This window comes from Patiria miniata, unplaced genomic scaffold (genome assembly GCF_015706575.1).
Source record: "Patiria miniata isolate m_02_andy unplaced genomic scaffold, ASM1570657v1 HiC_scaffold_7, whole genome shotgun sequence".
Classification (NCBI taxonomy): domain Eukaryota; kingdom Metazoa; phylum Echinodermata; class Asteroidea; order Valvatida; family Asterinidae; genus Patiria; species Patiria miniata.
The window spans coordinates 4,972,175-5,116,353 of record NW_024037074.1 but is presented as its reverse complement, the minus strand read 5'-3'; the positions used below and the strand labels follow the sequence as shown (position 1 = coordinate 5,116,353).

Here is a 144,179-nt window from a genome sequence, read left to right as displayed (position 1 = left end):
AATTAAGTGATGCATTAAATTGAATTGTGGCCAAATGATTGGTCGTGGAAAGTAGACAAACAAGAAGAACGATTGAGATGAAATATCGTATTTCTCTCCCCCAACAGTGTATTGTGTCGCAACACGGAGAAAAACTTGGCGATGGGCTGCAGTCGCAGTACAAACCGAAAATTTGCCTCACTTTTGCACAGAAACGATAGTCCAGCTGGAAACGACATCTCAAAAATTAAGAGACGCATTGATTTGAATTGTGGCCAGATGATTGGTCATGAAAAGTAGACAAACAAGACAGAAGATTGAGACAAAATATTGTTTTTCTCCCCTCAACAGTGTCTTGTGTAGGAACACGGAGAAAAACTTGGCGATGGGCCGCAGTCGCAGTCTAAACAGAACATTAATATTTTTTGCCTCACTTTTGCACAGAAACGATAGACCGGCTTGTTACACTATCTTAAAAATTATGCGATGCATTAAATTGAATTGAATTGTGGTCAGATGATTTGTCCAGAAAAGTAGACAAACAAGACAGAAGATTGAGACAAAATATTGTTTTTCTCTTTCACCGTGTCAGCCATTTTGCGAGCATCGTCAACCTTTGGAGGTTGTCATCGAGTCCAGGACACAATGGTCCTGACGTTCCAGCTTGATGCTTCCTTGTTCTTCTCAAATTACACGGTGTTGAGTTTCAGCCTTCTTGTCAAGGTGACCGTTTTAGCCGATTTTCGACTAACATTGATAGATTGTTTTGCTAAAAACGAGTTTGACGGAAAATTTGACAGAACGGATTTTTTTGGCAGATTTCTGGCAGAATTCTGCAAAAATGATTATTTGACAGAAAAACAGCACAATTTGAAAAAAAAGTACAGTTGTTTTAAAAAGCTTTAATCTTTTCAAACGAACCCCTGAATAATGGGACAGGTTGGCTGGTCTAGGTGCTGAGGTTTACTGGGAACCGGAGTTTGTAGTGACGCAACCGCGTTTTGCCTGAAATTTACGCAATTGAATAGCATCTATTTGTGACTATAGATCGTTGATAATGTAATTTGAACCTTGGTTAAGGCAATACAACAACATTTGCAAATGATTTTAAGTGTTTATAGTGTATTTCGAGTAATTCTTGCGAATTTGGCAGATTTTTGATAAATCTGACAGATTTTTGAAGTTCGTTTAGCAGAATTTGGCCATGACCTAACGGTCACCTGCCTGCTGCTTGCTGAGATAATTCTCTAAGCTCCACGCACCCAGTGTAGCAGGCAGGCAGTTTAAAAGTTTTTAAATTCCACTTTTATATGTGCATAGATTGTCTCCATGGCGGAAGGGATGTTGTATTAAATACGCTAAATGTGTTACCTAAGGCGCCCCACATCTAGAATATGGGCCAAAGTGGACATATTAAGTCGCAATAGCCATGAAAAACGTTGAGTTGCATACAGGCGCGGATCCGGGGGGGGGGTGGTTAAAAAAAAAATCTCTGTCAAAAAAACTTTTTTTTTTCATAGAAATTCCTTAAAAAATAATGCCACCCAACCATACTGCTCTGACGCTCCCAAAAATAATGATACTGGTACATATAATGTGCGCCTGTTAAAAATACGGACAGAGGCAGCTTAGATATGGGTATTTGTACACCATTCCGTAATCTAGTGTTAATAATCGTTGCATTTGAACAGCGCCCCCTATTGATATATGGTACCATCCCCCCCCCCCCCCCCCCCCCCCCGCCCCAGTTGTTCATTTTAAGGAGGCCAAGTGTTCGGAGGAAAAAAACGTGTCTACATTTCAGATTTTGTTGCTAATAAAACAACCCCCCCCCTCCTTGCAAAAAATCCTGGATCCGCCCCTGGCAGTTAAATTCTACTCTAGGATCTGACAAACATGGGTTTTTAAGATTGAATAAAAGACGAAATTGCGACAATATCGGACTTTTTGGAACACATGAACAGAACAAGAATCACGATGGAATTTTCTAGAATCATTGTCACGAGAGGGCACTATACCAGCTCAGACACGTTCGTTCACAGCGGATAGGTATTTGTTCCGTTGTGAAAAGCATGGGTAATCAAAACCTGTCCACAGTGAGGGCGCTCTTTACAAGCTGTATATTGAACACTCCTGTGTTCGCAAATTATGAGATAGAGCCAGCAATTCGATAACGGCCTGTCACCTTATGTATTTGGATATCCCACACAGTGGCGTAGCACGGTCATTTTTATTGGGGGAGGGGGTAAAATTTTTCGAAAAGGGCACTTGCACATCCGTGGTAAAATGTGGACAGGTTTTTTTCCTCCGGACACTTGGCCTCCGTAAAATAAAAAAGCAGGGGGGGGGGGGGAGAGGGGAGGGGCTGGTACCATATGTCGATTGGGGCGCTGTTCAAAACCGACGATTATTCACACAAAGGGTGAATAACAAAGGGAGGTAAACCCGTTGAAAAAAAGGCATTTGAATGGAAAAAGGCAGTCTTTACAAAATATTGGGGGAGGGGGTAAATACCCCCTTACCCCCCCCCCCCCCCCGCTGGCTACGCCTATGCCACATAATTTGAGAATGTTACTCTCGCATTTTAATATTGTCAAAATGCGTAATTACCTTGTTCACACTCACAACCATAGGACTAAGCCTTATTTAAGAAGTGTTAAAGAGGTGAGCTTATAATGTCCGTGCAATGTTTGAGTTGAACCTCGAAACGAATGAGTACTTAATTTGCGATTATTCAGGCCACACAAAAAAAATGCTCTCAGGCCTTGGCCGCGGCTGGGAAGGGTCTTCTTTGATCTTTGAGTCCACCATCCTTCTGGGTGCACACCGGTAAATAGGCCTACAGGCTCGATTCCCGGAGGGAGAGGGATCGGCATCCCGCCTGCGAATCTTTTTTTCTCAAACGACATCCGTTTTCCATCTTCGGATTAAGCTTGCACATCTTTCAAACGCACTTCTTTACTAGAAACAAAATTGCACAGGCCTCAAAAGAAGTACATGTAATCCATTTACCTTCTCATTTCTTTTTTGGTTTGTTTATAATGTTCAAGTATGCAGTAATGAGGTGATGAAGGGTTTGAAAACGCAATCAAGGAACATGGATGACTATTACAGAAACAGAAGACATGAATGAATTCACGGGCACTGATACATTATTGTGCAAGAGTCCCTTATTTTATCACATGGCTATATCATTCACAGTGAATTATGTCCGTTAAGCCGCATTGCAATGCCCCAAATAATTATAGTTTGGACAGACTTAACTGCATGGTCAAAGCCATGGTTGGGACAGATGGGACGATACGATAGTCTGCGCGTAACATAATATGCCAGTTTGTTGTATTGTATAAGGTTGCTGTTACTATATTTTGTGGAATGCAATTCTCGGATGCAAACATAATATATGTCCGTTAAGCCTCATTGCAATACCCCAAATATAGTTTGGACAGACTTAACTGGTCAGATCCATATAATTGGGACAGATGGGACGATACGACAGTTTGGGCGTAACATCATATGCCTCTTTGTTGTACTGTAAAAGGTTGCTGTTACTAAATATTGTGGAATGCCCAAAAAAATATTTTAACGATCGCTCTTGATTGCAATATATCGCAGGTTCTGAATACGGACAACTTATGGGGGGGGGGGGGGGGGCTCGAATATTTCTACAATCATTGTCACGAGAGGGCACTATACCAGCTAAGACACGTTCGTTCAAAGCGGATAGGTATTTGTTCCGTTGTGAAAAGCATGGGTAATCAAAACCTGTCCACAGTGAGGGCGCTCTTTAAAAGCTGTATATTGAACACTCCTGTGTTCGCAAATTATGAGATAGAGCCAGCAATTCGATAACAGCCTGTCACCTTATGTATTTGGATATCCCACACAGTGGCGTAGCACGGTCATTTTTATTGGGGGAGGGGGTAAAATTTTTCGAAAAGGGCACTCGCACATCCGTGGTAAAATGTGGACAGGTTTTTTTCCTCCGGACACTTGTCCTCCGTAAAATCAAAAAGCAGGGGGGGGGGAGAGGGGGGGGGGGGGCTGGTACCATATGTCGATTGGGGCGCTGTTCAAAACCGACGATTATTCACACAAAGGGTGAATAACAAAGGGAGGTAAACCCGTTGAAAAAAAGGCATTTGAATGGAAAAAGGCAGTCTTTACAAAATATTGGGGGAGGGGGTAAATACCCCCTTACCCCCCCCCCCTCCCGCTGGCTACGCCTATGCCACATAATTTGAGAATGTTACTCTCGCATTTTAATATTGTCAAAATGCGTAATTACCTTGTTCACACTCACAACCATAGGACTAAGCCTTATTTAAGAAGTGTTAAAGAGGTGAGCTTATAATGTCCGTGCAATGTTTGAGTTGAACCTCGAAACGAATGAGTACTTAATTTGCGATTATTCAGGCCACACAAAAAAAAATGCTCTCAGGCCTTGGCCGCGGCTGGGAAGGGTCTTCTTTGATCTTTGAGTCCACCATCCTTCTGGGTGCACACCGGTAAATAGGCCTACAGGCTCGATTCCCGGAGGGAGAGGGATCGGCATCCCGCCTGCGAATCTTTTTTTCTCAAACGACATCCGTTTTCCATCTTCGGATTAAGCTTGCACATCTTTCAAACGCACTTCTTTACTAGAAACAAAATTGCACAGGCCTCAAAAGAAGTACATGTAATCCATTTACCTTCTCATTTCTTTTTTGGTTTGTTTATAATGTTCAAGTATGCAGTAATGAGGTGATGAAGGGTTTGAAAACGCAATCAAGGAACATGGATGACTATTACAGAAACAGAAGACATGAATGAATTCACGGGCACTGATACATTATTGTGCAAGAGTCCCTTATTTTATCACATGGCTATATCATTCACAGTGAATTATGTCCGTTAAGCCGCATCGCAATGCCCCAAATAATTATAGTTTGGACAGACTTAACTGCATGGTCAAAGCCATGGTTGGGACAGATGGGACGATACGATAGTCTGCGCGTAACATAATATGCCAGTTTGTTGTATTGTATAAGGTTGCTGTTACTATATTTTGTGGAATGCAATTCTCGGATGCAAACATAATATATGTCCGTTAAGCCTCATTGCAATACCCCAAATATAGTTTGGACAGACTTAACTGGTCAGATCCATATAATTGGGACAGATGGGACGATACGACAGTTTGGGCGTAACATCATATGCCTCTTTGTTGTACTGTAAAAGGTTGCTGTTACTAAATATTGTGGAATGCCCAAAATATATATTAACGATCGCTCTTGATTGCAATATATCGCAGGTTCTGAATACGGACAACTTATGGGGGGGGGGGGGGGGGCTCGAATATTTCTACAATCATTGTCACGAGAGGGCACTATACCAGCTAAGACACGTTCGTTCAAAGCGGATAGGTATTTGTTCCGTTGTGAAAAGCATGGGTAATCAAAACCTGTCCACAGTGAGGGCGCTCTTTACAAGCTGTATATTGAACACTCCTGTGTTCGCAAATTATGAGATAGAGCCAGCAATTCGATAACAGCCTGTCACCTTATGTATTTGGATATCCCACACAGTGGCGTAGCACGGTCATTTTTATTGGGGGAGGGGGTAAAATTTTTCGAAAAGGGCACTCGCACATCCGTGGTAAAATGTGGACAGGTTTTTTTCCTCCGGACACTTGGCCTCCGTAAAATCAAAAAGCAGGGGGGGGGGGGGAGAGGGGGGGGGGCTGGTACCATATGTCGATTGGGGCGCTGTTCAAAACCGACGATTATTCACACAAAGGGTGAATAACAAAGGGAGGTAAACCCGTTGAAAAAAAGGCATTTGAATGGAAAAAGGCAGTCTTTACAAAATATTGGGGGAGGGGGTAAATACCCCCTTACCCCCCCCCCCCCCCCCTCCCGCTGGCTACGCCTATGCCACATAATTTGAGAATGTTACTCTCGCATTTTAATATTGTCAAAATGCGTAATTACCTTGTTCACACTCACAACCATAGGACTAAGCCTTATTTAAGAAGTGTTAAAGAGGTGAGCTTATAATGTCCGTGCAATGTTTGAGTTGAACCTCGAAACGAATGAGTACTTAATTTGCGATTATTCAGGCCACACAAAAAAAATGCTCTCAGGCCTTGGCCGCGGCTGGGAAGGGTCTTCTTTGATCTTTGAGTCCACCATCCTTCTGGGTGCACACCGGTAAATAGGCCTACAGGCTCGATTCCCGGAGGGAGAGGGATCGGCATCCCGCCTGCGAATCTTTTTTTCTCAAACGACATCCGTTTTCCATCTTCGGATTAAGCTTGCACATCTTTCAAACGCACTTCTTTACTAGAAACAAAATTGCACAGGCCTCAAAAGAAGTACATGTAATCCATTTACCTTCTCATTTCTTTTTTGGTTTGTTTATAATGTTCAAGTATGCAGTAATGAGGTGATGAAGGGTTTGAAAACGCAATCAAGGAACATGGATGACTATTACAGAAACAGAAGACATGAATGAATTCACGAGCACTGATACATTATTGTGCAAGAGTCCCTTATTTTATCACATGGCTATATCATTCACAGTGAATTATGTCCGTTAAGCCGCATTGCAATGCCCCAAATATAGTTTGGACAGACTTAACTGGTCGGATCCATATAGTTGGGACAGATGGGACGATACGACAGTTTGGGCGTAACATCATATGCCTGCTTGTTTGTTGTACTGTATAATATAAGGTTGCTGTTACTATATTTTGTGGAATGCAATTCTCGGATGCAAACATAATATATGTCCGTTAAGCCTCATTGCAATACCCCAAATATAGTTTGGACAGACTTAACTGTTCGGATCCATATAGTTGGGACAGATGGGACGATACGACAGTTTGGGCGTAACATCATATGCCTCTTTGTTGTACTGTAAAAGGTTGCTGTTACTAAATATTGTGGAATGCCCAAAAAAATATATTAACGATCGCTCTTGATTGCAATATATCGCAGGTTCTGAATACGGACAACTTATGGGGGGGGGGGGGGGGCTCGAATATTTCTACAATCATTGTCACGAGAGGGCACTATACCAGCTAAGACACGTTCGTTCAAAGCGGATAGGTATTTGTTCCGTTGTGAAAAGCATGGGTAATCAAAACCTGTCCACAGTGAGGGCGCTCTTTACAAGCTGTATATTGAACACTCCTGTGTTCGCAAATTATGAGATAGAGCCAGCAATTCGATAACAGCCTGTCACCTTATGTATTTGGATATCCCACACAGTGGCGTAGCACGGTCATTTTTATTGGGGGAGGGGGTAAAATTTTTCGAAAAGGGCACTCGCACATCCGTGGTAAAATGTGGACAGGTTTTTTTCCTCCGGACACTTGGCCTCCGTAAAATCAAAAAGCAGGGGGGGGGGAGAGGGGGGGGGGCTGGTACCATATGTCGATTGGGGCGCTGTTCAAAACCGACGATTATTCACACAAAGGGTGAATAACAAAGGGAGGTAAACCCGTTGAAAAAAAGGCATTTGAATGGAAAAAGGCAGTCTTTACAAAATATTGGGGGAGGGGGTAAATACCCCCTTACCCCCCCCCCCCCTCCCGCTGGCTACGCCTATGCCACATAATTTGAGAATGTTACTCTCGCATTTTAATATTGTCAAAATGCGTAATTACCTTGTTCACACTCACAACCATAGGACTAAGCCTTATTTAAGAAGTGTTAAAGAGGTGAGCTTATAATGTCCGTGCAATGTTTGAGTTGAACCTCGAAACGAATGAGTACTTAATTTGCGATTATTCAGGCCACACAAAAAAAATGCTCTCAGGCCTTGGCCGCGGCTGGGAAGGGTCTTCTTTGATCTTTGAGTCCACCATCCTTCTGGGTGCACACCGGTAAATAGGCCTACAGGCTCGATTCCCGGAGGGAGAGGGATCGGCATCCCGCCTGCGAATCTTTTTTTCTCAAACGACATCCGTTTTCCATCTTCGGATTAAGCTTGCACATCTTTCAAACGCACTTCTTTACTAGAAACAAAATTGCACAGGCCTCAAAAGAAGTACATGTAATCCATTTACCTTCTCATTTCTTTTTTGGTTTGTTTATAATGTTCAAGTATGCAGTAATGAGGTGATGAAGGGTTTGAAAACGCAATCAAGGAACATGGATGACTATTACAGAAACAGAAGACATGAATGAATTCACGGGCACTGATACATTATTGTGCAAGAGTCCCTTATTTTATCACATGGCTATATCATTCACAGTGAATTATGTCCGTTAAGCCGCATTGCAATGCCCCAAATATAGTTTGGACAGACTTAACTGGTCAGATCCATATAGTTGGGACAGATGGGACGATACGACAGTTTGGGCGTAACATCATATGCCTGCTTGTTTGTTGTACTGTATAATATAAGGTTGCTGTTACTATATTTTGTGGAATGCAATTCTCGGATGCAAACATAATATATGTCCGTTAAGCCTCATTGCAATACCCCAAATATAGTTTGGACAGACTTAACTGGTCGGATCCATATAGTTGGGACAGATGGGACGATACGACAGTTTGGGCGTAACATCATATGCCTGCTTGTTTGTTGTACTGTATAATATAAGGTTGCTGTTACTATATATTGTGGAATGCAAAAAAATATATAAACGATCGCTCTCGATTGCTATATATCGCAGATTCTGAATACGGACAAGCCTTACAAAATCAAATTCTCGGATGTAAACCTTGCTATATCCTAGGAAGGAAATTAATGGATATTGTAGTAGTGGATTTTGCCATTAATTTGCAAGTCTATGCAAAGGAAACCCCCCAAAAATGATTGGAACACGAGCCAAGTAATGTGAAAATAAGAAAAAAAAACATCGTATTAGGAAATAAGACAATCGGATTAAATATCAAATCTAACCTTTAAGTTTAATCAAAATACAGCCTTGCTGTTAGATAACCACTGTCAATCTGTGGAGATAATCAAAGAAAAACAAAAATACCATGATTTCTTCAAGGAATAAAGATGCATGTCCCTTTTCAGGGCGAGTAAAAAAAAAGAAACCCAAATGTCGGGACTACCTTTTTAATGAGGTTCTGCATGTAGCACTTTCAAACTCTAGGATTTAAAAGCTCAATTCATAAGCCTTCTTTTAGTTGAAGTATCATTCAAATCACTCATGTACTTTTCAAGTTACGGAATTTCAAACACAACCACCGTTTTAAAGTTTTGTCCACGGATCACAAAAAAAGGCGTGCGTTGTTTCAGCAAAACGAAACAATTGACACACATCCCTATATGTGATTTGTTTTCGTTTGCTGAAAGAACACTTACCTTTTTGTCATCCCTGGACAGAACCTTAAACGGTGGTTGTGTTTAAAATTCCGTAACTTGAAAATTACATGAGTGATTTGCATGACTCCTTAGCCAAAAGAAAGCTTAGGAATGGGGATTTACTATATAGTATCCTCGAATTTGAAAGTGCTACATGCAGAACTTCACTAAGACCAAAAAAGTCTCCGGTTTCTGGTGTGGAGCTTGCCCCAAAAGTGGTGCGGCGACACGGCTTTTTTTTTCTTTTTTGTTGTTGCTTTTTTTCCTTTCAAATGTCGGCTGATGACAGCAAATTCGGCCCGACTAAATTAAGTGCAAAATGTGTTGGAGCCCAGAGAGGCCACATAAAGCTTATACGCGATCGTAACCCCATCTAAAACCACGTTAAAATTGTGCAGCAGCAGGATTCCAGTCAAACCAGTGAGTTTGGCGGTTTTGAGACATCATCTCACATTGAAAAAAACAACACTTTTTAATTTTGCCGACGCGCATGGCTACTGCGACGCGCGCGCATACCAGAAACCGGAGACTCTTTTTGGCCTAAAACAACGGTCCCATCATTTGGGTGTCTTTATTTTTACTCACAATGTTCACTAACATTCTATTGTTATGCAAGAATTTAAAGCCTGTAAAGATATTGGTTTTTCGAAATAAAGCCTACTTTAGAGAAGATGAGGGAAAATTCGGTAAATCGATAGGGATTGGCTTACCATGGTTTTTATTCATTCATGTAGATTGCCATTGTTTCAGGGGTTCTGGACTTGCATTAGACTGAGCAATATCCCTGGCTTGCACCAGGCTGGTAAACACACCAGGCTTCGTGGTTTGGGCAATCGAAACCTAATTCGCAAGGTTCACCTGAATCAAAAAAGACATGTTCCAAGAATAAAAAGGCAATAAGAACAAAAAAGCCTCTTGTTTTCATTTCTTGTTTCTGAATCATTAGATTCACTTTGATTTATTTTCAGAGTTGTGTTGATTGTCTTCCGAGAAGAAGAAGGCAATAAGAACAAACCAACCTCTTGTTTTCATTTCTTGTTTTGGAATTATTAGATTCACTTTGTTTTATTTTTAGAGTTGTTTTGATTTTCTTCCGATTCGAAAAAGGGTTTAAAGCATTTATAATAAAACGGAAAAAAATCATAAAATCGATTTCATTAAAGGCAAACGCAGAGATACACGGCTATAGTGCAATGGAGAATTGATTGAGCAATTTTGATGAATTGAAATTATAGAATGAATTCTAGACTGCAACAATCGATTGTAGACAATTTCAAAATCTCATATGGTTTGATGATTGTCCGATATTTGATTGAAAGCAGATGATGAAAATTCAAGAGATGGTTCAATGCATTTCAAAGAAAATAGATTAACTAAAAGCGAAATACTGTCAGCACAAAACGAAATTGAATGCATTATTATCAGGACACCCTTTTGATTAAGGTAGGAAAAACTGCTTGATGTGAAATGTTGTGTGTGAAACTCCATAAAACGTCCCTGAAGTTTGAAAGAAAGACAATCAACGGAAACTCTCCATTGAAACGTCCCTCTGTTCCAAACCTTGTTCTATGTAGTAGGCCTACTACTTCAAAATGTCAACCTGTATCTCCCAATAGTAAAATGTAGTATGTATCATTGCTAATACCACTGAACTTACCCGCCCTCTCCACCATCTCTTGAGCTTCGCCTTCGGTAAGGACTCTTTTCACAAAGTCGCGCTGAAGAGATTCTGCATGACATAAAACAAGATTTTTTTTACTGGTGAATTCACGAAGTGCACTTAAAGATAACAACGATACAATCTTCATACAGGTATAGACGTTTTGTACAATTTGGGGACAAATTCTACAACAGCCAAAAGTGATTGTCTTTCTTTAAGACAGTGTGTAAGCAACTGGTCGTTATGTAACCTAAAATTCATTTCTCTAATTCAAATTAGATGGCATCATGAGAAATTCAGCAAAGGGATTTGATGAAATACTTTGACAGTGGGTGACGAAACTTTTGAACCAACTAACTTACCGTCTCTTGGTGCGAAACTCAAGGCACACCCAACGACCATCAGAAGAACCAGGCACATGTAAACCTTCATTCTTGCTAATTTAGAAAACGAAGGAGAAAAAGACAGAGAGTAAGACATTTATTTCGTCATGTTAGACGTACATCAGTTATGAAGTTTGCTTAGACGCCGCGGTACAAGTAACCTACCGCGTATATCATTGTCGTTTTATAAATGTAGTGTCAACGTATATTCGCGATAGCTTATCGTTTAATTGTGAGCAAATTTAATAACCAGGACGGTTTTCTTTCTGAGCAACTGACTATCTAATCTGGCTACGTTTATCCAAAGCTTACATTTCAGGTTGAAACAGACTTGAAAACCAAAGCAAAGTCAGAGTCGGAAATGCACTAGATGCTTTCAATTTGATGTCTACTGAACGAATGACGACAACAGCGCAAAGAACACGTCTTTGTAGTAGCTGGGTTCAAGCGTCAGCGAGCAGTCATCTATTGCCAGAAACACATCTGACTGTATGGCCACCCCGACCCACCCAAGACTGCGTGAAACTATACCAGATGTTCGCCGTGGACCAGTCATAAGTTGTAATTAATTCACGCATGCGCATAAGTGATTATCAGTGACAAGAACTAAAGCTCAATAATACCGAACGAACATGTATGCGACTCACATAAACGAGCTAGGTATATGTTATCTATTTGTGTGGTTATGTCACCAAACCCACATGGGCCTACATCATAACATTTTGGTATGAAATGTACTTTGCCCATGGTGCGCCTGATGAAATAACCACACAAACGGTGATTAAACAAGCAACCTTTTCCGAGCCGCGTACGTATCCCGTATATTCGCACCATTTCTTAATGATAGCCATTGTGTTTCAAAACGAGAATAAACTATTAAAGGGAAAAAACAACATTTGCAAACATCGAAAATGAAACTACCAAGTTGTTGCGAAATACCAATACTAGGATGTTGGTAAATAACATTCTAAAGCATCCTGTAAAATTATGGCACCTGGTGTGAAGTCATTGTCAAGAAAAATAGTACTTTTGTGTACATTTCCAACGGTGGTCGGCCCACCACCGTTGGAAAAACTTTAACATTTCTGTTTTTCTTGGTTTTTCCAGCATTTTCGGACCCAAAACTTCAAACATGTCAGTGTTACAATATTTGATCTATTATACTAAGCCCCCAAATAGTTCATTTCTGAAAATTACAGCAAAAGCCAATGATGTACATTCCCACATTGATGGGCATTACGGCCTGAAATCCCCAAAAATGTCATGTTTTGGATGTTTACTTATTCTATTTCAAAGGTCTGGTTGAAAGGAAACAAACCTAATATCTTACCGTTCCCGAGAAAAGACGAAAAAGCCCGGTTGTTTCCATTTGACGCAACGAACATTTGTGTGCCAAACCCTTCCGTATTTCAAGTATACAAATATTGAATGCTTCGAGTGGTGTAGTAAAACTAGCCTCCCGAGGTGATCCATGGACATTCTATTTTCCCGAGGCGAAGCCGAGGGAAAAAAGAATGCTCCATGGATCACCGAGGGAGGCTAGTTTTACTTCACCACGAGATAAAGAATTCAATATTTGTTTTATAACACTTCACCCACAGATTCTGCTTGGTTATAATATTTTAAATTATTTAAATCTGAACACAGTTGAAATAAACTTCAATTTCAATACAAAATTGGTGGAAAATGTATTTCTCTCTTCCAAACTACCCCTTCGCGAAATGTATGAACCCAACTCTGTGGCGCGCTCTCTTTGGAACAAAACGCGCTGCGTGCAACGCGCAACGCGCACACCAGCATGCATTTGCACACAAATGCCGCGACGTCGAAATAGAACTTTGGTTGCTAATGGTATAGTACTTTGGTTGCTACGGGTAAAGTACTTTTGACCGTGCACAGAAAGATAGCAAAATTAGAAAGTAACATGTGACTCGCTCTCGGCCAATCAAGACACAGAATCTTTGGGTGAGGTGTTATAAGTCCCATTTTACCCCATCTTTAATTTTCGATTTGCCATTTTCAAGGGTACTTTGGCGCTTTTTGGTTTTTAAGCTAATGCCAATTTACTTATTTATGAGTGGAAATTGATGTCATTCCACGCAGAAATCTCAATGTAACAGCAGTTTGAACACCGAAAAACGTTAGAAAAATGGACGTTCCGCTGTACAACTCGTAGCCTACAAATCTAAAACGGTGAACGGGTTTTTATCTCCCAAAAAAGTGTGTGATCGCTGTTTTTTTTTACTGATTTGAACTTTGTTGCTGCCTCGGCTAGTATAGGTTTCTATATGGAAGACAATGATCTACCTTTGAAGCCCTTATCTGGTGCTCACATGGTAATTAACTGAATAATAGAGCCAGTGTTAGCAGAGTTCAGTATGGAGTTTGACGGTGCCTCTAATGCCCTTGGAATTTATGCAACATGTGTTTATCTAAAAATACATGATTTATTGCTTTTTTTCAGTCTTTGCATGGGCGTAATAAAATTCTGCTCTGAGGTAAGGTTTTTATCAGTTGACCAAAGGCAACAACAGGAAAAATATTTTGTTAGATTATAAGAATCATACCATTATATTAACTTATAATTAAATTATAATATAATCACAATTTGGTGATGTAGGCATCGAAATATGATGACGTCATCAACCCGGAAGTTAATTTTCAATTAAATATATATTAAGTTCAAATAAACTGTGGTGTGATTCTTATAATCTAACAAAATATTTTTCCTGTTGTTGCCTTTGGTCAACTGATAAAAACCTTAAACTGAGAGATTTGCATTTGATTTTGTTTAATTAAGAGTTATCACAAGCCCTGCTCACTTCATTGGTGGGATAATATTATCCCAGAGAAACCCCACTGCATCACGAGATAATATTATCCCAAGCCCTGCTGACTTCACTGCTGGGATAATATTATCCGAAAGAGAGACCCCACTGCATCACGAGATAATATTATCTCAAGCCCTACGGACTTCATTGCTGGGATAATATTATCACAGCGGAACAACACTGCATCACGAGATAATATTACCCCAAGCCCTACTGACTTCATTGCTGGGATATTATCCAAGAGGAATACCACTGCATCACGAGATAATATTACCCCTAGCCCTGCTCATGAGTTCATTGCTGGGATAATACTATCCAAGAGAAACCCCACTTCCTCAAGAGATAATATTATCCCAAGCCCTACTGACTTCACTACGCGGATAATATTATCCCAGAGAGACCCCACTGCATCAAGAGATAATATTATCCCAAGCCCTGCTCACTTCATTGGTGGGATAATACATATTATCACAGAGAGACCGCACCTCACCAAGAGATAATATTATCCCAAGCCCTGCTCACTTCATTGCTGGGATAATATTATCCCAGAGAGACCCCGCTTCATAAAGAGATAATATTATCCCAATCACTACTGACTTCACTGCTGGGATAATATTATCCCAGAGAGACCCCACTGCATGAAAAGATAATATTATCCCAAGCCCTACTGACTCCATTGCTGGGATAATATTATCTCAGAGAGACCCCACTTCAGCAAGAGAGAAAATTATCCCAAGTCCTAAGCCCTACCGACTTCACTGTGCGGATAATATTATCCCAGAGAGACACAACTTCACAGACATATATTATTATCCCAAGTCGTACTGACTTGAAGCACTACCAGTTGATGCGTAATACTCACTCCATTGATAACAATGCATGGACAGGCAATACCCATCTCATGTCGGATCGTCTACTGCTACTTCAGGTTTCTTCCCCCCACCAGAACTCCGTTTCTGAATTGTTCCTTAAATGGAGAGGACATTTCTCGACATTTGATGACATAAGGTAAGGAGAGGACATTTCTCGACATTTGATGACATAAGAGGACAGTGCCATTTTTAACACAAAGTTTCATCTCCGTTTCAATGTCAGAGAAGTAAAAATGACTGTCACTGTTTTAAAAAAGCATGGAAAAATTATCTAAGCACAAATTACACGATTAAATGCAAAAAACAGAGTTCACATTGGTTCACTTTGGTAATACTTGCTGTTTCAAATACATCTAGAAAATAAGCAGTTTTTGTGGGTGAGGCCTCCCAAAACGAACACAGACTGCTGTGACGCGAGGAACAGTAAAACTGTGATCCAGGTAGCGTTCTATTTTCCCAAATTTTCATGGGATCACCCATATAGAAGGCTACTTTTAATCACACGTAACATTCAGTAAAAATATTGCACTCCATTGTTAAGTGTGTTTAATTTTTTTGGTTGGCCATAATCGATTGCAATTGTAGGTTACCAGTTTCTTCTCATGTTAATGCTGCAAATCAATATTTTGTACAGAGTAGCAACAAACCATTTTCATTACCTCAGAGCAGAATTTTATTACGCCCATGCAAAGACTGAGAAAAAGCAATAAAACATGTATTTTTAGATAAACATATGTTGCATAAATTCCAAAGGCATCAGAGGCACCGTCAAACTCCATACTAGACTCTGCTAACACTGTCTCTATTTTTCAGTTAATTACCATGTGAGCACCAGATAAGGGCTTCAAAGGTAGATCATTGTCTTCCATATAGAAACCTATACTAGCCGAGGCAGCAACAAAGTTCAAATCAGTAAAAAAACAGCGATCACACACTTTTTTGGGCGATAAAAACCCGTTCACCGTTTTAGATTTGTAGGCTACGAGTTGTTCAGCGGAACGTCCATTTTTCTAATGTTTTTCGGTGTTCAAACTGCTGTTACATTGAGATTTCTGCCTGGAATGACATCACATTCCACTCATAAATATGTTAATTGGCATTAGCTTAAAAACCAAAAAGCGCCAAAGTACCCTTGAAAATGGCAAATCGAAAATTAAAGATGAGATAAAATGGGACACAAAGATGTATTTCTAATTATAACACCTCACCCACAGATTCTGTGTCTTGATTGGCCGAGAGCGAGTCACATGTTACTTTCTAATTTTGCTACTATACCATTAGCAACCAAAGTACTTTTTCCACGGCACGGCATTTGTGTGCAAATGCATGCTGGTGTGCGCGTTGCGCGTTGCACGCAGCGCGTTTTGTTCCAAAGAGAGCGCGCCACAGAGTTGGGTTTAAACATTTTGCGAAGGGGTAGTTTGGAAGAGAGAAATACATTTTCCACCAATTTTGTATTGAAATTGAAGTTTATTTCAACTGTGTTCAGATTTAAATAATTTAAAATATTATAACCAAGCAGAATCTGTGGGTGAAGTGTTATAAAACAAATATTGAATGCTTTATCTCGTGGTGAAGTAAAACTAGCCTCCCTCGGTGATCCATGGAGCATTCTATTTTCCCTCGGCTTCTCCTCGGGAAAATAGAATGTCCATGGATCACCTCGGGAGGCTAGTTTTACTACACCACTCGAAGCATTCAATATTTTGTATACTTGAAATACGTAAGGGTTTGGCACACAAATGTTCGTTGCGTCAAATGGAAACAACCGGGCTTTTTCGTCTTTTCTCGGGAACGGTAGACATTAGGTTTGTTTCCTTTCAACCAGATAGACCTTTTAAATAGAATAAGTAAACATCCAAAACATGACATTTTTGGGGATTTCAGGCCGTAATGCCCATCAATGTGGGAATGTACATCATTGGCTTTTGCTGTAATTTTCAGAAATGAACTATTTGGGGGCTTAGTATAATAGATCAAATATTGTAACACTGACATGTTTGAAGTTTTGGGTCCGAAAATGCTGGAAAAACCAAGAAAAACAGAAATGTTAAAGTTTTTCCAACGGTGGTGGGCCGACCACCGTTGGAAATGTACACAAAAGTACTATTTTTCTTGACAATGACTTCACACCAGGTGCCATAATTTTACAGGATGCTTTAGAATGTTATTTACCAACATCCTAGTAAGGTATTTCGTAACAACTTGGTAGTTTTATTTTCGATGTTTGCAAATGTTGTTTTTTCCCTTTAATAGTTTATTCTCGTTTTGAAACACAATGGCTATCATTAAGAAATGGTGCGAATATACGGGATACGTACGCGGCTCGGAAAAGGTTGCTTGTTTAATCACCGTTTGTGTGGTTATTTCATCAGGCGCACCATGTCCAAAGTACATTTCATACCAAAATGTTATGATGTAGGCCCATGTGGGTTTGGTGACATAACCACACAAATAGATAACATATACCTAGCTCGTTTTTGTGAGTCCGTTTCAACCTGGAATGTAAGTTTTGGATAAACGTAGCCAGATTAGATAGTCAGTTGCTCAGAAAGAAAACCGTCCTGGTTATTAAATTTGCTCACAATTAACGATAAGCTATCGCGAATATACGTTGACACAACATTTATAAAACGACAGTCATATACGCGGTAGGTTACTTTAACCGCGGCGTCTAAGCAAACTTCATAACTGATGTACGTCTAACATGACGAAATAAATTTCTTACTCTCTGTCTTTTTCTCCTTCTTTTTCCAAATTAGCAAGAATGAAGGTTTACATGTGCTTGGTTCTTCTGATGGTCGTTGGATGTGCCTTGAGTTTCGCACCAAGAGACGGTAAGTTAGTTGGTTCAAAAGTTTCGTCACCCACTGTAAACGTATTTTATCAAATCCCTTTGCTGAATTTCTCATGATGCCATCTAATTTGATGTAGAGTAATGAATTTTAGGTTACATAACAACCAGTTGCTTACACACTGTCTTAAAGAAAGACAATCACTTTTGGCTGTTGTAGAATTTGTCCCCAAATTGTACAAAACGTCTATACCTGTATGAAGATTGTATCGTTGTTACCTTTAAGTGCACTTCGTGAATTCACCAGTAAAACAAATCTTGTTTTATGTCATGCAGAATCTCTTCAGCGCGACTTTGTGAAAAGAGTCCTTACCGAAGGCGAAGCTCAAGAGATGGTGGAGAGGGCGGGTAAGTTCAGTGGTATTAGTAATTATGCATAATACATTTTATTATTAGGAGATACAGGTTGAAGGTTTGACGTAATAGGCCTACCACATAAAACAAGGTTTGGAACAGAGGGACGTTTCAATGGAGAGTTTCAGTTGATTGTCTTTCTTTCAAACTTCAGGGACGTTTTATGCATTTTCACACATAACATTTCACATCAAGCAGTTTTCCTACCTAAATCAAGAGGGTGTCCTAATAATAATGCATTCAATTTCGTTTTGTGCTGACAGCATTTCGCTTTTAGTTAATCTATTTTCTTTGAAATGCATTCAAGAGGACATTTTTCACCCATCTCTTGAATTTTCATCACCTGCTTTCAATCAAATATCGGACAATCATCAAACCATATGAGATTTTGAAATTGTCTACAATCGATTGTTGCAGTCTAGAATTCATTCTATAATTTCAATTCATCAAAATTGCTCATTCAATTCTCCATTGCACAGCCGTGTATCTCTGCATTTGCCTTTAATGAAATCGATTTTATGATTTTTTTTCCGTTTTATTATAAATGCTTTAAACCCTTTTTCGAATCGGAAGAAAATCAAGACAACTCTAAAAATAAAACAAAGTGAATCTAATAATTCCAAAACCAGAAATGAAAACAAGAGGTTGGTTTGTTCTTATTGCCTTCTTCTTCTCGGAATACAATCAAGACAACTCTGAAAATAAATCAAAGTGAATCTTATGATTCAGAAACAAGAAATGAAAACAAGAGGCTTGTTTGTTCTTATTGCCTTTTTATTCTTGGAACATGTCTTTCTTGATTCAGGTGAGCCTTGCGAATTTGGTTACGAATGCCCAAACCCCGAAGCCTGGTGTGTTTACCCGCATAGTGCAAGCCAGGGATATTGCTCAGTCTAATGCAAGTTCAGAACCACTGAAACACTGGCAATCTACATGAATGAATACAAACCATGGTAAGCCAATCTTTATCGATTTACCGAATTTTCCCTCATCTTCTCTAAAGTAGGCTTTGTTTCGAAAAACCAATATCTTTACAGGCTTTAAATTCTTGCATAACAATAGAATGTTAGTGTACATAGTGAGTAAAAATAAAGACACCCAAATGATGGGACCGTTGTTTTTGGCCAAAAAGAGTCTCCGGTTTCTGGTATGCGCGCGCGTCGCCGTAGCCATGCGCGTCGGCAAGATTAAAAAGTGTTGTTTGTTTTTTCAATGTGAGATGATGTCTCAAAACCGCCAAACTCACTGGTTTGACTGGAATCCTGCTGCTGCAAAATTCTAACGTGTTTTTAGATGGGGTTACGATCGCGTATAAGCTTTATGTGGCCTCTCTGGGCTCCAACACATTTTGCACTGAATTTAGTCGGGCACCATTTGCTGTCATCAGCCGACATTTGAAGGGAAAAAAAGCAAAAAGAAAAAAACCAAAAAAAAAAGCCGCGTCGCCGCACCACTTTTGGGGCAAGCTCCACACCAGAAGCCGGAGACTTTTTTGGTCTTAGTGAAGTTCTGCATGTAGCACTTTCAAATTCGAGGATACTATATAGTAAATCCCATTCCTAAGCTTTCTTTTGGCACAGTTATCACTCATGTAATTTTCAAGTTACGGAATTTTAAACACAACCACCGTTTAAGATTCTGTCCAGGAATGACAAAAAGGTGTTCTTTCAGCAAAACGAAAACAAATCACATTGGGATGTGTGTCAACTGTTTCGTTTTGCTGAAAGAACGCACGCCTTTTTTGTGATCCGTGGACAAAACTTTAAAACGGTGGTTGTGTTTGAAATTCCGTAACTTTTAAAGTACATGAGTGATTTGAATGATACCTCAACTAAAAGAAGGCTTATGAATTGAGCTTTTAAATCCTAGAGTTTGAAAGTGCTACATGCAGAACCTCACTAAAACGGTAGTCCCGACATTTGGGTTTCGTTTTTTTTTCTCGCCCTGAAAAGGGCCATCTTTAGTCCTTGAAGAAATCATGGTATTTTTGTTTTTCTTTGATTATCTCCACAGATTGACAGTGGTTATCTAACAGCAGGGCTGTATTTTGATTAAACTTAAAGGTTAGATTTGACATTTAATTCAATTGTCTTATTTCCTGATACAATATTTTCTTTCTGATTTTTACAATACTGGGTCCGTGTTCCAATCATTTTTTTTCGCCATTGACGCCTGGAAAATGCTGGTCACTTATGTTTAGAAAGATATAGCCATGCCCAACGAGTCGTTCTGTCAAGCAATACGAATTGCTTCCTGCTGATGTTGGGCATACATCTGGTAATAAACTCTCCAAGGGGATTACAGCATAAGATAAGAGAGGACAGTTATAAGCCTGGTACAAAAACCCGAATATAACTGGCCAACCACGGGTTTTCTGTTAAAAGAGGGTTCACAGCATGGATATTGAAAACGAAGTGAAACCAGAAAACTATAATCTAGCCCTGAAAAGTGACACATTTAGCGCATGGCACAGTTTTATTATTCAGAGGACGAATAGAAACCCTCAAGACCAGTTATTTACAAACATGAATGCTGTTTATGACATGAGCCTGGACCCAACGTGTTGGAATAAATATATTTACGGGTTTGTTTCTGGCTTAATTTTTTTTTTTAATTTAGGAAATTAAGGAAATTAACGGCAAAATCCACTACTATACAATATCCAATAATTTCCTTCCGTGAGATATAGAAAGGTTTACATCCAAGAATTTGATTTTGAAAGGGGGGACAAAAGTCCCAGACAAAATCTTAAAAAAAGTTACTTTCTACGTTTGCACGCTCGTATATACCTGTATCCTGTTTGGTATTGTACTGCAGTATAATAAGAGGTTACATTGAAGTCCCTGTTTATCGTAGAACCCGTTGGAGGGGAAAATGTATTTATTCGAGGGTCCCCCTCCCATAAGTTAACCGTATTTAGAACCTGCGATATATTGCAATCAAGAGCGATCGTTAATATTTTGTTTTTGGCATTCCACAATATATAGTAACAGCAACCTTATACAGTAAAACAAACAGGTATGATGTTACGCCCAACTGTCGTATCGTCCCATCTGTCCCAACTATATGGATCTGACCAGTTAAGTCTGTCCAAACTATATTTGGGGTATTGCAATGAGGCTTAACGGTTATAATATTATGTTTGCATCCGAGAATTGCATTCCACAATATATACTAACAGTAACCTTATACAATACAACAAACAGGCATATTATGTTACGCGCAGACTATCGTATCGTCCCATCTGTCCCAACCATGGCTTTGACCATGCAGTTAAGTCTGTCCAAACTATAATTATTTGGGGCATTGCAATGCGGCTTAACGGACATATATTATGTTTGCATCCGATAATTGCATTCCACAATATATAGTAACAGCAACCTTATACAATACAACAAACTGGCATATTATATTTCGCGCAAACTATCGTATCGTCCCATCTGTCCCAACTATGGTTGGGACCAGTTAAGTCTGTCCAAACTATATTTGGGGTATTGCAATGAGGCTTAACGGACATATAATGTTTGCATCCGAGAATTGCATTCCACAATATATAGTAACAGCAACCTTATACAATACAACAAACAGGCATATGATGTTACGCCCAAACTGTCGTATTGTCCCATCTGTCCCAACTTTATGGATCTGACCAGTTAAGTCTGTCCAAACTATATTTGGGGTATTGCAATGAGGCTTTACGGACATATATTATGTTTGCATCCGATAATTGCATTCCACAATATATAGTAACAGCAACCTTATACAATACAACAAAATGGCATATTATATTTCGCGCAAACTATCGTATCGTCCCATCTGTCTCAACTATGGTTGGGACCAGTTAAGTCTGTCCAAACTATATTTGGGGTATTGCAATGAGGCTTAACGGACATATAATGTTTGCATCCGAGAATTGCATTCCACAATATATAGTAACAGCAACCATATACAATACAACAAACAGGCATATTATGTTACGCGCAAACTATCGTATCGTCCCATCTGTCCCAACTATGGGTGGGACCAGTTAAGACGGTCCAAACTATATTTGATTTTTTTTTTGGAATAGCCGAGGCGTAACGGACATATGGTTCTAAGACGATTGTGTCTTTGTCTCCTAGGACGTATTCCGATTGTGTACTGTTCGTTTGCTAATATAGGAAACATACTTTAGTTAAATGAAATACTCAGTCACGTGCAATGCATTGTTAAAAAAATAACCACTCGGATATAGCCTTTTCTTTATTGAACATGTTAGTCTTCAGTCCATTAAATTGCGGTTTCTGTGAAAGATCCAATCCTTCAAAAAGGACATTGAAATAATTCGTTATATAGTAACTGAACGTAGGCTACTTGTTATTTCTTTTTCATTATTCAATTCTTCCTCTTTCGTAAACACACTGTGAATGATATAGCCATGTGATAAAATAAAGGGATTCTGACTTGCACAATAATGTATCAGTGCCCGTGAATTCATTCATGGCGTTTGTGTCTGTAATAGGCATCCATGTTCCTTAATTGTGTTTTCAAACCCTTCATCACCTCATTACTGTATACTTGAACATTATAAATAAACAAAAACAGAAATGAGAAGGTAATTGGATTACATGTACTTCTTTTGAGGCCTGTGCAGTTTTTTTTCTAGTAAAGAAGTACGTTTTGAAGGATGTGCTTAATCATAAGATGGCAAACGGATGTCGTTTGAGAAAAAAAGATTCGCAGGCGGGATGCCGATCCCTCTCCCTCCGGGAATCGAGCCTGTAGGCCTATTCACCGGTGTGCACCCGGAGGGATGGTGGACTCAAAGATCAAAGAAGACCCTTCCCAGCCGCGGCCAAGGCCTGAGAGCATTTTTTTTTTGTGGCCTGAATAATCGCAAATTAAGTACCCATTCGTTTCGAGGTTCAACTCAAAAATTGCACGGACATTATAAGCTCACCTCTTTAACACTTCTTAAATAAGGCTTAGTCCTATGGTTGTGAGTGTGAACAAGGGAATTACGCATTTGACAATATTAAAATGCGAGAATAACATTCTCCAATTATGTGGGATATCCTTATACAAAAGGTGACAGGCCGTTATCGAATTGCTGGCTCTTTCTCATAATTTGCGAACACAGGAGTGTTCAATATACAGCTTGTACAGAGCGCCCTCACCGTGGACATGTTTTGATTACCCATGCTTTTCACAAAGGAACAAATACCTATCCACTGTGAACGCACGAGTCTGAGCTGGTATGCAGGCGCGGATCCAGGGGGTAAAAAAACCAAAGTCTGACAAAAAATATTGTTTTCATAGAAATTCAAAAAAATTATGCACCCCCCCCCCCCCCCGCTCTGACACCCCCAAAAAATAAACTGGTAATAATGTCCACCTGTGCACATAATACGGTGAGACCCAGCTTGGTTAGTGGGAATTTGTACACCATTCTGTAATATAGTGTAATAATCGTCGGATTTAAACAGCGCCCCCAGGGAAAGTATGGTACCAACCCCCAACACCCCCCCCCCCAATTTTTTTGATTTTACGGAGGCCAAGTGTCCGAAGAAAAAAATCCTGTCTACATTTCAGATTTTGTTTACTGATACCCCCCCCCCCCCGCCCCCGCAACAATTCCTGAATCCGCCACTGTGTGGTAAAGCAGACTTTGCCTTATTCCCAGAGTATTAAATCAACATGCCTAAACTACTGTTCAGTATTGCAATGTACTGGGCCTACCATGCTACATTATATTATTAGTATGTGTCAGTGCGTGGTCCCACGCGAGCAATACTACATAATTATTAGTAGAGTAGTCTGTGTCAGCGCACTTCCGTGGGCCCACGCGCGCTGCGCGCATGCACATTGAATTTCGTAATAAATTATGTCTTATCGGGGAATTTCCGCGCTCATGTGCTGGTATTCTGTCTGCTTTGATGTTGCATGTGCGGTATAAATTGGGAAAACCAGCGATGAGAAATTGTTAGATTCACCCTCATAATTATTTCCTTTCCTCCGATGTGGTCGAGTTTTTACACTTAGTTGCATTAATTAGCGTCACCAGTATTGCTGCAAGTCGAAAGAAAAGGTAGTATATTCCACTGATTGATAGAGTATATGATTCATTTTTCAAATCTGCAACTCACGTGCAATTCTGATATTAATCTGTAGGAAATAATGTTCATTCATTTATGGCTATGTTATGTTATACCACACTGTCAGCACATCGCTCGTGACGTGTTGGGGGGGGGGGGGGGGCTGGACTGGGGTTGGGAGGGGCGATTGTGCTAATTGTACTTTTACCCCGAACCTCATGTACAGATGTCGAATAGATTAATGATAAATTAGTGACGAACTTAGTTGCTGTAGACTCTTAGCCTGACGTGTGTTTTTTCTCAGAGTTATAGCTATAGCTCTATGGAATTCTTCCGAACATTCCAGAAGACTATAGACTATATTTCAGTCAACCCAGCTACATGAAGGGCCGCCAGCCATCGGTGGTACATTTATACGAGATATGTTATAAACCTCACATGTAGGTTAGTTATTGTTAAAGGGGTGATGTCCGTCCCAACACATGAGCCATAGGAAAGCTTATGAGTCGCTGAATTGTCGTCTTCCTGCGTATTGGATTGTACAAACAAATATCTTTTATTATTGTCAATTATATCGTATTTATAATAGTTTTTGTTTTAAAGGGGGAGGCTACGGTAATTTGGGCAAATTTGAAGTAATATTTTGTAACCCTCCCAAACACGGCCTTATTAGGAATTTTCACTGTGCAGCCAGGGACAGTATTAAGCTTTCGTGCTTGACTTGATCACAAAATGTTTTACATATGGCCTTATTATAGATTATGGACCCAATGGGGGGGGGGGGCGCTGTTCGTATTTTGTACCTAAATGTACCTACTCCAAATGGCGCCCTCATATTGTGTCCGTCATGTTACTGGACAGACCTAGGACTATGGCATACTATCCAAGTCAGAAGAAGCCATTGTGCCTGTCTCCTGACGAGCTTGAGGAGTGGTACAACAACAGCCTACAAGAAGGGACGGGCTCCTTCAATACTCACTGCCGCAAGGCCATCGACGATGTCGTCACCTCCATTCACAGGATCTGCTCGTCCAACACTGTCCCATTTGATGTCGACAGGGTGGTCAAGGTATGCAAGTTTGTTTGTTTGTTTGTTTTTTTTTTTTTTTTTTTAAGGACGGGGATAACAAAAAAACAACTGGGAGTTTGGATTGGCATCGATCCTTCAGGATTGCATTGTGTGAGGGTGTTACGCATAGGCGAAAGATCGAGGTGGAGACGAGGGAGCATTTTCCTCCAACCTTTTTTTCTGATCAATTATCAATTCTGACCACTCTCCTATACTTGACGGTTGTGGCCTACCTTCACTTCCCTTTACTTACTTTCCTCCTTTGTTTCATTCCACTGAAATCTCATATTGCATGTTGTTTCTACATAGCGATATACCAAGAAGATAAAGACCAAAATCATGATTCTTGTTGTTTTTAATTTGTCATTTTATCCCATACCTCCCGTTGTGTCATACCCATGCAAGTGGGTAACCGCCTTCTATTGTTAAACTATGACCTCCTATTGTTGAAAAAAATGAACCTTGCTATACGTTTTGAGGTAAGGTGGACACAATATGAGGGTAAATTTAGTCTGGTTCCCAGACCAAAAGATTCTGACTATTCCTGATGAATCTTAGGTCAGGCAGTCTCCGTGGATAAAAATAAACATGACGACATTGATGGCCCTTTTTCAAAGCTCGGCTTCGTTTCCGATTTCGCTTTATCGCTTGTAACTTTTAATGTTCTGATCAAGTTTTTAAATAAATCACTTGCTTAGTAATATCGTACAGTTATGATAATACAGTTTGATGTTTCTGTAAGATAACATTGACTAATGTTGATCTGGAATCTTCAAAATTAGGCACCCAAATAGCACTGTAAGCAGGCGGAGCCGAATGAAGACCGAGTTTTGGAAAATCTCGGTAACGGTCGTCAAATTCAAAATTGTACATGACGCAGCAAAAAGTTCGCCCCATACGACCCGAGTATATTTGATGCACAAAATCGTCGTTGAATTTTCAGTTTTCTAAATGAAAGCAATGAAATAATATTAATTATCAACTCATTTAAAATAAAATTAATAAGCAATTAGCAGTTAATTAAACCTATTATTATATACTCAGAAATACTCGGGCGCTATCCGATTGTCGACGAAACGACTTCGGCAAACTTCGGAAATTTTCGGAAAAAGGAGGAATTCCTCCCGTTTTAGTCACGTGACCTAAATTGTAATACAATGTATTACCGGAGGCTACCGGACCTAAGATTCATCAGGAAAAGTCAGAATCTTTTGGTCTGGGAAACAGACTAGGTAAATAGTGATATACGACTTCACTCAGATAGTGCATTCCTCCGATGACGTGACGATAGGTCTCACGGGGATGATATGCAATTTTTGACAGCTGTCATTTCTAACTTTTTGAAGATGCAAATTAATTTGAGGCAGAGTTTTTATGTTTTTGCAGAGTGGCTCGCTCGGGAAGGGCACAGTGGTCAAAGACTTGTCTGACGTGGACCTCGTGGCTTTTGTCAACCCGCCCCACCTGCAGCCCATCATCGATGTTGGACCATATATATACAAGACCCAACTCGCTGAAGTACTCAGACGCATGGCGAGGGCTCTTGGACAGCTAAGGAACGTGACAGCCATTGAAAACAAGGAATGCCTTATCAACTTCAAGCTCAACAAATCGGTCCCGACCGGCGTTCTGTGAGCATTGACCTCATGGCCACGGCCGACTGTCATCTGAGTGATGCAGGTTTGTTCATATATTTCTGCATTCAAAAGTAACGTAAAAAATAAATGCATCAAACATAAAAATAAATGTAACCACTGCAGTAATTATTCAGATATTTGATCCAGATACAGTATTCTTTGACAATAGTTACATTTGATGACCCGATTATTCAACTCCAGTGTGTTTGCACAATGTCACCCAATATACAAACTCTATTCCCTCCAGCCAATAAGAAGAAGTTGTTTGACGCTATGCTGAGACAGCAGCCAAGCGACCGGCTGTACTACTCCCCGGCCGTGATCGAGAATCAGTTGGCATTCGTCAGGGAGCAGCCGACCGCGGTAAAGGCACTCATCCGCCTGGTCAAATATTGGTCGTATGAGTTCCTCCCAAAGGGTCTCCAGAAGTCCTACAAACTGGAGCTGATCACCATCCACTGCTGGGAGAGCGCTGGCGGGCCTTTGCGCTTCAACAAGGCCCAGGGGCTGAAGGACGTCCTACTTACGCTCAGCGATTTGTCGCAGTTGCGAGTGTACTGGACACGGCACTACAATGCCAAGAGGGCAGAAGATGTGATCGCTCAATTTCGAATGCAAAAGTATGAAGCAATAACAAACACTTCTCTTAAAGAACGTACAAAATGCTACATAACCTTAGATAAGTTTTTTTCTAGGAAGCAATCGGCAACAGACCCCGTGCGACAAAAGACTGTTTATTTTCTCTGGCCCGGGTTGAAGAGAACAGAAAGAGAAAGTCTGATCTGCCCGTGTTCATGCATAGAAATAAATGGTCGGGTTGTATCTTTTGTGCTCCAAAAACTTCTTCCATGGCATTACCCGACAGTAGCTCTCAGTCAAAATATTGATTTGCTCCTTTATCTAATCCTGGCGAAGTTACCCTTCTCTTTGTGATTGGCAAATTTCATGTAAAAAAAAAAAGAACTTTTTTTTGTCGTAGGACCCGGCACTGTAAAAATGAGTATTGACCTCATTATATTTATTTCTTATTTTAACTGGGTAGCCCATTCAGTGGAATCCACTGATCTCCCATGGGTCCCAGTTAAGAGAAGACAATGTGAAGAAATCACAGTTTTAGATGTGAGGAAAAGCCCAGAAAAGTATTCTGAGAAAACGAAAACCCACGAAAACAGGTAGGGACTGAAAACCCAATCCACATATTGGCCCAGGCAGGATTCGAACCTGGGTCACAGCGGTGGAAGGCGAGGAAAGTACCGCTACACCAACCTGACCGACCCAGGTATCATGGTATTGTCAACTTACACCGCTATGTTAATTGGGTTTTTTTTCAGACCCATTGTTTTGGACCCATCCGAACCAACTGACAACGTCTGCAGTCTCTACACTGAAGAGGACAACATGGGTCAGATGCGATCAAAAGCCCAGGACGCGCTCCGATCCAGGCTCCTGCAAAGCGTGCAGGTTCGTCACGGCTGGAACTAGTGACGAGTCTTCCCTAACGACCCACCGGAAGCCACGTGACCCTACCCCTAACCTAACTCCACAGCTATACTGCAATCCCCAGAGCTATCCAAACCCTCAAAAACTGACACCTGCACTGAAAAATTGCCTGGGTTAATTTTACCAAAGAAAGGGTGAAAACTGGAACTACCCAAACTTGGGTTATTCTATAGCCAGTTGTTTGGGTTCGAATTTTCTGCTAAATTCAACTAAAACGTGTAGTCATACAAGACAGAATTAAATTTCGTCTTAAATTACCACAAATTTTGGTTGAATTTAGCAGAAATTCTAACCAAAACAAATTGGTTATAGAACAACCCAAGTTTGGGTAGTTCCATTTTTCACCCTTTCTTTGGTAAAATTAACCCAGGCAATTTTTCGGTGTGCGGGCCCTGACTTAACTTGACTTTACAAGCATTATGAAGCAAAACAAATACTGAAATTACTGCACACGACACCAGCTTATCTTCTTCTTTTTTTCAGGCGGGAGGGGGACATGGGGCCTTTTTACCTTCTTTATTTTAACATTTAACAGGGGCGGATGTAGCTTCCAGGAAACACGGCGGAGTGATATAAAGGGGGTTAAGTAAAGGGGTGCCAAAGGTATACCCTTCTATGGAGGGGGTCTTGGGCATGCCCATAGGATATTTTCAAATCAACAGTACTTCCTCCTGCATTCTAAGGCAATTTGAGAATATATTTAGGCTCTTTACCATTCCATTTATTATTTTTTGGCTCCATTATACTGGCATCATAATAGGGGGTGGGGTGGCCAAAAGGGAGGATGGGGGTTGTCCCCATCCCTCCTCTAGATCTGCCGCTGTTTAAACAACGAGAATAAGTAATAAATAATGAGCCCACAACCTATACTTATAATGAACCACACCCAATTTAACATAAATATTGATTATAACAATTGTACTTAACACAACTTTTATAGGCTTTTACATAAATAATCAAATCGAATCATCAGTTGTTAAATAAATAACATCGTAGATATAAGATATATTGTCTCTTGGCAATTAGCTCTCATATAGATATAATTAGGGACTACTTATTAATTTATAAATAATAATTATGCGCTTAATTCAATGACAGGAATTGAAAGTTTTTTGGTGAAGTGATTTTTGAAAATATTCATAGAATAACAAGTTACCGTTCATGTCACATTGTGAGGCTTAATGTTTCTCAGCTTTAAATTTAGTACAAAATAGGAAACTAATATTGTTACACCTGCATGTAGGCAATGTGTTAATAAACTCGGTTGATCGCGCTTAGCAAAACAAACGTTTACTTGCTTACTGAGTGAGAGGTCTCAAGACACCTTGACGGCATTACAGGAATAAGTGCTACACGCCGCGTCAGCTAAGAATTTTTTGACCTTCACCTGACGAATTTCAAATAGACACTGAAACCGAAAAAGTCCTCAATTCATGCAATGGCTTAGGAGCCCCGGTTTCAATGCTTATTTGCAATTCGTCTGTTATATAATGAGCAAAACCATTCACTCCTCCCCAGGTCAGGCTCACTTCCTCGACAACGGTGTACGCGCATCCCATAACGACAAGTTTCATGTACGTTTAACACACACGATCACCAACAGCAATATTTTACACCCTATTTTTGTAGAACATTACACAATTTAATGCAACAGGTAAAAAGTGTTTTGCAGAATATTGTCACTATACCAGCTATAACTACAGTTGTGCACATGTTTGCGCTAAATTCCCAGAGGAGATTCAAGCCCGTTTAAAAAAAAAATGGGTTCACAACTGCCATAGCAAAACACTTTTGGTTCTTGTTGGGCCGCTGCAGTGCGCGAGAACCAGTAACCATTGTTGCACTGAATTGTTCTCCGGGTGGCACTGAATGTCGCGCAGTCGTGCTTTACAAGACATTTTCAGATTTTGACATTATTCATACTCGGTGACCTAGTCAGTGACAATATTAGGCTGGCTCTCTGGGTTCAGGGGGGGAAAAGAGGAGGACCCATGAATTAATGTTATCACGTGTCTGTAGATACGGGACCACAGCGCCCTCAATTTTCCAATAGGTCTCATCTCTCCCCCTCCACCACGATAAGTTGTTGGATCAGACGTTAACGTGTGTATGTGCAGAGCCACACTAAGAACGTCTGATATATTCGTGCATGTAACTTTCATACGAACCCACGCACCAGCCAATCGGAGCCGCCTTTATAAGTCGGACGTCATTTAGAGCAGAAATTCTGCCAAAGTTGTTGATTGGACAATGAATGTAGTTGCCATGTTTTTGTCATGCAACGTCGGGTTACCGACGATCCGAGCGAAGGCGCCCGCCGAATGGTCAGATCAGGAGGTTAAGATCGACGCAGTGTGATGTTTTGCATAATCTGTACGCAGATCATTAACTACATTATAATAGGGCCCACAACTGAAAACTAGATCCTACTTGTATAAGTAGGATTATCATCTGGAGTATTTTTAGTTGGGCTTGATAATTTTACTTAAAGGGAATGTACATCATTGGCTTTTGCTGTAATTTTCAGAAATGAACTATTTGAGAGGTTTTTAGTATGATAGATCAAATATTGTTACACTGACATTTTTGAAGTTTGGTGTTCGAAAAGGTTGGAAAAACCAAGAAAAACAAAAATGTTCAAGTAGTCTGGTTCCCTGACTCCACAAAAGATAAAATGGATCAATTTATAGATGATGGAAAATTGTAAGGCAAGGGAACCAGTCTAGCTGGCCTGCACGCGTTCATGAACATGTAACCTATAGCAAACAAAATATGGACTGAAAAAAAATGGTAAATTTGGAGCAGTAGTTGAAAAATAGTTAGGTTTTTCCAACGCTGGTCGGCCGACCACCATGGAAAGGTTTACAAAAATACCATTTTCTTGAAAATGACTTCACACCAGGTGCCATAATTTTACAAGATGCTTGAGACTGTCATATACCAACATCCTAGTAAAATATTTCGTAAAAACTTGGTAGTTTTATTTTTCGATGTTTGCAAATGTTGTATATTCCCTTTAATGTAATGTGACATACAATTCACGACTCTAATTCACCGAGCTTACTTGAGCAAAAAAACTGTACGGAAGTCTGCCGCGTATTTCTCATCGAGGGAATTTCCGGAAGATGTTTTTCAGTTAATTAGTCCGCCAACTGGGATTTGAGAGTGAAACAAAACACCCTAAACTATGGCAAAAATGGAAGTAGATGACAAAGCTTTATTTAACCTGACTTTCCGGCAATTATCGACAAAGTATTAACCGTAGTTCAGCGTCAACTGAAGCTTCTACTGCAAATGACTCCGCTAGTTATCACGGCTGTTCCGTATTATTGTTCAATTTCGATCCCACAATAATTTGCCAATTTATTCATGCACACTGCAGCTCAGACGGACCGTCATAATAAATAATACACGCACACATAACTAACCCCTGGGATTTCTCATCGCTATTGCTGCTCGCAGACTGACCCTTGAACTGTACAATTAACTGAAAAAGGAAAACAGCCTGATCGGGATTTCTCATCGGGGTTTTCCCATGGCTTGCCTGGTACTCGTTCAGGTTTACGTATAGGCAACATTTAGAGACCAGCGTACTGCATCTACAAATGCATCCGTTAAACATGGTAGCGTCAGTATCACACTGGGAGGAAGGTGCACTTATCATAATTGATGCCTAAGTCACCGAGTTGATTAGCAGGTCGTATGACGTCGCTATATAGAGCATGAATTATGCAGAGAGACCGTGCCAAGGGCCGACGCACGGAGGCCATATGCGCCAGATGAAAGCGCTGGCTTGTCGTATGCAAACGATAGCCTAGCAATGTGTGTCAATTTCTTCGTTGTTCCAGACAATCAGAATGATGCACAATAAATTGCTGGGTTTTTTTTACGAAACCGGTATTTAGGGTCATTGCGTTTTAATGGTGATATTATTTGAACGGACTGAGCAATTTCAGTATATATTTTTTTATCTAAAATAAAAGAAGTCTGGAATAGTTAGGTTTTCCTGTCATTATACTTATTTTTGTGCTACATATTCTTTCAAATATGAAATATATTTTTGGAGGTTTGGGTTTAGCTTTTTTTTACTCGCCTTAAATAAATGAAACGAGAACTGTTTAACACTGAAGGCTTCTGCCAGGCTTCTGCACAGTTTTCAGGAGAAACCTGATCTCAGTCCACGACGCGACGAGGCGCTAGTATTTGCCGCGCATTGTTGAAGCACGTGTTCACAACATGCAGCTAGCTACTACAATCATCCGGGACACCATGTGCATACGTACTGCATAATTCATGTTTTCACAGTGATGCCAATGACCTCCGTAGCGAAATGGTGACGTAAACATATATTATGGTAAGTGTACCTTTCTCCCAGTGTGATACTGACGCTACCGTTAAACATAGTTGCGAAATACATCTGGGATCTGTAAAATTTCCAAACTGATTTCATCATTAGTACCTGTGTGGCGTGATTCGCAATATTATTGCAACAAAAAATACTATCTTTGTTCAGGTCCCTTCAAAATTGTGTCATACTCTCATTCGGATAAAAGCCTCTCTCGTGTCTGCACTTCTAACGAATAATCTGTTGTTGATATTTTTGTTTCGTCAATCTGTGAAACGATGGCTAATGCTGCTGCTAAACGAATGGAATTGCCTTGGTGTGAGCCCATGGATCCCAGGAAATTGGAGACATGGTATAACGAGAACATCCAACACGGGACCGAGGAGTTCGACAGAGATTGCCGTCGTGCCGTGGACGAGGTAGTAAGGTCAGTCCATAGAATGTGCTCCTCGAATGGTCTCCTGTTTGACGTGAGCAAGGTGATAAAGGTGAGCGTCTCTCGACTTTTTTTTTTTTTTGGTTTATACACGCACTAGTAAGCGAATAAACGTGTGTTTGGGAGGTATTAAAACTCTGTTTAAGACCGGTTGGATGGGTAATAATTACCCGAGGCGAAGCCGGGGTAATTATCAACACTCCAGACTCCAACCGGTCTTAAACAGAGTGTTCAATACCGGCCAAGCACATATTCATTCCAATTCATCAATACATTTTCGGTCAAAAAATATTGTCTGTCCAAAAATCAAAACAAGCCAAAAACTAGACGCTGCCAACCATTTTGTTCAACAATTTTTCTTCATGTTTTATGGAATGGCCCTCTACAACTCCTTAACAAGGACATTGGCATGCGCGTACGCAGCTGGGTGTAGTGTGAATTTCGGACTAAGAAATACTGATTTACTGGTAATATTGCGCGTGTCTATGTGAGGAGTGTGAACGTTTAACCAATGAAACCTTATAGAAGGCACCGGGTTTCATGGGAGTCTAAATTTCATGTGACACTGGAAAAGGGTATAAGACCAGCCAGCCATGTCATTATCCTCCGTTTAATATCGGCCACATGACGGGCTCTCGACCAATAGGAATGGGTAAACTGTATTCGGTATTTATGTATGACGTTTAATCATGCATTAAAAGGTGCTTGTAGTGTTTTTTTTAACCGATTACCGTAACATTTCCAGTCTTACGACCTGGAATTCTTTTCGCAAGATTTTTGCTGGTCTTAGAGGGGCCAGCATACTGTTTTCTTTGTACACTGTAAAACCTGATGTTTATGATCTAAACACATGAATAAACACCAAAACGTAACACTTTTTAAACATTTGGACGCGTTTTTAAATTAAACTCCATCTACAACATGAACACGTTTAAATTGAACAAGGACACGTGTTTAACAGTTAAACAGCACCAGTTTATTCTTTAAGCATGTTTTTATTGGAACATATGATGCGTTTATTTAAAAAACGGTCGCTGTTTAAGAAGTAAACACTTATACATGTTTATCGGTATTTAAGATGTTTAATTTAAAAACTTACAAAGTGTTTAAATGGCGTTTAAATTGTGTTTAGGTGTTCAACCTATATTGACGCGTTTACAGCCTGTAACACTTTTTAAACACAATAACGCGTTTATAAGTATTACCATGTTTAGGTTTTTAACATCCTAAAAAGAAGACGTTTAAGATCAACATATTTAATTGTTTTGAACGCACGTATTTGACTGCTCAGCCCAACCAATTTTTCAAATTGGTTTTCCATTCGCATGTGCATACAAATGCTAAACCTCGTGAGAAATACAATTCATCTTGTAGCCTTTGACATGCCATGTTGGGCCTAGAATCAAGTTTGTCACAATGATTGGTGTTTGAAGAGAAAGTTATCCATGGTCAACGAAAACAAACCTACATGTACATGATAATATTGTACCATGGAAGTTCAAACCCTTCTTACAATAATCACAAATCTGCCACTGAAATGTAAATTTCCAAACTACATTTTGTTTTGTTATTATAATAATTAACAGATATTTCTAATAACTAAAAAAATGGCTTAAAACGTGCCTGCGACATCAACAAAATAGTTTGGTGTGTGAATTACCTCATTATTTCAAATTCACTCATCAATTTATATGTCGTTACATGTATTTACTTCTTGTGGTCAATTTACAGTACCATTATATCCAAAATGCACACGGAAAGACTTTTGCCAGCTAATCTTCCCCAAAATGTCAAGATTGTCCAACGTGTGGTTTTCACAACATAAAAAGAGTTGTTCTCGTAAATATACAGTATGTATTCAGCTATAAAACAAAAAAATTAACCAACTTTATGAACGGTCTATTTGAAGTACGGTGGTGCAAATTGAAGAAATCACTCTACTCACATGCGATCCGCGGCCTGGATTCGAACCGTGGTCACCTTGGTGAGAGGCGAGCGCTTTACGCACAAGCCACCCGTGCCACCTTTGGGGACTGCGCATATATGTAGGCCTAAACAAGTGTGTACATTTAAATATTAATTTCCATAGTAAATGTACAAAAATAATTTCATTATGATGATTGGAATTTATACACACTGATAAGACTAATTCCATCACGTCCATGCTCTCCATGGACGATGGCTTACCTTGAAGCAGCACAACCAGCAGGATAGCCAGACCAACAGTTGTCTTTATGAAAATAGGCCGAGAAAAATCATGCTGGAGGAACTTAAATGGTCACACCAGTCATGCCAGTCAGCCTGAAACTGAAAACAAAGACAAATTGTATTAAAAATTGGATGACCGAAATCTTTGAAATCACCATAATTTTACTAAGTAGGCCTGCATAGCATGGATGGATGTTTGCAACGTACTGTACAAATAAAATATTTTATATGCAACATGTACTGGTACATGCAGATGAAAATGTACATGCACATGATGTACATGTATAATGACATGTATTGCACATGTACATGTACATGCACATGTGCATGCACAGCACATGTGCATGCACAGAACATGTGCATGCACATGTATATGTGCATGCACAGCACATGTGCATGCACAGCACATGTGCATGCACAACAGTTTAATGTACAGTGTACGTGTAAATAATTATGTACCGTACATGCACATGTACATGGACATAGTGCCAATCTAAATACAGCGCTAGTGCTAGTTTTTGGGCAGTTTTAGGGCGAGATTTTGATCAGAAACCAAGTGGTCCCGAAAATGTTAGGCCTATCTAGTGATTTCCAAGACGGAACATATAGAACTATGATCAGAGAAACAACCTTTAAAATGTCTAAACTGACCTAACTATTTTAATCGCTCCCGATAAACAAGGCACATAATAAACTGCATAAGTGCATTGACCATCCATGTTAACTGCGTATAAACTAATGTTATTCCGCGGTGACGAAACCTGCACAGCCACACGAACTTTGCACGGATAATTTCTCATATTTCGACGGTACAGAAGAACCTCAACGACTCGGAAGTTTCCACTTCACAAAAACTACGTATTATTCTATAATGGATACAAGAAACGTACTTACATTGTTAGAACAGGCTGTTTTTGGTTCGCGAAACATCGTTTACCGAGCAACAAAGATGGCGGACATAACGAGGTTTGAAACTGTTAGTGCGCCGCGGGGGGGGGGGGGGGGAGGGGGGGGGCTGTCACAATGCGCATGTGTGTAAGTATCGCAGGATGCTCAAATAATAAACACGACGAGCTCTAAACGCATCCCGTCAATAAACACAGTTACACAGTGTTTAGGTTTAAAACCATGAATTTCATAAACGCATCATGTTTATTCACGGTGATTAATGTTTTGTGCTTAAAGCTATAGTCCATCATTTGTAATTAGTGCATTTTGTTCGTTTGAAGCAACTAAAGTGTTCAAAATCTAATGAAGGATATTGAACAACTTACTTGATGAAGTTTCAGCTCAGCTTCAGCTTCATATTCCGAGAAAAACAGGTTTCTAGGATCTCAATTTAAAATCAAAAGTTGCTAAATCATGTTTCGAACTGTTTTGAATTGCAGCTTTACGCGAGGTTGCGCACTGATCCAACGAATTATAGCTCCCTTCTTAAGAAGCACCGTTGGAAATGCCTTCTTTCGTTGATTTCTTCAAAATGAGAGCTTGCCAGAAAGGATAATTTCACAGGGAGTTTAGTCCCCTTACTATCTTTCAACCAGTATGTTTTTCAACAATAATTACGCCGGCTACTTTTTTGGATAGCTGCAAATGATGGACTTGGGCTTTAAACACAACCATCCCTTTAAACGCATTCAGTTGATGAACACAGTATCTAAAACAAAGTGTTTCATTTAAAAACGCATTTATTTCACATTATTCAATTTATAAAGTTTAAACACTAGTGCGTTTATTCTGTTATATATGTTCTGTGATTACACATGATATAGGTGTTTAATCAGTAAAACGCCTTGATTACACATCATTTTATTTATAGACGCGTTACGTTTATTCAGTGATAGATGTTCTGTGAATAGACACAACCAGCTCTTTAAACACATAAACACGTACCAGATCTCACACAAAGTGTTTAATTTTTAAACACATGAATGTCAGATTATTCAATTTATAAACGCGTTACGTTTAGTTCACGGTGATAGATGTTCTGTGATTAAACTCAACCAGCCCTTTAATCACATAAACACACACGCTCACACAAAGTATTTAACTTTTAAACGCATTCATGTCAGATTATTCAATTTATAAACGCGTGAAGAGTCATTTCGTGTAAATACTTTATATACATGTACTTCATATACGCTCGAAAAATCGAATTTGTTAATACTTTGTTGGATGAAAGGACTTTGGGAGTAACTAACTAAATTTTGAGGCTGCAAAAAATCATTTTTTGCGTTATTTTCAAAGGTCATCAAGCCAAACTGCAAAGTAATGTCACAAAAGTAACTATATCACGACAAAGTATCATCCTTACCCTTACAAGAAAAAATTAAAACACTTCTCAAAAATCTCCTTTATATTATTTTTAGGCCCTATAATACAGCATGTTTTTACAACTAGCAAAATTGCATTTTTACCCCATTTTTATCCCTCCAAAATGGCACTTGCCAGGGCACTCAGAATAATTTCCCTTCGGCTTTGGTTAGTTCAGACATTGGTCTTTTCATATCTGGTGAGAACATTTTGGGTTATTGTATAGCTTTGTGCAGTAGCGCTCCAAAAATGGTAAATTTCACAAAAACCTTAAAAAAGTGTATTTTCAGTGTTTTCCTTTGTTTTGGGTAATAAACTTGTATAATTGGTATTGTTCATGAATCTAACACATTTTCACAAACAGAATCAGACTGCTTATCATTTTTAGACCATTGGATGAATAGTAGGTAGTGTACTTCCCCCCACACCTGGCTAGGCCCCGCCCACTCCCCCTGTGCCACCGAATTTTGAACGTGTATGTTGCATAACGAAACAAATGTAAATAAATAATATGCAAGTGAACACTTTAGAAATAACATAGAGTTCCTTTTCACAGCATCCCCTTCCCCCACTCCCGGGGGCATTGCTTGGGGTTGAGGGTGGGATGTGACCACCCACCAATAACTTAGCATTGTCGGTACAATCATTGTCACATTGGCAAAACTCATGTGATTGCAAGCCGCAATGAATAATAATGGCCATATCCATTGTCCTCTGATTGAAATGCACCATTATTCAAATGATGTCCAGTCCTTCCCCACCCAGCTAGGCCCCGCCCCTTTCTTTGCCACCAAATTCATATTTTGATTTCTGCATGTATTTGCCTAAATTAAATTGTAAATACTAGATATCAATTTGAAAGTGAACTTTTTACGATCTACACCAACAGCCGTCTCACAGATAGCCCCTTCCCCTGCCACCCCCACTCCCAAAGTTCAAAGAGAACCACGCCCTCCCCAACAAGTCAACAAGTACAATTTTGTTGAGATTACATACATGCATATGGCCTTGGGAAAGTCTGAATTATATAAGGTGGCTTTTGTACAACACGGGGCAGCTTGAAATATCCGAAAAGTGAGGAGGAGAGGGGGTGTGTATGTCGCAGGGGTGGGTGGGGGGGTGGGAGGGGTGATCTTGACACACGCATGTACGCTGTACACATTTGTTTATATTGCAAGCTACTTTGGAATTACAGTAAAAGGTGTGGTGAACAAAATGACGTTTATTTTATAATTTTAAAAACGGAAAAGATCTGTCGATTTAGAGAGCAACTAACTCTTATTTGTTTATATTGAAATACATGTACTTTAAAACAACAATCACTCCAGTGAAAGCTCCGAGAGAACACAGCATCAATTTGATTGCATGAATTTCACTCTGACTTGACTTGTCTATATACATGTAGTTAGGGTCTGAAGTATTTTTTTAGTGGAATTGTCCTCCAAATTTATATTTGCCTGATCAACATGAAGTTTTGTGGCACCAAATACACTTCTGCTTATTATTACCATGGCAACCGTTGTAAAGACATCGGTGCTCATAAACTAAGGTACAAAATACTTCCATTTTCAAAGCCTATCACGGAAGTGTTATCCTATGACTGAAATTCATGGCTATATAATTAACAACAATACATGCTCAGTATGTAACGTGGCCGCCATTGGTGCGAGAAGCGCATGTAATTTTCACCTTTCAATCTGTACCATTTTGTTTGTTTTGATGTACGTTTCTTATAGTTATTACATGAATGAATTGCAGAGCATTAAATAACATCACCACAATTGTGTATATTTACTTTAGTTTTGCCAAGAGTTTGGAAAAATATATAAAAAACACCTTTAGTGGTAACAGCAATAGAACCAAGAATGTCATATTATAGAGTAATGGTCAACCAATATTTTCCTGCCAAATCGGTTGTAGGAAAATTAGTCAAAGAACATGTATATATGCAAATCAACATGGGATCACAGTGTGCTGTACCCCTCCCTTTCAGAAAAAAACCCCAAATACCCGCCAGAAAGGGTTAAAATCTGTAAGCACTGGTGGTTCGGTGGGGAAGTTGATTTTTGTTTAATTAACACATTAACAAGACATTCCCTGCTTGTATACAAAAAAACCCTGTAATTTCTAAGCACCAATACATTTAGATTGCTTGCCATGTAACAATGGATGCACCACAGAAGTGTGGCCATGTTCACTGCTGATGACAGTTTGGAAGAGACCCAAAATGTCATGCTGATTACGAAATTACGATTTTGGAGGGCATAGCAGCACCCATAACTGTACTATATTCGACTTTATATGTGCTGGATCTGACCATATTTACACGTTCAATTCAATCAATCAATATAGAGGCCATTTTGAGTTTTCACTAGAGTGATAGTTGTTTTAAAGTACATGTATTTTAATATAAAAATATCAGTTATTTGCTCTCGTAATCGCAATATCACTTCTCTGTATTGAAAATAATAAAATAAATGCAATTTTGTTAAAACAAATTTCAGCATTATGTACATGTACCATGTACATGTATCCATATTACACCCCCCTCCCCCTGCGCTTTCCAGATATTCCAAACCACTCCCACGTTGACAAAAAAATAGCAAAACCTACATAGTGTATGTAAATATGTGGACTTTCCGCAAGGCAATATGTAACCTTAACAATTATACATACTCTGTACAATTCTTTGGGAGGGGAGGGGTAGTTGCTCATAATGAGCACTGGAGTAGGAAGAGGGATGGCAGGGGGTGGGCTGTGAGACGGATACGCCCGTTGGTGTAGATTATGAAAGCTTCACTGGCAAATTGACATATATTTACAATATTAATTTAGGCAAATACATGCAGAAATCAAAATATGAATTTGGTGGTAAGGGAAGGGGCGGGGCCTAGCTGGGAGGGGAGGACTGGACATCATTGGAATGATGGTGCACTTCAATTAGAGGACAGTGGATATGGCCATTATTCATTGCGGCTTGCAAACACATGATTTTTGCCCATGTGACAATGATTGTACCGACAATGCCAAGTTATTGGTGGGTGGTCACACCCCACCCTCAACCCCAAGCAATGCCCCGGGGTGGGGAAAGGGGAGGCTGTGAAAAGGAATTCTATGTTATTTCTAAAGTGTTCACTTGCATATTTACATTTGTTTCGTTATGCAACATACAAGTTCAAAATTCGGTGGCACAGGGGGAGTGGGCGGGGCCTAGCCAGGTGTGGGGGGAAGTACACGACCTACTATTCATCCAATGATCTAAAAATGATACACAGTCTAATTCTGTTTGTAAAAATGTGTTACATTCATGAACAATACCAATTATACAAGTTATTACCCAAAACAAAGGAAAACACTGAAAATACACTTTTTAAGGTTTTTGTGAAATTTACCATTTTTGGAGCGCTACTGCACAAAGCTATACAATAACCCAAAATGTTCTCACCAGATATGAAAAGACCAATGTCTGAACTTACCATAACCGAAGTGAAATTATTCTGAGTGCCCTGGCAAGTGCCATTTTGAAGGGTTAAACATGGGGTAAAAAATGCAGTTTTGCTAGTTGTAAAAACATGTTGTATTATAGGGTCTAAAAATAGTATAAAGGAGATTTTTCTGAAGTGTTTCTATTTTTTCTTGTAAGGGTAAGGATGATACTTTGTCGTGATATAGTTACTTTTGTGACATTACTTTGCAGTTTGGCTGGATGACCTTTGAAAATAACGCAAAAAATGAATTTTTGCAGCCTAAAAATTGCCGAAAAATGGCCAAAACACATAATGGCCCGTAACCATGGCAACAGGCAAAATAAAAGTTTAAAAAGTCTATTTAAAAAGTCTACTTGCTCCCTAAGTCCTTTCATCCCACAAAGTTAAAAAAAAATCGATTTTTTGAGCGTGGACACTTATATGAAGTATTTACACGAAATTACTCTTAAGTGTTTATTACAGTAAGGGTGTTCAAGTTATAAACGCGTTAGGTGTTCCGCGGTTTTTCAGTGTACCTATCTCTCTGACCGTCACCTGTGTCTTAGCCTGATTGTGGACCGGTTAAAACTTAAGAGTGTGCAAGTTGTGCTATCGTATAGGTAGCCCGTTCATTGAATGGGCTAAATTCCATTGTGTGGACAAGATGCGGAGTACGATTCTCAATCTATTTGTGTGCACACTGGGACAAGGTCTTGATCTACACTGTAACTAGCAGGTTTTTTTATGCTATGGGGGATAATGAATGTTATGGGAAGAGGGGTGTATAAACATCGAACGTGCCGGTTTTTTTCTCGAATTAAGCAAGAGAGAAGCTTAACCTACATTGTTAAAATAATGAAGTCTTAATTTCTGGGTTTTTCCCCCAGGGTGGCTCACTCGGTAAAGGCACCATGGTCAAGGATCTCTCTGATGTGGACCTTGTCGCCTTCATCAACCCGCCCCACCTGAGATCTATCGTGGAACTGGGCCCAGTGGTCTACCGACAGAAGCTCGCTGGGATCATCCGGGATCTGGAAGCGGCTCTGAAACGACTCCCCTTCGTGGACTCGAGGAGCGTAACCAGTAACGCGTTCCTTGTCAACTTCACCATCAGAAACCTGGGCCCTAGAAAACGGTCCCTGGGAGTGGATCTGCTGCCGACTGCCGACAACTGCTACGGGCATGGCCGAGGTAGGGTTAGCTATAGCAGAAAATCTACGTCACAATATTTTCCTAGTATACTTTCACGGAAAGTTTGGTTCATAGAATGTGGTCATTCGAGTTCCAAACTGGGCAGCATCAGACAATAATTCTTGTGGTTAGTGAAACTGAAATATTGGGTAAACAAAGTCTGTAGCCTTCAACTTCATTTTTTTTGGGTAGATCTGCCTGACGGTAACATAATTGTGTTTTGTCTGCGTGGCAAACTATATCTTCGATATCAAGAATATGGATTGTTGGGGGATTTGCGCTCTTGTTAAACCAATTTGCAGAATTCTGTCCTCATGACAATTCTTGTTTTTCAGTTCACTCTTCATGCTTGGATTGGACCTTAAAAAGACAGTTTTGGTGCGTTTTTCCGTGTAGCTCATGCCGACATGTTCAGGGCCATGCTGCAGTTGCCCAACGGCTACGACCGGGAGTTCTACTCTGCCTCACTGGTCGAGCACCAGCTGCAGTTCATGGAGCCAAAACCCGGCCACGTCAAAGCCCTGATCCGCTTGGTGAAGTACTGGGCTTACGAGTGCCTCCCGGACACGCTGCACAAGTCCTACCCGCTGGAGTTGATCACCGTCTACCGCTGGGAGAACGCTGGTAAGCCCGAGCGCATCAGCAAGGCCCAGGGGCTGAAGGACGTGCTTCAGGTACTGACCAACTTGAGAGGGTTGCGGCACTACTGGGCGTACCTCTACGATGCTGCACTGGCGAATCAGACCATCACTCAGCTCGGCTATATCAAGTAAGTTTAGCAGATGTGCATCCTACAATACATCATAACCCCTGCAAATTTGGACAGCGCAGAGTTTTTTTCAGGTAATGGCAAGCAATCTGATGTAGATCGTCGTCGTCCAGTCTCAAGTCAAATCACAAGCTGTGCTTTGGCAAATAGACTGTGGCAATGGCGTCCTTTATTTGCAACTGTTCATCACGTGTGACCTGACTTGTTATTTGACTTGTGATCGATGACAACTCTGGAAGATGGGGGGAGGGGGTATATCAGTGGGAACTGTTACATAGTTATGACTTGGGTTTTTCTTTCAAATTTCCATTCACTTTAGAAAACCGCTGATTCCTTCTTGCCAAGTTATCAATAAGAATAGCCATTCCGTTTGGCAATGCCTCCAAATGGATCTTGACTTTTCCCATGATGCAGTGCGCGATAACTGCCTCGTTTTCCATACAGTGAAACATCTAAATGTTGAGCACAATGATCTCGATAATCATAGCCTTAACATTGTGCTTGAAACTAGTCATGTTTTTCGCTTCTCCTTTTTTTTATCAACTTGAATGCAGTCCAATAGTTTTGGACCCAGCCAATCCAACCAACAACGCGTGCTGGGTTTACCAGAAGGGCAACAACATCATAATGATTGAGGAAGCTGCCCGTGCCACCCTGAAGTTCAATCTTCTCAAGGACGTCGTTGTCTCTGCCAACTGGAGAGGTTAAATAGCGACCTCAAGAGTCCTATCAAGGCAAATCATTGTGAAACAGTAATTTGAAATGCTGGCAGTTATAGTAACACGTACAATCTCCTGAAAGAGCCTCACAAGTTGGCACACGAAAGGCATCAATGAATTTAAAAGAATTATTAACGAAACAAATTCCGATCGGATATGTAACGGCTTATTTCAAGTGAAAACAAGTTCAGGACAAAATATTCAGAATTCATGCCAGTAGTAAAAATATTTGTTCTCAAAACACAATTAAAAGCATATTATATTGGTTGTAGGTTCAATTGATTAAATTAAAACTAAACTGGTGACGGATGCCGTTACTTTTATTTTCCAATGGATACAAAAACTGATGAAAAGCGGGCACAGTGCTATCTGTGTGTGAGCTCGGCAGTTACTTCTATGGCGTTTATTGACAGGGGATGGAGGAGGAACACCATGGGAAATTTTTTTTAAAAGGGGTGGGGGGTGGGGGAGGGGTGGGGATCAGGTGACTAATAGTGGGCCGGCATCGGGGGTAAGGTGAATGGAGCTACCTTACCAAAGAGGGCGCTGTTCAAACAAACACGCGAACGCTTAAACTTTTTAAGCCTATTCCTTGCAGTATAATCAACTGTAGAATTGAATTTACGTGGCTATTAGAATAGAACAATTTTAGCAGTATAACACGGTTGAAAGCGATATTTTAGAATATTTTAATATTCAGTTAATTTTGGTAAAAAAGTATTTATGCGAGAAATGATTTATTTTGGGCACATTGCTGTTGACATCCCCCAAGAAAAAAACGGGGTAGGGGACAGGATCTCCGCCCATGCTCGATTCCCTTGACGGGACTGACCAAGTGATATCGTTAGTTATGACTTCAATTCATGAAAGGAGTGATACATCTCGCATCCCAAATCACAAACAAAACCCGTAATTTAGACGACAAATCGTATACAAATAACTCAGTCTAGGGCCTATTTTTTTTTTCATTTTGAGCGATAGGTTTTGTAATCTTTTTACACAATATTACTGTTACTAAACAGCTAGGTAACTTACTGTCACCTTTGTTATTCCATTTACAACAGTGATGAAATAAAATGATTGGACTGATTTGAGTTAATTTTATTAAACCAAAAAGCTGTACAATTCATTAACCTGTTATTTAGTCATTGTCGACATCTTAAACCGAAGATAAACAATGAATAAGGATATGGTTTTATGAGCCTGATCGTTGCCCTGGCAGCAACCATTCTGATGGGGTTCGGGAACCCAGGTACTATATCCGATGTGGCTTCGTGAGATTTTGAGGCCCATGAAATGAGGGGGGGGGGTTACAATCCTAATAAAGTTCCATGTTCTGCTTCGGAAACATTAGATTTTTGTCATGTATGATATGACCGAGGTTAACTGCATGGATATCAATTCCGCTTTACTTCCAAATGATACTGAAGTCAGCAATGAAGCAGAATCCGAAAATGCTTATTTTGTGACGCGCCTATAAGGTGGTAACTTTCTGTTTACACTGTCCTACATAAATAAATACCATAAATACATAAAGGATGTTCGTCTGGTTGATTTTTGATCGGTAACGAGTCCCACGGAGGGAAACAACGTCTATTTCACCATTTGTTTCGTACGGAGAGTGGCTGAACATTTGTGTAGTCTTGTGCTAATCAAAATAGTTGTGTAACGTCTGGGAAGCAATCACGGTCCCCACGCAACGAATTCATGTTTACGTGAATTCAGTCGTACGTTGGAGACTACGACTGTACAGGAAAGTTGTCGCCGGCAGTCAACACCGTGACACGTGGTTCGTAGATTAATTCTCAAAAACTAGACACAATCAGAGTAAAATGTACGTTTGAAACCACTGCATCGAGATGGAATTTTTCACAGTTTATAGGCCCTACTATACGTGTTTTGGAGGGAATTATTTTCACAACAACATCAAATAACCGCGAACTTTTCAGGGCTTTTGAAGTCTTGTATGGATATGCCGAGCTCGTCGTGTGTTGCTTAATAGCTGCAACATTTCAGCTGCAAGTTTTAAGGCATCGATGAATCGGTGAAGAATATATTTCCTAAAACAGCACCCGCGGTACGCGTACGGTGAACAGTGGTGAAACACGGCGCTGATGCCCGGTACAGTAGCTGACGGAACACCAATAGTGGTCAGATCTACACTCGCCTGTACTTCTGGGGCAATGCAGATGATTGGCCCTCAAGAGAGACCGATCTTGGCACGCAGTATTTCCACGTTACTTCCGAAAATGGAATCAGCTTGTCAGCAGCTGATTTGACAACATGAATTATCCATCGAAACTTGTCCTTTCCTCTCTCTCTCTTTTGCGTCATCGGATGCCGCTATTTAGAATATTGATTGAACGTGCTTCCTAAACAGGAAGGTGACCAGAGTACTTCTTTCTTGGCCATGTTCGAAAACTTGAAATATTTTTTTTTTCGGTATAATTTCTTGTTCCCGTATAATAGAAACTTAGTCAATTTTTGACGAACGACCTTAAATAATTTTTTTTTTTGGGATACATCTTTTAATGTGACCTTCAACCAGGCGAACGATTCGAATCTGATTTTAGAAGAAGAAGAAAATATTGGCCAGTTTGGCCCACTGGTACGATCTATACAGAAGATATGATAGAAGGCACCCGCCTACATAATAAGGGCGAACATCTGAAAATAAGATCCTAATTGTAAGACAAGCCTCATCTATGGAGTGTTTTAGTTGGTTTGTTAAGTTCACGGTGCAGCACGGTGAGTGCAGCCTTACCGTCAGACATGAACTTTCCGACTCCAATGTTATTCACCGAGCATGTGACTGAGCAAAAATAATGTATGGAAGTCTGCCCCATATTTCTCATCGAAGGAATTTCCGGCCATTGTTTCTGCGTTAATTTAGTCCGCCAGCTGCATGCGATTTGCAAAACAAGTCACACAAGTCTGGCAAAACTGACGTAGATGAAAAGGCCATTATTTAACTTTAAGTCAATTATCGACAAATCCGCTGCTGTAGTTCCTTGTCATCTGTAGCGTCTACTGTAAATGATTCCACTAGTTATTACGCTGTCCCTCATTAATTTTGTTTACTTTCAGCCCTGCATAATTTGCCACCTTATTCCTGCACACTGCAGCTCAGACGGACTTTCAAAATGTACAATTAATATAGGCTTCGAATCCATGACATTTCTCATCGGTACTGCAGCTCACAGATGGCCTTGAACTGTACAGCTATAACTGCACTTAGAAAAAGAATCACATCCTGCGATTTATTTATCATCGGTTATTTCCCCCCCCCCCCCCCCGGTTTGCTTGGTACTCGGTCAGGTTTGTGCATTCAGGATTTAGAGACCAGCGTACTGCGTCCACAGTGCATCCATGATAAGGCAATGTTTCGGGGATTCTGTACAATTTCCAGTCTGGCTGCAGCATCAGTACATTATGTCGAATGGTTTCGTATATAATGATACGAATTGCAGCATGATGTAAAACCCCCGCTCAAGACTTGGACTTTCTCTACAAGTCGCGTCACAATTGTGTTCGTACACGCATTCAGACAAAAGCCTATCCAGACCTCGTGTCTGCACTTCTACCGAAGTACCAAGGATTCTTTTGTTGTTATTTTGTTTCGTGAATCCGTGTTACGATGGCTGCCGCTGCTGCTAAAGTCATGGAATTGCCTTGGTGCCAATCCATGGTTCCGAAGGAATTGGAGACATGGTATCACAAGAACATCGCAGACGGGACCACTGATTTCGGCAAAGACTGCCGTTCTGCCATTAATAAGGTGGTAAAGTCCGTCCAGAACATTTGCTCCACGAACCGCCTCCAGTTTACCCTTAGCAGGGTTGTTAAGGTAGGTGTCTTTCGAACTAAATATTTTTCGGATACTCCAAATAACCTGCAATGTGGGTCTTGCCAACTAACATTTTCAGTTGTACACAATTAGTCTGAGAGTTAGTTCTACTGTTCTACAACAGTACAAATCGCCTTTTTTAACAATATTTGGTGATACATGTAGTAGATTCTGAGGGAGACCCTTTCCCGTGCGTGAAAACAAATTAATCATCCCACAGTCATCGCACCGCAAAACCATCAGATGTTTAACCCCAAACCAGACCCATAAGTGCCAAAACGCCATCTAGAGATCCGGTAGTTTTACAACCGATTAGAAATTAAGATGGTGGTACTTTATTAACTTATACACTGGGGAACAAAAAAGTCCTGTTCAAATCTGGAAACCATTCGTCATTTCTGCAGTCGCCATCTTGTTTTTGTAGTTGTAATTTATTCAGATCTCGCGAAAGACTGGTTCCCGGTCCCATAAGATGGGGACCGGTTGTTACTTCCCATTTCAAGCCATTGATTGGCAGCGTGTGCGCTGCATTAACCTTTTTTAATGATATTTACAGCTTTGGGCATGGATGATATAGTTGAAAACATGGCTATCAAGAAAACCTGACTCTTACCATTAGTAGGCAAAATCGCTACAACGTCTGCGCGAAAGCAATTTTCAAGCATTTCAACTGCGTAGGTTTCAGTACTGAAAAGCAGTGGCCCTCTCCTTTATTCATGATAGCTGCCAGAGACACTTTCGAATTCAGCGAAAATCGAAACTCATCACCCCACAAACTGCCCATTGGTGGTAGCCTTTTTGCCATGTTGCTTTAGGCTGGTTCCCCACTTACATTATCGTTGGGATTTTGTATTCAGGGGCCGGGAATCAGAACTAGTTGCATTGTGGGTGTATCTCTTCCTAGTCCTGCATAACATTTCCATACATTATGCCCCCCAAAAAGTCTCCGGTGTCTGGTTTGGAGCTTGCCCAAAAAGTGGTGCGGCGACGCGGCTTTTTTTCTTTTTTTTTACCTGATTTTTTTGCTTCAAATGTCGGCCGATGACTGCAAATGGTGCCCGACTAAACTTAGTGCAAATATATGGGAGTCCAGAGAGGCCACATAAAGCTTATTCTCGACCATAACCCAATCTAAAAACACGGTAAAATTGTGCAGCAGCAGGATTCCAGTCAAACCAGAGAGTTTGGCGGGTTTGAGACATCATCTTTCATTGAAAAAAAAAACGTATTCATATTGCCGACGCGCATGGCTACGGCGACGCGCGCGCATACCAGAAACCGGAGACTTTTTTTGGGGGGGGGGGCCTTAGGTGGGAATCCACCTAATGTAATGTTACATAATATATCTGATGGATTTACAAAAGAAAAAATGTTCAGTGGCTTTGCAAAACTAACTTGTCACGTTGAGTGACTGGAGCAAATCGTCTGTTTTAAACCTACCATGAATGTGGTGGCGCCACTCTGCATGAGCAAATACTTCCTGTTTCAATTTTTTTTTTGTAACGGATCGGAGTGTCCAACCGTCCCCGTACGTATACACAATCTTTGTTACGATAACCCAAGTTCGGTCCGACCATTTTTTTAAGAGGGGCATTAGCGCGCCAGCCATGCAGGGTGGTCGCGGTATCACAAGGACATCACCGTGACACGCGGGAGGTATTTTTTTTATGAAATCAGGAATTATGGGGATGATACGGAAGCGTATTTAGGTCATGACCGAAAATATTTTTTTAGGCCCACTACTTCGCCTGGGTGGATTACTATTTCGCACGGGCGGATTACTATTTCGCCCGGACGGATTACTATTTCGCCCGGGCGGATTACTATTTCGCCCGGGCGGATTATATTTCGCCCGGGCGGATTACTATTTCGCCCGGGCGGATTACTATTTCGCCCGGGCGGATTACTATTTCGCCCGGGCGGATTAGCATTTCGCCCGGGCGGATTACTATTCCGCCCGAGCGGACTACTAATTCGCCGGTGCAGATTACTAATTCTCCGCGGCCGGGCAGACTATTAATTCGCCCTTGCGAATTAGTAATCCGTCCGGGCGAAATAGTAATTCGCCCGGGCAAATTAGTAATTCGCCCGGGCGAATTAGTAATCCGCCCGGGCGAATTAGTAATCCGCCGGGGCGAAATAATAATTCGTCCGGGCGAATTAGTAATCCGCCCGGGCGAATTAGTAATCCGCCTGGGCGAAATAGAGGGCCGGACATTTTTGTTTTGTCATGTCCATAGCGAACAATGTATTTTACATGCTAGGAATAAAATTAATTGTAAAAGGGACTCTGCCGCTGCCTCTGTACCCCCCCCCCCCTATTATCATCGCCGCTCGGATTTTCTTGTGGCAAGCCTTTATGAGTTTGTAGACTAGTACATTGCGGCCTTATTAACAGATTTTCATTAAAATGAGATGACGTAGGCCTATTACTGCACAATTTTCGACGTGGTGCAACGAGAGCAACCTTGGTTTACCATTGACCGTGTGTGTAGGCCTTTAAGAAAAAGCACTAATTTGCACTCGTATTCATAGACAAAAGAATATTAATGATCGTAGTTACGAGTTAAATCTTGGCATACATTGAAATTAAACTAAGCCTGAAGGTTTCTACTTCCATACTAAATTCCTAAACACATCAGATTTTGGAGGAGGCAAAACCGTCAGGTTATAAGCTCTGTCAAAAAGACTCTTTCAGTATTGAAGGTGTATAGCAAACTACAAAGTCTTTCGCTTTTTCTCCAGGGTGGCTCTCTCGGTAAAGGCACTATGCTCAAAGATTTCTCTGATGTGGACCTTGTCGCCTTCATCAAACCGCCCCGATTGAGATCGTTCCTGGATTTGGGCCCAGCCCCAGCGGTCTACATACAGCAGCTCGACGGGATCATCCGGGAGCTAGAAGCGGCTCTGAAACAACTCCCCTTCGTTGAGGGCATTAACAGGAACGTCTTCATGATCAACTTCACCATCAACAACCTCGGCCCAGGAGGACGGTCCCTGGGAGTGGATCTGCTGCCAACTGCCAACTGCGGTTGTGGGCATGGCCGAGGTAGATTACCTACGGAGGAATTTGTTGGTCACAATCGCAAAATCAATGGCGCATGGGACCACGGTAGGGGGTGGGGGGAGGCATTAACTGGAGGGAGAGAATCTCAATGGCTGTTTTCAATTTAAAAAAAATACCATTTTCTTGTCCAAACTTTGAGAAAGGTGGTCAAAGGGGTATGGTCTCCAGTGCCGTTCCGCAACCCCCATGCACGGCAGTTCCACATGCATAGCACGCACACAAAGGTTCTGTAATGCGTTAGTTCTGTATTTGTGAACTCCAATGATGCCGGTGACGTCACACAACATGGCGCCATCCACGCTGACTAGTATAATTTACATGAAATGTACTAAAAATCATATTGAAATTGGAGGATTCAGGACTGTTAGGATTAAGGAATGCATTGTGATTATTTATTACGAATACGATTTTCTGGGTAATTGCAACTAGCAAAGCACACTTGGCAGAAATATTTCTTAGATGAAAGTCTTCTACATACACGAGTCGTTGCGTCGTCCAAAAGTGCGTGCTGTGGGATAGCTCAAGGCGCCTACGCTACGACTGTTTCATGTACGACATTACTGTAATGACTTCCTGTCATGGCGCGGCGTACGTACACAAAATCCTTGTGTCGCAGGCTAAAAACAAGGATAAACTACAAAAACTACATCTTCTGAGCAGAGTAAATACATAATCTGTAGGCTTACCTTTGAGATTTCCATCTGAATCTCCGAAATCATGCCAAAACATGGCCACGAAGGTACACTTCGTACGTCGCGACTTGACAAATTCCTGTTTTATTCACCCTCAATATTGGCTAAAATCTCACGAAAGCATGTCGACCCAAACCTTTCGTCCATATCAACGTGAACCTAGATAACCCATTTATTGATAGATTGACCAAGTATGCGTCACAAAACTGCATTTTCCTTTAAAAATGATGTTTTCTCGAAGTGGAAATGACGGCACGAAAACGCTAACTCGTACCAGGTCACAAGTCACACGCTGCATAAAAAAAAAACACACATTATCAGAATTTGTGCACGCTAGATGGCAACTGTCGACCGTACATAGCTTCATTGATGTTTGTAGAGCCATATTTGGTAATCTGTTGCATATTCATTTTAGTTAACCAATCAATCTTTATATCTTTCGCGGGGTATTTAAATCCACCAACGAAACAAAGGTATCGCTGCGCGTAATGTTTATTTACATCGCGCTAGGTTGTCACATGGTATTACCACTAACTCCATCTCGCCAACAGAGGGCGTACTTTGTCGGAGTGAAACTGCCGTGTGCATGCCCCATGGCCCTAGCCACCTTGCTACACCTGTGAAAAAAATATTAACGAAATGATCAGTAGAATTTGGTGGCGAAAGATTCAAACTGTGCATCAGCAAGACACTTGGTCCCGTCAATAAAAGAGTACAAACTTTGTATAAAAGTAAGTAAGTTGGCTGGCTGGCTGGTTGGTTGGCTGTTTGGCTGGCTGGTTGGCTGGCTGGCTGAAGAAAGCTTCACTCTGAACAAAAGTTGTATTTGAAATTGCGATTTTTGGTTTCCGCAGGAGTAGTGTACAGACGTAGAGGTATTGCTTTCTCTAGAATAAAAAAATACAAGATTAACATTGCAAGATCAAAGAAAAATGTTGGAGAGCATGCACGAACAGTACACCTTTAACCGTTTATAGGGAGTCCATTATTTCTCTGTAGCTCATGCCGACATTTTCCGAGCCATGCTGGCGTTGCCCAGCAGCTACGACCGGAAGTTCTTCTCTGCCTCACTGGTCGAGCACCAGCTGCGGTTCATGGAGCAAATACCCGGCCACGTCAAAGCCCTGATCCGCTTGGTGAAGTACTGGGCTTACAAGTGCCTCCCGGACAAGCTGCACAAGTCCTACCCGCTGGAGCTGATCACCATCTACCGCTGGAAGAACGCTGGTGAGCCCCAGCGCATCAGCAAGGCCCAAGGGCTGAAGGACGTGCTGCAGGTGCTCAGCAATTTGAGAGGGTTGCGGCACTACTGGACGTTCCTCTACGACGCTGCACTGGCGATTCAGGCCATCACTCAGCTCGGCTGTGTCAAGTAAGTTAACCACTTGCACGCATCCTGCCAATTTGGACTCAGAATAGTTGTTTTCAGATCACCACACGCCGAGGCGTAGCAGGGTCATTTTTGTTGTGTGCGTTGAGCACAGTGATCTCGATAATCATAGCCTTAATATTGTGCTTGAAACTACTCATGTTTTTCGCTTCTCCTTTTTTATCAACTTGAATGCAGTCCAATAGTTTTGGACCCAGCCAATCCAACCAAAAACGTGTGCGAGGTTTACAAGGAGGGCAACAACATCAAAACGATCGAGGACGCCGCCCACGACACCCTCAAGTCCAATCTTCTCAAGGACGTCGTTGTCTCTGCCAACTGGACAATTTGCCGCCCCACCCCCACCCCCGGAAAAGCAACCAAAAACAAAAAAAACAAAAAAAAGTAGGGGAAAAAGCGGGGGCAAAGGAGGGACAAGAAAGAAAAAGCAGGCGCGAAGTTATATTGCTGTTAATTAAATGGGTTGCGGGGGAGGCAAAACGTCCCTGCCCACCCTCGAAAATGATAAATCAAGAATATGCTTGAAAATAACCACAATGCGCTTTTGATATCATTGTTCTCATGAATTGTTTCATGAATAAATATATACTGGCCGGATCGAAACTACAGAATTATTCATGACTTGGACGTAACCATCCTTGGAATAAAAATTACGCTGGCAGACACAAGAGGGCGCTGTTTGATTTTGGTAAAGTTTACCCAAACCAAATAGCGCCCTCCTTTTGCATTTATTGTGTCAGCTATAAATCAATGTGATCAACCGTATCTAAGGCCCCCCAAAAAGTCTCCGGTTTCTGGTATGCGCGCGCGTCGCCGTAACCATGCGCGTCGGCAAAATGATTTTTTTTTCAATAAAAGATGATGTCTGCTGCACAATTTTAACGTGTTTTAGATAGGGTTATGATCGAGAATAAGCTTTATGTGGCCTCTCTATACTTCCATATATTTGCACTAAGTTTAGTCGGGCACCATTTGCAGTGGTCAGCCGACATTTGAAGCAAACAAAACAGGTAAAAAAAAATTAAAAAGCCGCGTCGCCGCACCACTTTTGGGGCTAGCTCCATACCAGAAACCGGAGACTTTTTTTTGGCCTAATCGAAGGACCTGCGTTTGAATCCAACTTCATCGGTACATCGGTACGGTCATACTCAAAGACCAACACGTGCCCTTGAAAAAAAAAAACGTTTTTCTCGATTGTTTTGCCATTCTCTTGCAGTCTCATGTTTTACAATGATGCACTTTATAACATAACATAACCGCGTTGTGGGCCCATACATTTGAATGTCAGCAATGCAAATGATCCCGAACTCCAATTCCATTAAAGGGATATTACGGCCTGGAATGCGCCCAATTGGGCTACAAAACGTGTTTTAACCGAAATGATATTAAATAGAAAGAGCATTTAAAAGTAGAATATTTGCGTCCAGTTGGTGTGGTGTTTTTTTGGTATTATTCTTGAGAGAACCATGAGTGAATGAATTTCAGGGGTCACTAGCTTGTCTCTGAAAAATCGAGCTGTAGAGTGTTAGTTGTGATCCAGCCGAACCGTGGTTCACCTTCTGCTGACGTGTACAAAACAATATGTGTGAATTGGTGCTGTGCGTATTACGTACCACACACTCAACGTGTATATACAGTACATTGATATGGAACACGGTACCCTGTGGAGACATGTGCGTAATAGGGAACAAAAGATTGTATACGTCTCCACAGGGCAATTTCTATAGGTGAACATGTCTTCCACGAGGTTATCACAAAATATATATATGGATTTTACTCAAAAACTAGGAATTTCCCAGGCGTTTTGATTTGTTGCAAGTTGAAGTATTTTATGTAAGGGATAAAAGTTCGAATTTCAGCCCAGGAAATTAATTCTGGTTAAAATAGGAGCATTTTGAAACTAAACTTTCAAACTCTAAAAGTTTAGTACACGAGAACAAAAAATGACATGATATCTAAAGCATGATATGCTCCATAATTATATCTGCCATCGCTGTCGCATTTTAGGTCGTCACATTTTTAAACTCTGGCAGGGATCTGTTTGATAGATTTCACGCAAGACGGCCAAAGCGTATTTTGCACTCGCACTTGCTTCGACTTTTCTAGGGAGAGGTATAAGACATTAGGTTTTTTCCTTGAAACATGACCTTTTAAATAGTTTATAATGAAAGGTTTGCGGAAACACCATGTGCGAATAATTTCTCAACAAAGAGAATGGTTCTGAAAAGAACCAGAGGTATAAACTCGACGTTCCGGTCAGTATGCTCTGACCGTCTTCAGGAGAGGTCAGAGCATACTGACCGGAACGTCGAGTTTATACCACTGGTTCTTTTTCAGAACCATTCTCTTAGTTGAGAAATTATTCGCACATGGTGTTTCCGCAAACCTTTCATTATTTAGTACCTCCACCATGAAAAGCCTCAAATCTTACTTAAATAGTTTAAGTAAACAATCCAAAACATGCAATTTTCGGGGAATTTCAGGCCGTAGTATCTCTTTAACCACGGTCAGTGAACCAGACAGAGGCGCAAAGTGTTTACATGCGTCGTGCAGAAATCAATTCAACCTGTATTCGGTTGTGCAGCTAGGTCGCAATACAATTAGCTTACTAAAAATAGAAAAACACCCTGGGATTTCTCATCGGGGTTTTCCCGGTATACTAGGTCAGGTTCGTGGACGTGCAAGATTTCGAGACCAATTACGCATTGCATCAACAGTGCGTCCCATTAAACATAGTTGCGCAATGTATCTGGGATTCTGTACAATTTCAGGTCTGATTTCATCATCAATACATCCGTAGCATGATTTCGTAATATCATTGCAACATGAAATTGTTGTGAGTAACAGGTTGCACAATCTTTGACACAAGTTTATTTTTATTGAACAGGTAAACATGACTGTCACATTTATTGTTCTGTTACAGTGATGAAATAGAATAACTGAATTGATTGGATTTAATTTTATTAAACCAAAAAAAAAACTGTCCAATTGTTGTACGTGTTATTTAGGCCTTATTTGTATGAAGATTAACAATGAACAAGTGTATTACTATGAGCCTGATCGTTGCCCTAACAGCAATCATTCTGATGGAATTTCATTCTTATGGGTTTAAGATCCAGGTACGATATCTGACGTTGCTTTCATGGGCGTCGCGGGGGGGGGGGGGGGGGGGGGGGGCAAGGGGGCGCTTGCCCCCCCCCCCCCCCGGAAAACGGAAACAAAAACACACACACAAGGAAAAACAGGTGCGAATCCATATTGCTGTTAATTTGATGGGGGGGGGTAGGGCAAATGCTCCCCTGCTCACGCTTAGCCTTGACCAAGGCGTTGCGGGCTTATCGATTCGCCGATAAAAAAAAAATCGCCGATAACAAAATCCCTAATCAACTTGGCAAGGCATAATTGCGTGCACATTATCGATGCCCGTACGCTGCTAGTGAGAAAGTAACTTGTACCATACAGCAAGGCTATGCTTGTACATGTACATGTACGTACGCACGTACATCACACACGTACTCGTACAACAGCCATGCACACACAGTACATGTACATGTACATGTACAAGTACATGTACATGCATGAGCTAGTCCGCGTAACCCAACGCCTTGATGGTTTTGAGTTGACCCAGCAAAACCTATTACGGTAATGAGGTACCACCCCCGCGTATATACTGAATTCTCATTGGTCAGCCCGCGATAGGCTAACGAACACGTCGCATCCGCGAAGAAACGCTGCAATGGCGGCCCGTTGCTGTGGGTGAAAGTCGTTCAGTCCCAGTCTGTCCGAAGCAGTATTGAAGGCTCCAACGAATTCTGCAGGTAATGCTGTCATTAGACGATCGTTGCCCACTCAAATGGATTCATTACACGAGCCGAAAAACTCGAATCAATGTCAAATTGTTGAAAAAGTGACGAACATTTCGCTCTCGCTAAAATGACATGGAAGACGCCATGATGACTAATGCATTATGCATGCCGCGCGACGTCACATGATTCTTGTGAAGCTTACGATTGGTCAGCTTAAAAATGAATTAATCATACTATTGCGAAGGTTGTTTCATGTGATTGGTCCAAGACGAACCTACATAATCATCACGGCATACCCGCATACCTGAAGCCCGCCCATTTTTTTCCAAAACTGGACGAAAAAGTAAAGAAAGACATTAAACCCGGAAGTTGCAGACCCAACAAGGCGGTCGTTCGACAGGCCACGCGGCGCGTATATCCCCCACACGTACGTACGTACACCCACACGCAGAACATAGTAGGCCTACATTTACTGCCTTATTCCATGATTACACCATGCGTACAGTCCGTACTCACGTGTGTGTGCTTGCTGGTTGTGTTAGTACCGAACCGTTCGTACGGACAAGGGTCGGTGGTACACGCACGGACAAGGTTCGGTGGTACACGCACGTAACCGCGTTGATTGTGGGTGCTAGGGCCCAATTATCTCCCTTCGACAAAAAGCCGAGAGACCGCATTGAACAAGGCTAGCTCACGCTCGGAAAAATGATAAATTGAGAGTATAATGAGAAAGTTAAGGAATTTTGGGGAAACATTTGCTTTGCCCCCCCCCCCCGGAAAAAAACCTGGCGAGGCAAGATTTTTAGGCCCATGACATGAGGGGGTTATAATCCTTATAGAGTTCTATGTTCCGCTTCAGATATATTTTCATGTATGATATGACCAACGTTAAAGGGACCATGTCCTTTTTTAAATGTACTTTGTTTAATGCAATCCTTAAAAATGCATCTTTCTGTCCCATTTATCCCGATTTGCATGTTTCATTTTGACATTTTCCAGAGTATTTTTATGCCTTTTTGGTGTTTATGCTAATGCGAATGGCATATTCATGAGCAAAAGTGGGATGTCATTTTGCACGCAGAAACCTCAATGTTATAGCTTGTTTCAGCAGTACCAAAAGTTGCCCGAGTTTAGGATATTTTAGTGCCTTAAATATTTTTTTTTCTTTGGTGATTTGTTGTTGTGTAAGTACATGGCACTAAGCCTGGGCCAATGAGAAACTTTTTCTCACAAATGTTTTCAGATTTTTGGGTTCACAATTTGAACAAAAAACACCTATACTGAACTGTAGCTTCCTGAAATGACATCACAGCAACAGCACCCTCAGTTGTCCGGGAAAAAATGGATAATTTTAAATGTATAAAGAAGTGCACTTTTCAATAAATGAACCAAAAAGGGATATTCAAATGTTTCATACATATAAGGAGGAGTAGAAAGTCGCACAAAATATTTTCCTCACAGTAATTCACTGCATATCATGGCCCTTTAATTTCCGCTTTACTCACAAATTATTTTGAAGCCAGCAATGAAGCCGAAGCAAAGAGGAACCCGACGTTTCAAAACTCCTCGGCACGACAACCCAAATACTCTCTTACGTTAACTTTAACCATTGCCCTCTTTCGCTACCGCTGTTTCCTTAAATGGAGGAGCAATTTCAATTTAACAATAGTCTGGTCCCCAGGCCAAAAGATTCTGACTATTTATGACGAATCTAAGGTCAGGTATAGCCGTCACGGCTAAAAATAAACATGATGGCCGTTTCTCAAAGCTCGGCTTCGTTTTCGGCTTGGCTTCATCATTAAGAGCCTTTGACGTTCCCATCAAATAAAGTTTGATATTTCAGTAAGAAAACATTGACTGATGTTGAGCTGTAATCTTCAAAGTGAGGGACCCAAATAGCAGGCGAAGCCGAAATGGAGACGAAGCCGAGTTTTGGAAAACTCATAGGTAACGTCGTCTGATTTAAAAAAAGACTATGACGCACGGTTTGCAGATTTCTCACCACGTTGAATACCAAATGTATCTTTTCAGGGCAATTATGTCGAAATATCGATGGGCAAGCTGTTATAAGAGTGAACGCTTTGCAAGGACACAAAATCAAAAGATGCTGACACTTTATGACGAATCTAGGTCAAGTAGCCGCCACGGCTAAAAATATACATGATGGTCCTTTTCAAAGCTCGGCTTCGTTTCCGGCTTGGCTTTAAATGATGTTTCTATCTCACCCGGAAAATTCCAAATGTATGCTTTCTGCATGGGTAATTATGTCAACATATCGACGGGCAAGCTGTTATAAGAGTGAAAGCTTTGCAAGGAAACGTCTATAGTTGTTCGACACAACTTGTGCAGTTGGCAACGTTACTTTGTGGTAAGCATGCTTAATATGAGCAAAACGAGTTGATATTTTGTTCTCTTTGTGTTTTTCATTTGGAAATAATTGCAGCTCTTTCATGTTGTTCGTTTTGGATGTCCAATGTTTGTGTTATACTAATACTAAGTAGTGTATCTATCGAATCCAACGCGCGAGCAAAAAGCTTCCAATAATTAATTTACATTGTTGTGAGTTTATTAGCATTGTTTAAGGGCATATAAGATCATTTGCACCTGTACCGAATTGTTATCGAAAAGCTTGCCTAGATTAAAGGACATACTCAACTCCCCGTGAAATAAGTCTGGCTTGCTTTCAAAGAAATCAAGTTTTATATGTGATTTCCATCGATCAGTCAATTGACTGGGTTTTGGAAATAAAATCTGCTTTTGACGTTATCGTGGATTGTAAATTTCGAGAAATTCATGAAACACCCAAGTTATTGCGGTGTTTCAGATAAAAAAAATTCTGAGATACAAGAAGCATTTGGCAGTTAAGCTTGGGAATATAGTGATGATGATGATGATGATGTCGTATGCTATGGCGATCTCGTCGTATTGTCCGTAAGCCAGTGTCTCGTTGGGTCCTCGGCCAAGTGAAGGGCTGCGATGCCACCAGTATAAGGCGAGAGAGGGGGCAGTCATTGATCATACGGCGCATCTATTAAAATTATTGTATACTTTATGTGTGTTTTGTAAATTTGATGAGCTGTGATGTGCTGTTTATTGTTTTATTAGAACTAAAGGACGACAGATAAAATGACCTCCCTCACTCGCGGGTTGAATCGTGGGCAAACTTATTAAAAGATGCAGACACTCCGACATGCCAAAATTCACGTTGTTAGAATAATTGGTGGATGGTATTATAAAGTAGCACACAGTTATTTCTTTCACTGGTGTAGAAAGGAGCCCTGCCGATTTTCTTCGACCTCGTGCGCCAGTGCCACGGGGCGAAAGCAAGCCTTAGGCCAAAAAAAAAGTCTCCGGTTTCTGGTATGCGCGCGCGTCGCCGTAGCCATGCGCGTCGGCAAAATGAAAACGTTTTTTTTTTCAATGAAAGATGATGTCTCAAAACCGCCAAACTCACTGGTTTGACTGGAATTCTGCTGCTGCGCAATTTCAACGTGTTTTTAGATGGGGTTATGATCGAGAATAAGCTTTGTGTGGCCTCTCTGGACTCCCATATATTTGCACTAGGTTTAGTCGGGCACCATTTGCAGTCATCAGCCGACATTTGAAGCAAATTTGAAGCAAAAAAGTCGGGTAAAAAAAAAAAGCCGCGTCGCCGCACCACTTTTTGGACAAGCTCCATACCAGAAACCGGAGACTTTTTTTGGCCTTATTTATTGTATGCACAAAAAACACGCTCAAGCCAGCTGGTCTACCCATGACTATTTAAGAGGCTTTTCTAAAAAAAAATTAATAAATATAAAATAGCAAAAAATTCTGGAAAAATTGAGGGGAGAAAATACCTGTATGCTTGTATACCTGTGTATAATTTCAATGGATCCATTTTGCTTCAGTGGCATTCAGGCTACGCGTCGAAAATCAATCGCTATGCTCTGATGATCAAAGTCGCCCAGAATGTAAACAAGAGCTGTGATGGTTATGTCAAGGTCACGGTACAGATTTCTCACCCGGGGAATACCCAATGTTTCTTTTCTGGATAATTATGTCATGATACCGATGGCCAAGCTGTTATAAGAGCGAACGCTTGCAACGACACGTCATTGCTTGTACGACACAGCTATTGTGCAGTTGTGAACGTTAAGTCGTGGACTGTGAACAGGTAAGCGTGCTGGAATTATAAGCAACAAGACATTGTGATCTTTCATGTTGTTCTTTTGGATGTCCAATTGTTCTTTTAGGAATTTTGAAAAATGTTTCTTTTTTATTTTGAGTGCATGCTTTTATTATTGGAAATAAACAAAATGCAAGAAAGGCAAATGATCCAATATGCCTTCAAGCAAAGATACCGATATCAATATATATTTACGTTTACGGAGTACAAAAACGTTTAATGTAGGGCCATAATGAGAGTCGTCTTGTCACTAAGACGGTTATTCAAAAAATCGACTACTTTAAAAACATCATATGTATTGGCGGTCTCAATTAGCATGGGGATATGGGCAAATTAAACGGGATTTCTTGTATTTAAGGGGCCAACATCCGACAAAATCGCGAAAATTTGAACATTGTATCATCACTTTGACGAGAATGATGTTGAAATACCCCGACTTTATTTTTATTTTTAGGGATTTTTATTTTTTGATTTTGATTATTTAGGATGCAAGGTACAGTTAAAACAAATAATAATCCCTTCCAATATTTATCAAGTTTTGTCAAAACTAGCTACCGTATTATTGTTCATCAACTTAAAATCAAGACTATGGGTGTGATCCCTGGTTACGTGTCATTATAATGGTTAACAGCTTCTGATGTTGACAAAATGGGGAACCGCCCACATAGAGCTGCATGGAAAGCTCAGTTGGTAGAGCGCCGTAAAGGTATAGGCCTACTCCGGAGGTCGCATGTTCAAACCAAAGATGTGATAGCGCCGAAGGCGCAAGATGGGGAACTCCATAGAAATTGCGAAATCGTCATGGACGCCATTCGAGTAAGGAAACCATTGTAACAATCATTGTTCGCGCCAGTGGCGTAGCCAAGAGCCCCCCCCCCCCATGAAACCTTGTTGCCCCCCCCCCAGTCGCCCCCCCCCCCTGAGATTTTGAGTTTCTAAAAATATTATCATTGATCTACATGACATGCCCCCCCCCCATGAAATGTTCCAGACCCCCCCCCAAACCCCCCTCCCCCCCCCCCCCCGAAAAATCCCTGGTTACGCCACTGGTTCGCGCAATGGTTTGCTTCAAGTAAGCAAACCATTGTGCAAACAATGGTTTGCACAATGGTTTGCTTACTGGAATGGCGTCCATGGCGATTTCGCAATTTCTATGGAGTTCCCCATCTTGCCCATCTTGAGCGTTCAGTTCAAACCCGCTCCAGTCATTTCCTATGTTCAATTTGGAAATTAAGTTAAAACTAAGATTTTTTTTTTACAGAACCATGGGGAACTGGTTTTCAACGGGACCCGAACCTTGGTGTCTGGATCCAAGCAGTTTGGAGAGGTGGTACATTACGAACATTCTAGAAGGAACGCAGAAGTTTAATTCCGACTGCAGTGAAGCAGTGGACAGACTCCTCGGTTCTCTCAACATAAAATGCGTCACTGCAGGTAAAAACCTGCTGGACACCCCAGACGTCATAAAGGTGAGTGAGTCCTTATTGTGACTGGAGTATTTGTGGGTCTTCTGAGGTCCTCAAAGTAGGTGTCATAATCGACAGGACGCGTATTTTTTTACCAAGGAGGGTTGGGGCCAATTCATTAATAATTCAGTTTTTCCCTTGAATCATTGAAAGAAATATAGGTTCTCCCCCCCCCCTTTAATTAAAATTATCTCAACAATAAATTTGAAAGAGAAAATTAGTCGATGAAAATGTGCAGCGACAACATGGGTTCGAACCAGGGATCTTTGTATCCATAACTCATATCACTAGGCTACTGTGTGGTAGCTCGACGATAACCGTTCTTTAAATTTGCTTTAACGAACAACAATGTTGTTGGTGTCATTGTTCTGTTCTCGTGAATAAACATAATTTTCCAATCGAAACGACTTAATTATTCATGAATTGACCCCGACCATCCTGGGAAGAAACATTACGCCGACAGGATACACTTTACATAAGAAAATGCTATAGACGCCGACATCAAAAGGATGGAATCAACCATGAATTATCGAGTTAAAAAGACAGAATATTTTACTAAAGTCTTACTTCATTACTGGTGAAACAGAAAGACAATTTTTGAAACTCAAAAGCTCCTAATTTGAAAAGACTGTTCGCTCTTTAAAACAACTTGTGACGGCTACGAAAATCGTGATGGGCCATAGTGACAGGACGATGGTTGTTGGACGAGTATTCATTTTACATCCCCACGGTGCTTATTACCTTTCAGGGTGGTTCACTCGGTAAAGGCACAATGATAGGCGGCCTGTCCGAAGTTGACCTGGTTGCCTACATCAACCCCTCGCACTTGGCACCCATCTGTTCTTCGTCGACGCAGGACTATAGAACGCAACTCAAGGCAGTCATCGACGAGCTGAAGAAAGCACTCGGTCGTCTGAAAAACGTAGGGATAAGACGCAGCGACGCGTATACGATCAGCTTCGTCATCGAAGTTACTGGACGACGGTTTCTGGAGGTCGATCTCCTGCCTACAGCTGAAAACTTTCATGGTTATGGTCTAGGTAAGTTAGCATTCATTACATTTCGTGCTGATGATTTCAACACCGACTCGGTGACCCAATAGCTGTGTAAGTAATTTTATATTATATTTTCCTCATGTATAACATTAAATCGAAACATTAAAAATATGCGCCCGATGGCTCTTCTTTTCTTTCGCTTGGTGCAGTACGGAAAGCATAGCTGAAAAGAACGCACAATCCGAGGTTGTATTATTGGGATGTTTAGCCTCCGTTACATTGCATTATACCAGAAGAATTAAAAAAAAAAATAGAAATGTATGTGTGTCTTTTAATACACAGGTCCGTCCGACATTTATAAGGAAATGCTTCAACTCAGCGGCTACGACCGCGGATTCTACTCGGCCTCGTTGGTGAAATTCCAGTGGGACTTCGTGAAGAACCAGCCGGGCTACGTCAAGGAGCTGATCAGCCTGGTCAAGTTCTGGGCATGCACCTCCTTGCCCCGGGCTCTCCAGAAATCCTACCCTCTGGAGCTGATTACCATCTACCGCTGGGAGAACGCCGGTAAGCCCGCGTACTTCAGCAAGGCCCAGGGACTGAAGGACATCCTTAAAGCCATGACTGCTCTCCAGGTTCTTCGTCACTTCTGGACCGACATGTATGACGCGGATTTGGCGGAACAAGCCATCACCAAACTTGGGCACAGAAAGTGAGTTTTACTGCTGACCAACTGGTCAAGAATCTATAAAAAAAAAAAGCAAATTCAGTTAGCTAGGTCGGCAAGATCAAACAAAAATTGGATTTAAATGTATTTCAAAAAACTTTGTTTTTAATCCGTGCGCAAAGTCTCAAATTTTATGACGTTTTAAAAAATTTATACCATGTTTACAAAGAGTCCGTACCCCAATGGTTAACATAAGCCCATTCAATAACCCAATTTAAGAAGGAAACGTAACTAAGTTTGCATAATGGGGTCAGTGATAAGTGGAAGTTCAAATATGTTTGACTAGCAAGCTAAAAGGACTAGTATAAACTCGACGTTTCGACAAGGTATATTTTTCTATATCGTCATTCTTTTGAGACGAACAGAGCTTGCTGTTCGAAACGTAAAACTTACACGCTCGGAGACACCCGTCATTAATTCATGAGAGATTCAGTGTCGCATGGTATCAAAGAAGTATAACATTAGGCCTACTTGTTTGAATTATTCAGTCAATTCTTTCTAATCTGAATTTTTTCTTCAGCCCCATTTTGTTGGACCCTGCCAATCCGACCAACAACGCCTGCTGGGTTTACCAGAAAGGTGACGACATTGATGTGATAGCAAAAGCCGCCGAGTCTTCTCTGCAGACCGTGCTCCTTCGTGACGTCATCGTCTATGCAAATTGGTCGGGCCGAATAACTTCTGAATAGTTTCACTACAAAAATGCTTAACAACAGCTGAATTATTCTAAATGCCACCAATTTTTGAGCGCTATTTTTGTATGAAGGCTACCTCCAAACAACCGAGTAAAATCAATTATCAAATGTATTACAGCAATAACAATGTATTTGGGTAAACTATAGAGTGTCACTTTATATTTGGATAAGTCATCAGATTTTCGACATATTTTAATTGAATTATTATATTTTTGTAAAATAGCAACATTCGAATGCCCAATAGTCTGATTGCCGTTCCCCGATCCCCCGACGTTTCCCCGACGTTTATTGATAGATCGTTGATCGAGTAGACACCTCATAAAAAACAGTACCAATATATACGATCCTTAATTCCAATAAGAATTTTGATAATAATTTGATAGGGTAATTTTTGGATAAATGCAAATGACCCTGTTCGCGTTTTAATACAGAGATACCGGTCAGTATGCAAGGCATAGCATTTTGTAAATGCAATAACATTATATTTAATTAATTCCATTTTGTCCAGGACTTTTAACAAAATATGGCAGGCATTATCTTTGTATTAAAGTACAACCATTTACACACGAAGACACCCGACCATAACCGAGTGTCAGGAAAACGTCGGGAAATTCAGAACCGAGCGGAATTCCTTGTCTGGACTAGTTACTTGATACCGTCGGCTATAACCTCACACATTTTGGCCAGAATGGTTTGAATCTTTAGGTCAAAAAGGAACCAGACTACATAACCCTGACAGCTTGGCAGAAAATTGGCGGGAAAGTTTACTAGGAAAACAAATATAACACAAATTTCAGTTTGTAACAAAAATGTTTGGAGTAGGATTTGCGGCCGGTTGGCAAGCTTGAAAAGTATTTGCAGTACTGAAATATGTGAATAGGAAAAAAAGGCCTATTTTTCAAAACTGAATATTCTTTTTTATCCTATCAATCGGTCTATGTAAATGTCTTTTTTGTAACGTTTGAATTCGCTTTTGATTAGATTGACGTGGCATTATTAGTCTTCAGAAACACAATTTGTGTTAATAGAAATGTATATAATAACGAATATTATGTTTTCATAAAGTACTGCAGCAAACCGCGACACGTTTAAGCCCATGGACCACTTAATCTATTGCTGAAAACAAATCAATCTTTGTTTTTAATCTTCAAAAGATATATTAAAGAAAACCCATATCACATAGTATCCTTTTCCCTTAATAAAAGATTTTTTACAGGTGCGGATCCGGGGGGGGTGTCAAAAACCCACCAGCTCTGTCTATTTTTTTTTCATAGAAAAACATTAAAAATAATGTGAAACTCCCCCCATCCCTGCTCTGACATGCCAAAAAAAATTCAGACAATATTATACTGTTAAAAATGTCCGCCTGTGCACAAAATTTGGTCAGAGCCTGCTACAGGGATACTTCTAGATTCCGTAATATAGTGTTGATGATCGTCGGATTTGAACAGCGCCCCCATTGTAAGTATGGTACGAGCCGCCCCCCCCCCCCCCATTGATTTTACGCAGGTCAAGTGTGCGGAAAAAAAATCCTGCCTACAATTCAGCATTTTTTTTGCTGAGGAAACCAGATGAGTGGAATAACCAGCTCTTTTAAGACATACTTTATTTGTTGCATCAAATTGGATTGCCTGGTAAGAAAAACTTTAATTTAATCCATGTCACTTTCTTTTTTTTACTTACTCTGTAGTGCATAATCACAGTAAAATTAGCCCAGACTGAAAGAGAATGGCTAAAGGAATCGAGAAAATTGTCTCACCCAAGGACACAAGATGTACCGCTGAAGTTGCATTCAAATCCGGTCCTTTGATCACGGCTCATAATCGCTGCTTCTTATTATGTCGGTATTCCCCTGCATATATAATGACTTGAGATAATTAAGTGCAGTTCTCGTAGAGCTATATTTGCGGTAGTTTCGACGTTATCCATTTGAAACTACGATACAGTATTTGCTCTACAATATTAAATAAGTAAATACCAGACCTCAAGCAATCTTTTTTCTATTACACAATGCGGGGTACAAAGTCCTGACCGTGACAACCTCATCCCCAGTGCTTACTTAATTTTTAACCGCGTTTCCAGTAAGCCCTGGGATGGGAACTTGCTTCCTGTATCCTGATTCGATACCGCAATTTATAAGCAGGTAATGGATTTATATCGCGTGCTTGGTGTTGTTGTTTCCAACGTGTATTACGTGTTTTCACGTTCATTGTAATTATCATGTCCACCAGGGTGAGAGAGCAGGTATATGGTGGGAGCGTACTGCTCGACACCCTGCGAACGACGTTGAGACGGTATACCCCGACCCGATGACGTCAAAGAGTGGCGATTTCTCATCGGTGAGTTCCCAGCCTTCGCTGGTACCCTGATATTTCACCGCCTGCATTAGGTTACCGTCGTTCTGACACCAGGGATATACATGCACATGTAGCACACTACTTACCGTGCACACTGGCGCGTGTGGCATTTGTTGGACAAAGCACAAGCCTTAGATCTCTTCGATACACGACGTGTCGTGCGGCGGTTGTGGTTGTCGGCAGTTTTTCGGTCCATCATCCAGTGAACTCATAATTGGTAAATACAACACCGTTCAAATACATGCTATGACTAATTTCTGAGGCCGTTTGTGATAGTCAGAAAACATGTTACTGCGAACTGAACTGAACAAACCTACAGTTTGTAACACCATGGAGCTGGTAACACGGCGTCACGCCTATCAGTATCACTATTTCCCTATAATTGTTTACCCCACCCCCTTCTAGTTGGATCTTGAAGGGGGGTTGCAAATCCCCCTCCCCCTTAGCTGCCCATTAATATTATGCTACTAGTAAATTGGGGACAAAACTATACCCAAAAATGCAAATGTTCCTAATTTATTTTCCCATTTTGCTTCAGAGAATGCAGGAGAAAGCGTCGTAGATTTTTAAAATTATGTTGGGCATGACACGGACCCCCCCCCCCAGCATAGCAGGGCGTATTTTCGCCACTCCTTCACGCACTCCTACCCCCCCCCCCCACCCCCAGTTGATATTAAATCCTCCCCCCTCGTTTTCTAATTACTGGATCCGCCCCTGACCACTCACCCCAGGATTTCCTACCCAAGATATGGTCTCCTGTATAACGTCTGATAATGTCTAGACGATGTAGATGCATGCATATGCAAGCCGCGGGCCAGCCAATTGGAGTCGACTATATACTAAATCGTGACGTCATTTCATTCCCAAATCAGGACTAAATGGTTTGATTAGTCAATTCGAATGCAATGTTTTGTAATACAACAACAGCGGGGCGCATTATCGCGTAACATGATACAGAGCGCGTGACGCAGTTTTTTTATTCATTGTCTATGACGCGCAACGTGAATGACCAAAGACCCAATATAGGAAGCACCCGCTGATTGGTCAAAATCCAGGAGGTCAAATGGCGGTTGTCTTGTAGGCCATCAGCCTCGATCCAAAATTTTGGCCACCGGTATCAAATGAGGGGAATAATCATCATAGCGATTTTTGGCAAGGTATACACCTCCAGAGTTGGAAAATATGTGATAGCATTGCATGCAGCGGTGGCAGCTTTTTGGGTGTTATAACCCTTTTTTTTCAAAATGTCCATCAAAATGCTTGTGACCACTCTAGGGGCGGTATGCCTTGCGCATGCACACTATAGTCATTTATGCACTGACTTGATACCGACCAAACCCCCAGGCTGATGGCCTATTGCCTAAGTTTCAGCGAATAGACTAGCATGGGACATCACACGTATATAGATTAGTTGCGTATCATAAGCGAAATGATTTGATTTTTCAGAAAATCGACCTCTCACGTCCGACAAGGTAAGATGTTATGCACAATAAGCCACTTACGGTGGAAAGTTCCTTAATCCGTAAATGACCATTTTGGAACGCCTCCCCGGGGCGGATCCAGGGGTTTGGGGGTAACCCCCCAGCTCTGTCAAAAATGTGGGGTTTTTTTCATAGAAATTCCTTAAAAAATAATACTAAAACCCCTCCCTGCTCTGCCCCCTCCCCCCCCCCCCCCCAAAAAAAGTACTGGAAAGAATGTATTCCTGTGCATCACATACGGACAGAGGCAGCCATGGTAAAGAGGTATTTGTACACTATTCTGTAATATAGATAATAGTGTAAAAAATCGTCTGATTTGAATAAACAACCCCACCCCCTCCCCAGCCCCCACCCCCTCTAATTTTGAAACAAACTGCCCAACTTTCAATCTCAGGAAAATGGGGAATTGGCTGTCGGGCGGATCAACAGAGGGCGCTATAAATGAACCCGAAGCTGAAGACGAGCCGTGGTGTCTGCAACCGCACCAACTCGAGCTATGGTACAACGAGAACATACAACGTGGAACCACTCAGTTCGACACGAATTGTCGTTTGGCTGTGGATACGGTCGTAAGATATCTCCACGAGGTCTGCTCTACCAATAAAAACTTGTTTGACATCTCCGAAGTTATCAAGGTGGGTAACCTTTATTTATCTTATAGCATGTTCAAAACTCAGTGGCATCTTTGCTTGAGCGTCGGGTGCTGTTCGTAAAAATGTTCAAGATCCCCTCAAAGTAGTCGCTCCCAATGGTTTCTTTGTAATCCTTGAGGGCGTACTTGTGTACAGAGTTCACCGTCGGTATACTGTCCACCGTATACGTTTTGCAGGGAGGATCACTGGGTAAAGGCACCATGGTCAAAGACCTATCCGACGTGGATCTGGTTGCTTTCATCAATCCGCCTCACATGACCTCCCTAGGGTCAATTGATCCCCAGGCCTACCGCGACAAGCTCAATGCCGTATTCAAGGAGCTGGAGGCGGCGCTGCGACGTACTGAGGATATTTCGGTGAGAATCAACAGGAGCGACGCGTACCTGGTCAACTTTTCCGTGGAGGTTCGTTCGGCTGCGGCTAACCACCCCAGATGGGTAGAAGTCGATCTCCTGCCTACGGCCGACAACATTTCAGGAATTACCTTGGGTAAATTTTTATCACTCCATTTTGCCGAAAACCACATGTTTATCTGTTTATATGCGATTTGAGGTTGTGTATCAACGTAAGGGAAGGTTCAGTTTTATTCGGAGAATCAAAGTTGTTTAACCCGTGCTCTTCAACAAATGCGATTATTTTTTTCTCATAACAAATTTACAAGATGGAATTTTGCGTCGTGGTGATCTAAATCAATTTAGGTTGCCTTTCACCGACGTATAAACACTGTTTTTTCCCCCAACTTTCGCTCGGGAGGTAACACACTGAGTATACAGTGTTTATACGTCGGTGAAGGGCGAAACCTAATTTGACTCTTAATAAATGTTCAACTTCTCGGTTGCTTACAACCCTCTCGGAAAAAAATCTATATATTTTAGACACAAAGAATTCGGTCCGTCCATTTTTGATACAGATTGTGGGGCGGAAACCAGCCTATTTTAAGCCATTAATACTTCTGTTTCTTCTTAGAAGTGCTTCTCTCTTTAATAGATTTCTGCGATCGATCAACATCTTTTGAAAAGTTAAAGTGTCTTCCTTACAGATTCGTTGTTCAGGAAGATGCTGCAAATGCGCGGCTACGACCGCGGGTTCTACTCGGCCTCCTTGGTAAAATTCCAGCGGGACTTCGTGAAGTACCAGCCGGTGTACGTCAAGGAGCTGATCCGCCTGGTCAAGTACTGGGCCTACACCTGCCTGCCCCAAGCCCTCCGTAAGTCCTACCCACTGGAGCTGATCACCATTCATCGCTGGGAGGAAGCCGGGCGCCCCTCTCGTTTCAAGAAGGTCCAGGGTTTGAGAGATGTCCTTCAGACCTTGACTGATCTCAGCCGGCTGAGAGCCTACTGGGTGGAGCATTACGACGAGGCACTGGCAGAGCGGTGGATTGAGAAACTTGGCTGTTCAAAGTGAGTAAACTTACATTAACTTTCAACGACCCCTTGTAGATAATATTATTGATAAATTTGTTCAACGACATCAACACTGATATAATCATTGCAGTATACACAATAGAAGACGTCTCATACGCACTTGGCATTATTTAAATTTAGCCATCTAAATGGGTGCAAAGTTTTATTGTTTGTCGACTCTACCTATTCTATTTCGGAGGCAATAAAATATGAGAACCATAGAAATTAAAAGGGACGAACAAATCGGGTGTGTGGATATGTTTGTGTTGGGAATATAAGTTCATGGCTTGAAAAGAGGATTCACCACAATCAAATCTAATCCAACGTTGATGACCGAGGCAGATTGTGGCGAGAAAAACCCTACAGAAGACGTCATTTTAAATACAGAGAGCTGTCGATAGGGGTTAATAAGAAAATGCCAGGTGAGGAATTCCGGTTTGGTAGAAGTGACTCATGTTTTTGAATATAGAACATATGAAAGTTACAATTTTGCGCGCCACATCCATCCCTGATGGATGACAATGGACCTGGGAGAGATCCAAACAAAGGGGACCTTTTTTCTCTTTGATCGTACAATGATTGTTGTTTTCCTCGCAATTTCCAGCCCCATTGTTTTAAATCCCGCCAATCCGACCACCAACGTCTGCTGGGTGTACCAGCGGCCCGACAACCGAGAACAGATCCAGGACGCCGCGGCGGAGAGCCTTTGGTCCGAGCTGCTTCGCCATGTCGTAGTCACGTCCAACTGGAGCGGTCGGTATTAGAGAGGGCTCCTCATCGGGACACTACTTTTCTTCCACAGTGTTTTATTACAATGAATGCTATTAACACTTTACAATTTAGATTGATGCTCTATAGGCGAAGCTATTTGTTAATTAAAAAAAAATCGTTGATTAGTAGAAGAAAACTTCTCATTCACGACGCAACTTTTCCTCCACATAACCATTTCAGCATGTTTGAAATCAGGGTTTTGCCAATTACAATTTAGATTGATAGTAAATTGTCCGACTTGATTTGCTGAATTCTTAGACAAGGCTGTTTAGTAATGTTTAATTAATAAGTGAACGTTGGTGAGAGAGAGCTCCGCATTCACGACGCAACGTTCTTCCACCTAACCATTTCGGCATGTTTGAAATCAGGGCATTAACTTTACAATTTGGATCGCTCGGAAGTTGTCCAACTTTATTCTCTACTGTATTCCGACCTTATTGATATGTTATATATATTGTGTTCGTACATCTGTTTATTTATCAAATAAGTGATCGCAAACGGCGTTAAATTCTTGGCTGAATTTTTTTTCAAATATCATTATCCATATATATATATATTTCTTTGTGAAATTTAGTCGTAACTTGCATGTAATAGTTTTTTGACACAAAATAATTATTTTTGAGGGGTCTGCATGAACAAAAAATAAGATTAACTAAGTATTAAAATAACTGATGTCAGCAACTGACTTTTTTCTAAAACTAAATGCGAGAATAATGGGTGCATAAACTATTTCGGTTATATGTTTTCCCTGCATAAACGTGGGACTTCATTCGTGTGCTCACAACAATTTGAACATGTTTAAAAAAAAATTCAATCGTCACAGCAGTTTGTCGAAAAAAAAAGATTTATTCTATAATAAAAGGTAGGCCTTTCTTTTACGAAGGGCAAACTGATTTATTCCCCTTTTTTATTGACTTCAATTTTGGGCTGCATTTTGTTTTTCGTTACATCTTTACAAATCTAAAAATCAAAGTAGTTAATAAATAGAATTACTGAAAGTTGAAAAAGACCTTGCATGGGCGTCGCCAGGATTTTTTTCTAGAAGGGAGCAAAACATATTTTTCCAAAAAAAATCCTGTATTTCTCAACATATTCTCGATATATCAGTTTTAGAGGGGGGCAGGTACATTTTTTCCCCCACCCCCACCCCATTAAATTTACACCACTATGACTTCGCGCCTCTTTTTCTTTTTTCTCTCGTTTTCTTCCCTTCCTTTTTTTTTTTTTTTTTGCTTTTCCAGGGGGCGGAAGCGCCCCCTTGCCCCCCCCCCCCCTCGCGACGCCCATGGACCTATGATTACAGTCATGAGTTGTTGTACACCAACCATCAAACTATTTTGATTTTCTTCGGCACCAATTGTTACATCAAAAGAGGCGTTGTGTCCTCTCAGTGTATGTATTACCAGCGTATAAAGAACAACGATTTCATTCACAAACAGAAACGTAGTACATGGTGTATCACGGTTGGCTGTGTGTTTTCTGTGACTCTTGAGGTCTCCTACCCTTTTCATTGATTCAACGTTAAACTTTTGAATCGTCAATGATTTTGATGGACAAACAATCAAGTGCACTGCAACTATATGATTGGTGGAGGGTTTCAAAAATTCCTTACAATGTTCCGAACACCACTCGATTTCGATCACAAGGGCACGACAGACAGGAACTCGGATATTTTCCGTCCTTGTTTAGTGCTCTTGCGTGTGCATAAACATAATAAATGGACTGAAAACAATGAAAACAAACAATATTTCAAAATAATTACATTTAAAGTCACGCATGGGCCTTATCGAATTTACGAATTGTTTATTTTGTTTAAGTGAAAAAAACCCAACTCTATTCTAAGCTTGTTATGGGCGTCTGCAACCCTTTTGAGGAATGACTTTACTTTTGAACACAAATGAACCCGCCTTGCGAGAGCCGAATTATTGTATGATAGTTCATAATTGACTTTTTGTTCAGAAATATTTCAGTAACTAAACACCAACCAAAGCACTTAAATATTCATTAAACGGTATAATATTGTTGATCACGTTAATCCTGCATGTAGTGCATATCTTTGCGAAGTTACAGACTGAAAGAGAATGACAAAAGGAATCCCGAAACGAATGTGTTACGTAAGCAGGGCCGGAGATCTCGGGGGATAGGGGAATAATCCCCCAACCACTTTTTGACCAGGGAGATGGGCTATTGAAACATCCCCCTCCCACTTTTTCGTGATGAGAAAACCATGCGGATTACGAGGTATTTTTTTAACATCCCAACAACCAAAATGTATTCAATAGCACTGAAAAAGTGGGGAAACAAAGTATACAAGGTTATAAAATGCGCCGTTTAAATGTAAGGGCGAGTATACATATTGATGGACATCTATATCCTGAAAAACGCCCCCTAGTGTAATGTGTTGTCCAGCCCCTGCCCCCTGCCCCCCCCCCCCCCAGAATTTCCACGGCCGCCATTTTTAGATTTTGGTCACCCCCCCCCCCCCCCCCCACTCGCATGGCACAGATTTATACGCCACTGTAATTAAGGACACACCTCCCAAGCGCATACATGAATCGCTGAAGATCGATTCGAATATCCACGTTCCTTTGATCGCAACTCAGATCCCTTAAATAATAGCAGTCTCGCCGTTCACTAAACTGCAACTTTAAGAACTGACGTTAGCTGGCATTTTGATGCAGCAAAAACCGACGACTATTGTAAACATTCTATTGTGAGAACACAATGCCATACGTGCGGAAGGTAGGAACTTCAGACTCCATTATTGTGTTCCCGACACGATGACGTCAGACACTGGTGAAGGTGGCGATTTCTCATCATCGGGAATTTCCCAGGTGTTCGCCAGGTACCCTGAAATCACCGCCTATATTCCATTACCGTCACACTGGAACCAGTGATATAGCAGGTTGAATTCATTTGTTCTACCACGCTGAAGAAAACTAATAAATTTAAACGAATGATAATAACATCAGAATAATTTTCGAACTTTCCATTTAATTTCAGTTGATAAAAAGATGTCTTGCATCAAGAATCACTCTGAAAAGTGTTTTTTTTAAGCGTGTTGAAGAACTTAACGAAGTTTTTTTCCAAAGGAACTGTACTTTTAACTCTGCATTTATTCTGAAAGACGTGCCTTTATGTGGTCAGTATAGTGGTGGGTCACTTAATTTCCGTCTGGCCATGTTTGAAATCAGGCCAATGCCATTTTACATTTTAGGATCTATCTGAAGTTGTCTATAACTCTATTTTCTATATACTCTATTTCCTAAAAGCAGGACGAGTATCACGTGATTCATGTCTGTCCTAGATCTGAAACCAAAATAATTTATCGGCAACCTCTAGTTCTCACTTACTGACTATCCAACCTACTTCTGGCATGTTGCATTTTAGCTACACTCTTTGCTGAAATCAACATTAATATCAATTTTTGTTCGCTGGAAGCACATTTTGTATTGTCATTTGTCACGTGACGGATACACCTCATACAGCTGAAACCAAAATAGAATGTAGGCGGGTCACCTGTCTCTAAGATGTGATCGGCAATTTGACTGCTTCTCTTACACAGTTGGTAATTTGTCTCAAATTAGGCTTAATGTTGTACAACCGCAAATTTGCTATTTTTAGTACGAATTTTCTCAGAATGAGTATCACGTGATTCATAGCTGTCTCACGAATCTGAAACCAAAATAATTTATAGGCAATCTCTTGTCCTCAATAACTGACCACCAAACGTAATTCTGGTGTCCTTCATATTAGGAACACTTTGCTGAAAATCCGCATTAAATATCAAAAATATATCACAGCAATAGTGTTGTTTATTGGCCTCCGTACTTAATGAATGCGCGGCTGATATGCGGCCGGCTGATCCTGAATTCGCGGCTTGAGTATCTGGCCGAATACGCGGCCAGGTTCACGCTGGTGCGAAAGTGATGATCTGTAATCGGGAATTCCCCCACAGGTTTTGCCTGGTACCCTGAAATCACTGTCTATATTCCTTTACCGTCGCAATGGCACCAGGGTTGAAAGCAAGGTTAAAATATTACCGTGAATGCATTGACGTTTTTGTTGGCACTTTCAACGTTCGCCGAGTGGAATTTTTGGGCAACTGAACACAAAATCTCTCCTGAACATTAGACGTTTGTTGTCATCCTCTTGTATCGGTATCTGACTGTGATTCAGTGATGGATGCGAAGGTAGGTAAACATGTTTTTAACTTTACATCTCCTGGGTATATTTGTTAGGCTATAGCTGTATGCATGTAGTTGCCAAAACAAACTGGCCATGTTATGTAAATGTAATGGGGCTGTGGATCAGTTACGATGTTTATCGAAATGCAAAGAGTGTTTTAGATCGTGCAGATAATGTGACTTGCATGGAATTTAACGCACGCTCATGCATGTAGATCATTTTATTTAGTCGACTCTTCTGATCCAGAGAAAATGTTTCTTGTCATTTCACCGTCAGTATAATATTGTGTTAATTGAGCTTTTGCCTTTGCCTCTGATAGGCCAACATGTTGCACGGAAACTAAAAATAGTTTTCAAAAAATCATGTAACGTAATACCAAAAGATACACAGATTCTATTTCTAAAAGTGAACAAGAGGTTACGATTCTGTGTTTTCTTTTGGCGAAATGGTTTCAACGTCTAAAGGATTTTTTTGAAATACAGGTTGTCCCACACACACACAAACATAACAGTCGAACGGGGCATGTTTTCAACAAAGTGGGGGTATGTTATTCAAAATCGTGTCTAATGTATTGCTGACTAGAATAATTGGTCTTCCAAATAGTCTTCCAAATGTATTTTTAATTGTATAATTATGTTGCTTTGTTCACAAGATTCATCAATCCAGTGGCGTAGCCACCGGGGGGGGGGGGGCGTGGGGGCCGGGGGGGACGACCGCCCCCCCCCCCCCCCTGAAACCTTGTCGCCCCCCCCCCCTGAGATTTTGAGTTTATAAAAAAATTATCATTGATCTCAATCTAAATAGTCGCGAATGATCCACATGATGACCACTGAGAAACGACCCTTCGACCGACGACCGCGGACCAGTAAGCTGACAACCGGCGTGACATAGCGCATAATGATAATCTAAAATGTGTATTAACACCCACTGCACTGCTCGCTCACACCACGGAACACGTATTATAGACAGGTGGTCCGTGGGTCACACAGTTTCAGTCAGCGATATCACGCGAATCGGCCACGCACAAACTTTTTCCTCCATTCATATAAGCTAAATAATAATAAAAGACCAATTAAAATTCCTTAAAATCAGTGGCGTAGCCACGGGGGGGGGGGGGGGGAGCGTGGGGGGGGGCGACAGCCCTCCCCTCATGAAACCTTGTCGCTCCCCCCCCCCCTCCAGTCGCCCCTCACTGAGATTTTGAGTTTCTAAAAAAATTATCATTGATCTACATGACGCCATGGGCGCCAATCCTGGGGGACAGGGGGACTGGTCCCCCCCCCCTCCCTACTTTTTGAAGGGTGGGGGACACAATATCAAATGTCCCCCCCCCCCCCGATTTTTGAACTCGTGTCTCATTGACAGGGCCCTATTATGTACTACAATGTATCTTTTGCTTAGAAAATATTGGTTAAAGTGGTCAGAAATTGCCTCAGATAGCACCACAGAGCATTTAGAATCCAAAATGTTTCGGGGCCCTTAAGCGGGCCCCGAACCCCACGCCTATAGCTCAGATTTCTGGTAGCTGATTCAATGACTCCAACCTCGAAAACAATGTTCAAAAAATTTTCTTATGCCTTTAGCTGAGAAAACCTCGAAAATTATGTTTAAATTATTATCTTTTGTGCTTAAATAATTATTGGTTAAAGTGGTAAGAAATTGCCTCAGATCACACCACAGAGCATCGAGAATCCAATTTTTTTCGGGGCTCGCTGAAGGGCCCCGAACCCCACGCCTATAGCTCAGAATACCGATAGCTGATATAATGACTCCAACCTCGAAAACGATGTTCAAATAATTATCTATTGCTAGGAAAATATTAGTTAAAGCATGGAGAAAGGTGGTAAGAAATTGCTTCAGATCGCACCACAGAACATCTAGAATCCAATTTGTTTCGGGACCCTAAGCGGGCCCCGAACCCCCACGCCGTAAGGGCTTCGCACTTCGCGCTCGCATCAGTTCTGATCAAGGTATGCCCCCCCCCCCCACTTTTGAGAAGCGATTGACGCCCCTACATGACGCCCTCCCATGAAATGTTCCAGCCCCCCCCCCCCAGCGCCCCCCCCCCCTGAAAAATTTCTGGCTATACGCCACTGCAGCAATCACAATACGGGACATGAAAAACCACTTGGGCCACTTTTTTAATCAAGTTTACAGATCGAAGCCTGTAGAATAAGTCACACGTTAGTCTTGAACAAAGGAAATTAATCCTCTGTGTGTTTCTCTAAAACTGTGCTTTCTCGTCTCACTTTCAAGGAAAGTGGCCCAAGACGATTTTCAACCCTTGATTTCGATGAAGCATAGAGCTTGTTCCAAAGCATCAATTGGAATGAAATAAACTTTGTATGGTAGATTAGTTATCTAACTTTAAGAGGTAATTTGAAAATGTTCCAAAACTGTGAAATATACCTTCATTAAATGGTTTTCGACTGTTGGCACAAACCTGTATCTGGCGTCTTTAATGATCGACGGTGCATGCAATGTTCCCTGTTCTGTCTGAAACTATTGAAGTTTGCATTTCTCAATTTCCCGAATAATTTCGTCATTTCTTGGACCAAAGGAGAATGCGATGTTAGCTTTCATACTGCTGTTTATGTTGATGTTGCTGCTGGCCTTAAGCGGATTGATTGGCTTGTTCTGCTGCCTGTTGTGCGTACTGAGGAGAGTATGGAGCTGGCTACGGAGCGGGCCAACAAAAGGCGCCATTAATGTACCCGCTGCTGAACGCGAGCCGTTGTGTCAAAATGAATCCACTGATGAACGCGAGCCGAGGAGTTGGCTACGGAGCGGATCAACAGAGGGCGCTATAAATGTACCCACTGCTGAATACGTGCCGATGTGTCTAGTGGTCGCTATAAATGAATCCGCTGCTGAACGCGAGCCATGGTGTCTGCATCCCTACAAACTCGAGCTATGGTACAAAGAAAACATACAACGTGGAACCACGGATTTCGACACGGACTGCCGTGAGGCTGTGGATACGGTCGTCAGATATCTCCACAGGGACTGCTCTACAAGTATATTCCTGTTTGACGTCTCCAAAGTTATCAAGGTGGGTAACCTTAATTTATCTTATAGCATAATTAATTATGTATGTACAAAACTCCGTGGCATCTTTGCTTGAGCGTCATCAGGCGCCGTTGGTTGTAATGTTCAAAAGTCCTTCCCAGTGGTCCCTCCCACCGTCCCAAAGTTCTCTTTGTTACCCTTGACGGGCGGTACCTGTGCACAGAGTCGGTTTTACCATTCTGTCGACCGTATACAGGGAGGATCTCTCGGTAAAGGCACCATGGTCAAGGATCTATCCGACGTGGATCTGGTGGCGTTCATCAATCCGCCTCACATGACCTCATTGGGGTCAACCGATCCACAGGTCTACCGGAACAACCTCAAGGCTGTACTTGAGCAGCTGGAAGCGGCGCTGCGCCGTCACCCCTGGGTGAGATTCAACAGGAGCGACGCGTACCTGGTCAACTTTGCCGTGGAGGTTCGCTCGGCTGCGTCGGACCCCAGATGGGTAGATGTCGATCTACTGCCCACGGCCGATAACATTTCAGGATCTACCATGGGTAAATGATTTTAATCATTCCCTCCTCCGCTCCTAAAGCCACATGATTATCGATTGATTATCGATTATCCCTCCTCCGCTCCTAAAGCCACATGATTATCGATTGAATTTATCAGATGAGTTAACTAATGAAAGCTTTTTGAAACAGTATAGTTCAAAAGAGATCCGAGGTTTTGTATGGAAAGGTTCAATTTGATTCGAGAAAGTTGTTTAACCCGTGCTCTTTAACAAATTCGAATTTTGTTCTCTCTTAATAAAATGTTCAACTTTTCTGGCGCCTTCAACCCTCCAAAATATATTTTTATTTGGGGCACAAAAATATCGGTCTGTCCATTATCAATACTGATTGTGGGGCGGAAGCCAGCCTACTTTAAGCCATATATACATCTGAGACAGAAGCTTATGACCCAGGCCTATATCAACATCTTTTGGAAAGTTAAAGTGTCTTCCTTACAGGTTCGTTGTTCAGAAAGATGCTGCAAATGCGCGGCTACGACCGCGGGTTCTACTCGGCCTCCTTGGTAAAATTCCAGCGTGAATTCGTGAAGAACCTGCCGGCGTACGTCAAGGATCTGATCCGCCTGGTCAAGTACTGGGCCTACACCTGCCTGCCCCCGGCCCTTCGTAAGTCCTACCCGCTGGAGCTGATCACCATTCATCGCTGGGAGGAAGCCGGGCGCCCCTCCCGTTTCAAGAAGGCCCAGGGTTTGAGAGATGTCCTTCAGACCTTGACTGATCTCAACCAGCTGAAAATCTACTGGATGGAGCATTACGACAGGGTGCTGGCAGAGCTGTCGATTGAGAAACTTGGCTTAACAAAGTGAGTAAACTTACACACTGTCTTACTTTATAATACCCCTTGTAGCTAGAGAGCGCCCGTACTGAGGACGGGCTTTGTAAATTCAGTATAGACCCAATGGTGAAATTACAATGTTTCTGCTCATGCCAATCGCACAGGAACAAAGGCACGTCTTCAGTGAGGGCGTCCTTTGCAACAGACCAGTAAATAGACTACCGTAGACCTTAGTCCATTCGTATATCATGTGATTTAAACACTATTTCACAAGCTGCGTTGACGCGATTCTACCGCGATAGGTCAATTACGCGCACTTAATTCCAAAAATACTCATAACTCTCCAAGGTGTTTGAGACACACATCAAACTAAAGCATATTTCGTCATCTTTCATTTTCCGTGCAATTTTTTTTTCGGGGGGGGGGGGGGTTACAATGGCTTTTGGGAGGAAATTCCATCCAAAGATGATCACCCTTAAAACAGGCATGAAGGCCATTGCCAATTTGAAAACGGACGCCTACGCTCCTTGGCAAAATAGCGCCATTTTAGGACCTAAATTCATCCACATTTCACACTAATACGAGCTCGCAGTCCTCTGCACGGCTTCCCCCTTCTTTTTGACAAATCTTCAAGTTCACGGCCCTCAATAATCTCTAATACCGGATAGTTTGTGGGCATGCAAATCGTGATTTGGCTGGCGAAGGCAATTTCGGGCCTATTTACTTGCCTGCACCCTTTAAAGAAGCAACATTTTGCAATTTCCCCCAAACCTCTTATTATTGTACGAAGGATCCGTAACTCATATTTTTTCCCCAAAAGGGAGAACAAATTATTTACTGGTCTGCATCCTTTAGACTAACAACTTTCGGTTGGCAATGGGTGCTCGATTTGAAATCTAAGAAAACGTCTTGCAAAGGGAAACGTGGGGAAATCCACAGCTCAAAAGCAATAATGCGTTGTGTGGGTACATAATGCCTGCGTTTGGAAATATAATTGTATGGCTTGGAAAGCGCATTCACAACCATCAATCTCATCCAACATTAACGACCGAGGCAGGTTATGCAAGAGGAGAACTCTACAGAAGCAGTAATTTTACATACAGAGAGCTCTAGAGAGGGGTACTAAATCAAAGAATAATAGTAAGTGATGGATTCCGGTTTGGAAGAAGTGATTCCTCTAGAAATGAAGAATATAACAATGTTACAATTTTGTCCCTTTAAACAAGTAATTTGGTTGCACGCCACATCAATCGCAGTGGACTGGCATTGTACCAGAGAATGATTATATTCCCACAGAAGGGGTCTTTTTTCTCTTTGATCTTTAAGCTTCCAATGATTGTTGTTTCCTTTCATTTTTTCCAGCCCCATCGTTTTAGATCCGGCCAATCCGACCAACAACGTCTGCAGTGTTTACCATTCGTTCGACAACCGAGAGAAACTGCAGGATGCTGCCGGAAAGACCCTTCAGTCTGCGCTGCTTCGTGATGTCAAGATCACTACCTACTGGGGTGGTTCGTATGAGGGAGGAATCCGCATCGACGACGACACGTTTTCCTCCACGTTTATACTATAACAATTATTGTAGCGTACGCCATTAAGGAGGTCCGCTCAAATGATTAGAATTAAGGACACCAAGGGCAATCAAGACAAATAGACAGAATCAAAACACTATGAGTCAAATTAGGCTTGGTCTCGTGAATTTGTTCACAAAAATCGATTACAATAGTTTAAACACCCGATCTCAATTTTAACTCACAAAACAAGCAATGACAAGTGTAATACAAAAAGCATAAAAGATTCAATTTCCAGCTCTATAAATTGTAAAAAAGCTGACAATGATCAATTATAATCACAAAGTTTGTATTTCTGAAGTTGCCTCGTTGGAAGTTGCCCTAAGGTTAAAAGTGAGGTTCCTAAGATTCCCAGGTTCCCCGAACGCCTGGCAAGTGTACGGCTGTGTTGTGAATTAGGCCTCCAAATTGCACCTGACATGAAACAGTCGTATATGTAATAAATCAACATGTGACACACGGTGATCAAAACTTTGAGATTGCGAAGACTAATTCACCCCAAAATCACTCCTTTCGTCAACATGAAATAAACTAACACCTAGCCCAGCGGTAGCAGAGTACCTGCATTATGACAATAGAATGTAAAGAAACTACAAGTTTTTGCTCATTTGAAACTAAAATGTTGGCTTTTAAGCACAAATCATGCACACGACACTCACACTTTGGTGTGCAGGCAGAAAAGGGCTGATATTCGCGCGTTCACACACTGAGTACAGGCGTTTATATACATTTTTCTGGGCTGTGTGCCAATTGTACGGTGCCTCGTAAAAGACGTCTCACTACACAATTAATGATATTGCCATTTTACCATTTAGATTGAATTTCTGTATTCGTAAGGCAAAGCAGTTAATTTTTTTTTAATGTTGGTGTGTTAGAGAGAACTCATTCACGACGCAACTTTTTTCCACATAAATAATCTCGGCGTGTTTAAAATCAGGGTATTGCCATTTGCCATTTGTCGACTTGATTTTCTGAATTCGTAGACAGCTGTTTATTAAATTTGAATAAAAGTGATCATTGGTTGGTGTGAGAGCTCCTCGTTGATGACGCAACGTTCTTTCACATAACCATTTCAGCATTTCAAATCAGGGCATTACCATTTTACAATTTGGATTGATCGGAAGTTGCCTAACTTTATTTTCTATAAACTGTGTATTCCGACTGAATACTATGCCGTATATGTATATTGTATTCATTAAAAAGCCATTTATTAGAGCATAATCAAAAACAAATGTGAATGATCGCAAACAGCGTTAATTTCTTGGTTGATATTTTGTGCAAATAGTGTATGAAATGATTTGGACGCAAAATACTTCTCTGTGAGTCCGCATGAACAGCATAATAATGTTAACTAAGTATTAAAATAACTGGTATCAGCAACTGGCCTTAAACAAATGAGAGAATATGATTATGAGGCCAGTTCGGTTATGTTTTTTTTTGCATGTAAAGCGGGGCTTCATAAATGCATAAAACTAACAACGATTTTAAAAGGTACAGCAACAAATTCCATCTTGATCCTCACAGCAGTTTTTCAAAGTTACCGACTGAAAATACAAAAAAAAACTGTCATTCGTTTCAAAAGATAAAACTTGTAGATCGTTAGAATAGTTACACTAGATTTTCATTCAGTTCAGATACTCCCATCAATTATCATCATTAGAAATATTAGTCATTTTCAAATAAAATAAATGAAAACAAATAACTTGTCGTGCTTATAAAGCATTTCAATCTCTAAACGTTTTACACTTATTTCTCCGTTCATCAGGCCACGAGACCACGCGGCAGCCGATATCAGCGCACACTCGGTCCTATAACCTCACAGGTACCCATTCATACTCCTGGGTGGAGAGAGGCAATTGTGGTTAAGTGTCTTGCCCAAGGGCACAAACACCATGTTCATGGCAGGGTTCGAACCCGCGCACCGTCGTATACATGAGTCAAACACCGTAACCACTGGACCATGGCATTCTGCTGATTTTTTTTTAATTGATTTTCAACCGAATAATTTCAACCGAATTCTTTCTTCTTTTTTTATGACCGTGTGCCCTTCGACGTAATGTCGACAAGCAACCGCTGGGCAACCCAAACACTTAAGCAATATCATTTGGCCAACATTAAACAGTATGATATGAACACTTTTAAACCATTCATATTTCAAGAGATATACATGCAGTGAAGAAGAGATCATACAGTGCTGTAAGTGGGCATCACGTGACCACAACATCCAATTTGCAAAGAAAAATCACTTCGTCCATATCCCATTGTATCTTTTCCTTTGTCGTATCTTTTTTTCTAACGTAAATAGGTCCTTCAGCTGTTGGCTAAACAACAGCATGAATCGATTTCTGCCTGACGCATGCACATTATAAACATGTTGCGCGTCTGTTCTTTGGCCTTGGGTATGGAATTGGAGTTGAGGCTCATGATGCTGTTCTCCTCTTTGACATGGCAACTTGTACGTGCATTTCACAGTGACCGCTATCTTCTCAAATATTACAAGATTATAGCGCGCTAATCTTGTAATATTTGAGAAGATTACAATGTGAACAATATTACTTAAGTGTATGAAGCAGGTTTTGACACAAAATAATTCTCTTTTATGAGGAGTCTGCATGAACAATAAAATAATGTTAACTAAGTATTGAAATAACTGGTACCAGCAACCAACCTAAAACCAAATGAGGGAATCTTATATAAACATGGCTAGTTCGGTTATATTTTTTGGCATGTAAAGTGGGGCTTTATTCATGTGCTTTAATGCATGAAACTAACAAAAAAATAACAAGCAACAGAACGAATTTTCATCTTGATCATCAGAGCAGTTTTTCAAAGTCACCGGCTGGAAAAACCAAAATACATCATTCGTTGTGATCGTTATATTCGTTACAATAGATTTCTATTCATTTAAGATATTCCAATAAATTATCATAATTAGACATTTTAATCTTTTCCACTGATTTTCAATCGAATATGAATTATTCGCATAAACTGTATCCAGTATTGAAAACTGGGAATAGTGAAGAATGGCCTTTTTTTCAAAACTGACTGTACTTCTTTTTCTACATGTATTATTCCATGAATCGGTCTTTTTAACCAACCTTTTTAATTTCTATTTAAAAAAAAGATAAACTTTGAAACCTCTATCCCATTATTTCCCTATATCCCTATGTTTTTCCTTGTTCCTTTACAGTATCGTGTTTTTTTGCTAACGTAAATGTGTTATTCAGCAGCTGAATAACAGTGTGAATCGATTTCTACACGACGCATATGCGCGGCCTACATGTAAACATTTTGCGCGTCTGTCCTGTTCATTGTGAGTTTGGTCATGGATTTGGGTCCGGGTTGACATTGCATTGCTAACTGCATACAAGTCCCCGTCATCTGGTTGTTGGGTCGATGATTATGCGCCAGCATTGTTTTATTCGTCCCAACTCACGCTCACGCCCTAGTCTATGGAATAGCAAGAGTCCATGATATGCGAGTGGTGCCAAGCTATAATAAATGCTGGGAGAGCTTTTATACTCGGCATTAACTTTTCGTCACTTTTGCGTTCTATGGGCGTCGCCATCTTGGGTTTTACACGGACGAAACTAGTGACGTCAAATTAGTCATCATTCGATCTGGACTCATGAACCTATTAATGTTTCAATGAAACATGAATTGCTTGAATCAATTAAAACAACCCGAGACACAAATGTGAATTTCAATGAAATATTTTATTGGTTTACATGAAGAAAAAAAATAGAGAAAATCAATTTGTTAGTGATTTGTAAAGTTACTTATACGGGTACCCGATTAGGTAATCTGGAACCGGTTCCTGACTTCGGGTACTCGGGTACCCGGTTCCGATGCACAGCCCTAGTCTTGACCGAGATTTTGACCATTCACCTAGAGTGATGGGCGCATATCTATATCGGGTTTCGGTAACCCATCGTTGTATCACAAAAACATGGCATTAAAATTTGACCAATCAACAGCTTAGGCCACTTTCTGATCGAAATGACATCACAGTTTTAAAGTCGACTCTGATTGGCTGGCGCACAGCTAGCGTTGCAAACAATTTGCGTGTTAGGATATATCAGACGTTCGACCGTACGGTTGCTTCTTTGTCTGATTCTCTATGGCCCGGTCACACAGCAAAATAGAAGTCACACTAATGGGGCCGCGGCGTTAATATTAAACAAATATTGAATGCTTCACATTCGTGCAATGGAAAGAATATCATAACATTATTTTCACCATTTCACTCATAAACCTTCATTGTTTCTATTATGTTTTTGATCACGGTTATGCACATGGTCACCGTTTTGACAAAGTGACGAATCTGTGCACACAGCTGCAAAACTGAGTTTTGAGAAAATCGCGTTTGAAGTTGGTCAAATTTTTCAAATCGCAATTTCGCGTTCACTTCTCCCCCATAATTTAAAAGCATATAACTGATGCGATCGCCCAGGAAAAAAGCCAACAACAACTTTCTATTTTTGTAAAATCATGTTTAACTGGGAGACATTAATAATTACTTCGTCAAAACGGAAATTCTACTTCGTCACAAAAATGTAGCATACGCGTATGTAAAGTGTATACATTGTTAGAACGCAGATATAGAACGTCACTTCGTCAAAACGCAAATTGTGGGGGCTACATCAATGTGTCGTAATTTCATTACTTTATTATGATTAGCGTAGCTATCCATTGCCCCTCTGTATGTACTTTATAATGGGCGTCGCCAGGATTTTTTTCCGGGGGGGGGGGAAAGCACTTTTGCCCCCAACATTTCTGGACTTTTTCAATTATTCTCTATCATTTTCCGATCGTGGGCAAAAGAAACATATGCCCTAACCCTCCCCAATCAAATTGACAGCAATATGGCTTAGCACCTGTTTGCTTTATTGGTTTTAACCCCCCCCCCCCTTTCTCTTCCTTTTCGGGGGGGGGGGGTGCCCCCCCCCCCCCCGCGTCGCTCGTGTGCTTTATGTAAGCAATTTCACAGCTTAAATGAGCATTTGAAACTATGCTAAAGCACTTTTGGCTCTACAATTTAGCGCAGCAAATACCTGATGACTATTGAAAACTCTATTTGTAGTGCACAATGCCATGCCCATGCGGGACTTGGTCAGGTGATCTGACACGCTGGCGAAAGTGAGGATTTCTCATCGGGAATTCCCCCGCAGTTTTTGCCTGGTACCCTGTAATCACTGCCTATATTCCTTTACCGTTGCAATGGCACCAGGGATGATAGCAATCTGTGAATCATGTGCACTTGACATTTTAGTAAGCACTTCCTTTCAACGTTCGCTGAGTGGAATTTTTGGGCAACTGAACACAAAATCTCTCCTGTGCATTAGTCGTGTGTTGCCATCGACTTGTATCAGTATTTGACGAATCAGTGATGGATCCGGATGATGCTAAACGTGTAAGTTAACCTTGCATCACCTATATTTGTTAAGGCTGTATGCATGTATAGTTGCCCATACGCGTGCTGAGTGCTGAGCGAGGTTCCCCAAAGCCTGCCGCGTGTTCCAGCGCTTATCATGGGGGCCGGGGTGTGTGTGTGTGTGGGGGGGGGGGGGGGGGCTGGATGTATGGGAGGGGGGGGGATGAATGTTGCAGTGGGAGGGGGTGCCCAATTTTTGTAGCATCCACGGTGCTGGAACTAAAAGGTAGACAGGTTTTGTTTTTTTAACCGGTCACCCGGCCTCCGTAAAATTGACCTCAATTTGCATGTTAATTGACCCCAAGTGGGCTTGGTAACCATCAAAGTTATATAGGTTTTGTGTTATAGCGAGACGTTTTGGAGTGTTTTCATGGAGATAATTGAAATATAGTATTTGACTGTTCAAAGTCTGAAAGAAACAAAATTGCCCAAAAAAATCATTCACTGTTTCTGATGACTTCCGAGGACAGTGAAATCGGAGCATAAATACACCATTTAAGGACCTGCACATTAACATGCCTGTCCATTTACCGTTGCATGTTGTGCTTGCGCACACTCTTTAGGACTTTTGCAAAAATTTACACACAGACAGCCCGACCGACAGACATCAGACAAACAGACAGCGTAGGACCTTTTAATATAGGTGTGCTATTTTATGGCATGAAAAAGTTATTCACATTTTAATGAGACATTGACCGAAAATTGAACAATTTTCCAATTTCGAATCATTCCAATAGCTGCCAGACAAAACAGCCTTTATGATATTCGCAATGCATCTTGGGTCAGAATGACAAACAAACTGGCCATGTTTTGTAAAAGCCTATGGGGCTGTGGATCAGTTACAATGTTTATCGAAATACATTGTACAAAGTGTGTCTTGTTGAAGCTAATATTAATAATGTTTGACCTTAATCAAGCAGATTTTAGATAGTGCAGACAATGTGACTTGCGTAGAATTTAAGATACGTCCAAACATGTAGGTCATTATATTTAGTCAATACTTCTGATCCAGAAAAAAATGTTTCTTTTCATTCCACAGCTAATACCAGTATAATATTGTGCAAATTTTGGTCTTGACCTCTGATAGTCCAACATGTTGCACGGAAACGAAAAATGGTTCTAAAATTTATTTATTAACTTACTACAAAAAAATACACAGATTCTATTTGAGATACAACTATATCTAAAAGTGAACATAGGGGTATTAACGTATCTGTATGTTATGGGCAAAATGGTTTCAACTAAAGGATTTCTTTTGAAATATCTGGCGTTTTTTAATGATCATTGCTGCAATGTTCCTCGTTTTGTCTGAAACTGAATATTCCGAATAATTATTTCGTCATTTCTGGGAACACACTAGCGGAGAGAAGAAGAGGCGGCCATTATTATGCTTCTCATGCTGCTGGTCGTGCTGCTGGGCCTCTGTGGATTGATGTTCTACTTGCTGAAGTGGCTATTGGGTATACCGGGCAGAATATGGAGCTGGCTCTGGGGCGGATCAACAGAGGGCACTGTAAAAGAATCCGCTGATGAACGCAGGTCGTGGTATCCAGAGGGCGCTTTTAATGAACCAGCTGCTATTAACTTACGCGTTCCGTGGAGTTGGCCACAGGGTGGATCAACAGTGGGCGCTATAAATAAGCCCGCTGCTGAGCGCAAGCCGTGGTGTCTGCATCCGCACCAACTCGAGCTATGGTACAACGAAAATATACAGCGTGGAACCACGGATTTCGACACGGACTGCCGTGAGGCTGTGGATACGGTCGTGAGATATCTCCACAGGGTCTGCTCTACTAATAAAGACTTGTTCGACGTCTCCAAAGTTGTCAAGGTGGGTAAACTTTATTTATCTTACAGTATGTATATTTAGGACCCGTAGCACTTTTGCTTGAGCGTCGGTGCCGTTTAGCCTTTAGTCAAGGCCCACGCGTCTTGATCCGGACACGTGACGCGTCCCAAATGCTGGCACGTAAAAAGACTATCCAGCGAGCTTTGCCGCTCGCTGGATAGTCTTTTTACGTGCCAGCGTCCGGGGCGCGTCACGTGTCCGGATCAAGACGCGTGGGCCTTGACTAAAGGCTAGGTGCCGTTGGTATAAATGTTTCAAGAGCTCCTCCCCTTGGTCCCTCCCAAAGTTCTCTTTGTAACCCTTGAGGGCGTCCTTGTGCACGGAGTATGTTACCATTCTGTCCACCTTAAACATTATTGCAGGGAGGATCACTCGGTAAAGGCACCATGGTGAAAGATCTATCCGACGTGGATCTTGTGGTGTTCATCAATCCGCCTCACATGACATCACTGGGGTCAACCGATCCCCAGCTGTACCGGGACAAGCTCAAGACCGTTCTCAAGGAGCTGGCGGCGGCGCTGCGCCGTCACCCCTTGGTGAGATTCAAAAGGAGCGACGCGTACCTGGTCAACTTTGCCGTGGAGGTTCGCTCGGGTGCGACGGACCTTAGCCTGCGGTCGGTGGATGTCGATCTCCTGCCCACGGCCGATAACATTTCAGGACACAAATATTCCCTGGGTAAATATCCCCTCTTTCCTGTAAAGATCATGTGTTTATCGATTGAATTGATCACATGAATGAACTAGTGACATTTATTCTTAAATAGCTCAAAATGGGATGCCATTCTCATTTTAGACATTCGCTCGGCTTCATGTGAAGAAGCATTATCGTAACCTTTGGGGAAGTTAAATAAAAAGTGTCTTCCTCGCAGGTCTGTTGTTCAAGGAGATGCTGCAAATGCGCAACTACGACAGCGGGTTCTACTCAGCCTCCTTGGTGGAACTCCAGCGTGACTTCGTGAAGAACCAGCCGGGCTACGTCAAGGAGCTGATCCGCCTGGTCAAGTACTGGGCCTACACCTGCCTGCCCCAACACCTCCGTAAGTCCTACCCGCTGGAGCTGATCACCATTCATCGCTGGGGGAATGCCTGGAGCCCTTCCCATTTTCAGAAGGTCCAAGGTTTGAGAGATGTCCTTGAGACCTTGACTGATCTCAACCGGCTGAGAACCTACTGGGTGGAGCATTACGACGGGACACTAGCAAAACGGTCTATTGAGAAACTTGGCCTACAGAAGTGAGTTATCTTAGTAACTTACACATGTACTGTTAATGACCTCTTGTAGAGAACGCCCTCACTAAGAACGGATTTTATTTTTTTTTTATTTCAGTTATTTAAATCCACTGGGCCCATTTATTGAGGGAGAACAGGTCATTGAAAACAAAGTCATATTATATCCTTGAAAACAGATGGGCCTAAGGCTTATACTCGGGTAAGATTATAGCAAAATATGATAAAGTGCTAAATGCCTGCTCTTACAATTCAGAGAACGACAAAGACCTGTTTCAGTAAGGGTATTCTTTCCAAGGGATTTATGACGTACTGGAATCCTGCATGGTATCAGATGCTCGGTTTGAAAATGTGCTGGAACATGCAACTCCTTCCCAATTGATGGTACATTTTTGCCTGAAGTAACCAACAAAAAAAGGTTAATACCAATGCTGGGTAAATAAAATGCCCTACAATGTTTTACATATTTTTTTTTTATTTTTTTTAAAGTACATCACCATTTTCTACTGAATGGTTACATGCAGCTGTACCCATCATACAAGACCCAATCTACTGGTACGTTTAACATTGGGTTGGAGAAAGAGTGTACATCCACAAAGTGCATCATTGATCTTTAATTTTCCAGTGTTTGTTGCTTTCCTCGTGATTTCCAGCCCTATCGTTTTAGATCCGGCCAATCCGACCAACAACGCCTGCTGGGCGTATCAGCGGTCCAGCAACCGAGAACAGATCCAGGGCGCCGCCAGGAAGACCCTTCGGTCCCCGCTGCTTCGCGATGTCGTAGTCACTTCCAACTGGGGTGGTTGTTAGTAGAGAGGACTTCTGAATGACGACGCTAACGTTCTTATAGAATTATTGTTATTGCCAATTTACATTTTGAGATAGATTTTCTGTATTCGTTGTTAAAGCTTTTTTTTTCGTTTTGGTTAATTTTGGTATATTCGTGGGATGGGTAGAGAGAGAGATCATCTCATTCGTGACCCAGATTTTCTTCCACATAATCATTTCAGCATGTTTGAAATCAGGGTGTTTTCATTTTACAATTTTGATTGAAAGCGAGTTGTCAGACTTGATTTTCTGAATTCAAAGCTGTTTTTTTTTGTACTGTTAATAAAAGTGATCGTTTGGGTGGTAAGAGAAAACTCATTCCCGACACAACGTTCTTCCACGTAACAATTTTTCAGCGTATTTGAAATCTAGCATTGCCATTTTACAATTTGGATTGTTCATAAGTTGTCAGACTTTATGTTCTTTCAACTTTGTATTCCAACTTTGCGCTAAACACAGTGTATTAGTGACAGAAGCCGTTTATTAATATATTTTTCAAAGATATTCAAAGTAAATATTTAGGCCTATATATTCCATAAAAAAGGGTTTCTTTTGTGAAAGGAACACTGATTTACACATTTTAATTGACTTTAAATTAGCAATTCCCTGTTTTTTATATTCCATTAATGCGTTCAAAAAAAAAAATACAATGTATTTAATAGATGTAATCTTCGAAATTTGAAATGAAAGTTAGATAACAGTTGTATACATTTATTATATACCTCAGGCATTTCGCTGTTTTCCTTTTTCTTGGGCATCAATTGTGGGACATCAAAAGAGGCGTTGTGCCCTTTCAATGCGTTTATCCCGAGCAGAAAGAATAAAGATTTCATTTAAACATATGAATAATGCCTCTTGTATTGCGGTATTCTCTGCATTATCTGTTAGCCTTTTTGGGGGGGGGGTCTCCAATATAATCTTTTCATTGATTCCACGTTATACTTTCGAACGACGAATGATTTTGATGGCGACTAGTCAAGTCCACTGCAACCATGATCGGTCAAATGGCAATACAATGTTCCCAACACCATATAATTTCAAGCACAATGAAACGACAGACAGAAACTCGGATATTTCGCGTCATGATGCTCATGCGCTTAAAACAATTAATGGTCTTGATTTAAAAGCTAAAACTCAGTACGATAATAATACAAAACAAATATTTAGAAGTAACGATACTTAAACATACAGGGTTTTATTAATGAAGTATAATAGATATGACTAAACTAAGAGCTGTGAGAGTTGCCGCTATCCGTGGGGAGAAGACTGCGTCGCTTCCACCTGCAACGAAAGAAGGACAAGACACAAATTAATCCTAATTTTTTTTTTCAAGATTAAGAATTTGTGTAAACCTTCTCGATCGTGTGTTGCGCAATGACACCAGGGGTGGTCCTGCATCCCTTCATCAGAAGTTTTGGGCCGCAGCGCGCGCCTAATTCCGCCACCGTTTCCAGCACTGTACCAACATTGGAGGATGCCAAGTCGACTGGCAGATTCTGAAAGTGAATACTTCTTTCGTATGGCATTTTAATCTAACCCTCTTGCAAAAGGCTTATCAAACTCGCTCCAAAAAAGTAATGCCTTGTTTACATGATCTGAAATCTTGGTTAATTCCATTGGTAAACAAAAGAGTTATTAATTTTTAGGATCAAAACTAGGACGTATTTTTTGACACGTAGTACATCAAGTTTTCAATTGGCTAAGTAAACAAGTCCCCCTACAGCAGCGTATACCACTCTCCTCACGCCTCCAGTTGTACCCCCGTGATGATGTTTGTTGAAGGTACTGCAACGAAATTATTCTTACCATTGCACTCAGAAAAATTCATCATTGGTATCATTCTATGTGTTCAATGCGGATCATGATGAATAAGCCGAGTATATCCCCTGGGCAGTGCATACCACTCTCAGGCCTCTGCAGCACCTTGTGTATAGGCCTAGATCAGGACATTCAGCGGTTTGTTGAAGGTCCTGACCTACAAGGTACTTCAACTGAAATTATTCTTACCATTGCACTCATAACCATTCATCAGTTACATCATTCTACGTGCTCCATGCGGATTATGATGATAAAGCCGAGTATGCTCTATATATCTCCTGGGCAGTGCATACGGCTCTTCTCAGGCCTCTGCAGTACCTTATGTAGATCAGGACTTTCAACGTTTTGTTGAAGGTCCTGACCTACAAGGTACTTCAACTGAAATTATTCTTACCATTGCACTCATAAACATTCATCATTTGTATTATTCTGTGAAAACCATTGTTCGGTGTGGATGATGATGAATATCGGGTAAGGTTGTCCCCCTTAGCAGTGCATACCACCTTTCTCAGGCCTCCGGCAGTACCTTTTGTAGATCAGGACCTTAAACGGTTTTGAAGTTCCTGACCTACCAGGTACTGCAAGGAAATTATTCTTACCATTGCACTCATAAACATTCATCATTTGTATTATTCTGTGAAAAATCTTTGTTCGGAGTAGATGATGATGAAATAAGTAGGGTAAGGTTGCCCCCTCCCCCTTGGCAGTGCATACCACTATTCTCAGGCTTCTATTCTTACCATTGCACTCATAAACATTCATCATTTGTGTCATACTGTGAAAAAAATCTGAGTAAGTTTCGGATGATGAACCCTCTTGCATCATCAATTTCATAGTCTTACCGTTGGGGTCGTTGTTGGGGAACTCCGCCACTTCGTAAATAGACAGGGTCCCACTCTTCGTGCTGGTCACCAGGAGAAGCGGCTTACCGCTCGGGTTGTCTGACGCCGGGATGAAGCTACAAAGAAAATGAAAACAACATCTTAAAGATGTACTGCTCTTCAACCACTGAGATTTCTTCTGCTGACGGATTTCGACTTTTGTTTTTCCTCTTGCATAAATAGAGATCCGTCCTCCGATAGTACACTTTCGTCCTCCAGTCCACTGAGGTCGGTCGGTATGAATAGAGCGCTGCCCTTCACAATGTAAAATAGGTTGTCTGAAACCCTCTGAAAAAGGTAGGTACGAGGCACAAATAGATCCGCTTTGCGAGTAAACTGGCTGGCAGCCAGTACTACGAAACTTGCAAATAGTAATTCAATAAAAACACGAGATTTTTGGATTTTTGGGGGGGATCGATGTCTCAGTCAAAAGTGAATAACTGAAGTATTGCTTGAAAAAAAGTGCAATTTAGAAAAGGAATTTACATTTCGAGCGGAAGGTAAAAAAAAAACACACACTCGGAATGCAACTTTCAACCAGAGACATTGGCAAGTAGTATTTAGTTCACAGGTGGAAGTCAAGTCACGAATCAAACGCCAGTCAACCCATACACCTAGATCGAACTCGCTTGATATACATCCCTTACCGTAAATCCTCGGGTGCTAGGTCGCCCAGATTCCGTTCGTTCAAGAGCTCAGTGAAGGTCTTGCTGGTGCCGCCCGCTCGGTACATCGACTCGAAGGTCGGTATGATCGAATCGCCTGGGAAACTGTAGACCATGACGGAGCTGGTTCGCTCCTGGCCCACGAAGAGCAACCGCTTGCCGTTGATTTCACCCGTCTCCAAAACCTCACATTCCACTCCCTTGAAAACAAAAAGTCGGTTAATATTTCGTTTGATTGTTATACGAACAAGTCTGTTCCGAGCCTATATGGCCCACGTTTCTAGTTTCCACGGGATGAAAATAATGACTGAGAATATTTCTAATGAATGTCATTCCATTGCAGGTTTACTCACAAACTAATGCCGCTACCCACTTATACTCTCCTGAGTGGAGAGAGGCAAGCGGGGAAAAGCGGCTTAGTTTTCCAAGGCTTTCCCACAAGCCTTTACCTCTCCTACCGCTTACATCTCTCGTAGAGTTTGGATTGTTATAAACTTGGAGGCGAAAGAAAGCTTTGCATAAAGTCTACGTAGTCCCTTTAAAAATTGAACTGAAATCCGGGTTCTATTAGGCACGACACTTCTCAGGGTCAAAATTGACATTTCTCTTGGTCAGAATGACACTTGCATCAACTTTTACCGAAGTGAGTCATGAAAGTCTCATTTTGACCCGGAAATGTGTCAATTTTGGACCCTGAAAAGTGTGAGGTCAAATGGAAACCAGATTTCCGAGTCAACCTGACTATAACACTTATCGAGGTAAGAAACGCAGAGAGCAACTCAAACAAGACCCAAACCGCGACGCAGACATATGGAGGCATTTCATCTGCAGTGTCACCGAAAATACAGACGCAAACTATCTAGCAGACGATCAGCAAAGTTGAACCCGGTTCTACTTTGCCGACGGTTCGTCGGCGCTCTGTCTGCGCGGTCTGCGAAAGCTTAACGGCGATACTGAAAGTAGACGTTACCTCCCCCCTACGGGGTACCCTGTTCAAATAAAATGAGGATCCATGATGATCTTACCTTGTTATCCGAGCGACGGTCGAACCTATCCTCGGGCGTGTCGACATCCGGGTCATCGGAGTCGCAATCGGCGTTAAACACTTCTGGGTAGTAGAGGTCGTGTTTCCGTTCCAGATCGTCGCCGCTGTCGTAGACGAGCGACATATCGGCGGAGCTGAAGATCGAGAAACTGCGACCGCCGAAGGCGTACAGCCGATCGAACTGACTTGGGTCCTGGGCGTTGCGCCCGTCCACCGTGCTGAACTGCAGGCGACCTGGGGGGGGGGAGGAGGAGTTTCGTGACGGTTATAGACGGCCATTTGTCTGCCACACGTGGTAGCAATACACCTTATTCACGCGGAAGCCATTTTGGATCGTGATTCCAGAATGTGTTTCATAAATTGTAAACTATTGAATTGGATGGTACCAGACTATTTATGCTTTCCAAGCCCCATAAAACATTAGGGTATGTTTCATCGCAAATAATTTGTAATTAACTTTATGTCATTGCTTTCATTTCTATTTGCAAGTTCCCCAAATGAGGAGTTTAACCACGCTTCCAATATGGCCGCCTTCTAAATAAAGCCCATGGGCCTTTTGCTAGATTACACTGCATAACTTTGCATTGATGCTGTTTTTTTGTACGAAGACAATCGCAGTCTACAATTCATGAAGAGGATCACATTACACTGATAGGAACGCCAAGTCACTAGTTTACACACACAAAAATATCAGTGAAGGGTTTTATTTGAAACATGCATGCTACACTCTACAGAGTGAATTTTCCTAAGACACACCAGCTTACTTAAACATCTGTCAAGAGTGACAAAAACAACTTCGGATTTAAGGCTTACCAAGAGCGGCATCATCACTCAACGCCTGCCGAAGAGTTGCGGATACAGTGTTGGACAAAAGATTTCCTACCGTCAAAATGATAAAATCAATCTTATTGTTATACAGACAGTGATTAAAATCTTTTATACAACACCTGAATAAATCCCCGTCATCTGATTGGTGAATTGTAGATCACGTGACATATTATTATTCGGTATAAAGCACGGTGCGACCATGCGTTATACCCATGCGTTATACCGTTTCACTTTGCGCTTGTTCCATGACGCGGTATTTGCGTGCAAAATGCATGCTGGTGTGCGCGTTCAGCGTAGCGCGTATTGTTCCAAAGAGCCAGCGCTACAGCGTTGGGTTCAAACATTTTCGTGAAGGGGTAGTTCAACATCTTTAAAATCAAAATAAATTGTAGTTTATGATTTACCAATCAAATGACGAGAATTTATTCAGGTGTTGTATAAAACAAATAACGAATGTTTTACGTTCGTGCGATGGAAAGAATAATTTCATTCGGTGACAGATTGAATGTTCTATTCCACTCGGCTTCGCCTCGTGGAATAGAACATTCAATCTGTCACCTCATGAAATTATTCTTACCATCGCACTCACAAACATTCGTTATTTGTATACTCACGTTAAATGAAAAATCTGGGGAAAAGTATGTCAGGAGTAAGGAGTCTCACTCGTCCCCATCTCCCTATATGCTAGGGCGTTGCATGGGTGACCCCTAATTTGTCTGAACATTCATTGGATAGATTTGTATGGCCGGTGACCTGGGGTCAACACTTTCGTGCGCACCACCCATGCGCACGAAATGCACGTGTTTATGCAAGCCTACCAATAATGCTTTTCGTTTTCTTATAACACAGGATGCGCCTGAATGCCAAGAAGTGCATGTCAATGGACATCTGCTTCTCAAAAATCTTCCGCCACTAACTGTCATCAAGCTGAATGATTTTGTTCTCGAGCAACAGAAGTGTTTTTGTTCAGGCTGATCTAAAGTGGGATACGCACGTGGCCAAGATGATTAGCAAAGCCAATAGTCGTCAAGTACATCTTACGACGCCTGAAATCATTTTTGCAGTGTTGCATTTAAGTATAGGCATGCCAATTTAAGCTACGGCTTTTTCAAATCAGGCATCCTGATGCAATCTCTTTCTGTTCTCATGATGCTTTTACTTTGCTCTTGATGAAAAAAGAGGATTGGCGCAGTCACTTACCATCTACGAACTTTTTCCCCCGTTGCACGTCTTCCCAGGTGTTTCCTCCCACCTCGTAGTCAAGGCTATCCCCTTCGTTGGCGGTGATGATATAGCCCTCGCCGTTCAGCTCCACGTACTTAATGGCGTCGGGCTGGTACAAGCTGTAGATGTCGTATGACGCAAAGTTGATGCCTTCGAGAAAAAGAGGGAAAGTCTATCATTATGTGCGTTGACTTTATGATCTTGTCATTGGTTTATTTTGAATAATTATCCACTTAAACCTGAACTTTGCTATATTTAGAGACACTCTCAATACAACATTATCGAAATATTAATGGCATTTTTCTTTTCGTTCTGGATATTCACTGCAAAACTAGTATTTATTGAACACCATTTGTTATCTATATAGGACAACACCAGTAAAATTTGGTCCTATAGAGAAACCAAAGTTGTTAAATTTAACACCGCTGTTTTTGCAGTGTTGCAAACAGGGAACACGCCCGTCGATCGTTTCAGCGTAATGTAAAGACTTAAAATCGCTGTAGATTTTCAAGTTAATAATCCCGAGTAGATATTGGACATTTTCACTCATTTTCAATAGCATGTTTGAGAGCGTAGCCCCATAAAGTGAAATTCAATCATGTCCAAAAGGGTACGATGAAGTGGATTTGTCTTTGAACAATATTTTTTGCAACTTTCTACTCCTCTTAAATGAATGAAAAATACTCGAAATCCCTTTTAGGTTAATTTTATTTAAAATTGCACTGATGTAAACAATTAAAAAACATTTAACATTTAAAATTTGTCCATGCTTTGCCGGATAACTGAGGGCGCTGTTGATGTGATGTCATTTAAGGAAGACACTGTTCACGTTAGGGGGTTTCTGTTCCTATTGTGAACCCAAATCTTTGTTCATTGAAAATATTTGTGAGAAAAGTTTGCTCACTGGCTTCCTGCAACGAATCACCTAAGAAAGGAAAATTTACAACAGCGACGTAACAGCCACAATTCTGCAAACTTTTGGTGCTGAAATGTCTGTAACAGTTTCTCCCTGAAATGACATCACAATAATATGGAAATATGCAATAGCATAAAAACCATAGAGGCGGCAAAATACCCATGAAAATGGCAAATAAAACTGTAGAAAATAGGGTTAAATGTGACCAAAAAAGGAGCATGTTCAAGGTTTGCATTATAAAAACATTACATCCGTCATCATCAACCTACTCGACAGCTTCGCTCCACAGACACTGGTCTCCTACAAGTTCCACGCACCCAACGGTCATGGGGAAATCGTTCTTTCTCTGTGTCAGGGCCATCTTCCTGGAACTCACTCACTCTTAGTTTCCGGCAGCAGATGACGTATTCCCAATTTAAGACTCAACTGAAAACTTACCTGTTTGCTACTGCACGAATGAATATTGAGTAATTATGCGCCACTATTATATGTATGATATTGTCAACACCTCTCATAATTTGCGCCAGGAGTGTCATATTGACAGATATGGCGCGGTATAAATGTTCACTATTATTATTATTATTACATTGTATAGGCCCTTTAAGCTACCAATAATTAACTCGAACAGTTATGTTTACCTCCATCTTTGTCACTGGCGTCTAGGGATAGACTCTGCCAAGACTTGTCTCCGAGTGCATAAATATCGACAATGGTATTGGTAGTCAGATCGATCACAGCGATTGCATTGTTTTCCTGAAATAAGAATAAGAATAGTAGGATGAACAAACTGATAGAGGAAAACGATGAGGCGTAATTATGAAATATTGCGAAGACAAAGTCACCAAAATATCTTGCTTGCACGATGAATTCAATTCGTAAGCTATAGAGCTAGTTCCTTGCTCTATGGATGACTATATATCCCGCCCCACAAATTATAAGTAAACAGCAACCAATTCCAGCTTAAGCTGTGGACTCCATCTACGTTGTAACAAATAAGCATACTTTGGGGTTTGCGGTGGAGGTTGGGATTTTGGACTCATGGTCAGAGGGTCAGGGGTTCGAATCCAGTTTGGGGGGTTTGCTGTGTCTTTATAGAAGTCCATTTTACACCCACATGCTTCTCTCCGCCAAGGGGCACAAATGGGTACCGTCATTAAAAATGGAATTAATATGCAATGGACTGGCATCCCAAATGCTTTCATACTTAAAACGGAAAATAAACAGCAGTCTGACGAGCCTAACCACAATTAGATAGGGTTCAAATCCCGCTGTAGGCTACTGGCCATATTTTGCGTCCTTTGACAAGCAACTCGCACCCACTAATGGAAGTAAATTGTGATAGATAGCATATCCCATCTAAGGGACTAGAAATGTCCCTGGTCGTTTCTTGCCGAGCAAACGGGAGTTCAACATCGGCCTGGTGAGCCAAATCGTTTCGAGACGTAACTCTTAAATCTTTACTGTTTATTACCTGGAGGCATATGTACGCCTTGGTCTCGTCCTTGCTGAATGTGATATACTCTGGCTCCATGGACTGGGAGAAGTTGGTGGGGCTCTGGCTCAGTTCTCCCCGGTAAGGCCACCTGACGCCTCGCTCGACATACTCGGAGGCTCTACGGTACGTGGACAAAAAATAGTCACCAAACATCAATAGTCACCAAACATCTAGACCAAGTCCGAGTCCGAGTCACCTCCCCCGAGTCCGAATCCGGATGCTATTTAAAGAATCGTCGTCACAATTATTGTCTTCAAACATCACCAGCGATAAAACCTCAGTTTAATGTTAAAAATATTCAACAAAGTCCTTTTGAAGGCCCGTCTTTTAAAAGAAGTGGATTTTTATAAATCATATTGTTTGCCTATAAACCAGGGTTGTTAAAGATTTTGTGTACTTCGATGTTGACAGTTGTTGAAACAAGTGTTTGTGTCATTTTCTTTGTTGTTCTAAACAGTCAGAATGCACATTAAACTGTTATTTTTGGACGAAACAAGTTTTAGGGTCATTGCGTTTAAACAGTGATATTCTTTAAACGGATTGAGCAATTTCAGTAATTGTTTGATCTAAAAGTAGCTTATAAAATTGGCTTTCCAGTCATTATTATGTTTGTTGCTACTTATTTTCCTAAATATAAATTATTGGGGGGTTGGGTTCTGCCTTTTTAGACACACTCTGTAAAATAAATATATTTACAAAATATACCCCTTGCAAAGAGCGCCCATACTGAAGACATGCTTTATTTCAGTTCAGCGACGAGGAGGAACAAAGATGTACCAGGTGCAAGAGGGCGCGCTGTGCATTATATTAACGGCGAGAAACACGCACCTTGTGTTAAATGAGGTGAAATCCAGGTCGGTTCTATTGACGATCCCGCCGGCATCATCCAGACGAAGGATGGTGACAGACCCCTCGTGGTCCACGATGTAGCCCGATTCCACGGTCGACACTCCCTCGTTGGCCACGAGCAGGGTTCGGCAATTCTCGGTAAACTTCAGCATGTCCGGCTTGCTGCCAACTGAAACCAAATAGGACATTTCACGTCTGTTTTTATCAAAAGAGAAGAGAGCTTGCACATTTACTGATATGAACCGATTCAATTCAGTGAAAATGAAACAAAAGTCGGCACAATTCGGGGTCAAAGGCCTGTCCCCGGTGAGGATTGCTTTGTGCAATTTCATCTATTATGAAACATTACTTTCATCTTTCTTGGAAGACTCTTCAAAACAGATGGATTATATTGTGATTATCTGAAATTGTAAAAGAGCTTCAATTCTGATAATTATTTCAGTACTCCAGGGAAAAAAAATCGTCAGCAGATTTCATTCGCGCTATCAAATAAATAGTCTATGGAATAGCCAATTGCAAGCAAGCGGAAAATGATATCCGTGCAGATTCGGCGAATAGAATAATTATGCAAAACAACCCCTCCAGATTCTGACCATTCAGCGGGCGCCTTCTATCGGGTCTTCCGTGACCGGTTGTTGTAAAGGTTGTCCCACAAAAAAAAACTAACGGTTGAAAACCAATTAATGAAGGTATATTGCATGTGAGTTTTGGAATATTTTCAAATTATCTCTTAAAGTCAGATAACCAATTTATACAAACTTAATTTCATTCAAATCGCGGCATAGAAACAAAATTCAACAAACGCTATGCTTCATCGAACTCAAGGGTTGAAAATGAGAAAGCGCAGTTAGAGAAAAACAACGAATTTTCTTTGTTCTAGAGTAACGTGTGACTTTAATCAAATTAATAATAATTATTCCATCGGCTTCGATCTGTAAACTTGATAAGTCAAAAAGTGGCCCAAGTGGTTTCTTCAAGTCCCGTGATTGTTGTAACAAAAATCCTAATGAAACCAACTAATAGCCTAAAGTATTTGGAAGACCAATTATTCTCAGCAATACATTAGACACGATTTTGAATTTTACCCCCATTTTTCTGAAAACACGCCCGATTCGACTGTTCGGTTTTTTGATAGGACAACCTGTACTAACAAAAACATGGCAGCAAATTTACCGATCAAAAGCTTAGTTCGTCTTTCTGCATGAAATGACGTCATAAGTTCTGAAGTCGACTCCGATTCGTTGGCGCCCGAGGTCGCAAAAAATACATAATATCAGACGTTATTGGGGAGCTTGTTCAAACTAGGCTATCAAATAGGGCTCTAGCTTGTAAATCTCTTGCAAAACATCTTATTCGCACAGACAACCGAATCATTATGCATGCATTTCAGTATCAGCACTTTTCCTCAGCAACATGGTACAGTGACATCGGGTCATGACTGACACAAAATTGAAGTGCGCCCTCACCATTATTGGACTTAAATACAATCATTTCTGCTCACCCTGAATACTTCTAACGAGAGAAACCTGGCCGCTTTGGCTGTCGTAGAGACTGTACATATTCAAAGTCCCAGGGGTACCGCCCAGTGCCACGCCGATCAGGCCACCGCACAGTTCGATGTCGTTGCCACTGGACGGTAGCTGCAGGTAGTGGACGATGGTCGGCCGTGTGATGTCTGAGATGTCGATGACGTGCATGAAATTGTCCCCTGAACCACAGAACAAAAGAAATGAATTATGATTAGAGAGGTTTTATTTTGCAGTGAAAATGACGGCAGACAGACATGCATGGAAATGACCACGGAGGAAGGAGGGGGCAAGTGCCACCCTCAAACACACCGCCTTGTCCCCCTCCTTTTTGGGGCTTACAATTTCAATAGAAAAACAGTAATATGAAGAGTGTGTTCCTAAAGTGACATCACAGCAACGGCGCCCTCAGTTGTCAGGAAAAATATGCAAAGCAAAGTATTTGCGCAATTGTTAACCGAAAATGAATCTCTCATAACTGTTATACATTCAGAGGAATGGACGTACTCCTGTATAAAGTTCATTACATGGACACTTTAAAAGGAAATGCATACAGAAAAAATGGTGCCGAGCATCCTGTTTAGTTGTCTGGTGTCGGCATTGCTTACATATAAGATTGAAGGAAACCATGCTTTTGGTTAAAAAAAAACTTCCCTGTTTAGAGAACAGTGTGCTAAATACATACACCATCCGGTATGTTATTAGTTTGATGCAAATCAGGGAATAATGCCGAACAAACAAGGAACTGTACTTGATACAGTTGAACATCCTGTAAAAAGAGACCATATCCGAAATAGGTTTGATCAATTTCAAGAACCCCGGTAATTTGTGGTAAAAGTTCACGACCTGAAAGAAGCGTAGGGTATGGCACAATATATAGTTTGAACATTTCGGTTGCATTGTTGATATACAGGGTGAGTAAAAAAACAAACGAAACCCAAATGTTGGGACTATTGTTTTAGTTAAGTTCTGCATGTAGCACTTTCAAAATCTGGGATATAGAAGCCTAATTCATAAATTTAGTTTTAGTACAAGAATCATTGAAATTATTGACGTACTTTTCAAATTACGGAATTCTAAACACAACCACCGTTTTAAAGTTCTGTCTACAGATCACAAAAAAAGGTGTGCGTTCTTTCAGCAAAACGAAAACAATTCACACACATCCCTTCTGTAACTTGAAAATTGCATGAGTGATTTGAATGATGCTTGTACTAAAAGAAAGCTTATGAATCAAGCTTTTATATCATATAGATTTTGAAAGTGCTACATGCAAAACTTCACTATAAAAATAATGGTCCCAACATTTGGGTTTCGTTTCTTTTTTGACTCACCCTGTAGTGACACAATATTTCACAACATCTACCAGCTTTTACTTTTAAAATATTTCAAAAGCATCAGGTGGCACATCGCATGTAACATTACATGAAAGATGATAGTTTCATTTTACAAATGTAATGCTAAAAAACTAGACTCGTTCGAGGACCGTACTATAATGTTTATCGTAACAAAATGATGGCCAGTCAGTGAGAGAGGAGTTGCTTCATATAAACTGTACCTCAAGAAATCCATAATTATCAACGCAACAGCTGTTTTTAAAGGTTTTTATTTTATTAGAAACCCGACCTTGATCCGTATTTATTATGGTGAAATTTATTGCCATGATGGTGAAGCCGATCGAACTGTGATTTAAATTTTTCCCGGGTCTACAGGATATACAACTAAAAGGAAATATATACATGTGTACAACATTTGCTTTTGCTGTAATCTTCAGAAATGGATGGATTTGGGGTTAGTAGTTTATAGCAAATATTGTTACACTGACTTGTTTGAAGTTTGTGTTCGTAGATGCTGGAGAAACCAAGAAAAACATCATGTTCTTATAGTCTAGCTCCCTGACCCCACTTAAGATGAAACGGAGCAATTTATAGACGTCGGAGAATTGTAAAGTCAGGGAACCAGTTTAGACGGTATTTTAATGTGTGTGTAATCGCGATTGCAAACAAAATGCGGACTAATTATGGTAAATTGAGGGCAGTATTTGACAAAAGCCAGTTTTTTTTCCAACGCTGGTCGGCCGACCAATGGCTGGAAATTGATACAACAATACCACTTTCCAGCACATTTTACGGAATGCTTTAGATTTTCATTCACTTACAGTCCAGTAAGGTATTTTATAATAATTTGGCATTTTTTTAATGTTTGCAATTATATTCCTTTGTACATTTTGAAGCACGTGCTAAACCCCCTCATAGCAACAGGCACTCAGGACATAGCAACACTGAGGCACTGGACATTCTGACAAATAAAGACTGGAAGAATCAATACTCACGCATTGAACTGCAGTAGCACAGGTAAACAAGCGCACAATAACAGTTTATTGATAAGCGCAACAATGCAACGGTATACCGTTAGGCCCCCTATTGAAAGTTATTGATCAAAACTTGGTTAGAAGGCACGGTCACTTGTTCACCACGGGCCCGCTCTATACGTATAGAGAAAGGACGGACACATCATCTCTAACAGTGGGGCGCAGATAGGGGGAAAGTTGGGGCGGGGGAGGGGTGTATAGTTTGATGAAACAAGAATGGCATTTGGCACACAGTCAGAGAATGTCTTAGAGTAGACAGATATTTGGCTAGTGGGCCAATCCAGATTTGTCAGAGTATGTCTTAAGAAAGATACTTAGCTAAAGGGCCATTCCAGATTTATCCTTTAAAAAACTTTGAAAAAAAAATACATGTATAGGTAGAACCATAGAGCATGGTATAAAACAATACCAAGCAATTTTTTTCAATATTTTCAAAATGGCTGCCATTGCATGTTATTCTAGCTATATTTTGTTTGTCCTAGCTAAGGACAAATCTGCGATGGCCCTATAGCCAAATATATTTCTCATGGCATACTCTGACTGTGTGCCAAATGCCATGCTTGTACCATAGCCATATATCTGCCGTGACTCAGTCTTTCGAACTTGTTATCATGAAAATCTCGTTATCATGAAATCACAACAGTCCGGCTGACCTTATTGGAATGTGTAAAGGGATTGTAATGTTGATATAAAAAAAAAATCATTATTATACACGTTGGCAGATGACTCACAGACTAACGAATACAATTTGAATATATACATGTACATGTAGATAAGGCAGTCGGTGAGCTCACCGCAAACAACGACTGGAATAAAGACTGGTTGCCATGGCTCGTGCTTTGGCAACCGCAAGGTTGTCTCTCCGACCACCCCTGTTTGATAATCTGCGACCTGTACGGTGGGGCCTCAAGGTTTTCCATACACGTTCACTCAAGTACATGTATAATGCATGTATCGCATAATAAATGTACCTCACAACATAATCAACATAAAATGACTGCCGTTCAGATACATGTACTGTTATCCATGATGGATACACAGGAACAATTTCCTGGAACTGGATCCAGACAGATAGATTTCAAATCTGGGACGAGGTCACAATTAAAATGTCATATGTGTTGCTTAAAAGATTGTGCTTAATATATGAAAACTTGCTGTCATATACATGTATGCGAGTTGGTTAACTCATGGAGGTAGAATTCTACCTCCATGGTTAACTGCAGGACCTATGAATATAAATATGATTTTTGCTTTCGTACGTGTTTTCTCATGTTCCTTTCAAATTTTGCATTTCATATAATTGTCTTTTTATTCAAGAACTCATTTAAGAATACAGTGTATATAGATTAAGAAGTATATCAGGTCCACAAAGATACTGTGCCGGCGACTGCGCAATTTAGCATGACTAAAAATCATGTTCAGTTTTTGAACACTGCAGGAAAAAAATGCCACAAACCCAATATACGCACAAATCATATTCATGTAGATTGCCATTATAATTATTGATATTAGTTGTGTGCAGTAACACTTTCCACAAAATCATCAACTATAGCCCTTTTCAAAATCAACCATGCATGCGTAATGACATGTCGTAGCTAACCGGCACTTGACAATACCCATAGAGTTCCTATAGCGACAAAATATTTTTCTCACAATGGGCGCCGGCAGGTGGGTCAGACCCCGTGGTTGTGCAGGCGGTTATCCGCCACCTTTCGATGTGGACTGGTTCCCAATTTATACGATTGAAGCACACGGTTTACCGACAGGGAACCATCTAATCATCGATAAATACATCAGCGGATGAATATTAGTTTTTGTTGTAATATTATTCATTTCAACAACATTTCAGGACCAAATTCCATAACTTGAAACCATATTTTTTCTCAATTATATTTTGTGATCGAGAAAAATGAGCGATAACCAGATTTAGGTTGATTAAATAAGTGCATGACGTCATGCCCGCACTGCTTTCTGTAAGCGGATGTATTTCTCGTTGAAGCCGCGGTTTCAAAAGCCGGTTGCCTAACGACAGACCGTTCATATTCAACTCAACACCGATTGCGACAGCACCGCTGAGAAACCGCTCTCCTAAAACAGACAGAATTTTGCAGCCCTTCAATCTCTTTTACCAAGCTCATCATACAAAATGCGTGAAATCGTCCACGTCCAAGCTGGCCAGTGTGGCAACCAGATCGGTGCCAAGGTAAGTGAAGGCAAAAAAATCGACGATATAAAATTTTCACCCAAACTGTTGCTCTCGATTCCCGCCGAAACGAAACCACAACCCGACACAGAGAGTGTGCCTACACGGCATCTGCCATGCATGACTACCACGGTTTAGCTTTTCGTTTCGTCTGCGCTGTCGTAAAAAAGGGCAGGGCAAGGCTGATATTTTATTGTTTGATGTAGCTGTCGTTTCATAATATGTACGTGGAAATATCCAAAAACAATGAGAGTTTAGCTACAGTATGGAATCGACGCACCTGCTAGTGCTAACGTGAACATGATTGGGTAAATGGTAGGCCTCCACGCATTTTGGATGTGGCCCCACATGCACATGATAGGACCCCATTATTATGCGGAAACTGTGTACGTGTACTGTGTGGCAGTACCATGTCGGCCGTTGTCTCGCATCGCGAGTTCGATCCATGACCTTATAAATTGTGCGCATACATAATGCCTGCATATTGCTGCCTTTCGATTCAAAAGGAAGTGGCGCTGGCATGTGTGGGGCGCGGCGAGACTGCATTTTTAATGTGTAGTTTGGTCGGCAGTTCGCTCTGTGAATCTGCGGCGTAGTTTCCATTGGACTTTGTATGTTGGTGTCTAGTCGAGTTGGGAAATATTCACGCGGGGAATTCTTGGTATGGTGACCCGTGGGTCACGCACGTGAAAGCTTTTAACTAGTTTCAAAAGGGCAAATACGGATAGAATTTGGGACTAGTCATTGCTAGTGCAGTTTTACAGATAATTTCTCCAAATCATTCTGGAAATATAAAACTATTAAAAGATCAACTACATGTAAATGGCTTCGAAGTTGATTAAAAATAAAATGTACTTTCGAATGCTATGCATTTTTCTGGTAAGATGAATCATAAAAAAAAGAGACAATTGAACAAAATCCTGACACTCAGTGACAGGTTATTTTTGTAACGGCGAGGGGCACTAAGACCTGGCCTTAAAAAATTAAGATTGAAAGTGCTTAGGAAATTAAAGCTAAAAGATATGGAATTTACAGAGAAATCAACTCATATGAATGAATATGTTTAATTTTAGTACATGTACTAACTAAGGAAAGAATAATATTGCTATCCGTCTTTTTATTTTTATTTGCCAAATGTACTAAATGAGTATGCATTTCAATCGGATACAATGGACTTGATGGAAAATGCTAGCTGTTAACAATTAATCCTATTTCATCCAGCGTTATGAAAGTAAATATAATGTACGTGATAGAGCCAAATAACCATGATATTTAAATAATCATCCAGAGAAATGATCCAAAACTCCAAGACTGTAATCTCATTGACCTTTTTAGATGATAGATGAACAAGATTTGAAAAAAACTTGTTCAGGTTTATTCACTGAGCTAAGCGCTTCCATTGATACCTATTCACCGACATTATAGCTGGATTGCCTTAGTTATAAACAAGTAATGCAAGGTCCATTAGAAGAAATAGTACACAGATCAAAGAACAGTTGAAGCATATTCATGTACATGTACAATGTAGGGCCTAAATGTGTTAAGTCCCAGATTCGTTTTAGTTTTCCAACATAATCATGATGTTCACTGTGTAACAGAAACAAAAAAAGATTGAAATCTTTAAAATAGGCTTGGTTTGACACCAGTTATGATTTTCCTTTATACTTTTTCTTCATGTCTTTTTAAATCCATCCCAGGGCATCATTTTTAACTTGCAAAAAAATGTAAAAGAGTTTTCTCTTTTTTGGAAGAAACTGCTAACATTTTTTAGTTAAAAATTTAAAAATTTTTGAGGTATATTTTTTTGAATAATTTTAAGAAGCTTTGATTTTAAGGTTGATTTTTTTCTTCTATCTATTCACAGTTCTGGGAGGTGATCTCAGACGAACATGGCATCGACCCCACCGGCACATACCACGGTGACTCCGACCTGCAGTTGGAGCGCATCAACGTGTACTACAATGAGGCCACCGGTGGCAAGTATGTGCCCCGCGCCGTCCTGGTCGATCTGGAGCCCGGCACCATGGACTCCGTCCGCTCTGGTCCTTTTGGCCAGATCTTCAGACCCGACAACTTTGTCTTCGGGCAAAGCGGTGCCGGCAACAACTGGGCCAAGGGCCACTACACAGAGGGGGCTGAGCTGGTCGACTCAGTGCTGGATGTGGTCCGGAAGGAGGCTGAAGGATGCGATTGTCTTCAGGTGGGTAGAGCTCCACTATTATGGCTTTTCTGTTTCAAAATTATTCTTGAGGGTCATATTCGAAGACAGGGTCAGATAAAATGCTGTATACATGTACTTTCTTGCAAATGAAAACACAAGGTAGTGTTGCTGTCCAGCTCTTGGCCTATCTCTCATGAGATGATGTGGATACCATGAAAACAGAACAAGAACACACACACAGACCACCTTACTTGATTGTCTTGTTTTATTTCAGTTATTTTTAATGCAGAATTTTAATATAATTCAATGTTCTTTATTTCCCCAGGGCTTTCAACTTACTCATTCCCTTGGTGGAGGCACCGGTTCGGGAATGGGAACACTTCTCATCAGCAAGATCCGTGAGGAGTACCCAGACCGTATGATGTGCTCCTTCAGCGTTGTGCCTTCTCCCAAAGTATCAGACACTGTGGTGGAGCCCTACAACGCCACCCTCTCTGTCCACCAGCTTGTAGAAAACACAGATGAGACCTACTGCATCGACAACGAGGCCCTGTACGACATCTGCTTCCGTACCCTGAAGCTGACCACCCCAACCTACGGCGATCTCAACCACCTCGTGTCTGCCACCATGAGCGGCATCACAACCTGCCTCAGGTTCCCCGGTCAACTAAACGCCGATCTCCGCAAACTCGCTGTCAACATGGTCCCCTTCCCCCGTCTCCACTTCTTCATTCCAGGCTTCGCCCCCCTGACCAGCCGAGGCAGCCAGCAGTACCGTGCCCTGACCGTTCCCGAGCTGACCCAGCAGATGTTTGACGCCAAGAACATGATGGCCGCCTGTGACCCACGCCACGGCCGCTACCTGACCGTGGCTGCCATCTTCCGTGGCCGCATGTCCATGAAGGAAGTCGACGAGCAGATGCTGAATGTGCAGAACAAGAACAGCAGCTACTTCGTGGAATGGATCCCCAACAACGTCAAGACCGCTGTCTGCGACATCCCGCCCCGTGGTCTGAAGATGGCTGTCACCTTCATCGGCAACAGCACGGCCATCCAGGAGCTGTTCAAGCGCATCTCTGAGCAGTTCACCGCTATGTTCAGGCGCAAGGCTTTCTTGCATTGGTACACCGGTGAGGGTATGGATGAGATGGAGTTCACTGAGGCCGAGAGCAACATGAACGACTTGGTGTCTGAGTACCAGCAGTACCAGGATGCCACAGCCGAGGAGGAGGGCGAGTTTGATGAGGAAGAAGGCGAGGGAGATGAAGAGGCTTAAACTGCTCCAGCAACATTAACAACATAAGAACTGATGCAGCAGCATAAATGTATACACAATGTAATAGGACAGGGTAGATATCGACACAAGTACATGTATCCACATCAAAGTTATCAAACTGTCAATCAGTTACAAGAACTGGACTGCGAAAACGTCAACCTTATGTCATCTGTCGATGATCCAAACATCGGTTTCAGAATCAGAAATTTTGTTCTCAAATTTTAACTGCGATATTCACAAAGCATTTGTTTACTGTTTCAAGTACTGCATTTTTATAGTTGCTCCCCATTTTACTTTTCATGCAACAAAACCTGCTTGAATGCTTTATTTTTGAAGACGTGCCTGAAATCCCAAACATATTTTTGTGGTTATTTTTACCTTGTTTAAAAAACAAACAAAAAACAACTTTCATATATCCTTTTTCTTGACATACACAAGAGCCAGGCGAAAATATGGGTCGACATTAAATTATCAAATAAACAAGGAAACAGCAGTACAATATATTTGTCTAGTTTTTCTTTGTGCCTTCTACATGGTGTTGTTCTGTCTAAGGAGTGTCGAGTGCACTTTCAAAAGTATTTTCTAACAAATTTGGAAATGTTTCTCTGCCCCAGATTCATATCTTTTCAACACTTCTGCAATGACTGGTCGTCATTGATACATGATGAAAAAAGAGGCGTCTTTACCTGACTTGTTTCAAACTGCAAAAAAATAAGACATTCGGTGTAAATTTCAATTTTCATGACAAAATGGCGCACAAAAAAATGACTGGCACACAAATTTGGTATGAACTTACCAACAGTATAAACCATAGCGTTAGCCGGATCGTAGGCGCTCTGCTCGCTAGCTCCTTCACCTAGGCCGTATCTGGCCGTGTCATCAGACGAGTAACCGTACGGTATGTACACGGTGGAGATGGGGCTCAAGACCACTGTAGGAGTGAAAGTTTATTAAAATAGCAATTTGTCATCCTTATTTTGGGTTATAAAAATTGGGAACTTAAGACCGAAACAACAGGTAAAGCGAATATCAAACTTGTTCTTTACTGAGGGCGGCACTCTGAGTTTAATCAACAAAAAGCGTAATGGCGTGTGAAAGTACGACATGTACTCCTGTAAGTACGCTGTGATTCACGGAAAGATTCCCATATCTGGCCATCACTTGACACCCTGTGCACAAACCGTATGAGACTGGTCTGGAAAATTTCTAAGTGTTTTCTCAGTAACATGTACATGTTCTTGCAATGGATATTTTCCCTGCTAATAGGTCACTGAAGGGCAAAATTAGTGATGGCCAGATATGGAAGTCTTTCCTATGTCTCCACAAACCCCAGAATATAAGCTATACTTGGGGGGGGGGGGGCTGGCACAATGATAGCTCCATGGTTTGAAGAACGGGTCTTTAAAGCTCACTTGTTCAGTGGAGATTCATTTCGATAAAACCATCTAAACTCGCTTTTCCCATTATGAAATTTAATTTAACAGACATTTAAAGATGAATTAAAGATTCCGCCCCCCCCCCCCCAAAGGAACTAAATCCGAATATTTAATTTCCCGAAAGCTATGGCATGTGAGGAAATGTACATTTTGTTTAACCTTGGTTGAAACAACAGGAGGGCGCTATTTGATTTGGTTAAACTCTGTTGGCGTTACCCAAACGAATTACAAATGTACATGTACAGTCGAACCCTGATAAGAAGAGCACTGTTAATACATGTACATGTACAACGTCATGCTTATAACAAGCGAAATGTTAGGTCACAAGTCTTTGGTTTTCTTTGTTTTCCTTTGTTTTCCAATACTGTTAATTGGTCGAGTCCCAAGGACCTTGTTATAAAGGTGTTCGACTGTACATTGTAGCGCCCTCTTCGTGTGTCTCATAAAAAGGCTAATATTGTGGTTTGGGACTGCATACAATTTTGGTTGAATTCTGGGAAGGAGAATGGGCCGCTCACCATGAGCATCGCTGTCACCGGTGTCAGCATCGCTATCTACAACCTCGTACATGGCCACGGTGCCACCAATCGCGCTGGTAACCAGAAGCAATGGCTTCCCGAGTGGCGTGTCGGATGCCTTGATAAACCTAGCCAAACCAGTCGAAACAAGTAGGAGCAGAATTTTAAATTAAGTCAACACGAGCCAATCACTCGAAGTACATGTACATAAGTCATCCAATCAAGTCACAAGCTACCCAATGTGGCAAAATGCCGTTTGATTTTCCTTAGTATTCTTCATCCCCTGTTAAACTTATGCATTGAGATGAACATTTCTTAGGAACACATTTTGTGCAACATAATTTCTACTCCAGTCTGAAATGTATTATGACGTCCCTTTTTGGTTATTTTTTTTGAAAAGTGCACTTCTTCGGCTGTTTCGGAGTAGGCCCATACACTGAAAAATTGCCTGGGTTAATTTTACCCAAGAAACGGTGAAAACTGCAACTACCCTAAATTGGGTTGTTCTATAACCAATTGTTTGGGTTAGAATTTCTGTTAAATTCAACCAAAAGTTGTAGCCATACAAGACCATATTAAATTTGGTCTTGTATGACCACAATTTTTTGTTGAATTTAACAGAAATTATAATTGGATAAAAGAACAACCTAATTTGGGGTAGTTGCAGTTTTCACCCTTAATTTCTTGGGTAAATTATACCCGGGAAATTTTTCAGTGTACATGCTCCGAAACAGCTCTTGTTTTCGTTAAAGTTTTTTTTTTTACTCTCTCCCCCTCCCTTAATTGATTGTTTTCCTTTTTCCAGACTCCTTTCCATAGGTTTTGTACACGTTTTCTTCCACCCACATATACACTTCGAGACTTTCGTGAATCCGATCGACTTCAGACTGGGCACACACTTGGGCTACCGCCTGAAGATGTAGGCCGAAGATTTTCGTCGTGATAAAGTAATCAGGTGTCAGTGAGGTTCTTGTGTCTGCCTCACACTCATCATGTCTCTTGGAAATTCGCATTAGAATAAAAACCCAAAAGGCATCCAAATACCCATGAAAATGGAAAAACGATAAAGAATTGAAAACTAGAGGTTCGCGTTTGTTGTTACAAACGCAGAGTGGTCGGGTAGACAACCATTTCATTAGACATTGTCTAATTAAGTTATGAATATGTTTATGTCAGAAACAACGGACCAAGAACTTCAACATTTCCAGTTCCAATTATTTTTCACAAAAAGAATGCGTCTTTTAAGGTATGATAAATTTCAGTTAACAGTTTGAGTACAAGTTATTTCCGGTTTGATGGCGTCATCAGTCAAAACAGGGAAGGGAGGACACTTGTTTATCATTAAGTAAAAATAATGCATGGAAATATGGAAATTAAGTGTATGTAATAATAACAGCTAACTTCCAGTTTGATGACGTCACAGTATTTAGAAGCAAAAGGTCAATATTAAGTGTAACAGATGTCATTGGGGGGGGGGGGCAAAAAACAAAGTCATGAGACAAGGATCAAATGATGACTTTAAAAATAAAATGGTCATTGTTGAATTCTCCCTACAGTAATTTCCGGTCTGATGACGTCATGATTATGAAACCTTGCAAATTCATTTGTGGTTGCTCACGGGATATATAGGGGCAATTATATCATAAAAATTTGATTAAGGGTTTTAACATTTTAAAAGATTAAACTGTTTTCCATGTGCCGCTGGAGGGCGCCCTTTCTTGGATGACGTCAAAATAATGTTTTTGTGATTGGCATTCCTCACTTAACACTTCAATAATGTATTTGTCTGTACGAAAATGCTTCCGTTTTAGAGTTAGATTCAGTTTCTATTGCACTCCCGGTAACACCGGAAGTAAAGGTCAAGCAGTTTTGTGCCCGGGAATAAGAAATGTTGCTCAAGGCACCGTCTACAACCTCACGAAAAAACGAACACGATACCCTATTTAGTTCAAGAGATATAGGTCAAAGTATTTTGTCAAATCGTGCAATCAAATCGCTTGTAATTTGATACCTGATGACGTTTTGATGACGTAACAACAGTTATAACATCTTCGTAACATGGTACAGGTTCACAGTAGGTTTTATGATCATACCGTAAACCGTTTGGAAGAAATTGTGCTTTGTTTCGATTTCAGGCTAATGTCTTCATTTTGAATTCACCTAAATTTGACCTTCCGGTAGACCCGGAAGTAAAGGTCAAGCGAGTTCACGTACACAACAAAAAATGTTTATCAATTTATGGTTTATCTGATTACAAGGTTGGAGCATAATTGATCATTTTGTTGCAGAGTTATAGATAAAAGAAGATCGTCATTTTTTCAACGAAAATCGCTTGTAATTTGACACCCGATGACGTCATAGTGACGTCAGTGTAATATGCACCACCCGGAATGAGGGTCAATATATGTTCAAAGGTACAAGTTCATATCATATACCGTTTAGGAGAAAACCCGCGGAAACGTGCTATGCAGAAAAAAAAGAAAGAAAGAAATAAAGATTAATCGCAACAAATCCAAAGAGTGGTCGGGTTGTACCCGACCACTCAATAAGGTTAAATGAGACAGAAAGGTGTATTTTCAAGAATTACATTTTAAAAAAATGCACTGCATGGCCCGCATGAACCCAGCTGGCCCGGTCCGAATGTTGTGCACATGCGGACATTATTGCCAGTATAATGATTGTGGGGGTCAGAGCGGGGGGGCATTCTTCTTATTTTTTTTGTAATTTCTATGAAAACAAAATTGAGTCAGAGCACCACCTTTGGATCCGCGTCTGTCGGACCTAACCAGCATTAGCAACTTTTGGAACCACAACTAAACAAAAAGAACAATTTAAAGTACCTGAGGTCCTCTGGGTCCAGGTTCCCGATTTTCCTCCCGTCGTAGAGGTCGGAGAAGGCCCCCCGCGACTCCCCGAACCGATGGATGGACTGAAAGACCGGCACGATTGAGTCGCTCTCGAAAGCGTAGACCATGAGGGCGCACGTCCGCTCGTTACCGACGAACAGTACGCGCTTGCCGTTGATCTCTCCCAGCTCCACGGCTTCGGGTTCTGTACCCTGATGTACAAAGTCAATGCAGAAAAGAAAGGTTGATACACACATATTTCAAATTTTAAATAATCAATGTGAATTCAAGAGTTGCATGTGCAATGTGTACTCGTATCAATTAAATGCCAAGAATAAAAAGAAAAGTCAGGTTTTACTGTCACGGATAGAGTCAAAAATTCACACTTAATCGGTCTGTTGCAGCGTCATAACTATTAAGCTAACCTTGTTATCAGACCGCTTGTCGAAGGTGTCTGTCGGCGAGTCACTAGCCGGATCGCGACTGAGGTAGTCGGCGTTGAACAGCTCCGGGTAGGCCCCCGCGTGCCGACGTGCGATCTCGTCTCCGCTGTCGTACACCAACGAGAAGTCGTCGGCACGGAATATGGACACGCTGCGGCCGCCGTAGAAGTACAGCCTGTCAAACTCGCTGGTGTTCTGCGGGTTGCGGCCGTCGACCGTGCTGAACTGTAGCCGTCCTAAAAATTGAAAAATTCCTGGATTATTAAACAACCAGACAACACTAAGTGGTCCATTTTCTAAGAGTAATTCTGTGGCAAGTTTGGAATTGAAGTGTTTCAATCATTTCTGCCTGTTTTATAAAGTAGGCCACACCATAGAAAAAAAAACAAGAGATTCAAATGACCTTTTTGACAAATTGAAATCTTTCTGTGATTATTCCTTTTAAAAAAAAAAAATTTGTAGAAAGATCGAACATTGGTGTAGTTTCCACAAACTTCTACCTACCACTTACCTAACTTCTCCTTGTCAGCGAGGGCGCTTCGCACTTCGCTGGGAACCTGGTCAGACAGCTGATTCTCTGCCACAGAATTGAAAATTGAGTCCCTCTTTATTTTTGAATAATCAGCCGCAATTAAGGCCTAGGGCCTACAGCAAACATGTTCGTTGGATAGTGTGCAGCCGCAAAATACCGATTCGCAGCGCAAAACTGTCCCTGAATCAATGCGCATGTTTACTAATCGACTCTGTCCTTTTACCCATGGAGGAATACAATATTTTAATCCTTCGTGTTTCGCCCACAACTGCCCTGGCTATTTTCATCTCACAACTACCCTATAGCTAGTGTTGAGTCCCAGGTGAAAATTCCTGTTGAAACCAGTTGAACTGGAAATTGGTGACCGGTTTTGAATCGGAATAACTGATTTTGAACTGGTTTAACTGGTTCAAAACCAACCATTTTTTCAAAGTAGGTTTAACCAATTCAAAGCCAGTCACCAATTTCAAGTTCACATTGTACCAGTTGATAAACCAGTTGAAACCAGTTCAACCGGTTTGAACTTGAAACCAGTTCAACCGGTTTCAACTGGATCGAACTATCATATGAGATGTAGAATTGCAGCAAACTATCCTGCTCAAGGACTCATAAAACTATATGCACTTATTACCACAGAAACGCATTCCCAGATGGTGATCGTAGAAGACCTTTCAGTAATTTCAAAACATTGAGAATGCATTGTGCGATTTTTTTTTTTAAATAAAAGTTACCCTTTACAAAATCATTCCCTCTCTGGCTTTCTTCCCACTCTTCATTTCCCGCCTGGAGTTCCATGTCGTCGCCCTCGTTGGCCGTGACGATATACTCGACACCGCCCATCTCCATGAACGCGATAGTGTCCGGCTGGTAGATGCTGTAGATGTCGTAGGACTCCAAGTTGATCCCTGGAAGCAAAATATTATAAATTTACAGTGTGGATTGCAGTTGCCATACCGTGCTAGTCATGTGGTAATGCCAAAAATACCTAGGTGCTGATTTATGTGTCCCAGAGATTTATATGTCTAGGTATGTACTGGTGTGGCTCCAACGCCCGTGTACATAATGAGGACTGAATATACTGCACGCAGGCAAGACAAAACTTAAAGTTATGACGAAATACTGTAATTTATCGTATTCCGTTTGTCGTTTTGATCCAAGGCTAACTAAGAACAACAATGTAATGTTGACGCACGGTCTTACGCTGGCGAAGGTCAAAACCCAGTATTGAGATCTGTCAGTCTTTCCCCATTTTGTTTTTTTACCAAAATCGGTAAAGGTCCCTGCAAGTCCATCACAATTCCTCCTCTCACAATGTTAGTCTTGTGTTAAAGGCATCCATTTGTTATTGTTCATCCACTGTTACTTGTGACTGGACTTGTGATTCTTGTGACTGGACTTGTAATGGACCCTGACCAAAATCAGTCCTATAGACCATTATCATGTTGCGGCCATTTGGATTTTCCCTTACAAATCAACGTAACCAAAGCGAGGCTGGAAGGGAAAATAGTCTGGTTCCTTTTGGCACAAAACATCATTATTCAGTACTGTTATAGGATACAGAGGGAACATGACTGAAATGGTGGCATCATGATAAAAGTCTATAATGTCACTCTTTGCCAAACTGTCATTCACTAGATATGGAGTACAATGATGGACCGACATGACAATATATATACACATGTATATATATTTTAAAATCCTTCTTTGAAATTGCTTCGGTTTAATGTTCCTTCACACTTGAAAAAAAAACGAGTTTATTCCCGATGTTGGTCAAACTACCAAGTGCCTAAATCCTTTGACAAATTCTTCCCAAAAGTTGGTAAGTTATGCTGATCCTAATTAACTTTTGAAATGGATGTTTTTGCGTGTTAATTTCGGCAAATAAAAATTCCATTATATTTTACTGCATGCAGTTTTAGAAATATCTCTTAGCAGACAGGTCTTTTAATTACCTGAGTCTTTATCGCTTGCATCAAGCAGGTAGTTTTTCCAGGACTTGAAGCCGAAAGGGTAGATATCCACGATCGTTTCTGATATCAGATCCACCACAGCCACCGCGTTATTTTCCTGCATGAAATTATTTACTATATATGTCAGTGTAGAATGTCTTTTGACACGTCGGATATATGCTGCAACTCTTATTCGAAGAGTGCTGGTCGAAAACGGCCAGCACGGTGTCCTCTTTTAAAAAATTGAGATTCTGGATGCTCTGTGGTGTGATCTGAGGCAATTTCTGACCACTTTTTAGGGGCCGTTCACAATTATCAACATTTTCACAAGTGTACAAAGAGTACGCTTTTTCAAGACCCCCCCCCCCCTAAAAGTGTACGAACAAAATGTTGATTTTTTTCACACAAGTCTATCACTTGCATGTGATTTAAAGGGTTTTTGTAACTTTTGATAACGCTTGATCAACTACTTCGTCGAACAGCTTTTCACGTCTGCATTCCGCCACAATCTCTAGCCCTCACACACAACATCTGCTCGTTTGCGTTGAATATTCACAAACACAAAAGCATTTACAAACTCCATGTATTTGTTGGTCGGATTCTTGTGGACAATACATCCTTGTCGAATGAGGAATTTCAACAATTGATCATACAAGTCAACAGCGCGGCTAGAATATTTATTGTCCGCCATTGCTAGTGCGTCGACTGCCGGTGTTGTTCGACAGGTGTAGCGTGAATATCCGACTCAATGAAATGTGGACTCATTGGTAGTAGTGCGCACGCGTGAGTACGATACTATGCTATTTTTAGGATCGTTTGGGGAGAGTGACCTGTCACGTGCGAGGGATTAACCAATAAAAGGGGTCCGATTTTCATAGGAGTCGGATTTTAATGTGACACCGGCCGTTAAAAACACGCAGTGGATACGGACTATACATGTACATACAGTACATTTTCATGTACGTGTGTAGGACAATGCCGCGCATGCTGTACACAATACGTTCATGGCATGCAATGCGGGGGCCTGGCGTGGGGCGCCATCGGCATCGGTTGCGGCTGTCGCGACGGGCGAGAAAACAGATCGACGTTTAAAAAAAAAAAGCGTACGGCGGCCATTAACCCCCCCCCCCCCCCCAGCGTACGGTTTGTACGCTCGTGAAAATGTTGATAATTGTGAACGGCCCCTTAACCAATTTTTTGTTGAGGAAAAGATGGTGGTGTACGCAGTGCCTGCCTTTTTTGCGACGTCACTTTAAAAAAAATGTGTTCGTGGTTTTTTGGGGGAGGGGGTGGGGGGAATAGCCCCCGTTGTCCCCCCCCCCCCCCCCGATCCGCCCTTGCCAGTCCCCGGCACAGAATTACGCCACTGAAAAAGTGTGTGTATCTCTGGGCAACATTCCATCATAATTCCCGCCTCTTAATACCTAACCCCGACCCCAGTGCAATGTTTAGATCCAGGCCAAACAAACAATCACAAGAAAACCCAAGTCAAAACTGTAAATTGTTCAACGGGATGATTTACCTGCAGGCATATGTAGGCTTTCGTGTCCTGCTTGTTGATGGTGATATACTCCGGCTCCAGGGACTGTGAGAAGTTGTTGGCGCTTCGGCCCAATTCTCCCCTGTACGGCCATCTCACTCCACGCCGAACGTATTCATCCGCTCTAAAAACGGTGAAACATTCAGGAGAAAGCATTCAGGACGCTTCTTAATTATTTCAAGCCGCTGTTATTCATGTAATAATGGAATATTTAATTTGTATTTCTGGTTTGTTTTTCTATTTCTACCCACAGCCTTTACAAGTAGTTTACACAGCACTGCTTATTGAAACTCCATGCAAATTGTCGAACCACCCAATATATTAAGATAACTATTTTATCAATCAAAGGTCGATGACTGTTGTAGCCGCTGCTCTATGAGATTCGAACCAACAAGGTAAGACAGCAAGCCCAATGGTTTACATCAGAGGTCGTTGGTTCGAGTCCCATTTGAGCGAGCGCGAATTTCTTCCCACAAGCTTGTCTTCTTCGAAAGCACTGCGTATATACGGTGCAATCGAGCTTGTATTACGAAAGTCCCAAGTAATAATAATTTTGGGAGCTAACCATCTTTATTTGCAGCTGAGAAGCTGAATTGCGAAGAACGCAGCTACAACGTGGCCGAGCCGGATGCATGTAAGATAGGCAGCCGCCATACTACCCATGTCTGACCAGTCACGGAGCACAGCCAGGTCTATAGGCCCTAAGTGTTGATTTTTGCGGAGGGAGGAAAACCGGAGAGCCCGGAGAAAAACCCTCGTGGCACACAATTGAATCAACGAACAACTCTACTCACATATGGTCCGAGCTGGAAATCAAACCCGGGCCACAGTTGTGAGAGGCGAGCGCTTTAAGTACAAGCCGTCAATGCCATGCATTGTGCAAGCTATTACTCGTAATAATCGTCATGGAGAATGAGTTGATCGCCACAATTCCACAGCAATTGAGCAGTGAATTGCTGACCTGATTGTTCTAACGACATAAGGTAAACTGGTAAAACTTAAAACCTTAAAGCGTTGACGTAGGACATTCATTGTAAAAGTAAGACTAGGCTTGCTGGTCGAGCTGAATCTGAAAGTCGCAATTTAGGACTATTTTACATGAAGGCTCAATATAGTCAGTGACTCGGTCAGTCATCAAAGAACATTAAAAAAAAATTATCACCCACCGATCGTTAAACGACTTGAAGTCAAGACTGACGGCATCCGGAACGGCCGTATCGAGGTTGTCGAGATGGATGATCGACACCGTGCCTTCGTTGTCGACGATGTAGCCCGCGTCCTCGTACGGCTCGCCCTCGTTCGCCACTACGATCGTCCTGCAGTCGTGGGTGAACTTCAACATGTCCGGTCGACTGCCAACTTCATGCGGATGGCAAAAGGAAGAAAGATAATTACTTCGGAAATCAGAGCTAAAAGACGATTGAAATTAGGCATCTGGACGCAGTGCACGGGCTCTGAAATATTATGTGAATGTTTGCGATTCATTCATTCATTCATTCATTCATTCATTCATTCATTCATTCATTCATTCATTCATTCATTCATTCATTTCATTTCAGTTTTATTGTAAAAAAAAAAAATGGTGACCAAAGAAAAAGTACAAGGACTAAAAATATTTGGTTTACAGTAATAATTAATATTTACAATGATTGCTAAGCATTACATACATGCAAACAGAAAAGCTTGAACAGATAAAAAACAATAACAGTGACTCACATTACAGATAAAATTTGAGTAATTAAAATAGAATAAGATAGGAGGAACAATTACATGTATATGAACACCTAAAAACCACAACTACTGAGAATTAATTAATCTGATCATAGTGGGGACAGGAGATTGTTTATATCTCTGAGTATAGATACGAGGCATGGTAAGGTGGTTGGAGTTCCTGAGATTTAGTTTGGTGAGAGAGAGTCTTAGGTTGGGAAGCATGTGACGGTGTTTTTCAGAGGTATGCAAGTTTTTGGCAAATTGAGTGGTGAGGTCAACACGTCTGTCTGAAAGCGATCTGATACCCCGTGTTGGTTTCCTGAGTTGATTTTTCGTAATGACATATAGGATCATTTGATCTTCATGCATTTATAACGCCAGTCAAAATCCAAAGACGAATTAATGTTCAAAACTTAACCTGGTGAAGTTTCAGTTCAGTGGGTAAATGATGTTAAAGCGCAAATCAATAGCTTTCCAATGATACCAAATTTATTTCTGTGGCTTAATTTAATCCAAAGACCTCATTTTGAGAAAAACGGCTTTGAAAAAAAAATGTGCATTGCGCCGTCAACGGCAGTGAAAAACGTTGTTTTAGCTTTTCCAGTTTTGGGAGTATTTTCCCCCAACAAAGATGTACAGTGTGAATCTTGGATGCCTTGGCTACTCAAAAATACAAAATACCAAAAAACGACCTGGACATGATTTTTCACGTACTTCAGGCGTCGATTACTCAAAACAAGATTCTGGGGGACATTTCCCATTTTGCCACAGCGGGTAACATTTTTACTATAAGTGACCACCTGGGGTAAGCAGTAGCACCTTCGGATTGTGTGCGCACGAAATGTACGTACATGTACATTATAAGAGCAAGCGGCCTACTCACGACACAATGAAGTGAGTTCCTTCCTTTTTGGGGAGGGGGGGGGGGTGGGTGAAGAAGAAATGGCTTGCGACGAGCGAAAACTCACCGGAGATGTTCGCCACGAGCTGAAGCTGGCCAGATTGCCGGTCGTAGCGACGGTACAGCTGGACGGTACCGGGCTGGCCGTCCAGCGCCACCCCGACGAGCCCTCCACAGTACTCCACGTCGTTGCCCTTCGACGGCAGGCGGGCGTGGTGGAGCACGGTTGGAGCTGTTACATCGGTGAAGTCCAACACGTGCATGTACTTGTCGCCTTGGGTGGGGAAAAAAAGAAGAAAACGGAGAGAACATTTGGGTCAAGTAAACCGTGAACCACTGACACATTGAATTGAAGACTATAGACATGCAGCCGACGAGCCAAGTTCAAATGTATCGTCTTTAAAGATGTACTCCCGGTGATTTTTCGAGTTTCTCTCAAAATTTACAATACAGTCAACACTCGACGATTTAGGAAGTTTATCGTCGGTTCGCAATGGGCTTAATTTGGTTCAGTCGGCGACAGTTTCAGTTAGTTTTTTTTACCAAAACAAGAGGTCAAATGTAAACACTATTAGAATTTCTACCGATTTCAATGGATTTCATTTGCTGTGTAAATTATCCGCAGGTCTACTTATGACGCGGAACGTAAAATTTACAATCGACAGTCGACACTTTAATAGTAGGGAAGTTTATACCTTCTGTCCGCACTGGACTTAATTTGGCTAAAGTCGACAACAGTTTCAGTTAGTTTTTTTACCCCCCCCAAAAAAAGGTCCAATGTGAACACTATTATAGTTGCACTGGTTTCAATCGAGAAAGGCAATTATGCATCCTTGAATTTGAAGAAGAAAAAAAAAACAGTTAGGCACCGCAAATCGGAAGTAAGGCACGACAAAATGATTCACCCACCATGAGTAATGTTTTCGTTGTGCATGTGTTGAGTTACCTGTACTTTTTTATTACTCATAGAAGGGTAACATTAACGAAACGTGGCATGTTGATTGCTTTGCCGGCAGGTCCTCCGTGCCAACAATAGAAAAATCCAAGGGTGACAAAATTGCTCTGACTCTGTTGAACTCACGGTCTATATTCTAAGCGGAAGCACAATCAAAACTTGTCCTGCCCACTAAACTTCACTGTAAATCTGAAATACGTCATGGAAAAATATACGCCTACATTGAATCTAAAAAAAAATACATCATGTATGTCATTTGCTCTAAACTCCTTCAGTCGACTCTCGATATTACGAGTTCATGCAGTAACGACGAGATTCTGGTTCAGAAAAGCATAGTCCCGACCTAAGCGTGCACATTCCTATGAGGGATAAAACTAGCTTAATACGAGCATCGGTAAAATGGTAATTCGGCTCAGACGAGAGCTTTTTCGACCCCCTTGCGTGCAAATGCGTATTTATTTATTTATTTATTTATGGACTTGCGTTACTCGAACTAAACTCAAAATGAACACTCATCAAACTGAAACAACCAATCTCCATTTGGGTTCAGGAGTCCTTAATATTTTATCTAAAAATTAACACATTGTATGTTATTTATATTTTATATTTAATTTAGTATTTGCAGTTTTATGTAAATTAATAAATACATTGCAAGAAAATGTTCATTGAAATATTTGGATTGTTTCCTATGGCGTGTCAAACGTTGCAAAATTCAATGTTTCACAATATATATGTTTGATGTTCAATATGTGTTTGTTATCTTTTACATTTATGTGCGATGTTCAATATAAGTGTGCGATGTTTTTCATTATGTGCGCGATGCTTAATATATTTGTGCGATGTTTTACAATATATGTGCGATGTTCAATATATGTGTGCGATGTTTTACATTTATATGCGATTTTCAATTTATATGTGCGATGTTTGACCTTATATATGTGCGATGTTTTCAATATTATGTTCGATTTTTTGCATTTAATGTGCGATGTTTTTCGATACAATTGTGTGTGATGTTTTACAATATATTTGCGATATTCTCAAATATGTGAGCAATGATTTACACATATGTTTGACATTTCCAGCTACATGTATTTGTATTCGATGTTTCATCGGTATGTTTGCATTCGATCTTTTGCAATATGCATTTGATGTTTCACTTTTCATTCGATGTTTCGTTAAGAGTCAAAGTCTGGTTACTAGACCGCGAAAGTCTGACTATTTTGCCTAAGGTCAGTGTATGAGACGTCAGGGGATCGCGTAAAGTGATTAGAACCAGACCTAAACGGTATAAACCGGAATTGTGGGTAATTCTTTAAGCATACGCAATGCGTTCATCCAGGGGGAAATTTCTCCATGGTTCATCATTGTTTGGGCAGTACCCCCAGCTGTGCCTGTACTACCCATAGTGTTGTGTGCATCATCTATGCATTGAGGAGTGCATGACACATGGTCTGAGCTCCAAGGCCGATGTCTACCTGTCCCGTTTAATGATCCAGTTACCTGATAATTTGTTAGCATAAGCTGATAGGCGACAAACAGAGTTACGTAATTCATTGGCTTATGTGGCACACGATGGAAGTAGTGTGACATTTGGGCCTAAGATAGATATTTTTTTTAAAACTTGACCATATTAATATTCAGTGCAAGTTTAGTGAAGTACCAATTTAGACTTATTCTCAAGTTGCACTCTTTTTTATAGTACAAAATGTCGAATATCCGATCGAGTGTTGTAAATTCGAGTCGGGAGTGGCACCGAGAGGGATTAAATCCATGATATAATACGGCCGATTCCGACTACAGCTACAACCACAAAAAAAGTTAATAATGTCTGAAAAATCTCATTATTAAGATTGCTTACATCATATCACATGGCAAGGGGCTCTGTGCTTATCGGCAAAATGGGTGCGTTTTGGGCGAGCACTGTGTTCGGGTACAAACCCCAGTCCGTTTGCTATTTTTGTAATATTTTCCCGTCCAAAACAGTAGCTGAACCCGTTATCGGCTGCCTCATCAGACCTCGGCGCGGGTGTGCGGGGCGCAACGCACGGCACTTACGTGCACTCTGATCAGCGAACCGCGCCTGTCACCACCGGCCGGGCACTATCTCATCTCGGCCTCAGAGCGTGGCCCTTCCCGACCCGATTGCACTGCGGATTTGAAGGAATTTCAAAGAGGGTTTCAAAAGGGCTTGCCAGTGCGTCGATTTTTTTCGGGGCAGGATTCTTTTTCATTCCCCTTTCGTAAGGTGAAAAACCAACCGGCGCCGTACCGGTTGCAGTTTCACCGTAATTCTCGAATAAACAGCCCACCGAGTGTTGTATAAACAAGACAAGCAGAGTCACAGAATTCGTTGTCCGCGAGAGCTTCCTTGCTCTGTGCCGGTGAGAGACTGAGGTAATTTTTTGGCAAAAGATGTTTTCTTTTTAAAACTTCACGGATTAATATTAAGTGGAAGGAGTGAAGTATACATATTTAGACTTCTTCTTAAGTTACACTCTCAGTCATTTTTAGTACACAAGGGCAAAACGTCAAAATGTCGAATATCTGAGTGTTGTAAATTCGAGCCGGGAGGATTACGGTTGCGCCGAGAGGGATTGAGACCTTTACGGCAGACAAAGAAAAGAAAATCATTAGGCTTATGCCTGCAAAATTTCTTTAAATCGATTGGTTAAACATAGAAGAATATGACATCCAAACTTCAATTTTTATAGGCGCCCCGAATTGCGAAAAATTCGAAACAGTTTCAGCCCAACTCATTTCACATCGAGCCTACATCCAGGTACTTGAACACCCATTTCTCATCGCGGATAGAACAGATTTCCGGCTTTGGAATGAATTTGGTCCGTCATTTAATGACAGCAATTTTAATTTGTTGTTAAAACATTTTCACGAAAGGCGGAACTAAAAAAAAATGTATAACTATAAGCGCCTTGAGAAAATCGGTGCATTGGTAAAACCGATTAATTTTATGATGAGACGGAGATTCGGCTCTTTTTCAACATTCACTGCCATTGAGTGAAACCATGGTGAAACGAAAACCATTAATTCAGTCAGACAATTTTGTTCCATCGCTAATTTCAGAAATGTCCAGATTCGATAGATGGGTTAAGGCACATCTAAAGTATAATTTATTAGCGCCCCGAATAATTCGGTATCGAAACAGTCTCAGTCCAACTAATTTCATATTGAGGTTAAAATCCAGGCAAAACAATTTTTTTTACATACATCGTTCATCAGAATAACGGATTTCCAGCTTTGAAATGAATGTGTTCCATCTTTAATGAGACAATTTCGGGGTTTTTTTTGTTAAATCATCTTACGAAAGGGGAAAGAAATAGAATCCTGCCCCGAAAAAATCGACGCTTTGGCAAGCCCTTTTGAAATTCCTTCAAATCCACAGTGTAATCGGGTCGGGAAGGGCAACGTTCTGAGGCCGAGGGCCCAGAGATGAGAGTGCCCGGCCCGTGCTGACAGGCGCGGTCCGCTGATCAGAGTGCACGTACGTGCCGTTCGTTGCGCCCCGCACACCGCCGAGGTCTGATGAGGCAGCCGCGGCCGATAACGGGTTCAGCTACTGTTTTGGACGGGAAAATATTGCAAAAATAGCAAACGGACTGGGGTTTGTACCCGAACAGAGTGCTCGCCCAAAAACGCACCCATTTTGCCGATAAGCACAGAGCCCCTTGCTAATGATGTAAGCAATCATAATGATGAAATTTTTCAGACATATGAACTTTTTTGTGGTTGTAGTCAGTATCGGCCGTATTATATCATGGCCTTTATAATCCCTCTGGCAGTGCCGCTCCCGGCTCGAACTTACAACAGTCAATCGGATATTCGACATTTTGTACTACAAAAAAGAGTGCAACTTGAGAATAAGTCTAAATTGGTACTTCACTAAACTTGCACTGAATATTAATATTGTAAAGTTTTAAAAAAAATATCTACTCATGATCTGCGGCCCAAAGGTCACACAACTTCCATTGTGTGCCACATAAGCCAATGAATTACGTAACTCCGTTTGTCGCCTATCAGCTTATGCTAACAAATTATCATGTAACTGGATCATTAAACGGGACAGGTGGACATCGGCCTTGGAGCTCAGCCCCCTAGCCCCCCCCCCCGTAGAACCGCGCCTGGTCTAGTAACCAGACTTTGACTCTTAACGAAACATCGAATGAAATGTGAAACATCAAATGCATATTGCAAAAGATCGAATGCAAACATACCGATGAAACATCGAATACAAATAACTGGAAATGTCAAACATATTTGTAAAACATTGCTCACATATTTGAGAATATCGCAAATATATTGTAAAACATCACAATTGTATCGAAAAACATCGCACATTTAATGCAAAACATCGAACATAACATTGAAAACATCGCACATATATTATGTATAAGGTCAAACATCGCACATATAAATTGAAAATCGCATATAAATGTAAAACATCGCACACATATATTAAACATCGCACACATAATGAAAAACATCGCACACTTATGTTGAACATCGCACATAAATGTAAAAGATAACAAACACATATTGAACATCCAACATATATATTGTAAAACATTGAATATTGCAACGTTTGACACGCCATAGTTTCCATGGCAATATTACATTTTTCAAAGTAAAGTATAGTTGCCATAAAACGTTAACCAGTAATACATTACTTCTCACTCAGATTCAAGACGTTTGGGATGTAACTAGATATACATACATATAATGTCCTTTTACCAATAATTAAAAAATTGAAGTACGAAAAAATCACAATATTAATATTACATATTTAATATAACCTTGTTAACAATTCAGAACACAATATCAAACTGTTTGATAGAATCATATGACATTTCGAGGAAAAAGCTGAGATAATTGCGGTAATAGACAGATAGAACCAGTGTTTCTGTGGGGAAAACACGCAAAACAAGTGCAAGAAAGTGGAGCTTCTGAACCCAAAAGAGCAAAGAAATAGGGGAAAAAGCAAAGGTGGCTGATGAGGTGGTGATGGGTTAAGTTTCATGGGCAAAACAGTTGCCTTTTCTCCGGTCACAGGTGGCATCGAGAATGACGCGACGCCAAACGATTGCGCGCTATTTACATGTACGCCGAAGAACTGTCCACCAATTACCGCCAGTTATTCACGCGCTCAGCGTGTGACGTAATCGTAAACAACCACAGGGATCTTCTCAAAATTCTGTCCACGGATCACAAAAAAGGTGTGTGTTCTTTCAGCAAAACGAAAACAATTCACACACATCTTTATGTGATTCGTTTTCGATTTACTGAAAAAGAACACTGAACTTTTTTGCGATCCGTGGACAGAACCTGAAAACGGTGGTTGTGTTTAAAACTCCGTAACTTAAAAAGTACATATGTGATTTGAATGATTTTTGTACGAAAAGAAAGCTTATGAATTGGGTTTTTATATCCTAGATTTTGAAAGTGCTGCATGCAGAACTTCAGTAAAACAATGGTCCCGACATTTGGGTTTTTTTTTTACTCACCCTGTATAAGAACATCGACTGCTCACACTTGATACTCGTGCATTCCACGTGGGTATCATGTGCGGTGCATTCCAATATTGACAAAGTTATCAGCGTCTCAGTATTATATCAGTAATTTCTCGGACTATTTGCACGAGTAGCTCCCTATTATCATGGTTAATGACCCTTGAATGGTTTAACTTGAATGGTTTGACCGTTTCGACCCCTGGCCCCATCTACTAGGGCATTATTTAACTGATGCCCATCGATGATTCAAATCGTGTAAATACCATGTTTACAAGATTAAAGGGTGAGTCAAAAGAAAGTGATCGAGTTAGAAAAAATAAATACGTGACTCGCTCTATTTTATAAAAATGACCTTATACAAATATTGAATGCTTCGAGTGGTGTTGTAAAACTAGCCTCCCGAGGTGATCCATGGACATTCTTTTTTCCCGAGGCGAAGCCGAGGGAAAATAGAATGCTCCATGGATCACCGAGGGAGGCTAGTTTTACTTCACCACGAGATAAAGCATTCAATATTTGTTTTATAACACTTCACCTACAGATTCTGCTTGGTTATAATATTTTAAATTATTTAAATCTGAACACAGTTGAAATAAACTTCAATTTCAATACAAAATTGGTGGAAAATGTACTTTCTCTTCCAAACTACCCCTTCGCGAGATGTTTGAACCCAACTCTGTGGCGCACTCTCTTTGGAACAAAACGCGCTGCGTGCAACGCGCACACCAGCATGCATTTGCACACAAATGCCGCGCCGTGGAAATAGTACTTTAGTTGCTAATGGTATCGTACTTTGGTTGCTACGGGTATAGTACTTTTGGCCGTGCACAGAAAGATAGCAAAAATAGAAAGTATCATGTGACTCGCTCTCGGCCAATAAAGACACAGAATCTGCGGGTGAGGTGTTATAGAAGATTATGTAATCGACTAATAACTTACAATTTCACGTATAGTTTGCGTACTCTATTCACAAGATTTATATCAAACAATCTACTGATTATTCACCAATGGGAATTGATGTATACATTGGTCCATAGAATGAACAAAAACTTGCAAAGGAACCCAGACAAAAATCACTATCATCATTTCACAAAAAAGACTGGATGTGTTCCTCATGATATAAAACTTAACATTTGACAGTTAAAATAATGTTTCGGTCTTGACTCAAAATTAGTATTAAAATCTCATTGTATTTGAATGCCTGTGTGTAATCTCTTGTTTTCACTCACTGAATAGCTTCAAAACATTTAACATTCCATGGACAGCTGTAAACATGGGTTTCGGGAAACATGCATAACTTCTGGTAGCATGGATCAGTATCAGTAATTTTGTTTTCGTATAAGTGGAAGAACATGCTCATTTAATACATGCTTCATTGGTTTATCAAAAATAACTGTTTTTAAAGGGAGAAATCATTAGGGCCTAATCCAGGTCACTTTCTTTTTGACTCACCAGGCGCGGATCTAGAGGGGGAGGGGGGGGTCGAAACACCCCCAGCTCTGACTCAATTGTTTATTCTCATAAAAATATATTTAAAAAAATTTGAAACACCCCCCCCCCCCGACACCCAAAAAGTAGTATGACAATTATACCGGTAATATTGTCCACCTGTGTACAACATTTGGACTGAGCCAGTTGGGGTACGGGGTATTTGTACACTATTCTGTGTTCATCGTCGGATTTGATAAGGGCTCGAGCCCCTCCCCCCCCCCCTCCCCACAAGCAAAGTGTCCGGGATGAAAAAAAAAAACCTGTCTACATTTCAGCATTGATTTACAGATGAAACCTAACCCCCTGCCAAAATTACTGGATCCGCCCCTGCTCACCCTGTCGAATGGAATCACAAGCTAAAAGCAAAGTTGGTGCTTTACTCCAACATGTACTTGCAATGCACTGCAAACCAGCGCCATTTGAAAACCTTGGAGACTGTGATCGAAACTGCTATGATAATGATCTATAAAACATCTATATCTGCGGTTATACGGATCGGTTCACATAAACGGTAAGACCTCTAGTGAGGTACCTTAGTGAAAAAAATCGTGACACAGTGGACAAAAGCACCATTTTTTCACCAAAGCATCTCCATGGTATACCTTTTCGAAAAAAAGATGGACGCAAAAAAATGGATGATGGGAAGGGCATGTATGACGCCATTATGACGTCATCAGCTAACTATTACATGAAAAAATACAAATTGATAATAATCTTCAGAACTGCAAGCATCTCAACAACAAATTTGGTATCAAATTAAAGGGGACAACAAGATCTTTCATTTGAGTGGTATGTCATTGGGATGGAATATAGTTGAGGGTGATTTTGTGGGTCAAAAAACCTTTTTGGTCAAAATTAAGACCCGTTTTTCGGCTTAAATCATGGATTTTGGGTAGTCACTTTGACACCTTGTTTTAACATGCAAACAGTATGTGGTATTGTGAGATGTTGGTTTTTAAGTCAGAGGGAAATGCTAACATTCAATGCCAAAAGAGTTTTTGTAATTGATTATTAGTATCTTAAATGTTTAAACTTGTTCCAAAGATAAGCGGAAAAGTGAGGTACCTTATAGTGATAAAATCGTGACACGGGTGGACAAAAGCACCATTTTCACACCAAAGTATCTCCATTGTTTACCTTTTTCGAAAACAAGGTAGGATACAAACATTGGATGATGGGAAGGGCCATTTATTACATCATTATGACGTCATCGGCTAATTATTACACACTTACCCATTAAAATTGAGATATTAGTTAGGAATAAGCCATGGATCGTTTTTTTACATTTAATATACGTTTCTGAGATCAAGGAAATCAGTGCAGTTGCCAATTTTGTTCTTAGTTCTTTAAAAGATATAAATACAAATAGTTTGATGAAATGAGGGATGTTTTCTAATTTAATGTATTAAATTAAACATGTATGTACATGTACATTTGACCCTCGCTCCTATCCCCTGTTGTGATCAATGATTCGTTAAAATGCAATGTCTTACGTCATGATTATCTCATAAATGTTACCTCAGGAATGATGCCACGAGGCATTATTTTCCACAAAAGTTTCTACTGTCCCTTCGGCTCCGTATTCTACATCAACTGGCAATGCATTTATTGCCCTAAACCCTTCAACATTAGCCAGGAATTGAGCATATACTTCTCCGGCGCTACAATTTGAACCTTTTTGTGGACAACGTAGTTTTTCTGGTGTAGTTTGCATGCAGATAATGCAAGCAGTCCAATCCATGATGACTGTCCTGAAATACAATAGTAACACTTCACATAAGCAATAAAAAGGTAGAATGTTCAAACCAATTATACGTTCCAATGTTGCAAAATAATACGTTTTGTGGAAGTTTCTAAACTTGCAAAGGTATATTTTACGCAATATGAATTATATCTACAATTTCTACAAAGACTTCTGTTCAGTTTTACCAAAATCTCTAATAATTAATAAACAAGACTACAGATGAAGATTTTTTAAAGATCATTTATTTGCACGATCTCAGTCGCAATCCAGCTTAGTGGAAACAAGAAAGGATAAACTACTCACACAGTGGACCTTCAGAGATGCTCTGCTCGTGTCACACAGAAGATGATGTCTAATGGATACTTCAATAGGATAGACGGTCCATCAACGACAAGGATGGTGCATTTAATCGAGAAACACACTTGTGCTTGTGCATCATGGATAATTGTTTGCCTTTTTAACGTCCCAAACTAAAAACCAGTGTTGTAGTCGAGACCGGATAGTCCGAGACCGAGACCAAGACCGAGACCTGAAGATTCGAGACCGAGACCGAGACCGAGACCAGCCCCTTCAAGGCGGACCGAGACCGAGACCAATATGGTCCGAGACCAAGACCGAGACCGAGACCGCTGATAATAAATAACAATAGTCGAAATAAAAAAAACAAGACACGTTATTATAGTTGAAAAATGTAACCTTTCTATTCACAAAGAATAGACCAATATTTTGACCAGTGGCAATGTTGACAAATTGATACATGACACCTTACTTGAGCAAAAAATTAAAGATCCATATCTGGCACATTCTGGCTACCACCTCGCAACCTGTGGGTCTACATGTACAAGTCCACATTCTATGACAAAAATTTAAAAATTAATTCAACATTTTCTAGCTCCCATTTTTTAAAATCAAGTATACAAGTTTTGTTAGAAGTTAAGTCCTAAATTTATTTTAGGAAAAAAAGGGCAATGTAAACTTAAAATTACATCTTTAAATATCCGTTAGAAGTCATAGCTGAAACCAAGGGGTGACTGTGGAGTTTAGGATCCGAGTTCCTATAACAGATGAAACATCTACCTTTAACTTTTTACTTTTGTCGCGATTGGGTGCAGACAACATGTCAAAGCCCATATTTCTTAAGTGTAACTACTTTTTGCTCAAGTAAGGTGTCATGTATCAATTTGTCAACATTGCCACTGGTCAAAATATTGGTCTATTCTTTGTGAATAGAAAGGTTACATTTTTCAACTATAATAACGTGTCTTGTTTTTTTTATTTCGACTATTGTTATTTATTATCAGCGGTCTCGGTCTCGGTCTCGGTCTCGGACCATATTGGTCTCGGTCTCGGTCCGCCTTGAAGGGGCTGGTCTCGGTCTCGGTCTCGGTCTCGAATCTTCAGGTCTCGGTCTTGGTCTCGGTCTCGGACTATCCGGTCTCGACTACAACACTGCCAAATACATCTTTATGTTTATGATCGGTAGGTGGCAGGTTTGGGGCTAGGCAAGGATTTATCTACTGAGTTTTTATGAGAAAAAACTTGCAAAGGGTTACACATGAATAGCTTTTTTATTTAAACGAAACTACACTGGAACTAGTTTCAATGGAAGCCCGTCCCACTCCTATTAGGTTGGCATGTGTGTGAACCGTGATATTTGTTAACGTTGAGTACAGAATGATAGCAATGTCAATGAAACTTTCCAATGAAAAGAAACACCTTCAGGGGAAAGGTATGAACTTTGCCCCTATTGAAAGATCGAATGAAAAAAATCGTGGCAAGCATAATCAACTTTGCCACCATTGTCATGGCCGAGGTTATTTTTTTCGGGTCAAAGCTTCCATGGCGGAAATATCATAGACATGTCATGATTTTAGATACATTGAGAGAAATATCGATTCTGCACTGCCTGAAAATTTAGAAAATACCTCCTCCTGATATTTTACAGTGTTACTTTGTGCTAGACGTTCGAAGCGCCGCGCTTAGCCGCGCCAAAACTAGAAACGAACAAACCGAAGGAGATATTTTTAGAGCAAGCATAATGTATAGCGCAGCGGTGCAATTTCAACGTCGTAGAACACTGCTGGCTGGAACACATAATTGCCCGGGAGTAGGGGGTGCTGAAGCATATAAATAAACCTTCGGATAAATAAACCTTCAGACTGATGAACCTTCGGATTAATGAACCTTCGGACTATTTCATCAAATGTTCGGATTAACGAACCTTATTTCATGTTCGGACTAACGAACCCTTCTTATGGAAATTTTGTGCATTTGAACTATCGAACCTTCGGACTAAAGAACCTTCGGACTATTGGACCTTCGGACTATCGGGCGGCCCCCGTTTGTAATACATTGTTAAAAGACGTACCATCACCATTTCCGGCCACTCTGTGAATCTATTTCAGGTTACCACGTTCCTTTCTTTCTGGCTCCTAACCCATACCTCATTACCCGTAATATACAACACATATAAGAATGTTACGTCTTCCAGCTAAAGTAAATGGTCAAAACAAATGGATGTGGTAAAGACCAAATTCAAGGAGCCGCACAATTTCACACAATTTATTTTCTGCGTGACAAATACCGTCATTGTTGCACTTTTGTCCATAATCAAAAATGCTGAGATTTTTCAAGAAAATTTGAAAATAGTGACGTCAATGCAACAGCAAATCAGCTTATTGTTACTTAAATGTCATTGATTATATCACTCTTCAATTCCCTGACCCTCAAAATGTCAAATTAATGACTTGGAATCTCATCACAAAGCTTCACGACCTTATTTTCTACAATTAATTACTGTACGAGATCGGTATTATATTGTGGCGTCATTATTACGTCATAAAGTACCCTTCCTGTCATCTGATTTTTTTGCATCTATACCCTATTTTTGATCGTAACACATTGGCAAAGCTTTGGTGAAAAAATGGTGCTTTTAAATACCATGTAACGATCCTTAGCATTGTTGTTACTAATGTAGCTCGCTATAAGATGCCTCACTTTTCCGCTTATCTTTGGAACAAGTTTAAACATATTTATGATACAAATAATCAATTACAAAAACTCTTTTGGCATAGAATTTGAACTTTTCTCTCGAACTTAAAAACAACATCTCACAATACCACATACTGTTTGCATGTTCGTCTTTTTTTCGAAAAGGTAACCATGGAGATGCTTTGGTGAAAACAATTGTGCTTTTGTCCACTGTGTCACGATTTTTTCACTAAGGTACCTCACTATAAAGGCTCGAGCCCCTCCTCCGTCCCCTCCTCTCATTGATTTTACAGAGGCCAAGTGTCCGGGATAAAAAAAAAAACCTGTCTACATTTAAGCATTGATTTACAGATGAAACCTACCCCCTGCAAAAATTCCTGGATCCGCCCCTGCTCACCCTGTCGAATGGAATCACAAGCTGAAGCAAAGTTGATGCTTTACACCAACATGTACTTGCAATGCACTGCAAACCAGCGCCTTTTGAAAACCTTGGAGACTCTTACAAAAAACCAAAATGTTAACAGATATAATAATTACCGGTAATGGGGAGGGAGACTTTCCCATAGACTTGTGCACACAAATTTTCCGACTTAAATTTGCCCTGACCCGATATTCCCTGGTCCTTTTTCCACGAATTTCGGTATATTTACTAATTAGATCACGAGCAACAAATATAACCTAATTGCGACAGCAAAATTTTGCCTCTAAAGGGGGGTGCGCCATTAGGAAGACAGTTGTGTGTCTCCTTAAAAGTCGGTGTCTCCTTATTATTGAAGAAATTACGATAACGTGTCTCCCTAATAGTATATTTAGTAATGTAGGCCTAACTGTGATCGAAACTGCTATAATCTATATCATTCTGTGGTTATACGGATCGGTTCACATAAATGGTATGACCTCGGCCTGTTGCCGTGTTTACTATTTTACTCTTTTCAAATTTGAAAGGAGATTATTTGCCATTTTGCTGATCAGGCTGTGAGAGTCAGTATTCAGAGGGTGTGCGATGACGGATATAGGCCCTGGGTTACTGCTTCAATCTTTTATCAATTTCACAATGTTTCAATTTGAACGGTTTTATTTTAGTATTTTATCAGATGAGGTGCAATCTGGTGTGCGTTGAGTACAACTGTAAAGGATTTGGGTGGGTTAATACGTTCCTTTTGGAGGCTGCCTCCTTTTTTTATTTCGTTTGTTTTTAAATCGCACCAGCGACCGCAGTTATCAGGAAAAGCATGAAACAAGTGCAAATTGATGTCTCATGGCTTTTATACATTTCAGCTGAGGAGTAGAAATTTTCTGCAAATATGCTGCAATGTAAAATTCATGTCATTGACCCTTTTTGATTGCGTTGGGCAAGGCAACTTACAGCCCAATATCGAATTTCCTTAACGCAAAATTCCACCCGATATGATATAAGCCTAATTGCTTTTTTATTGCGTGCACATTTTAAGCTATTTTAATTTCAATTAATTTTCTCATAACTGATTACTTCGTGTGTATAATAGGTGTTTTTCAAAATCTCTCATGTGAATGATGTATAGGGACCTATCCGTCTTATTGTTGATATTATGAAATTAGTTGAAAGCCCGACCTCCAAGGTAAATATAACTGCGCAGATGCGAGGTGCGCGTCCTTGCTTGTTAACCTTCTCAAGGGCATGTAGTAACAATGCTTGCACTAGTCATCAGTGCATATATTTTCGTGTAACATAAACAGTGTGGCACAAGCAACCTATTATTTTAACCCAAAACTAACCAACTATCAATCTTAACTGACATCAGTGCTGTTTTGAATGACAATATATGTCAAGATGACTTTTTTTGCTGAGGGCTACCATTTTAAGTCTGTGTCCGTACTAGTGTTTTACGCATGGTGCGGGGAAATAATAAAAAGATTAAGAAAAAAGCGATTGAAAAAAAACAAAGAGGTCAACTGGACAAGTAAAAATTGGGCAAGATTTCTGCTCCTGCAGCAATAAAAGTCCCCCGTTGTTAACATAAATGCAACCACGAAATTATCAACAACAAAAACTAAAAAGGACTTTAAAAAAGAACAAGTTTTAAACCCAATTATGCAGACTTCTAGCCTCGCGCCAAACCGAATGATTCCTACGATGGGCCACATAATAGGGGAGATATTTAGGGGAATTGTGCCTTTGGTGATACAAGCATGGCATTTGGAACACATTAAGAGTATGTTTGACTTAAGAAAGATATAGCTATAGGGCCATCGCAGATTTGTCCTTTGAAAAAAATATAGGTAGAATTAAATGTCATTTTCAAATATTCCAAAATGGCTGCCATTGCTTGTTATTCTATACCCTATATGTTTCCAAAGGACAAGTCTGCGATGGCCTTACAGCCAAATATATTTCTCATGGCTATACTCTGACTTGTGTGCCAAATGCCATGCCTGTATCCTCAAAGGCACAATCCCATTTGAATTAAGTTCGACGTTTAAAAAGTGACCACAAACGGGTACGCACAAATCTCGAATAGATCACAAATGTTATTTGTATACTTTCAGATCGACGCGACTCAAGGACGCCAGGCTGTAAACGGGTGTAACTTACCAACAGTGTAGACCGTAGAACGCTCCGGGTCGTACGCACTCTGCTCAGACGCACCGGTATCAAGGTCGAACAGCCCCGCACCGTCCGACGCATAATCGTACGGCAGGTAGACCGAGGAGAGCTCGCGCAGGGATATGACGGCCTCGCTGCCGCGTACCAGCACACAGAGCCCCAGGAGCGCCCGTAAAACCGTGAATGCAAACCGCTGCATGTTGACGCCTCGGCAGACCTCTCTGAAATGCCTCTCAACTTGAGTGCGGTGGAGATTTATGATAACTCCCTACGCTGCTTTTAAATCCAGGTGATGACATTGACAGGCCTATACCCGATAGCATGGATTTAAAGCAGACGTGCACGCATGCTTGTATCAATATACATGTAGCAACATAACGACCGCCATAAAACGTTACATGTATCAGTCAGCGGATACTGGAGGCGCGATGTTAGCCTTGCATGACGGAATAGTTCCGTTAAAGTTGTGCGGTATCGACACCAAATATTGATTTGACCACCTATTATCGAAATATTCTATTTTCATTAATTTGATGCATAGAAATTCTTCGCAACAAGTGAATTTAAAGACTAATTCAATGAGCATGTTGACGGTATTTTTAACGGTAAATTCCTGCGCTTATCGTGCAGATTTGATATTATCTACAAACTTTTTTTAATCACTGATGAAGAATAATTTTTCCAACAGTTTTTTTTTCAGGTATTTATTTTATAATTTTCTTTATAGTGACAATTTTTTTTTTTCAAATAATTGATGTTTAGATGTTTAGAAAATCGTTGCTAAAGAATAAAAATGACTGTTTCTATTTTAAATTTTTACTAAAAAACAGAAAATTTATCTGATTTTTCTCATTGTAGGGCCACATATGAACTTGTTTTCTATCATTTTGTCCTTTTTCAGGGCGTGGCTTGTTTCTAGCCTTAACCAAAAGGCCTATTCGAATCATCGGCCATTTTAAAAGTCTTCCAGTTGATTATTATTGACACTAAGATTCGACGAATTTCTACTCCGGATAACAAATAAACCAATTTGTGTATCAAAAAACTTTGAAAGCAATAGTAACTGGTGTGCGAAGTCAATTTCCTCAGTGGGAATACTATGTTCGCACGTAAACTGGAGCGTGAAATTGCAGTCTTACTGTAGAGAAAAAAATCCTGTAAAATGCTATACAATACTGGCACCACGGGAGCCATTGATGCACTGTAAAAAGAAAATACAGTTGCTACTGTATTTTCAACGGTGGCATTACCGGCGCCCGTGCTGTCAGTAATATGCTGTTAAAAAGACAGAATAGCAAATTATACACTAGCATTCTAAAATACTGTTAGCAGAAAGCGGTTAACTACTGGCGCCCGTTGCTGCTGTTTGACAGTAATTGTACGTAAAAAGCTACAGTGAATACGATGTTGTTGTTTTTTTCAAGCTATCGTCAACGGAGCACGTGAAAAATAGTGACACAGTGCCTAGATTTTGTCAAAAGGTAGGAAACGATGGGCCGGACGGGGTAACCTTTGTTCCTCCTTTCCTTCCACCCCCCCCAAAAAAAAAATCTAACCGGAACTCCTACCAATAAACACTAAAAAAAAGATCAACGCAGCAACACCTCTGAGATATTTGAGTCGGAAGTTAAAGGGACATTTCGGCCTGAACTCCCCGAAAATTGTGTGTTTTAGATTGTTTACTTTCCTATTTCAAAGGTCTGGTTGAAAGGAAACTAAACTGTCTTACCGTTCCCGATTAAAGACGAAACAAAAGCCGGTTGAGCGTGTTACCAGCCGTATCCATTCAATGTACGGTACCGTTTGTGTGTATCACGTGATAAACACAGCATCAATACACAAATGTTGTTCCTCGCACTGGTTGAAGGTGTGCGGCAGGATTCACGACTAGCACCCAACAGCTCCATTTTTGAGACTTAAAATTGACCCCCGAAATTTGTTCTCGCGAGAATAACACAAAAACGCCCAGTTTGTAAAGAATGGTTGTGTGGACACTTACATTCTACTTTTAAATGCTCTTTCCAATTAATATCATTGTTTAAAACGCGTTTTGCAGCCAAATTTGAGCGCAATCCAGGACGTAAAATCCCTTTAACTACGATGTGTATTGCGCGTCGCCGGATTGCCATTTTCAGCAAGTAGAGCCGATTCGTAGATAAAGGACAAATCTAGAAATCCCGACACTTTCCACTTTAATTGCGATTGCAGTGCAGTTTTATTGAAATAGTGAGCTTAAAATATTCCCACAAGAAAGGTCATTAATAAGTAAAGGCCTGCAACGGTTATAATTACCGCTTTATATACTGTTTTCAAGGTAGCACTGTAATAAATACTCTGCAAAAAACTGCAGTGTTAAATTTACACCATTGGTATCTATAAAGGATGTTAAATAATGGTGTTAAATTTTACTGGTGTTGCCCTATATAGATACCGAGTGGTGTTAAATTAACACTACAGTTTTTGCAGTGTACGTTACCTTGACTATACATCTTTTACATTGTATACCGCGACTTTGTGATCTGTTGATTTACAGGGTCTAAAAGGGCAAAATAGTCCTTTATCATGCTGCCACCATTTCAGTCATGTTCCCTGTATCCAATAACAGTACTGAATGATGTTATTTTTTTTGCAAAAAGGAACCAGACTACTTTTCCTTCCAGGCTCGCTTTGGTTACGTTGATTTGAATGGGAGAAAATCACCATGGCCGCAACATGATAATGGTCTATACTGTTGATGACAGTAAATACTATCACTTTAAATTACTGTATTGTATCCGTTATTAACAGAGAATTACTGCGCCAAAAATACAATACAATACTGCACATTTAACAGTAACGTTTTAAAGTGATAAACTATTCTGAATTTTATAACCACTCAGTAGGAAACGAAATTCTGGTTTCATTTCTTTAGTATCCTGAAAGATTTTTCACGCATCAAAGTTTGACATGCGAGAACGCAGTTTAAAGTGTCATGAAGTGACTTTTTTTATGAGGAACACATTTTGTGCAACTTTCCACTCGTCTGAAATGTATGAAAAATATTTCACATCCTTTTTTGGTTAATTTTATTGGAAAGTGCACCTTTTTTCAACAAAATTTCATGATTTCCGAACAACTGAGGGCGCTCTTGCTGTGATGGCATTTCAGGGAGACACTTTTTAGTGTAGGGGTTTTCGGGTCAAACTGTGAACCCAAAAATGAGCTTATTGAAAATGTTTGTGAGACAAATTTGCTCATTGGCTTACTGCCATGTACCGACACAACAACGAATCACCAAAGAAAAGACTATTTACGACAGCGAAATATCCAAAACTCTGGCTAGTTGGTGCTGATAATAGCTGTAGCATTGAGTTTTCTGCCTGAAATGACATCACACTTCTACTTATGAATATGGAAATTCGCATTAGCTTAAACACCAAAAAGGCACCAAAATACCCTGAAAATGGTAAGACAAAAATTGAAAATAGGGTTCAATGGGACACAAAGGTGCATTGCCAAGTATTGCATTGAGAAAAACAAATTACATTTCATGGGCCCTTTAAATGCTGAACTGTGTTTGAAATTTCAGAATAGACATAATTGTGCGGTTTTGTGAAGTTTTCACTCTGAACTTTGTTGACCAAAAATCGAATTGTATATTTTAAATACTTGGATTTGTGGCCAAACACATTACGTTCATATTTAATATAATCAACTATAACAAAGACTGTTTTCATTGAAGATAATACTTTTTTAGTGTTGGTGTTAACATCGAACCAGCGTTTACTTTAAAATTACATATTTACGGGACAGTGATTTCAGGGATTACTAATTTAAAAGCGACTGCTATATATTTTTTCTTATCGAAAATTACAAACCACGAAGTGCAAAACATCTATCTACCAAATTGCAACTGCGATACTGCTCAAAAGTTCTGCATGTAAATTTGTCAATTGACTTTCTATTTTTTTTAGAGATAAAAACAATCATTGAAATGACTTTACTAATTTGTTTATCTATTGACTTCTACTGACTTCTCACTTATTATGTTAAACAGCACGAGTGATAATTGGCACACATTGTAGTATTGAGTGTTCTGCCTGAAATGACATCACACTTCTGCTAATGAATATGGAAATTCGCATTAGCATAAAACCAAAAAGTGAACTTTTCGGGTTGAACTTTGTTGACCAAATATCGAATTATACATTTCAAATACTTGAATTTGTGGCCAAAAAAAATACGGTGATATTTAATATAATAAACTAACAAAGATAATCTGTAAGCTAATCTAAAAGAATAGATCACTGTTTTCATAAAAGATAATACTTTTTTAGTGTTGGTGTTCACATCGAACCAGCGTTTACTTTAAAATTACGTATTTACGGAAAACGATTTCAGGGATTACTAAAGCGATTGTTACAGACTTTTTCTTATCGAAAATTACAAACCACGAAGTGCAAAACATCTATCTACCAAATTGCAACTGCGATACAGCTCAAAAGTTCTGCATGTAAATTTGTCAATTGACTTTCTATTTTTTTTTAGATAAAAACAATAATTGAAATGACTTTACTAATTTGTTTATCTATTGACTTCTACTGACTTCTCACTTATTATGTTAAGCAGCACGAGTGATAATTGGCACACATTGTAGTATTGAGTTTTCTGCCTGAAATGACATCACACTTCTGCTAATGAATATGGAAATTCGCATTAGCATAAAACCAAAAAGTGAACTTTTCACGTTGAACTTTGTTGACCAAAAATCAAATTATATATTTCAAATACTTGAAATTGTGGCCCAAAAAAATACGTTGATATTTAATATAATAAACTAACAAAGATAATCTGTAAGCTAATCTAAAAGAATAGATCACTGTTTTCATAAAAGATAATACTTTTTTAGTGTTGGTGTTAACATCGAACCAGCGTTTACTTTAAAATTACGTATTTACGGAAAACGATTTCAGGGATTACTAAAGCGATTGTTACAGACTTTTTCTTATCGAAAATTACAAACCACGAAGTGCAAAACATCTATCTACCAAATTGCAACTGCGATACAGCTCAAAAGTTCTGCATGTAAATTTGTCAATTGACTTTCTATTTTTTTTTTAGATAAAAACAATCATTGAAATGACTTTACTAATTTGTTTATCTATTGACTTCTACTGACTTCTCACTTATTATGTTAAGCAGCACGAGTGATAATTGGCACACATTGTAGTATTGAGTTTTCTGCCTGAAATGACATCACACTTCTGCTAATGAATATGGAAATTCGCATTAGCATAAAACCAAAAAGTGAACTTTTCACGTTGAACTTTGTTGACCAAAAATCAAATTATATATTTCAAATACTTGAAATTGTGGCCCAAAAAAATACGTTGATATTTAATATAATAAACTAACAAAGATAATCTGTAAGCTAATCTAAAAGAATAGATCACTGTTTTCATAAAAGATAATACTTTTTTAGTGTTGGTGTTAACATCGAACCAGCGTTTACTTTAAAATTACATATGTACGGAAAATGATTTCAGGGATTACTAAAGCGATTGTTACAGACTTTTTCTTATCGAAAATTACAAACCACGAAGTGCAAAACATCTATCTACCAAATTGCAACTGCGATACTGCTCAAAAGTTCTGCATGTAAATTTGTCAAGTGACTTTCTATTTTTTTAGAGAGATAAAAACAATAATTGAAATGACTTTACTAATTTGTTTATCTATTGACTTCCACTGACTTCCCACTTATTATGTTAACCAGCACGAGTGATAATTTGCACACATTGTAGTATTGAGTTTTCTGCCTGAAATGACATCACACTTCTGCTAATGAATATGGAAATTCGCATTATAATAAAACCAAAAAGTGAACTTTTCACGTTGAACTTTGTTGACCAAAAATCGAATTATATATTTCAAATACTTGAATTTGTGGCCAAAAAAGATTACGTTTATATTTAATATAATCAACTAACAAAGATAATCTGTAAGCTAATTCGGAAGCATAGATCACTGTTTTCATTAAAGATGATACTTTTTTTAGTGTTGGTGTTAACATCGAACCAGCGTTTACTTTAAAATTACATATGTACGGAAAATGATTTCAGGGATTACTAAAGCGATTGTTACAGGCTTTTTCTTATCAAAAATTACAAACCACGAGGTGCAAAACATCCATCTACCAACTTGCAACTGCGATACTGCTCAAAAGTTCTGCATGTAAATTTGTCAAGTGACTTTCTATTTTTTTAGAGAGATAAAAACAATCATTGAAATGACTTTACTAATTTGTTTATCTATTGACTTCTACTGACTTCTCACTTATTATGTTAACCCGCACGAGTGATAATTGGCACACATTGTAGTATTGAGTTTTCTGCCTGAAATGACATCACACTTCTGCTAATGAATATGGAAATTAGCATTAGCATAAAACCAAAAAGTGAACTTTGTTGACCAAAAATCAAATTATATATTTCAAATACTTGAATTTGTGGCCAAAAAAAATACGTTTATATTTTATATAATAAACTAACAAAGATAATCTGTAAGCTAATCTAAAAGAATAGATCACTGTTTTCATAAAAGATAATAATTTTTTAGTGTTGGTGTTAACATCGAACCAGCGTTTACTTTAAAATTACATATTTACGGAAAATGATTTCAGGGATAACTAAAGCGATTTCTACAGACTTTTTCTTATCGAAAATTACAAACCACGAGGTGCAAAACATCCATCTACCAAATTGCAACTGCGATACTGCTCAAAAGTTCTGCATGTCAATTTGTCAATTGACTTTCTATTTTTTT

The 144,179-nt window shown here is 40.6% G+C and overlaps 8 protein-coding genes, 1 long non-coding RNA gene and 1 pseudogene across 10 annotated transcripts; 8 read left to right on the top strand and 2 right to left on the bottom strand.

Annotated features, from left to right (window-relative positions):
- Positions 1 to 10,944: 10,944 nt before the first annotated feature.
- LOC119745550 lies at positions 10,945 to 11,724 on the bottom strand. The gene is made up of 3 exons (XR_005273635.1): positions 11,645 to 11,724; positions 11,312 to 11,386; positions 10,945 to 11,018 (listed from the first exon to the last, which is right to left on the bottom strand). It is a non-coding gene; the product is annotated as an uncharacterized LOC119745550 (long non-coding RNA).
- A 12,458-nt stretch (positions 11,725 to 24,182) lies between these two features.
- Positions 24,183 to 28,669, top strand: LOC119744729 (annotated as a pseudogene).
- Positions 28,670 to 32,897: 4,228 nt separating this feature from the next.
- On the top strand, positions 32,898 to 44,401 carry LOC119744502 (inactive 2'-5'-oligoadenylate synthase 1B-like). Its single transcript, XM_038220446.1, has 4 exons — positions 32,898 to 33,356; positions 42,180 to 42,483; positions 42,880 to 43,252; positions 43,807 to 44,401. The coding sequence occupies exons 1-4, from the start codon at positions 33,147 to 33,149 to the stop codon at positions 43,958 to 43,960; spliced, it is 1,041 nt and encodes a 346-aa protein (XP_038076374.1). The 5' UTR covers positions 32,898 to 33,146; the 3' UTR covers positions 43,961 to 44,401.
- A 2,942-nt stretch (positions 44,402 to 47,343) lies between these two features.
- Positions 47,344 to 53,768, top strand: LOC119744533 (2'-5'-oligoadenylate synthase 1A-like). Its single transcript, XM_038220500.1, has 4 exons — positions 47,344 to 47,818; positions 50,564 to 50,867; positions 52,577 to 52,949; positions 53,145 to 53,768. The coding sequence occupies exons 1-4, from the start codon at positions 47,609 to 47,611 to the stop codon at positions 53,353 to 53,355; spliced, it is 1,098 nt and encodes a 365-aa protein (XP_038076428.1). The 5' UTR covers positions 47,344 to 47,608; the 3' UTR covers positions 53,356 to 53,768.
- A 5,018-nt stretch (positions 53,769 to 58,786) lies between these two features.
- LOC119744325 (2'-5'-oligoadenylate synthase 1A-like) lies at positions 58,787 to 65,979 on the top strand. Of its 2 annotated transcripts, none has more exons than XM_038220197.1 (5): positions 58,787 to 59,141; positions 62,203 to 62,410; positions 63,156 to 63,447; positions 63,745 to 64,114; positions 64,650 to 65,978. In XM_038220197.1, the coding sequence occupies exons 2-5, from the start codon at positions 62,207 to 62,209 to the stop codon at positions 64,816 to 64,818; spliced, it is 1,035 nt and encodes a 344-aa protein (XP_038076125.1). In that variant the 5' UTR covers positions 58,787 to 59,141; positions 62,203 to 62,206; the 3' UTR covers positions 64,819 to 65,978. The 2 variants fall into 2 exon arrangements, with proteins under 2 accessions (XP_038076125.1, XP_038076126.1); XM_038220198.1 differs by lacking the exon at positions 58,787 to 59,141 and adding an exon at positions 60,889 to 60,929 and having other exon boundaries at positions 64,650 to 65,979.
- Positions 65,980 to 67,272: 1,293 nt separating this feature from the next.
- Positions 67,273 to 72,385, top strand: LOC119744444 (2'-5'-oligoadenylate synthase 2-like). The gene is made up of 5 exons (XM_038220373.1): positions 67,273 to 67,398; positions 69,057 to 69,297; positions 69,492 to 69,804; positions 70,355 to 70,718; positions 71,326 to 72,385. The coding sequence occupies exons 2-5, from the start codon at positions 69,061 to 69,063 to the stop codon at positions 71,483 to 71,485; spliced, it is 1,074 nt and encodes a 357-aa protein (XP_038076301.1). The 5' UTR covers positions 67,273 to 67,398; positions 69,057 to 69,060; the 3' UTR covers positions 71,486 to 72,385.
- A 6,123-nt stretch (positions 72,386 to 78,508) lies between these two features.
- LOC119744445 (2'-5'-oligoadenylate synthase 1-like) lies at positions 78,509 to 81,693 on the top strand. The gene is made up of 4 exons (XM_038220374.1): positions 78,509 to 78,732; positions 78,946 to 79,249; positions 79,705 to 80,068; positions 81,404 to 81,693. The coding sequence occupies exons 1-4, from the start codon at positions 78,517 to 78,519 to the stop codon at positions 81,612 to 81,614; spliced, it is 1,095 nt and encodes a 364-aa protein (XP_038076302.1). The 5' UTR covers positions 78,509 to 78,516; the 3' UTR covers positions 81,615 to 81,693.
- A 5,163-nt stretch (positions 81,694 to 86,856) lies between these two features.
- Positions 86,857 to 91,794, top strand: LOC119744443 (2'-5'-oligoadenylate synthase 1-like). Its single transcript, XM_038220372.1, has 5 exons — positions 86,857 to 87,025; positions 88,407 to 88,877; positions 89,258 to 89,573; positions 89,767 to 90,130; positions 90,778 to 91,794. Exons 1-5 carry the CDS (start codon positions 87,002 to 87,004, stop codon positions 90,932 to 90,934), a joined length of 1,332 nt encoding a protein of 443 aa, XP_038076300.1. The 5' UTR covers positions 86,857 to 87,001; the 3' UTR covers positions 90,935 to 91,794.
- A 61-nt stretch (positions 91,795 to 91,855) lies between these two features.
- On the bottom strand, positions 91,856 to 137,813 carry LOC119744441. The gene is made up of 21 exons (XM_038220369.1): positions 137,364 to 137,813; positions 122,156 to 122,362; positions 120,641 to 120,833; positions 119,457 to 119,598; positions 117,938 to 118,052; positions 116,717 to 116,890; positions 115,965 to 116,030; positions 115,436 to 115,689; positions 115,005 to 115,222; positions 112,165 to 112,292; positions 111,007 to 111,141; positions 102,175 to 102,381; positions 100,653 to 100,842; positions 99,801 to 99,942; positions 98,968 to 99,082; positions 97,390 to 97,563; positions 96,175 to 96,240; positions 95,342 to 95,595; positions 94,299 to 94,516; positions 93,613 to 93,728; positions 91,856 to 92,233 (listed from the first exon to the last, which is right to left on the bottom strand). Exons 1-21 carry the CDS (start codon positions 137,572 to 137,574, stop codon positions 92,151 to 92,153), a joined length of 3,408 nt encoding a protein of 1,135 aa, XP_038076297.1. The 5' UTR covers positions 137,575 to 137,813; the 3' UTR covers positions 91,856 to 92,150.
- Positions 106,598 to 110,711, top strand: LOC119744442 (tubulin beta chain-like). Its single transcript, XM_038220370.1, has 3 exons — positions 106,598 to 106,773; positions 108,638 to 108,973; positions 109,260 to 110,711. The coding sequence occupies exons 1-3, from the start codon at positions 106,717 to 106,719 to the stop codon at positions 110,208 to 110,210; spliced, it is 1,344 nt and encodes a 447-aa protein (XP_038076298.1). The 5' UTR covers positions 106,598 to 106,716; the 3' UTR covers positions 110,211 to 110,711.
- Positions 137,814 to 144,179: the final 6,366 nt, after the last annotated feature.

Excerpts from the sequence above, each read along its gene's own strand:
- LOC119744502 (XM_038220446.1), top strand. The coding sequence starts at position 33,147 with ATGGCTAATGCTGCTGCTAAACGAATGGAATTGCCTTGGTGTGAGCCC. Across the intron at positions 33,357-42,179 it reads ACGTGAGCAAGGTGATAAAG|GGTGGCTCACTCGGTAAAGG; the intron begins GTGAGCGTCTCT and ends TTTTTCCCCCAG. Across the intron at positions 43,253-43,806 it reads ACTCAGCTCGGCTATATCAA|TCCAATAGTTTTGGACCCAG; the intron begins GTAAGTTTAGCA and ends ACTTGAATGCAG.
- LOC119744444 (XM_038220373.1), top strand. The coding sequence starts at position 69,061 with ATGGGGAATTGGCTGTCGGGCGGATCAACAGAGGGCGCTATAAATGAA. Across the intron at positions 69,805-70,354 it reads CATTTCAGGAATTACCTTGG|ATTCGTTGTTCAGGAAGATG; the intron begins GTAAATTTTTAT and ends TCTTCCTTACAG. Across the intron at positions 70,719-71,325 it reads GAGAAACTTGGCTGTTCAAA|CCCCATTGTTTTAAATCCCG; the intron begins GTGAGTAAACTT and ends CGCAATTTCCAG.
- LOC119744533 (XM_038220500.1), top strand. The coding sequence starts at position 47,609 with ATGGCTGCCGCTGCTGCTAAAGTCATGGAATTGCCTTGGTGCCAATCC. Across the intron at positions 47,819-50,563 it reads CCCTTAGCAGGGTTGTTAAG|GGTGGCTCTCTCGGTAAAGG; the intron begins GTAGGTGTCTTT and ends CTTTTTCTCCAG. Across the intron at positions 50,868-52,576 it reads CGGTTGTGGGCATGGCCGAG|CTCATGCCGACATTTTCCGA; the intron begins GTAGATTACCTA and ends ATTTCTCTGTAG.
- LOC119744442 (XM_038220370.1), top strand. The coding sequence starts at position 106,717 with ATGCGTGAAATCGTCCACGTCCAAGCTGGCCAGTGTGGCAACCAGATC. Across the intron at positions 106,774-108,637 it reads GCAACCAGATCGGTGCCAAG|TTCTGGGAGGTGATCTCAGA; the intron begins GTAAGTGAAGGC and ends ATCTATTCACAG. Across the intron at positions 108,974-109,259 it reads AAGGATGCGATTGTCTTCAG|GGCTTTCAACTTACTCATTC; the intron begins GTGGGTAGAGCT and ends TTATTTCCCCAG.
- LOC119744443 (XM_038220372.1), top strand. The coding sequence starts at position 87,002 with ATGGATCCGGATGATGCTAAACGT. Across the intron at positions 87,026-88,406 it reads ATCCGGATGATGCTAAACGT|CGGAGAGAAGAAGAGGCGGC; the intron begins GTAAGTTAACCT and ends GGAACACACTAG. Across the intron at positions 90,131-90,777 it reads GAGAAACTTGGCCTACAGAA|CCCTATCGTTTTAGATCCGG; the intron begins GTGAGTTATCTT and ends CGTGATTTCCAG.
- LOC119744325 (XM_038220198.1), top strand. The coding sequence starts at position 62,207 with ATGGGGAACTGGTTTTCAACGGGACCCGAACCTTGGTGTCTGGATCCA. Across the intron at positions 62,411-63,155 it reads ACACCCCAGACGTCATAAAG|GGTGGTTCACTCGGTAAAGG; the intron begins GTGAGTGAGTCC and ends ATTACCTTTCAG. Across the intron at positions 64,115-64,649 it reads ACCAAACTTGGGCACAGAAA|CCCCATTTTGTTGGACCCTG; the intron begins GTGAGTTTTACT and ends TTTTTTCTTCAG.
- LOC119744441 (XM_038220369.1), bottom strand. The coding sequence starts at position 137,574 with ATGCAGCGGTTTGCATTCACGGTTTTACGGGCGCTCCTGGGGCTCTGT. Across the intron at positions 116,031-116,716 it reads AGGGAATGATTTTGTAAAGG|AGAATCAGCTGTCTGACCAG; the intron begins GTAACTTTTATT and ends ATTCTGTGGCAG. Across the intron at positions 94,517-95,341 it reads ACCGTCGCTCGGATAACAAG|GGAGTGGAATGTGAGGTTTT; the intron begins GTAAGATCATCA and ends TTTGTTTTCAAG.
- LOC119744445 (XM_038220374.1), top strand. The coding sequence starts at position 78,517 with ATGTGTCTAGTGGTCGCTATAAATGAATCCGCTGCTGAACGCGAGCCA. Across the intron at positions 78,733-78,945 it reads ACGTCTCCAAAGTTATCAAG|GGAGGATCTCTCGGTAAAGG; the intron begins GTGGGTAACCTT and ends GACCGTATACAG. Across the intron at positions 79,250-79,704 it reads CATTTCAGGATCTACCATGG|GTTCGTTGTTCAGAAAGATG; the intron begins GTAAATGATTTT and ends TCTTCCTTACAG.